The 114,852-nt window shown below is 35.0% G+C and overlaps 7 protein-coding genes across 9 annotated transcripts; 4 read left to right on the top strand and 3 right to left on the bottom strand.

The window, feature by feature from the left end:
- The first annotated feature begins 4,835 nt into the window (after positions 1–4,835).
- On the top strand, positions 4,836–8,347 carry LOC129940101 (SWI/SNF-related matrix-associated actin-dependent regulator of chromatin subfamily B member 1). The gene is made up of 3 exons (XM_056048341.1): positions 4,836–5,244; positions 5,304–5,611; positions 7,735–8,347. Exons 1-3 carry the CDS (start codon positions 4,973–4,975, stop codon positions 8,265–8,267), a joined length of 1,113 nt encoding a protein of 370 aa, XP_055904316.1. The 5' UTR covers positions 4,836–4,972; the 3' UTR covers positions 8,268–8,347.
- Positions 8,326–17,703, bottom strand: LOC129940100 (uncharacterized). The gene is made up of 3 exons (XM_056048340.1): positions 16,950–17,703; positions 16,306–16,873; positions 8,326–9,963 (listed from the first exon to the last, which is right to left on the bottom strand). Exons 1-3 carry the CDS (start codon positions 17,568–17,570, stop codon positions 8,345–8,347), a joined length of 2,808 nt encoding a protein of 935 aa, XP_055904315.1. The 5' UTR covers positions 17,571–17,703; the 3' UTR covers positions 8,326–8,344.
- Positions 17,704–21,364: 3,661 nt separating this feature from the next.
- On the top strand, positions 21,365–26,428 carry LOC129938830 (transmembrane protein 192). Its single transcript, XM_056046619.1, has 6 exons — positions 21,365–21,571; positions 21,644–21,808; positions 25,377–25,509; positions 25,574–25,850; positions 25,912–26,036; positions 26,104–26,428. The coding sequence occupies exons 2-6, from the start codon at positions 21,678–21,680 to the stop codon at positions 26,197–26,199; spliced, it is 762 nt and encodes a 253-aa protein (XP_055902594.1). The 5' UTR covers positions 21,365–21,571; positions 21,644–21,677; the 3' UTR covers positions 26,200–26,428.
- A 16,588-nt stretch (positions 26,429–43,016) lies between these two features.
- LOC129948798 (ribosome-binding protein 1) lies at positions 43,017–79,211 on the bottom strand. Of its 3 annotated transcripts, XR_008781962.1 has the most exons (7): positions 79,055–79,211; positions 53,800–55,855; positions 48,563–48,646; positions 47,881–48,420; positions 47,689–47,808; positions 45,041–45,106; positions 43,017–44,619 (listed from the first exon to the last, which is right to left on the bottom strand). XR_008781962.1 is itself a non-coding variant. In XM_056059843.1 (6 exons), the coding sequence occupies exons 2-6, from the start codon at positions 55,771–55,773 to the stop codon at positions 45,098–45,100; spliced, it is 2,727 nt and encodes a 908-aa protein (XP_055915818.1). In that variant the 5' UTR covers positions 55,774–55,855; positions 79,055–79,211; the 3' UTR covers positions 43,017–45,097. The 3 variants fall into 3 exon arrangements, 2 of the variants coding, with proteins under 2 accessions (XP_055915818.1, XP_055915830.1); XM_056059843.1 differs by having other exon boundaries at positions 43,017–45,106; XM_056059855.1 differs by lacking the exon at positions 48,563–48,646 and having other exon boundaries at positions 43,017–45,106.
- A 2,389-nt stretch (positions 79,212–81,600) lies between these two features.
- Positions 81,601–83,242, top strand: LOC129938874 (RAB6A-GEF complex partner protein 2). The gene is made up of 4 exons (XM_056046689.1): positions 81,601–81,807; positions 81,861–82,072; positions 82,130–82,395; positions 82,462–83,242. The coding sequence occupies exons 1-4, from the start codon at positions 81,686–81,688 to the stop codon at positions 83,086–83,088; spliced, it is 1,227 nt and encodes a 408-aa protein (XP_055902664.1). The 5' UTR covers positions 81,601–81,685; the 3' UTR covers positions 83,089–83,242.
- Positions 83,243–88,175: 4,933 nt separating this feature from the next.
- Positions 88,176–89,316, bottom strand: LOC129939375 (RNA transcription, translation and transport factor protein). The gene is made up of 3 exons (XM_056047366.1): positions 89,100–89,316; positions 88,697–89,023; positions 88,176–88,633 (listed from the first exon to the last, which is right to left on the bottom strand). The coding sequence occupies exons 1-3, from the start codon at positions 89,158–89,160 to the stop codon at positions 88,281–88,283; spliced, it is 741 nt and encodes a 246-aa protein (XP_055903341.1). The 5' UTR covers positions 89,161–89,316; the 3' UTR covers positions 88,176–88,280.
- Positions 89,317–109,827: 20,511 nt separating this feature from the next.
- Positions 109,828–110,866, top strand: LOC129939211 (RRP15-like protein). Its single transcript, XM_056047139.1, has 3 exons — positions 109,828–109,967; positions 110,029–110,662; positions 110,719–110,866. Exons 1-3 carry the CDS (start codon positions 109,931–109,933, stop codon positions 110,810–110,812), a joined length of 765 nt encoding a protein of 254 aa, XP_055903114.1. The 5' UTR covers positions 109,828–109,930; the 3' UTR covers positions 110,813–110,866.
- Positions 110,867–114,852: the final 3,986 nt, after the last annotated feature.

The following is a 114,852-nucleotide window of genomic DNA, read 5'->3' as shown; positions in this document are numbered from 1 at the left end:
TATAGAAAGAAAATCAAAAATGGTGCATCTTCAAAATGCAGATTATAAGATTTAAGAAAAGACCACTGTCAGGCTTTGTAATATATATATGCCTCCATCACCTTTTCTGCATTTTATAGTTGCAGATATATGCAAATGCACTTTTAATCAAGGGTTATTGTAGTTGGTGATCACAAAATGAGTTTGTTCATTGAAGTTTCAAAAAAGGAATCCATTGTTTGAAAAGTTAATTGAAATGTTCATTACTTAGCCAATTTTGATTGATTAGTTTCATTTCGTCGAGGATTTACTAGAATTCGCAAATTGAAAGAACCTTACAAGATATTATAAAATCATATGCTTTCTCATGTGCAGTGTCAAAAAAAAAACCAATTGTTTTCAGGCACTCCTTAAAATTATATCACTTCTCAAGCGAAAAAAAGCTTATGGCCCGCAATTAAACCATTAAAAGCTTCCTTGAAAACGCAAACGTGATCAAACAATTCCTTATATTTCCAAGAGGTTGCAGACCAATATATTTAACTCGTGATTTCTATTCAGGAATCTTAGACCCACCGATTTTAATAGTAAAATGAAGTTCTGCAGTCTAAAGTTCGTCAACTTATCAACTTTAACCTCAGTTAAGTATGATCGAAATTATGTGTTGAAGTCAGTTGCTCTTTTTCGAAAAGTAAATAATAGAGAGCTATGTTTGCAAGACATTGACATAAACTCCACAAGTGCTCTGTTTATGCGAGAGGCTTTAACGAAAAACAATCTGTCAATATACCAGCATGCAATGGCTCTGAGAAAGCAAAAAAAACTATGCACTGTGTTTGTTTCGAGAGGAGTTGTTTACATCAAGCGACTTATGAATGAAGAAGCTCAACTGATCGACTGCTTGGAGGATTTGAATATGGTTGCCAACTCTGAAATATAATGTTTAATATTTAAATACCTACTTATAATATATTTATATTTTTTTTTTTAATTTCTGCTTTTATTCTATAATTTTTTTTTTAATTTTTCATCATATTTTTTATTACTGTCTTTAACTTCCTACTAAGCTTTACAACTTCAATTATATTTACAATACATTATCTTTCAAGGATTTTTAGCATACAGTAAATCTTCTTTGTTTTTTTTTTTTGTGCACTTTAAATTTTATTGTTTTCATTTGCGATGGGTGATCTTAATTTGCGCACCATGATTAATATTTTGAGTGGACATCAAACTGGCCTTAGAGTATCTCACATCAATGCACAAAGTTTGCTATGTAAAATTGACGAGTTTCGCTTTACATTTGAAGGTTCTAAGGTTGACGTGGTTTGTGTATCTGAAACTTGGCTTTCTGAATCTCAAAACAACAACATATGCTCTCTCACAGGTTATAAGGTATATCGTTCAAACAGAGTACGCTGCAGAGGTGGGGGAGTTGCCATGTATGTCAAAGAAACATTAAAATCAAGACAGATAGCTGTCTCTTGTAACGAAAGTGAAATGGAATTCGCTTTCGTAGAAATTTTGAATGGTCAAGAAAAAATTTTAGTGGGAACAGTATATCGACCCAACAGAAACATTTGTATTTCTCCTCTTATCTCTATTTTAGAAGAGGTTTCAATTTCGTACTCTAACATAATCCTAAGTGGTGATTTCAACTGCAATATTTTAGAGGAAAATAACGTGTATGACCAATTTCTGACGCTTAATCTATTTTCTGTAAACACATCTGAGCCTACACATTTCCCTAATAATGGTAATCCTTCATTGTTGGATCTTTTTTTAGTATGTGATCGAAATAAAGTTATTCACTACGATCAACTATCTGCTCCAGGTTTTTCAAAACACGACCTTATTTTCTTAGTTTATGATTTCCACGTTGAAAGACATAGGCAAAACCATACCATCGAATACAGGGATTTCCGTAATTTGAACTACGCCGCCTTGGAACAAAATCTTAATACTATTAGTTGGAACTCTTTGTTAGATATATCTTCGCCCTCTATGCAGGTAGAATTTTTTACTGAAAAAATTAATGAACTTTATTATAGTCATGTGCCCCTAAGCACTAAAACTTTCAGTCCAAATAGCAAACCGTGGATAACGAGAAGTATTCTCTCTCTCATTAAAAAAAGAGATTTATTCTTCAAACGCTGGAAATTATTTCGCATTGACAGTTTTTATGTAAATTATTCCAAACTGCGAAACAAAATTGTTCGGGAGATACGCAAGGCCAAAGCTCAGACATATTCAACACGTTTCAATGCCGTATTGGGAAGCAAAGAGATTTGGAAGAATCTGAAAAACATAGGAATTGGTAAATTCGATAACAAATCTACAGATTTGCTTGACATAAATGCCCTAAACTTATCTTTCGTCTCAAGCACGACAGGCACCTCGCATTTTCCAGACCGGGTTAATTCATCGGAGAATAATATATCAAATGCTAGGCCTAATACACCCCTTTTCGACTTCTCTCCCATTACCCCGGAGGATGTAGTTGAGGCCCTTCTATCGATAAAATCTAACGCTGTAGGACTCGATATGATGCACCCTAAGTTTTTAAAAATTGTTCTCCCTACCTTGCTACCATTCATCACACTCATTTTTAACTCCATTTTAAGAACACGTGAGTTTCCTTCTCTATGGAAAAAAGCAAAGGTTATTCCTATACCAAAAAATTCCAAAGGAGATGAGTTTAGACCTATATCTATATTGCCTTTTTTGTCGAAAGTTTTCGAGAGAATACTTCAAAAGCAAATAAACGAGTTTCTATCACGGTTTGACTTATTGACCTCAAGACAATCTGGCTTTCGAAAGAAAAATAGCTGCTTGACTGCCTTGTTAAGTGTTTCTGAGGATATAAGAAAAGCAGTTGATATGGACAACGTTACTTTCCTAATTCTTCTCGATTTCTCTAAGGCCTTCGACATGGTAAATCACAACATTCTTTGCCTTAAGCTCTCAAACTATTTCAATTTTTCCTCCTCTGCAGTCGATCTATTGTATTCTTATTTAACAGAACGTGAACAGACGGTTGAACATAATCAACAAAAATCGATCTTCTTACCTGTTGCGAATGGTGTTCCACAAGGGTCAATACTAGGCCCCTTGTTCTTTTCAATGTATGTGAACGAGTTGCCTAGTATTGTAAAAAATTGTTCCATTCGCATGTATGCCGACGACACTCAGCTCTACCTAAGTTGTCCCTTAGGGATGATTGAACACTACGTTGCATGTATTAATGAAGATTTAAAAAGAATCGATCAATGGTCAATTGAAAATTGCTTGCTACTTAACCCGATAAAATCGAAATGCATCGTCATCGCTAGGAATAAGATGGATGTGTCATATTTTCCTCAAGTTGCTCTCAAAGAAAATGCCATCATGTATGTCGACAAAGCTGTAAACCTCGGTGTTTTGTTCAATATGACCCTGACTTGGGAGGACCATATCAATAGAACTGTGGGTAAGTGTTATAGTGTCCTTCGTATGCTTTGGCCATCTCAATATTTAATTCCAATAAAAATCAGAGTTCTTTTAATAAAAACGTTGTTTCTGCCTTTAATCACTTACGGTTGCGAAATTTTCTGCAAACTTGACTTCGAAAGCAAAAGAAAACTTAGTGTCGTCTTTAACTGTGCTGTTCGTTATGTTTATGGACTTAGACGTTTTGATCGAATATCCAATTACGTGATTCAATTTCTCGGAATGACATTTACAAATTTTCTCAAATATCGAACTTTAACTTTTTTCTCTGATATTCTTCAAACCCGACAACCTGAATACCTTTATAATGAGATAAGATTCCTAAACTCAAATCGTTCCGCTCAAGTTTTGGTCCCGCGTTTTTGTTGTGCGACATCTGAACGCCAGTTTTTTGTAAACTCCTCACGAATGTGGAATTCGTTACCACGTGAAATAAGAAGTTTAAATTGCGCAAAGAAATTAAAAAATGAATTAAAACTGTACCTTAGCAATTAATTACAATTAAAACAATTAATAATACATTTTTTAAATTCATCTTTTTATAAAATTGTATAAGTACCTATTCTTACTCGTACTAATATTTTTGTTATTATTATTCTTTTTCTTTCTTTTTGTAATTTGATGTTTTAACATTTTAACATATATTTATTGTGATACAAAATGCCGTAGCTGGTGCACACTTTAAAGCTATATTATAAATAAGAATTTATGTTCTTACAATGTTAGCTAATCATGATTAATAAAATTCTAAATTCTAAATTCTTAAGTTTTATTGAAATTAGCGAATTATTATTAAGCGATGTATCATTTTCCGTATCCAGCTCGGTATATAAATATATTTACCTGCAGTGAACAATTAAATTAAATTAGGTGGCGCAACAGTCCCTAGAGAACCGGGGCCTAGTGACTTACAACTCTCAACCATTTCTGTGTGCAAGTAATTGGAGAGGACCTACAGTTTATATGCTTTTTCTTGACGAGAATTACTCTTGGAGAATCTGTCAATTCCTCGTAAGACGTAGTACCCGTGAATAAAACTTTTAGGTGGCACAGGCAGGGATCGAACCCAAGATCTCTCGCATGACAGTCCAACGCACTAACCATCATGCCACGAGTACTCCAGTGAACAATTAATTATTTTAATTTTTACAATTTTTTATAAATACATTGATTAAAAAAGTGAAGAGTTTCAAAATTCGCCAGAGAAACTTGGATTTCATGAATTTTTTTCCCTCCACTATATTTCACACAAATGAAAAGTGGTTTTGAAAGCCTGTCATCAACCTTAAAAATGTGAAACCTGAAACGCACTCAGCTGAAAATGAAATTTTCGAATTGTAAATCGAACAGTTCATTTCAATTTGACTTATCGCCTTCGGTTCGCCATATTTATTAGTTGTTGGTGTGTATTTCATTTAATTGACGCTTGTTTATTTGTTAAAATCTGTTAAAAAAGTTAAAAGTTGAAAAGAATTAAACAAATATTTCAGTTTTAAATAATAATATGGCAGTTCCAACATATGGCGATAAGCCAATAAGTTTCCAACTAGAAGAAGGCGGTGAATATTATTATGTTGGTTCGGAAGTCGGCAATTATCTGCGCCTATTCCGTGGTATACTTTATAAGAAATATCCCGGAATGACCAGAATTGTTTTGTCTAATGACGAAAGAAAACGTCTAGCCGATGCCGGACTAAGTAATCACATTCTTGCTAGTTCGGTTTCGTTGTTAAAAGCCTCAGAAGTTGATGAAATTATTGCTGGGAATGATGAAAAGTATACATTTTTAATTTTTATTTGAGCAGGTATACCTAATGTTGTGCCGTTTTTTTCAGATACCGAGCAATATCGGTGAACACATCAGAAACGCCACTGCCAAGAGAGAGTAAATCCAAGAAAGCACCACAATGGGTACCAACAATGCCAAATTCAAGTCACTTGGATGCTGTGCCCCAAGCAACTCCAATCAATCGGAATCGTGTACACACGAAGAAAGTACGGACCTTTCCAATGTGTTTTGATGACACAGATCCAACAGCAAGTATAGAAAATGCTTCTCAACGAGAATGTTTGGTGCCAATACGTTTGGACATGGAACTGGAGGGTCAAAAGCTAAGGGACACATTCACTTGGAATAAAAATGGTAATTTAGTTTTAAAACAAATGTATTCGAAGGCGCAACAACTCGTATAGAACCAATGCCCATTCACTTACAAATCTTAACCATCTCGGATTTTATCTAGCTGCCAACTTGCCATGACCTGTATGACAAATTTGTAGTGTTGTGTTTTTAATGCTTCCATTTGTGTCCATTCTTCCTAAATTATGCAGTAAACTCATTCCTCACACTGTTAACTACTTAAAGAAATATAGGAACTGCAATAGGTCTTCGAACAACCTCATTAATTGGACGAATTGAAGTGATATTTTTTGGTCTTGGAACTTTAAAAATCCAAACATAAATTCTCGGATAAAGCAAAATACATGATCATACTTCGGATAGCACACCTAACATTCAAAAGAAAGTAGTTGCACTCCCTTAAAAGAACAACATAGACTGAACCTAACATAAAACAAGCAACATGCAACTTAACCTATAGCTCCTGCCAGTGACTTGAAAGCGTGAAAAAAAGTAAGCAGTTCTTTGCCTTTTATGTTCTTGTCCTGACATTTCAGAAAGCCTTTAGACTTTAATCTCCTGTCTAATTCAATTTAATATTTTGATTTTAACAAGTTCAGACATGAGCTTTAATGGTCTCTAGAGGAGTGAAGACATTCGAGGTGATTTCGAACCAAATATTGATTTAAATCTGTTGCACTTTAAGCCATCAGCCACTTCTACTTAATTTGACCCAACTTAAACCAGAGTTTCAACTTGCTGTCGGGGATGGTGTAGGACACACTTGGGTCAGTTGTTGGACCTGTGTGATACCACATGAATCTTGAGGCCTTCTGATCTTCATGAAACCAATTGGAGTTCCTTACGAAACTTTAAAAAAAAGTGCAGCAAGTATATCTGAGATCTTTATAGAAGAATTCTTCTGCAAAAGTCATTTAGTGCTTTAGCTAGTGTCTGGTAATGGCAAGACTTCATTTATCGTCCAAAAGATCTTTTTCCAACAAGCTGTATATGGGAAATCGAAATGAGATGCTTAATTTTAGTCGTTTAGAATAAACTCCTCCACTAATCCCCTCATTAGCTTAGTAGAAGTAGATTGACTCGTTTTCCAGGAATACTCAGAAATACCTATAAGGTATAGAAATCTGGAAGCTTCATCCAACTCTAGTTGGGGGATGACGTAGACGTACTAGTATTCATTCTAAATAATTAAGAATAGACGAAAAACACTTTAAATGTCAGGAAAGGTATGATGGAGAGAGTAATTGATGCTTTGTACTACAGTGTGTAACTGTAAGGCTAAGTCGGTGGAAACTTACAGTAGACATGTTGTGAATTATAAAGAGGTCTTGTAACAATGTTTGCTCTGAGATGAATATCAATCAATCTTTTCAAGGTCTTGAGAAGGAGGGACATAGGGATATAGATCTTAGATTTTTAGGGTTAGCTTGCGAGCATTTTCGCGCCTTAAGTGTAAACCCAGCATTTTAATTTCTCTCTTCCATTTATTGAAAACAAGCCCATGAATAGATGTAACTATACCCAAGGCTTTCTGAAGCTCGACTGGTATTATGCCACTTGGTCGTGTCGATTTGTATGGTTTGAAGCTGTTGAGAGCCCACCGTAGCTTGTTTTTTGAATTCAGGAGCCAGCTGCATTTTTCAGACAGATGGGCATCACTGCACTGGTTGAAAGAATTTTTCAAAGCTTAAAGGCTTCGTATGTTTTTTCTATTGTACCATAGATGGACTGATAAAAATATCGTTTGGATTTTCTTAGTTCCTTTTTGTACCCTCATACAGATTCCTTATAAGAATCCCTGTCTAAAGCTCGTTTTAAGGGTTAACTACAAGTGAACTTACGAGTTACCAGCGTTGGAGGGAGGACTAAATTTTCCAATAACATAGAACCTGAGGTACATTAACTTAGGATTATTGTTTTCGGCATTTTCTTGGAGCATTTGTGTTAATTTGCTCTAAAACAACCAAACATACAAGACGCTGCCTCTTAACATTTTTAGTGTCTAAGGCTTGTGCATTGTACTATGTTTTTCTTTTACTGTCCACTAAACGCTTACACGAAAGACTTTTTCTAAGAAAAGTACAACGATTAACGACTAAAAAACGTTTTTTTTTTTTCATTTTCAGAAAGTATGATCACACCAGAACAATTCGCAGAGGTACTTTGCGATGATTTGGACCTCAATCCAGTACCATTTGTACCAGCCATAGCGCAAGCTATTCGTCAACAAATCGAAGCATTCCCCAATGAACAACCAATATTGGAAGAAAGTTGCGATCAACGTGTCATCGTTAAACTCAACATACACGTTGGCAATACTTCATTAGTCGACCAAGTCGAATGGGATATGTCGGAAAAGAACAACAATCCCGAAGAATTCGCCATGAAACTCTGTGCCGAACTTGGTTTAGGTGGAGAATTTGTCACAGCTATAGCTTATTCAATTCGTGGTCAATTATCATGGCATTTACGTACTTATGCTTTCTCAGAAGCTCCACTCTCCACAATCGATGTACCCTTCCGTAATCCCAGTGACGCTGATGCATGGGCTCCATTCCTGGAGACACTTACCGATGCCGAAATGGAAAAGAAGATACGTGACCAAGATAGAAACACAAGAAGAATGCGTCGCTTGGCTAACACTACAACTGGATGGTAAAACAAAAATCGTATCGAACAATTGTGGGATGAAAAAATAAATACAACAAACTAATAAATAAAGTAAATTTCAATAATTTATTCGTTCTCCCTTTTAATTCGTTTTCCCCCAGAACGAACAGATTCTTCAAAACTTATTAAGCTCTCCTCAAACTTCCGCTTTCCAATTGCTTTTTGTGTGGCAAAAGTTTTATACTTTGAGCTGAGTGGCTTAGTCTCCTCACTTAGATCCGTAGATTGTAGATCAGGCAGACCTTTAGTAGTAGCTACGATCGTTTGCAAGGGTTCATCTAATTCTAATATTGTATCGTTGGGTTGTTCTAATGACTTCGTCGACTTGGAAGCGTTTTCTAATTCTAAAGTAATCTGTTTTGGCTGTTCAGTTGATTGCGGTGGACAAACGCGTTCATCTTTACTTGTGGTAAGATTGACAATATTCAAGAGTTCAGCCATTGTAATTGTCTTTTTTTGCTTTGGTTTATTCACCTTTTGTTTTTGAATAATTTTACTTCTGAAGTCGTCTATATTCTTGTTATTGTTATCTTCTGCAACAACCTTCGTTGGTGATATTTGGTAGCCTTGATTCTGTTTCTTTTTCATTTTTTCTTTATACTTTCGATTTTTGTCGGCTTTTTCTTGGGCAATTCGAAGGTTTTCAGCAATTTTATTCATCTGAGCAACCTTGAGTTCGGCCAAATTTATGCTTGCAACTCGACCCAATTGAGTGCTTGCATCGAAAATCACGTTGAACGTATTATGCTCCACCGACGTCTTGGGTTCTAGACGGCTAAGAAGAGTTGTTTTATATAGTAGGCTTATGAGACGCTGACGAAACTTATTTCTTGCTTCTATCACATTGGCAGGCAATTCAATGGTACTTGTTTCAACTTTATCTTTGTCATCATTGAAAGATGCCTGAATGCAAAGCCCTCGAAAGGCTAGTAGAGTGCAATAACTTGGAGGCAATTTGAAACCCACATCAGGTCTCTCAAACACCAATGACTTATCATCTTGCTCATGCAGCCGTATGAGTTTGGTTAAACTCACAGCAACAAATCCCTTGGCATAGCCCCCACGTAAAACAATTGGCATAGTCAATTTGCATTCGAACACATACCGCACAAATTCTAAACTCGCTAAGCAATTAGGAACCTTGCTATAACCTTCGCCGAATTTATAGTCATATGAGTATTTCAAAAAATTGTACCACTGTAGTTCGTTGCTGCGCAATTTCGAACGGTATAGCTCTTTGCTCTCAACTTCAGTGGGATCTTTGACTTCTGGTTCCTCCGGACAACCGGTGATTGTTTGCACCCAATTGTGTTTGGTAACATTGGATCGAGATTTTCTTTTTTTTCGCGGGATATCTTTAACTGTTGCATCGGGATTGTCTTTGAAAAATTTTGCAATTGTCAAATACCGAGTGCGACAACTTGTTCGAGTGTGACTTTTTATTGATTCGGATATATTCTTCCAATCGTGTTCGCCATACTTTGCTATGAGATCTAGAAGCAATTGATCGTCTTCGGGTGACCAATGGCGGGTTTCGCCACGAGGTTTTATTGAATTATTGTATCTGTTTCGGATTTGGACGACCGTTCGATTTGGAAACAGATCTTTGGGGAAACAATTGAAGTTTTCGCCAAACTCTTCTACGGCAGCTAAAATAATACAATCTTCTTGCGGAGTAAATTGTGCTGGAAAAAAAAAATAAAATAAAAAGTTAATAATTTATGTTAATTCATGAAAAATTAACGCTTAGGGCATCTATAAAGTTCATGGTTTTTAGAAATTCCATCAATAAATAAGCTAAAAAAAAACAAAGCCTTCAGGGACACTCAAGCTAGTTGATTCGCAGTCTCTTTCAGAAAAGGAGGATTTTCTCTCAGAACTTCACCTGATTGGTCCTGACCACCGTAGTCTTAGACTAGGGAAGCCCACCATTAATCAAATATCTTTCAAAGAACAGAGTGTGATGTTAATAGTTGAATTAGGCGCATTAGGGCAGAAGAAGATGGTAGTTTTTAGTAGTCAATGAGGGCAAGACCAAACGGGATAAAGGACTTGTGTTTTTTAAATAGGAATTGCTATCAGGCAATGAAACCAGGCGCTGAAATCAAATAGAAAAAAAGAGGCTGGGATGCGACCCACACTGATAACTTCCCATCCCGTATGTCAATTTGTCTTGCTTAAAAGTTTGTAGGTTTTCGTGTTGGGTTAAAAAAGTTGTTAGTTAAATTATTCTTAAAAATTTTAAAGTTACCAACAATATTTTACATATCAAGAAATAGTTTAGTTTGAAAATCTAGTTTTGTTAAATAGATTTTTAGTGGAAAACAAATTTTTACAAATTTATGTATCATTTTTTTGAAACGAATATCGGATTGCACACAAGATGGTCTATCGTTGTGTGAGACCTGAGAAAAGATGGACTCGCTGATAATGCTGAAAACGCTGCAAGAAGAGGAGATATCCGAGAATTGTACCAAATAGCCAAAGAAGTTGTCGAGAAAAAGCAACAACAATCATCCTGTAATGGATGTGGATGGGACACTATTGGTATCAATTGAAGATCAACTTCGCAGGTGGAAGGATCACTTTTGTGCCCTGTTGAATGAGGACCCCGTTGAACAGAGTGCTGAAGTGCCCCAACTTAACGAGATGCGCAGATTCTGCAGGGGTATTGACATCGAACCTCATCTCCTCAAAAAGAACAAAGCAGCCGGGCTTGACGGAGTACCAGTGGAATTCCTGAAAGCTGATTCCGCCACAGCAGCTAGTATCTTGCATCCGGTTATACAAACTGTTTGGGAAAACGAAACCCAAGAAATGAGAGGATGGAGTGATTGTTAAGGTGCCAAAAAAAGATGATCTGAAGAACTGCAACAATTGGCGTCTTATTACCGTTTTGTCCGTTTTTCCAAAGCTAATGACAACTTTAATCCTCGAACGGATAAAGGCTAGAATTTAGACTACACTCAAGAGAATTCAGGCTGGCTTCCGCAGCGGTCGGTCGTGCGTTGACCATATCAACACCTTACGCATTGTTCTTAAGCAGTCTGCAGAATTTCAAACACCGCTAAACATCATGTTTGTAGATTTTTAGAAGGCCTGTGACCGAGTTAACCAAGAATGCATATGGAGATCACTTCTTGGAACAGGAATTCCGCAAAAAATGTTTCCATTATAAAGGAGTCCTACAACAATGCAAGGTGTTTCGTGATGCATATTGGACAGCTATCCGAATCTTTCGAAGTGCGTCAGGGTGTGAGACAAGATGAATTCCAGCGTCAGCCAGCGTCGGTACAACTGAGAGGCAAGGTATTCAATGGACGTTTGAGATGTGTCAAACTTGACGGTTGAAAGGATAATCGTGCGGTCTTAAAATAAATAGAAAAAAGACACAAATAATGCTATCAGGCCCCAAAACACAACATCGTATTATTCTGCATGACACGCCTATTGAAGAGGTCGAACAATTTAATTACCTCGCAAGTATCGTATCAGCAAATGGTGGTACGGATCTGGACGTAAAAAGCAGAATAAATAAAGCTCGCGTTGCCTTTGGTGCTCTGTCCCAAATTTGAAATCCAGTCAAGTCTCCTTACGCACTAAACTGAAATTCTTCGAATCCAATGTGAAATCCGTTCTATTGAAAGTCTCGGCCACCATCTCGAAAAAATCGCAGGTTTTTGGAACCGCTGTCTGCGTCATATCCTTAAAATTCGCTGGCCACAAACAATATCTAACCAGGAATTGTGGCGTAGGACATGTCAGAGGCGCTTGGACATCGACATTGAGTTTTCGAAGCATTAAATTCTGCACGGTTTTTGATTCCCCATTGGACAATGCTGTCAAGTTCAGAATTTAACGAGCTCATCATACGCTGCCGTTGGTAGTCCACATCCCAAGAACAAGGATGAGAATCTAGAAACGAATATGAAAAGCTGAGGGTACTGTCATCAGCGAAACAATCAAGTGGGTTAGAAGTTTCAGACAAAAGATCATTTATAAAAATAAGGAAAAGTGTCGGAGAAAAAACGGAGCCCTGGGGCACACCAGCGTTTATTTTGTGGATATCAGATTTGAACCCGTCCAAGACTACTTGAATTGAACGGTCCGAAAGGTAATTTCTAACCCAACGAAGAAGGGAATCATCAATACCAAATGCACGCATTTTCGATAAGACAGCTTCGTGCTAAACTCTATCAAATGCCTTTGAAATATCAAGTGCAATAATCTTACTTTTTCCAAAACGATGTAAAGATTTGCTCCACTGTTCGGTGAGATGAACCAGAGATCACCAGTGGACCTATTGCTACGAAAGCCGTATTGCCGGTCATTAAGAAGCTTTCGATCTTCAAGATATTTCTTGAGCTGATAATTAATCAGCGTTTCCATGACCTTGGAAAGAAGGGACGTAAGTGCAATTGGACGATAGTTAGATGGTGAGTAGGATTCGCTGGACAAATGCAGTTTTCCATCCACTTGGAGAGACCTGTAGCGTAGGACAGATGGAAAAGCTTACGCAGTGGTTTTGCCAGCGTTGAAGAACACCTCTTCAGAACAATAGCGGGGATACTACCCGGGCCAGCGGATTTGTGAATGTCAAGATTTGTAAGTACTCTAGTAACTGAACGAGTGCGAAAGAAGATCCGTCCCATAGAATCGTTTACGCTTTCAAGTACAGGCGGAGTCATGTCACTCATTGGCAGCATCGAATTAACAGCAAACTGTGCTGCAAGCAAATTGGCTTTATCAATCGCGCTTACGTAGGGAGCGTCATTGTAAACGAGCGTAGGAACTGACGATGACGTAGTGTTGCGCACATTTTTTACAAATGACCAGAAATTTGTACTACCATTGGGACATTGTAGTATTTTTTGCCGTAATTTCTGATCATGCAAAAATTTACAGGTCTTTCTAGCTTGTTTGAACTTATTCCGGTTTTCCTCAGTTGGGTTGGCTTTGCGATTCCGGAAACTTACATTTTTGGTCCTGATAACCGCTTTATAGCTGGAATCAAACCATGAGTTTTTATTGGGTTTGATAGATTTTACCCTATTGGGGATAATCAAGTTTGTAATCATATCTGCACTGGGATCCACGTCACTATCGAGGAAGCATAGTGACCAGTTAAAGTTCCTGAAGAATTCATTGAGACGGCCCAAGTAAGCTTTCTCATATTGCCAAACGGTTCTCGTAGGTGTTTTAACTTTAACTGGCATGAGAAATTTGCAGATATGACACAATGGTCTGATGAGCCTGGAGGCGATAATACACTGACAATATATTTACTAGGATCAGAAGTAAGAAACAAGTCTAGAGTGTTGGCGGATTGACCTGCAACGTCAGGAATCCGAGTTGGCTCGTCAACTAACTGAGTCAGGTGGTTTAACTCAGCAAAAATCTCGACATACCTTCCTTCGGATGTTGTCTGACCAGAATAGCGAGCGCAGCCACGAATTAGTTAGTTAAAATAAAAAGGATTAATACTATTATTTGTTACAAAGTAGTTCAAATTACAAGCTAATATAAAACTTATAAGCCTGCTGTTCTTCCAATCAGGCAATCAGTGAAATATCAAAATCCTGATAAGCTCTTCCAATTCACTCCCCATTGTGAGCGAGTATCCCAATCGCTTAATGGCTGAGTGGGGTGTTATTTGCCCGCAACCTCGGATGTTTGGTATTGACGGAGAGAAGCGGCCAGTTTTTAGTCTTGAAAAAGTTAAGCGACACTTATTGGTCTTGTAGAGCTGAAGCTACGAAACCCTTAGTCAACGGCTATTCGGAAATCGAAGAAGCTCTAACCAGCTACCTTCCAATAAAGAGCAAAAAGCCTTCGTGAGGAATGAAGCAACGCACCTTCTACGGAGGATGAGTGGTCTCAAAACCGCTTAGTTTGCAACGTTTTGGAACGATATCTTGCAGCGATTAAAAGCTACAAACAAGATGTTGCCAGACCCGATAATGATTCTTGAATCGGCAGTGCATGTACAAGAATCATTGAAATCATTCGTCGAATCCAAACGAAATGATTTTGGTAAATACAGGGAAGTAGCCAAAAAATATCCCATACTGATGAATATGTACAATCACGTACCTGCACCAGAACGAGAAATGTGAGGTTGAATTCGCTCGATTACGGGAAAGCACAAGACGCAAATCTGTCACCGAAGGAAAAATACAAAGTATCCGCCTTCATCCCAGTAATTGACCAGATATCCGTTTTTCTTACTGAAAGATTGCATGAACATGAAGCTGTACGTTCGAGATTTGGATTCCTGAATCACATTCGTGGAGATGGATGCTGAAAATTTGCACGCTGCAACAGAGGCATTGGTGAAAGTGTATCCGAATGATTTAGAGCCTAGTCTTGGTAATGAGTTGGTTCAATTTGTGTCTTTGAATGACTCATACAAAAAGGAAAAGGACTATGGAACAGATCAATCGCCTAAATTATTTTACTACCAAATTCTCGAAAATTAAAATGTCAGAGTAATATTCCCAAACCTCGAAATTGCATTGAGAATGTTTTTGGTTTTGATGGTAACAAATTGCACTGGAAATGAAAATTATAAAAATAGGCTTCGAACCACGATGGTACACAACCGTCTATCGAAGCTTTCTCTCCTGAGCATTGAAAGCGATTTACGCCGAGAACTGGATTTCAACTATTTTTCGGCGAAAAAAGCTCGAAAGGTTCCGTTCTCTGCTTTATTACCTCGAGACTCAGCAGAGTCCAACGCACTGCATGTCTCTGCATAAGCGGGGCATTGAGAACCACACCCTCAGCAGCGTTAGACACTCTCCTCCATCTAACACGCTCGACATCTTCAGTAAACAAGTGGCAGCGAGTGCAGCGATAAAACTCGACGCCTCGTCTCAATGGACCAACAACAATGCGGGACACTCTATCATTTTGAACCTCTTTGGTTCTATACCTAAGTACATAGACTACACCATTCCTAAACCCCTATTTGGAAAAAACTTCCAGGTATCCATTCCATCCAGAGATGAATGGGAAGATAAAAAGCACCTGGATAACAAATGTATTAATTTTTATACAGATGGAACCAAGACAAATGAATGAAATTAAATCTCTTGACGGTGTCTCAACCAAATCTCAAACGGCACTCGATTGTCGATCTTCTTTTATGAAGATGGCGCAGCAATTTAACATTCACCTATGTTAGGTGCCGGGCACAGAGACATCACGGCTTTTTGCGTGACCAAATTTTAGGTGGCACAATTTACCAACATGCGACCTGGACCTAAAGCACTCTAAGGACTTGTTATCTCAAAGCAGACTTCATATTAGCTCCCTAATAGGTGTCCTTACGGGACACTGTCTTATAGGCAGACACGCAATACGACTTGGTGTAGCCTCAAATGACTTCTGCAGGAGCTGTATGGACGAAGAAGAAGAGGAAACAATCTCTCACCTTTTCTGCACCTGCCCTGCTCTTTCACTAAGTCGCAAACTTCATCTCTGAGACTACTCTTTTGATAATCCCAGTGACCTAGCTAAAAAGGATATCACATTTCTCTTCGCTTTATAAAAAGCTCAAAATGGTTGGACTAGTAAGAAGTAATTCTCAAGATTCATGTGGTATAACAATGGGATTTTTTGCCTAAGTGTGTGGATCCTAAATCTGCAGCCACGTTAACCTAACCTAACCCTTCCGAGGCTTTAAATTCTAGAACAGGTGAGGGCAGGACATTTACAAAGTGAATCACAGTTTCCCTTTTATGTTGGGTCTTTGCAGCTACGGAGGTGAGTATTGTGAGGAATATCCAACTATGATGCATGTTCTCCTATCGGCCAATCTCGGGTACGTATTGCAGTGACCCTAGCTATACTATGCCTAGGTCTGCATAAAAGTTCGATAGAAGCGTTTTTGTTATATGTATGTAGGCCATATTTGTACTATATTTTAACTAAAATCTATACATTTTTCAACTCAACACATGCCCCAAAAAAAACATACATTCTAAAAGTATCTTTAAAAATTTAGTTGAACTATGAAAGCTTACCTCTTGATATATTGGGATTAATACTGTACTTCCACCGGGCAAAGCATTGTTTTTTCGTTCGATTTGGCAACTGAGAACATATCGGATTCCATCTTATCACATTACCCATTCGATATTTTTCCACAAGCGACAATAACAAATCATCTTCTTCCTTAGTCCAACGCTCGCCCTTATCTTCTCTCATTTTTACCGAAACCACTGTCTGATATTGAACAAAACATTGATAATCAGATCTACCAGGCATTTCCGAAGCTATTCCAATCCAATCTTGAAATTTATATTTCTTTGCAAGTTCATTTAGTTTCATATTTTCTTTCTCTGTCCATGCATCCCGTTTGATTTCTGGCTTTAGATAAGCATTCCAACTTGCCAAACAACTATTTGCTGTATGACGAGAGCCCAAATTATATACTGATATTTGATTCCAATCGATTTCGAATTCCTCATCGACTTTTTCCAGAAGTTTTTTTAATTTGAATGAGTGTAGTTTGACTTTTTTACTTAAGGCAGTTGATTTGGCATTAGTTTGCTTTCCATATGAATCCTTTCGTTCAATGTACTCAATAGCCTAAGTAAGAGATCATTTATATTTTTATTTCTAAAAGATTTATTTGTTTGAGAAATTTAAAGTATATTTTACACACCTGTTCTTTGATTCCCTGCAGTATTCCCACCTTATCTCTGGCTGTCCAAATAAAATGAGGATACAGTTCCAAATCGCTGGGAAAGAATTCTTTCTCGACTTCACTGCGGTAAACATAATCGGCATTCGGTGGACAATGTCTTCCAATTTTATCCTTGAAAAACGGTCTGCCTAGGTTTCCGATTCCTTTCAAAGCCGAGGTTATAGTCGATGGATTGGCAAGCTTGCGTTGGTTTTCTTCGTATATATCTCGACACTTCTTGATCATTGAAATAATCTTATTTCGCATTTCCTGTAATGTTTCTTGTAGCTTTCGATTGATGACAATCGAATTTTCCAAATTAACGTCAGCATGATTTTCTAATAGTTTAACACAATCAGCAACATAATCGAAATCGAATTGGTCCAGATTGAGTTCCTCATCATCACTGTCGGAAGTAATAACATCGTCCTCATTACCATCATCATCATCATCGTCGTCAATGTCGTCTTCGGAAAGTTCTTCATCGTCTTCACTATTATCTTCTTCAGGTTCAGTAAAATTGATGTCACTGTCCGATGCTTCATTTTGGACAGTGCTTTTCTTAGACGATAATTTAGTTTTTCTGTTTTTTGATTCCATGTTTTCTACTTTTGAATTAATGCTTAAGAGAAAAGACTGAAGTCAAAGAATTATTGTAAACGATTATAATTTTTACTTTGCTTTTTGTGGCAACTGCAATATCAATTCAATTATTGACAAATGCATAATTAAATTCAAATGTTTTGTTTTTAGCGGTGGAAGTGTGGAAATTGAAAACTTCTGAATATTTTGACAGTTGGAATGTGGACTGTATTGTTGACCTGTTTGTTAGCTATTCTTAGATAAAATGCAGTACCAAAAGATTGAGTTGGATTTGGGTTTGAATTTCAATGCAAACTATACTCTACAGTGAGGAAAACTTTCATTGAATATATTAATATATATATATATCGGGAAATCCTAGGGAAATATTTTTCCCAAGAAATTTTGGTGTTCCCGGAAATGAAATTCCTCTATCGGGAATTCCCCACATACTGCTTTTTCCTGGGAACAACTTTTACCAACATGAAAATGAAAAAAAAAATCCAATATTGTTTTCGAAGATTTTGACACTTGATTTTGCAGTAAAAAAAAAAGTTTATTCATTTTGTGCAAAGCTTAAATTATAAACAAAGTGATAGAATATCATTTTTATTATTAATTGAGAAGATAGAACAGAGAGGACCAAATGAGCAGAGAATTATAAGGCGGAATTTAAGGGATCATTCAAATCCTTAGAAATACCAGAACTACTGTAAGTTGAAACATTTGATTGACTCATACATTTTTGATACAATTTCTATCTACAGATTGCATCGTTACTATTGTTTAAACAATTGATGGATACGGTGTCTGATTTCTTGCCTCAGTCAAAGAAATGTATTGCTATTCATCCTTTCATTGAGATAAGTGCGAAGGTGGGTATCAGACAGGAGCGGGAAAAGACTGTAAGGTTTGGTTGGCTCAATCTTCATTTTCAGAAGTCCATTCAAATGTATAAGATTTCTTTGAGAACAAAATTTGCCCGTTATGGATCAAGATGCAAATGACTCAAGAAGAAAAAAGGAAAACAAGCTTGAAATTTCTGGAGTAATAGGATGCATAGACGGCACTCCTGTGAAAATAATTGCTCCACCAACAAACAAACATTTGTATTTTAACAGGAAAGGATATTACAGCATGAATGTCCTACTTGTAAGTAGTTTCTTCTTTGCCATTTTTTCCTCACATATTTTTTTTATCAAGCCAAACCTTAAATTATTTTATTTTTAAATAAAAACGAATTTAAATTAATTAACCACTTACTTTTTTCCACTCGGCAACGGATTTTACTGGAGGCCCAGTGCAGTTGAGATCACTTTCAATGTTTTTCAAAAATTCTGGAATATCTGCCTTCAGTCTGTTTGTAGTGAATCCATAGGCGATATCTCGGTTTTTCCATAAAATTAATTAAAACTTATATTTGCTCATTTAGAAGAATTTAATCTTAAAAAAAGTTTTTTTTAGTTTTATTAATTCTTTTATTTATAGAATAACTTACATCGTAAAATGTCAGGGAAAAAGCAAAAAAATTCCCATACAAAAATTGTTCACGATAGGTATTTCTTTCTCTCGTAATTTTTCCCTAATTTCGAAAGATGTTCACGATACCCATTTTTCGAACATGGGAAAAATTTAATGGGAAACACAATTCCCGATAGTACCAATTAAATAAAAAAAGCCAGAGAAACATTGTATAGTCTATGAATTAAGAAAACAAAATCTTTTTAGATTCTCGAAGATTTTCTTCACTCAATTTTTTTCTTTTCCTTCTCGCTCGTAATTTTAAAATTGGTGAAAAAATAGTTTTCTCATAGGAAAAAGGCAGTAATAAGCGTATTTATTCAACTGTACCCGAGGCGTGATAGTTAGCGCTCAGGACTGTCATGCCATAGTATTGGTATTGAGGTATTGAGTTCAGTCCGTGCCTTTGCCATCTAAAGTTTTTTTCCTGCCTCTTGTAAGGAATTTGTTCAAAATAATGTTGATTTATAAAATTTTAACCAAAAATGTACATTAAGCGCATTTTATATTCTTTATGTACTTGTAAATTTACATACCCACTGTGTTATCGAAATATAAAAGTCAAATCATCTAACGTCGAACCTAAAAACCACATGTTTCAAAAAAGGCTAAATTTCCGTCTTGCTCGAGATTATTAAAATACTTGTGCTCCAAAGAGGTTATAAATAAATTCTTTATAAATCATTTAAAAAAACCTAAAGACCACATGGTTCAAAAAAGGCTAAATTTCCGTCTTGCTCGCCATTATTAAAATACTTGTCCTCCAAAGAGGTTTGTTTTTATTATCGAAAACGCTTGATTACAACAATTTTCAGAATTAAAAAATCTTCCAAGAGTAATTCTTATCATGAAAAATGCTTTTTTCAAATAAGCCCCTTAAATCCCTGACAATATGGTTGAGAGTTCACTAGTTCTCAACTGACTGTTGTGACTAATTTATTTATTTAAGAAATCTGGATAGAAGCAGATAACAACTTATGTTTGTGCATGTTTTCTATTGACTATACAAATTAAAGGAACCACCAGTTTTCAAAAGTTTTGAGTAAAAATAACACTGCATTGAAAACTTAACGAAAAAGTACAAAGTGAAAAATAATGTAAAAAAATAGATGGTTCAGTCACTAGGCTATGGTTTATTGATTTACAGAACCATATAATATTTAAAGAGTTGTTTTTAAACAAATTTTGTTTACATGATAGTTTTGCAAATATATAAATGGTTGCTGCACTCATGTACGCCAACACTATACTTCCTATAATATATTATACATTTTTGACTTAACGAAGAAAAGTTGTAAACAAAATTGAAGAATATTTCCGGACAACCAAAAAACATTGCTTTAAAACGTACTGTGAGTTCTTAATATAGTAATTAAATTACTATTAGGACAAGTATAATGTAAGAAAAATATATGAATTAGTTGTATGAATCTCACAATCTAAAGGAAATTTATATGAAAATTTGAAAAAAAAATTGTACAAAAAAGTTACATAGTAACAAAATTTAAAAATAAAGAAGAAATGTAAAACTTTTTTTATACTTGCAACACTGATGCAGAAGAAGATGGTATAATAAAGATGAACAAGTTCGTCTTTACTATAATCTCCATCCGATTTCTTATAATCTGAATTCTGAACCCATTGGCATTTTTGATCTTCTCTCTCTATCAAACTAGCAAAGTTTAAATATTTTGCGTCCTATTTGTTTGCAGAATTTAAAGTTCAGGCACATGTATAGCCACCATAAATTTGTCAACAAAATCAGCAAATAAATTATTTATTTCTATATTACAGCAGGAGACCTTATTTATATAGGTAATTATTACATCCAGAATGAGGAAGAAACTGCCGTTCCAATACAAAATGTAACTCGTAGACTCGGTGTACACATGAAATTATGTACTAAACTTAAATAATTGAAAAATAGTTCTAACAATATTTTTTATTTTTATTTAATATGTGAATGATCAAATTTGTTTATGTAAACTATCCAAATGGTAGTACCTCTAAATCAACAACAAATGCAAAGTCGATTTTGGGTATTTTATGTAGTTTTAGGATACAACAATTATAATAAACATAAATTAACCCTAAGCTGAATTAAAAACAAAATAGAATTTCTTGACCTGACTTTGACTTGCCTCATTGATTAATAAAAATCCTAAATGTAAACGCTGCATAAGGATTATGTCACGATTTTCTGTCATTTCTGACGTGCGGGTTCATTCCTACCTGTCAGTTGAAGTTCATTCCTCATTTATAACTAGTCACTGAAAAAGTAACGAACACAAATAAAAACAAAAGAATTTTAACTTCTTGATTATTGTTTTGTTCACCTCATCCATCATCTATTTCATATTAATTTCAATGCAATTGCAAATCTTCTAGCTAAAAGTGTTTTCTTTTTTACTTATCTAATGACTAATTATTATTAATATAAATATAGAAAATTTAACAAATTATAAAATTTAAAATCGAGAAAAGCTGCAAATTAATAGGTGACTAAATTCAAAGATGTTTTTAAATGAATTATAATATATTTATTTTTACGTCGTCGTCATTATTTATAGGTCTGGTCTGGTGCAAACAACTTATTAAATACAAATGGATGAAGCCAATAGAAACTCTGGTGATGCTGGTCCCCAGACCAGTGATCGTAGTCAGTTAATAGATCCGATATTGACCTCCACTGCCAATGACCAATTTAAGGCTTTGAAAACTGTACCGGCTTTTAGGTAAGTTAAAATTTAACACTCAGTAAGTTGTTGTTGATGTGATGATTAATGTGTCATAGAATTATCAAGGAGTAGTCAATTTCAGAGGGTGGTGTAAGCTTTTAAGTAATAAAAATTATATATGTATGCAAAATTCAGTACCAAGTCGTAATATGGTCAAGCAATGGAAAGCAAAGTCATTTTGTTAGTCATAAAGTGGCGGGTTTTTAACCATCAAATATGTATTTACCTATTTGGTCATTTGGAAAAAAATTTGTAAAAAAGAATCAACGGGAATTCTTCCTCATCAACGGTTCCTACGCTCGTTGTCAATGCTACTCTATTTGTTAGATTTGTTATTTTATCGCTGTAGCCACAGATTCTTTTAAGATCTTAATACACAAAAATCCGCTGGTTTGGATTGCACCCCCACTATTGATGTGAAAATTATATTTGACCAATGGACTTACGTTACCTAGTCCCTTATTTTCAAAGTCATGGAAACGGTAATATGTCATCAACTAAGAAGTATCTCAAAATCCGAAGGCTTTTTATTGACCGGCAGTACAGTTTATCAAGCAATAGGTGCACCAGTGATCTTATAGTACTTCATACAATTTTCAAAAAATCTTCATAAGTTGAAAGATTGTGCATGTCTCAAATCATCTTACAGAAACGTGAAACATCGTTTTGGAGAAAGTAAGCTTATTGGGCTTGATATTTCAAAACCATTCGATAGGGTCTATTTCAAGTCAAGGTCTAGCATCAAGTCCTATTACCAACAATGCGTGCTTTTGGCTTAGATGAATCCCTCCTTCGTTGCATAAGAAATAACATTTCGGGCCGTTCAATATAAAATTAGTAAGTCTGAAAGCCATAAAATAAATGCTGATGAGCCTCAGGGCTCTGTTTTGTCTACGAAACTCTTTATTATTTTTATTTATTTATTTATTTATTTATCTACAAGCTTAAAGCTAACAGATTTGATCTTAAAAATTAAAATATTACAAAATTATATTAAAAAGTAAACAATAAAAGTAAATTGGCCTTAAACAAATCCCTAGAATTACTTAATTCAATAAATTGGCAAACTTCATTGAATTGCCTTATCGATCTACAAATCGGCTCATTAATACCGTAGCTTGTTCTGTGAAAAGATTCAAACAGAAATTTTCTACCACGCAAAGCTCTTGACGGAACATAAATTGGTACAATTAAAAGCAAAGATGGACAACGTACGTCATAACATAAAATATCTCCACAAGCATTATACCATGAATTTTTCTTCTTGATTCAAGAGACTTGATACCTAGAAAAAGGCATCTTGCTTTATAATCTGGGATAGAAGTCCACTTCATCTTATAAAATATGAATCTAGTAAACCGCCTCTAAACCTTTTCTAAACGATCAGAGCAGGTCTTAAAACCCGGATTCCAAATGACATCTGCATATTAAAATATAGATTTCACAAGAGATATATATAAGCATAGTAATGCGTAAGGATCACTAAAATCAACACAATTATGTTTTATACAGTTGAGTTAGCTCTTCCAATTACATAATCCATGTGACTTTTAAAGGAATAATATCCAATATAACACCTAAATCTTTTATGTTTTCTACACAAGATAATACATTAGAATCGATCGATTATATCATTTATAAAAATATTAGAGAGGAGCGGACCCAAATGACTTCCTTGCGGAACACCTGAGCTGCATTGAATAGATCTCGAAAAAGTGTTATTTATTATGACTTTTTGAGAGCTTCCCATTAGATAAGACGACAGCCAATCAAGAAGGGTAGAATGTAAACCATAAAGTTTTAATTTGTGTATTAAAGTGGAATGATCCACCGAATCAAAAGCTTTACTGAAATCGGTATATATCGCATCTACTTGATTCTTACTTTCAAACGAATTTAACACATAATTTGAGAAAAGAGCTAAATTAGTTATTGTAGAACGACCGGAAACAAAGCCATGTTGTCGGTCAGAAATATGCTCTCGGGTTATGAATTCCAATTTATTTTTTACCAGGTTCTCAGACAATTTAGGGATGGTAGACAACTTGGAAATACCACGATAGTTTTCAATTTTATTTTTAGGTCCAGATTTATGAATTGGCACAAGATAAGATATTTTCCATTCACTTAGAAAATAATATACCCTAAGATAGAGATTGATCAAATATGCAATACAAAGGATAGCATAGGGCTTTGCACAATTTTTTAAGAAAAAAGCGGGTATACCATCAGCTCCAGGTATAGTCTTGGGCTTTATAGACTGGAGTCCTGAATATATTTCTTCTAAACTGAGTTGTAATCCTCCGATATCAACGCTACAGGTTGAATTATCTAAGAGTGTACTATAACTGTAATTTCTAGCAGGTGAATAAACGGATTGAAAAAAGTCAGCAAATAGACAAAGTATTGATGATGTGTCTGGTGCTTCAGTGTCCCCAAATGTCATTTGCTTTGGGTAGCCTGACGTATTTCTTTTCACATTTATGTATGTCCAAAACGAAGAAGTATTTGTCTTAATGTTAGTCTCAATATTCATTATATAACACTTGTGAAGGAATTTATTAAGAACAAAAAAATCTTTGCGCAGTTTGCTAAAATTAGCGTAGTCTAAATTATCATTAGTTCGCTTAAATTTGTTAAAAGCTTTACGTTTTAAATTTTACAGATTAATTATTTGCTTGTTGTACCACGGGAGCTTTTGTTGAATATATTTGGATCTTCTCGAAGACGGAACGAATCTACTAAAACTGTCGAAAATAATAGACACGACATTTTATAAATGATGTCGTGTTAATACCAATCTAATTAATTGTTTCGCTGACGGTAGTACTCTTAGCTTTTTAGCCCCACATCTATCTTCTTGTGATGTGAATTGCAACCACAAAATATGATAAGATCTAACTAAGTCTTGTAGAACTATCACATACGCGATGTCGCCAAAAATGCCGTTAGTTGTTTGGCTTTTTTTTAAACGATGAAAGATATTTTCAACTTATGTATATACTATTTACGACGAAAACTTGAGTATAATTCACATATCTTGGCTCGTGCTCCAGAAACATACTTAAGCGTCTTAGAAAATATTCAACAAAGAGCTTTTTAAAATGATTAACTCAATTATTTTACTCGAAAATCGTCGGAATGTTTCATGGCTCATCCGTTTTTACAGTTATTTTAACGGCCTATGCTTTACTGAAATAGCCAGTTGCATTCCTCCCCTTAAACAGTTCAACCGCAATACTCGCGATATTCGTTCTTTAGCCACACTACGCGAATGTGAAATACCTTACCACACTTTGTCCTTTCAATGCAATTTTTAAGAATGTAAAACCAATATGAACCGAAAGCTACCATCTAATCCCTCTTTTCCTAATGCTCATACATTGTCTTCAAACCCTTTGAGTGTGTGCTAATTTCAAAAAATAAAGAAATAAATGTATAGTAAAATCAAATACGACTCGAAAGTCTCAATTTCAGTCTTGTAGACAGAAATTGGCAACTACTATTTTTATAACTAATCCTGTTTCAAGATACAAATTAAACTGCTATTTTATATTCTTTTTAGCATTCACTTACTTATATCAACAGCAATATCCTTTACTGGTGTTCTATTGGCGATGGCTTCGCCACCCGAAAAAAGATGCAATGCCTATTTTACTATGCTCTATTTGCGTGCTGCGTTCTGGGTTATAACCTATGTAAGTTATTGATCCTTAAAAAAAAGTTGAATAGTTCAAAACTATGCACCTGATTTCTTTCCAGCTATTCGACCACTACGTCAAGCATCAACATGAACAACTACGTCTAAATGGTTACCACGATTTTCATCGTTCTACTGCAATGCACAAAGGAGTGCCTCTCCATGTTGTTTCTCTTTGGAATACTGCAATTCTAGCGGTGCAGGCTATGATGCAACACTACTATGGTGAACATTTTGGCGAACATTGTCTTGAAGGATTCCTCTCACCTATTACCTACATAACTGCATTTAATGTTGTGGAAACAATTGTTCTCGGTTGCATAAATGGAAATTATATTGGTAAAATAGTTTTTGTTTCATCAGGAAATATATCAAAATTATACTAAACTAACTTCTCTAGTTCGAGTGAGAAAATTCAACAAGAGTGGTCAGCCACCTGATGCTCTTACTGGCACCAGCTGTAATGAAGGATCTTTGGGACTTCTTCAATCAAGGAGTAATACTGCTGAGTTATTAGAAAAACAAGTACGCCCTAATTGAACTATAACGGAATTATACGATTTTAATAATTTTTGTTTTTAATTTTCAACAGGCTGATCTTATAAACTTTCTTAAGGATCACAATTTAAAGCTTAATCAGAAGCTTATGCAATTGAATGCTCAAGTTCGAACTGTTCATATAAATTAAAGCAGAACAAGTGATAATTGACAATAATAATAATAATTGTTCTGCTACTTATTAACTCCCACTTTTGTCATAAAGTTTTATAGTGTCATACAAACATTGCTCTGTGGGTTGGATTATTGTTTAAAAAAAAAAGAAAAACAAATGTGTACTACTCGTATTTAAGTTTTATTTAACGTACATATACAATTTACAATCTGCTGAATAAATCATTAATATTTTTACTAAAGAACATATTTTTCTTTTACTATTATAGATTAATAATTGTTGTATTTAAGAAAGTATTGCGTACTCAGAGACAGGATTGGCTCAAAATGAAGACAATTCAGTTAGCTTGAAGTCATAGAGATTTATTTATGGTGAAGAAATTAGTCAGGCTTAAAATCAGAAATACCTGAAAAAAACTAACGATTTACGCGGTTGTGTATATTTTTTACCATGTTGCCATAAATACCCAGACCAAAAATTGGATCTACTGGATTTACGGAAACGGTTCTTTTTATCTAAAGATATGACTACTAGACCAAAAATTAGTGGACATTTTTAGACGTTCCTTTTTGGTGTTTAACCGATAATGGACAAGGACATTGATTATTCAATAAAATATAAAAATAAAATAAAAAATAAATTGATTTTATTTAAATAATTTTTCTCATGATTTTAACTTCTTAACTTAACTTACTTCTGATACTATGGACAAAGTAAACATTCAAGTTACTGCAATAATGTATTTCTGGCTTTGAAAAAACTTATGTCACAATTTGCCGTTTATTTCCAATCTTTGGTTTTGTACTTCAACTTCCGCCTTAAAGGGTTTATAGATCTCCCATTTATTTTTTTCTTCTTTTTACTCCAGAGTTATAGTGGCAAATTGTCTATTTTTGTTATTTCAGCATTAATTCGTCAATTTTTTGTAAAAAATGTTCTTAGCTAATTTAAGGCTCGAATTTTAGTTTATTTTCCCTGCCTTAAAATCGACATGATTCTGTTATAAAAAATCTCCTTCAAGGTAAAAATACCAATAAGTGAATTTATTTATTTATTCAGCTTAATACAAGCTATCATAACTTAACACTAGCTTAACATTTTTTTTTTGCAGTTCTTGTTATCAGTTTTCAACATTAATTCATGTGGGCCCTAAGGCCCACATAAAAGCTCTTTAATGTACAAGAACTAACAATTTTGATTTTGTTTGACTTAAAATTACAAGGGACGAGGAATTCGGACGACAAAGAATTCTGGACATTGCATTGGTTCAAAGTGCCCGTAATTAGTGCGGTGATGAGGGATATAGAAAAGGGAAACAGATTGTATATTTCGAGGGTTGGTGTTAAGATGAATATCACTCAGGAGTGCCGGGGAATCTATTGCCCATTAACAATTGGTGAGCAAATAATATATCAGCGTTTTTGCGTCTAATAAATAAGGGATGCAAACATATCAGTTTTAGACGATCGGCATAAGAAGGCAAGTTGGATGTATCATCCCAGGGGAGGCCACGTAAGGCAAATCGAACGAAACGTCTTTGAACATTTTCAATTCTGAGTGAATGGTTTTCATAAAAGGGAGACCATACTTGGCATGCATATTCAAGATGAGGACGGACTAGGGAAATGTAAAGCGCTTGGAAAATTCTTTTGACCATCTCTTAATAAAACCGAGAGATCTATTAGCTGAAAAAGAAACTAAATTTTCGAAGTTTTTCTAATTTTGGATATCTTGAGTTCGGTGCTCGAGGTCGGAAACTTGGATCATTAAATATGCCAATATCATAAAAAAAAGTAGCCAAACAAATTTAAAAATACCGGATTCAACGCAAGGGGTACTTCTATTCAAATGACAAAGGTACTGGACTAAAAAAATAGAAGTGAAATATTTATTCTATAAAAGAATTTGAAAATTTAATTTACAAACGATTCTTTCCCCCTCCTATCGAGGTCATCGATCGGAGAGGACTTTCCAACTATTTGTCCGAAATTTACGAATTTTGTATCATCTTAACCGTTTAAAAAATGTCAAACTATTGAAATATAATAAAAAATATAAAAATTATGTTGAATTTTGAAAACTTGAGCATTTATGTACATAATATGTTGTTAAAATAAAAGTTCGGCTGGTGATGCATACATATACCGGAGAATGTTGAAAGTGTTCAATTTAATTGATGCAAGCGCCATCCACGGATAATGGCAAGTAACTCCCTTTAATGATTCAATACATCATCGGGTTGTCAAAGCATTAAATACCATTCAGTTTTAATTTCCTATTGTATAATGCTGTGTAGGTCGAAATTTAATATTTTTGTCGTAGCAATTCCATATCCCAAGTGAGTCAACGAATATAATAATCTGAAGAGTATTATCGTCAGTGAAAGATTTAATTGAATAAGAAGTTGCAGACAGGAGATCATTAATAAAAATAAGAAAAAGTGTCGGAGACAATACAGAGCCTTGAGGCACACTAGCTAATATTTTGTGATTTTCGGACTTACTAATACTAGGGTTTTTCAATAAGAGCGCTACAAAAGTTTTTTTTTAAATAAAACAAAAACTATTTCTTTTGCATGTCCATCACGGGCACGCTAGCAGAAGTCCAAAAAATGAAACCAATTTTCAATCAATCAATCGTCGCTGGCTTGTTCGCATAGACCATACTTGACGTAGCCCCACAGGAAATTGTCTAATGGCGTCAAATCACAGGACCGAGGCGGCCAAGCGAATGGACCATTTGGTGAGATAGCACGCAAAATTCACCAAAACGACATCACAGAGATGCCCAACGCTTGAGAACGACGTGTGAGAGACACATTTGGGCTCTCTGCAACTGAAGCCTCAGCGACAGCAATATTCTCGACACTACGAGTACTTCTTTGTCCCACTGGCACGGGAACATTTTGTAGTGTGCGTGTTTTCAAATTTAAAATTTTTCCACGCTAAATGGTTGATCTACTAGGACGATTACGACGACCATAAATTGGACGTAGAGCTCCTAACATTGAGTCCACTGACTCCGAATTTCGGTAGTAAATTTTAATAATTTCCACTCGTTGTTGGCTCGTTTATCTTTCCATCATGAAATGGTAAACTCACTAAAGAGAAATATCAAAAGAGAGGCAAGAGAGGCGTCGTTTGATGTCCCTGTCGCTCTTCTTTTGTAGCGTCCCTGTTGAACACAATGAGATGCAGCTGTAGCTAAAATAATCGCTGTAGTATAAGCTGTCAATAAAAACGCTCACTAATGTAGCAAATGAGTAATACCCGTGGCATGATGGTTAGGCGTTGGACTGTCATGCCAGAGGTCTTGGGTTCGATCCCTGCCTATGCCTTCTAAAGTCTTTTCACGGGTACTGCCTCTTGCGAAGAATTTACAAATTCCCAAGTGTAACTCTTGTCATGAAAAAGTGCTTTCTCAAATTAGCCGTTCGGATTCGGCATATAAACTGTAGGTCTCCTCCATTCCTGACAACATTTCTCGCACACAGGAATGGTTGAGAGTTGTAAGTCACTAGGCCCTAGTTCTCAACGGACTGTTGCATCACCCAATTTATTAATTTAATGTAGCAAATGATGTAGCGCATCTTTCAAAAAATAATTTCGATTCAAATTTGTATTTTGATTTTTGTGATTTGAAATTTGTATTTTGTTTTTTTTTTTTTAGTGGCTGTTATTTACTTTTATTTCTTAAAAAAATACGATGGAGCAACAGAAGCAGGGGGAAATTGCTTTTATTTCACTTGTTATGCAGATGTGCTATTTTGCTTTGCAGATCATAAAAAAAATAAGCGAATGTTGTGGGTACGTCCTTTGTACGAACAAAGGAAAACAAAAGGACTCTTCGAAACCACCTTTAATTCATTAAATACAATGACGAGGAACTATTTTTTAAGGCCACTCGACTTACTAGGTTGCAGTACGATTTGTTATTGTCCCTTAAGGAAGAAAAATTAAAAAAAAATCCATAAGAACGCCAATAAGTCCTGAATGCAGGATGGTTGTTACATTAATTTATTATCTTTAATAAATGCCGGTTTGCACAAATTCATTCGGGCATGTTCAACGCATATAAAATTTATATTTTAACTGAATTTGTATGAAAGCATACTACAAAAAAGTTACAAAACCAGACAAAATTCTCAAATGCATTGAACGTTCCCAAAAAAAAGTTTAAAACCAAAAAATGAAATGAGTTTCCACTATCTGTCATCTCAAATGCAACTTGTAGCGCCGCCAAGAGTTAAAGTTTAGTCAACTTTCGCTGCAGATAATTTTCTTATTACAGCTACAACTTCTCATTGTGTCGATGTATAGTATTTTCGTATCTTATCTTTTAACTTTGACAGTGCTACAGGCAACATCTACAGCTACAACATTGTGTTCAACGAGTAAACCGAAGGCACGCATTTTCGACAAGAACGGCTGGACTTATTAAGTATTTTTGAAATATCAAGTGCAATTCAGCCCTATCGAAGTAACTGTCGGAGCAGAACTTTCTCCGTAACGCATCCTTTTTCGGAGATCGAATTCCGGTTTAAAGTAGTATTCACATGAGCGCGACCAACGAACGACGAATGAATTACAAAATGTGAGTTTATATACGTTTGAAGACATATTTCCACACAAATTCTTAACAAAACGGTAGCAATATAGTTTCTATTTGATTTATGATACATACTTTTACTTTTCAATATAATATATTGAGAAATTTAAGAAAACAAATTTATTCGTCGCGAAAAAAATTATAGTTGATACGAACTGTCAAACTTTATTCGCGTTCCACATAATCCACACTCGCAACGAATAAAATAATCGCTCGTACTTAACCTAAAAAATCGTTCTTATTTTGGTTTCGGTGGTGAATGGTGTTTGGCTGTGGCTTCATTCGCGACGAATTAAAAACTCTCATGTGAAAGAAACGTCAAAATCGACGAATATTCGTTCATTCGTTGGTCGTGCTTATGTGAATAGTACTTAAACGTTTTAAACCATGAAAAATTGGTAGCAGAACGTAATTTATTGCTTATAAAAAGCATTTTTAAGACATGTGTTACCTACAAGCTCATTTTCAAAATAACCGAAACCGGGTATCCCTAAAGTATGCAACAAAAAGAAGGCAAAACTTAATAGCTGGTAGCAATCGTTGCAGATACGGAGGCGGTAAAGTGGAAATGTTGGTTAGGAAGCTTAGGTTGAGTAGATTTTCTAAGAAGCAACATTTCCACTTTTCAAAAAGAGACCAATCCGCGCTGATTCAGAAGCGTGAGATAAAAACTGGGATTCGTGTGTTGGTGAAGTGGAGAACCATCAACGGGATAGGAGCTTTTTCTCTAATATATGAAAATGGGTAGTCCGCAGGTTGGCTAGGAAGCCTAGACCTTTTCCAAATATAATAGCCGGAGAGGAAACTTCTTTTATAAAAAGCCCTCAGTCATCTTAAAGTGAATCCGAACAATAATTTAAATATTCCAATTATCTTTGCCAAAAAAAAAGGCAATTGTTTTGTACGTTTATTTTTTTTTAAAATTACATTTAGTGTGCGAGCAACTGAAAAGAAAATAGTTATCCAACCACCAAGGTAAAATGTCGATTTTATTTGCAATTAGATATATATGTATGTATGTAATATAGGTATGCACGTAGATGCATATATAGAACTATATACATATAAGATTCTGTTCTTTGTGTTTAGATTTAAAAGTATTCCTTTTTTTATCAAGCTCCCAAAAGGTATTCTGAAGGATAAGATACCTATATAAATGTTGAATGACAAAGAATCAACAGGATTGCGTGGCCAGATTTAAAATCAGCATTCAGCACACCCCAAGCTATAGAAGCCCGGTAGCCTAGAGTGTCTAGGCGCCGACAAAAACCCCACCGTTAAACTTAACGCTGTTCGAAGCCGATGAATATAATACATATAGTTTTTTTTAAAGTTAAATTTTTTTTTGTTTTAAAATTAAAAAATTTTCTTAACTAGTAAATTAAATTTGTGGTAACATCATTATCATTAATCAATTACGAAATTTTTTTGATTTGATACGTTCCGCGAAACGTAATATAAAATTAGTTTACATAGTTTGTTTGAAGTTAGTTAAAGTGAATAATATTTATACGTACATATATGCACCTTAATTACCATTCGTCGACCCAGCCTTCCAGCAGCAGTGGCCACTACAGCAGAAGAACGGGGTAAGTCGATTATGTTTCCTTTTTTACATACTATATACGAATTAAAATAAAAAAAAAAAGAAGATATACGTTCGTATATATATAACTTCAAACAAAGGGGGGGTTCCGCATAAAGGGGAGTTGAAATAAAGTTTAAAAGAACAAGAAGAAAAGAGATCTTGAAGATCCAATTTTTGGTAATAAAATCGAAGACGATTCTTATCGAATCAATGATAGATTTTGGTTGATTTGCGTATGATTGCCACTTTATTTTGTTATTAAAAATTAAATACAAGATTTAAAGTATTAAATTAATTTTTGTGTAAATTAAAAATTTAAATTTTGCTACATGCATATAAACATATATATATACAGTTTATAGCCTTTTAAAATTTAATTATCTAAATAAAATAATTTGTTATTTAAAAAGAAAAGCGATGGAATTTTTATGAAGCCTTAAATCATGAAGATGATGGCTTAAAGTTTTTTCTAAAGGGATGAGAGAGTAAGGGGAAAATGGGGAAGAAGTGATAAGGAAAAGAAGCCGAGGAATGGGGTTGTTCTTAGCGAGGAAGACAACCAGGTAGGGAGGGTTTATGATAAATATCTCGCGCATCACTACCACCGGGATGCTAGACTGGCATTATTTTTTGTGATGAGTCCTGGGTCGAAGAACCTTCGAAACCGCTGAGCTACGGGTTCAATTAAGCCAGTCACGACCCCAAACAGGCAAAGCGGCTCGTTACAAATGGCGCCCGCAACGTGGAGCCCTCTATCTGAATTCTGAAGATAGAGTGGCTAAAGAGTTATTTTGAGCCAATTCATTTAGTTTTTTTTATAATTTTAAAATAATTTATTAACATTCTTTATATTTTTTTTTGCTTTTCATTTAAATTCGAATTTGATTATGTTGATTTTGTGAGTCCCGGTTACTGGATATAAGGTATTTGGTTCCGCGTTGCCATAAGTGAAACATAATCAAAATTTTCTTTTTATTAAAAAGTGATGTGAATCAAGTGTCTAAGTCTTTGAGTATTCTTGATAAGGAACTCAAATAGCAAGACAAGTGGCACACACTTTAAACAAATCTTAATGCTCGGAAGAGACCCGTCTATGGAAAGGCGTATTCGGAGGTCCTTCCAGCAGTCATTTATTTTCGGAGAGTTTCAGAGTCCTTCAAGGATGAAGTAAGTGATTCGTCCTTGGAGTTCTAAAACTCAAAGATTACATTTTTTTTCAAGTCCTTTTTTTTCAACAATAGTTAAAGTAGTTTATTTTAATTTTGTTTTATTATCTGGCTCGCAGAACACGGCTTCTTTTCCGTTTTTATCATTTCTTTTCCTATTTATTTCTCTTATCAGATTCTCATCCCTTTATTTTTTTTATGAAGATACATTTTGAAAATAAACACAATATTTAATAATAATCAATCATTTTGAAGTTTTTAAATTTTCTTAATATAATAACATAATACATTTTTTTATATATTTTGAAAACATTTTTGAATTATTTTTCTTTAAAATATTATATTTGATGGTAAGTTCGAACAAGAATTTCAGGTTTGGAGCTGGATGTTCGTGTTGAATTTGGTCACGTATCCTTATGAAATTTTCCTTATCGTCTCAAAAACTTATAGTTGATATTCAATTTGATTTTTTTTGTTGAGATATCATTTTTAAAATTTAGTTTAATATTAAACATCCTGTTGGAAAAAGGGTTGATTTTGTGAACTATAGTCAAAAATATAAACAGTATAGAATTACAATTACTTTGAATTGAATTACAGAGGTACATATGTACATACATACATACATTTTTTATCTTTGAAAATAATTTTGAATTTGAACGTTTTTTTTTGATACTCAAGTTCTTGAATTATATTTTTTTGTTTAATACTTTTACTATTAGGTACATTTTTTTATTTACATTTTTGAGCACACAAAGCAAATTGCATTTTCTTTGGTTTAGACTTTCAAATAGACAGTTTTTATTTTTTTTTTGAATTTTCCTAGTTCAACCTGCATTAGGACCATTATAGAGTTCGAGTGTCCTGTTCTGGTGAGGGTTTTCGAATTGATTAATTCATTGATCTTGAGTTTTTTTTTCTCGGATTCAAAGAGTCAGTAGCGGAAGTTTTTTTTTCGTAGTGAAGGGGTATACTCGGTAGATTCTGGTTGAGGTATGAGCAAACAGAGAAGAAAGTCTTTCCAAGAGAAACTTCAAGAAGTCAGTTTGTATACCGAAGCTAAATTTGAGGAGTTCCATCAAAGATTTAGAAATACGATCGATCGTTTTGATCTTAATAATACGTTTAGTTTTTCTGAAGATATTAACTCAATTGTTTCTGATTTAACATCTACCATGAACAGTGAAAACGAAAATGTTGAAGGTGAAGCTCCTGAAAGCGGTGGCACTAACCATAATGCAATTAGAGTAGATGAAACAAATGAATTGTTGGATCGCATAGAGTCATCGATAACTGGTAATCAGGTTAGGCTCATGCAGACGTTAAATGTTTTTATGAATAACGTCATAGCAAAGTTGGAGTCGATTGGTATCAATCAACAAGAAAAAAATAATTCAAGGAATATTAATCCGTTTTCGATTAACGCTGATAGAGGGCCGGAAGTTCTTAGCTCGGAGCCAAGGGAATCAATTGCACCATCGTCTTCGCTTAGCACGCCAGATAGATGTAGGCTTGATCGGTGGCATATCAACTATGATGGGTCTGAAAATGTTTCCGAATTTTTGTTCAAAGTCAAACGTATGCAAAAATCCTCTGGTTATACAGATGAACAGATGATGGCAAATTTTCAAATTTTGCTCTCATCCGGAAGTAGGCCAAACAAATGGTTTTGGGCATATCTTAAAAGAAACCCTAATGCAAAATTTAGTGACGTCAAAACGGCAATGAACAAGGAGTTCGGTAGACTCGAAAGTGATGTCGAAATATATATGCGTTTGCTTACACGAAGGCAAGGTCCTAAGGAGTCATTTGACGATTTTTACCATGCTGTAGCGGGTCTCAACGACCGATTAATGGAACCGTTTGACGAAAAGAAAATGATAAACGTTATTCGAAACAACACTAAGGATAAACTCGGTGAAATCTTGTTGGCTGCGAATGTAAAGAGCCTTGAAGACCTCAGAAATAAAGCGCGAGAGGCTGAGCGATTTTTAGCTAAAAGATCCTTAGTACCAAAAGTAGTACATGAAGTTGCCATTGCGGAAAACCAAGACGTTGAACCTTTCGAGGCTGAGGAAGTTGCAGCTTTTTCAGGTGCTCGAAAAGCAACTTCAACGGCAAACTATGTTTGCTGGAATTGTGACCAGAAAGGCCATGCGTATCATTTCTGTCCATCGAGAACCAGAAATTTGTTTTGCTTTCTGTGTGGAGCAAAAGATGTGAGTACTGTGGAATGCGGTAAACACTCGGGAAATCTGTACGGGAACGAGAGGAGGAGTGGGGATCTTCGTTCCATCAGAAATGCTCCGAACCACTCCCAACAATAAAATCATTTCCATCCAACAACAATTTAAGTAAAGCTCCTGATAAAGACGTTCCAATCAAGATCTTGGAACGAAGTCACGTCGAAGATTCTGAAGTTGCATCCTATCCCATTAAAGCGTTTAATCTTCAGACATTACATGATCGCAAGATGAATTATGCCAAAGTTCGTGCTCGAATTTTTGGGCATGGCTATAATGTATCAAGCTTTCATATTCAAAAGTGTCGTCGAAGGTTTCGACAACGAAAAAAATTTCGTAAGCAAATTGTCGAAACTATAATTTCATCTAATTCAGATGGTCGGATGTATGCCGACGTAAAGCTTTACGATGAATCTGTCTTCGGGTTGTTAGATAGCGGAGCTTCAATCTCCGTTATTGGAAAAGATGGTTGGGCATTAGTAAAGAAAATTGGTGCAGAAGTAACTCCATATAAAAACGCAGTGCGGACTGCAGATGGGAAATCGCATGATATCGTGGGATATTGCGAAGTTCCAACAACGTACAACGGAGTTACCAAACCAATTACTTATTATTTAATCCCCAACCTCACTCAAAAGCTTTACCTTGGGATGAACTTTTGGCGAAATTTTCATTTAATGCCTGAAATCAGTGAAATTGAAGGAAATATTGAGAATGGTGACGAGGAGGTAAATTTTAAAGATGACGCCCAACTGATAGATCTTCTTCCAGAACAAAAACTTCAGTTAGATAAAGTGAAAAACCTGTTTCCCAACTTTATGGTGTTAGGCTTAGGGAAAACTAGTCTAGGATGTCATACAATCGATACGGGTAACGCTGTACCAATTAAATCTCGACATTACCCACTGTCTCCAGTTCGTCAAGAAGAGGCGTACAAGGAATTGGACCGCATGTTAGAGCTTGGAGTTATTGAAGTCAGTAATTCGCCATGGAGTTGTCCGGTCGTTTTGGTGCGGAAGCCTGGTAAAGTTCGGTTATGTCTCGACTTTCGAAAAGTTAACGCAGTCACGGTAAAGGATGCGTATCCGTTGCCTCATGTTGAAGGCTTATTGAGTCGCATAAGAGACACTCACTTTATCACGGGGATCGACTTAAAGGACGCGTACTGGCAAATACCCCTTGACGAGAAGTCTCGAGAGAAAACCGCGTTTGCAGTGCCTGGTAGGCCACTCTACCAGTTCAGAGTAATGCCTTTTGGTCTTAGTAACGCGGGTCAGACAATGTGTCGAGTTATCGACCAAGTGGTGCCCAGTCATCTCCGTGATAATGTGTTTGTTTACTTAGACGATTTGCTTATTTGTACTGCAGACTTCAAGTCTCATATGCGCATTCTTACCGAAGTGGCTGCTTGCCTCCGTCGAGCGAACCTTACCATCAACTTAGACAAAAGCAAGTTCTGCATGCGGGAGATAAAATTCCTTGGGTATATTGTCGGCCAAGGAACTTTGAAGACTAATCCTGACAAGGTGGAGGCAATGGTCAACTTTCCGCTTCCAACAACAATTCGACAAGTGCGAAGGTTTCTCGGTCTTACCGGATGGTATCGCCGATTCATTCGAAATTACGCTGATGTCACCGCTCCACTTACGGATTGTCTTAAGAAGAAGACAAAATTTGAATTAACACCCGAAGCGGTGTTGGCTTTCAACAAGCTTAAGGATGCACTTTCCTCATCACCAGTGTTAAAACAACCTGATTTTTCGAAAGAATTTGTCATTCAGTGCGACGCGTCTTCCGATGGAGTGGGTGGTGTTCTTTTCCAGTTGGATGAGGACGATAATGAATCACCTATTGCCTATATGTCAAAAAAGTTGAACAAAGCGCAAAAAAATTACACAGTTACTGAGCAGGAATGTCTTGCAGCTGTATTAAGCGTCAGGAAGTTTAGGCCCTATGTTGATGGATTACCTTTCAAAATAATAACAGACCATTCTAGCCTAAAATGGCTGATGTCGATGAAGGAGTTATCCGGACGACTGGCTAGATGGAGCCTGGAATTGCAAGGCTATGATTTTAAAATTGAACATCGAAAGGGGTCTCTCAACGTAGTGCCGGATGTCCTGTCGCGAATGGAGATGGATGAGATTTCTGCAGAGTTAACCGTTTCAAAAGCTGACTATGAAGAGCTAGATTCTTTAACAATAGGTAAAGAGATCGACCTTGATTCTGTTGAATTCGATTCGGAACAATATTCTCAGTTGAGAAAGAGCATCCTTTCCAATCAATCTGCTCTTCCTGACCTTGTTGTATCGGGAAAATATATATACAAAAGAGTAAGGTTCAGGACTGGCGATGTGGTGGAGGAGGATTCATTGTGGCGTCTTTGGTTGCCAGATGCTCTCACTTACGAATGTATTAAATCAGTCCATGAATCTAAACTCAGTTGTCATGGTGGTTTTACGAAAACTTATTGTCATTTAAAAAATAAGTACTACTGGCCAAAAATGGCTAAAGACATAAAAGCGTTCGTGAGTGACTGCGATACTTGTAAAATGGTAAAGGCCCCAAATAAGGTTCTTCGGCCACCAATCACCAAGCAGATCGTGACGGAAAGACCAATTCAGAGGTTGTACATAGATTTTTTGGGACCTTATCCGCGTACGAAGCGAGGAAATGTATATGTTTTCGTAGTAGTTGACGCTTTCACTAAATTCGTGTTCCTCAAACCAATGACGAAGGCTACCTCGTCGAAAGTTATAGCTTTCCTCGAAAGCGATATTTTTCATACTTTCGGGACCCCTGAATATATTCATTCCGATAATGGGCGACAATTCATCTCCAGCGAGTTTAAACGGTTTTTGTCTAATTATGGTGTGCAGCACATCCGCACGGCACTATATTCTCCGCAGGCTAACATTGCCGAGCGCGTTAACAGGAGCGTTTTGAGTAAGTTGAGGGTGATGATATCTAAGGAGCAAAATGATTGGGACGTTCATTTGTCAAGCATAGCTTGCGCTCTACGATCCGATGTACATGAATCGTTGAATTGCCAACCATACTTTGCTCTATTTGGGCAAAACATGATATCTCACGGATCCTCATACCGACTTTTACGAAAACTGGATGCCCTGAACGACTCGGAAATGTTAGTCTTGCCAAATGCTGTAAAAACTGCCCTCGCGAGACAAAATATATCGAAGAATATATTCAGGGCATACGTTAAGTCAAAAAACACGTACAATACTCGTGCGAAAGCCGTCAATTATCGTGAAGGACAAGAAGTTTTTCATCGAAACTTCGCGCAGAGTAACTTTACTCAGGGCATTAGCGCCAAACTTTTGCCTAAATTTGTCAAATGTCGCGTTAAAAAAGTTATAGGCAGTGCCATGTATGAACTAGAGAATTTAAATGGCAAATCCTTAGGAATATTCCATGCCAAGGATATGAGACAATGAATATGATTTTCTTAATTTTTTTATTTTTGCCCGACTAGATAAAAGTTAAGTGGGTTCGCGTCCCACGTTTTCCTTGAATCAAATGATTCCTGGTAAAATAAAAATTTCATAATTCGTTTCACTAAGAAACATTTTTAAACCATTAAAAATGCGTTCTTCCGACGGCAAAACATTTTTTTTAACCTTCTATTTCCCGTCGGCAAAGCATCTTTTTCAAACTTCATTTGCCGACGGCAAAACAAAAAGAAAAAAAAAACAAAAACAAAAACAAAACTAACAAAATGTAACCATATGGTCATTGCATAACCAAACTCCAATTCTCATACAGAGGTATGTGTATATGTGCGTATGTATATTTTTGTGTTTACATTTTATTTGACAAGACTTAATCCGATTGCTTTATTGCCAATCAATACCTATAGTCTCTTTGATGTTTACTTCCTATTTTTTTTATGTAACGTAAATTCGTTTCAAGTCACGATTTTGTTTGGAATATTTTTTTTCGATCTCTGTTTTTATTAGATAGGTCGTGGGTTCCTTTGCATGTTCCTTGTGGGCGAGACACTTGCAAAATGCAAAGCCCTGTTACCTACAAGCTCATTTTCAAAATAACCGAAACCGGGTATCCCTAAAGTATGCAACAAAAAGAAGGCAAAACTTAATAGCTGGTAGCAATCGTTGCAGATACGGAGGCGGTAAAGTGGAAATGTTGGTTAGGAAGCTTAGGTTGAGTAGATTTTCTAAGAAGCAACATTTCCACTTTTCAAAAAGAGACCAATCCGCGCTGATTCAGAAGCGTGAGATAAAAACTGGGATTCGTGTGTTGGTGAAGTGGAGAACCATCAACGGGATAGGAGCTTTTTCTCTAATATATGAAAATGGGTAGTCCGCAGGTTGGCTAGGAAGCCTAGACCTTTTCCAAATATAATAGCCGGAGAGGAAACTTCTTTTATAAAAAGCCCTCAGTCATCTTAAAGTGAATCCGAACAATAATTTAAATATTCCAATTATCTTTGCCAAAAAAAAAGGCAATTGTTTTGTACGTTTATTTTTTTTTAAAATTACATTTAGTGTGCGAGCAACTGAAAAGAAAATAGTTATCCAACCACCAAGGTAAAATGTCGATTTTATTTGCAATTAGATATATATGTATGTATGTAATATAGGTATGCACGTAGATGCATATATAGAACTATATACATATAAGATTCTGTTCTTTGTGTTTAGATTTAAAAGTATTCCTTTTTTTATCAAGCTCCCAAAAGGTATTCTGAAGGATAAGATACCTATATAAATGTTGAATGACAAAGAATCAACAGGATTGCGTGGCCAGATTTAAAATCAGCATTCAGCACACCCCAAGCTATAGAAGCCCGGTAGCCTAGAGTGTCTAGGCGCCGACAAAAACCCCACCGTTAAACTTAACGCTGTTCGAAGCCGATGAATATAATACATATAGTTTTTTTTAAAGTTAAATTTTTTTTTGTTTTAAAATTAAAAAATTATCTTAACTAGTAAATTAAATTTGTGGTAACATCATTATCATTAATCAATTACGAAATTTTTTTGATTTGATACGTTCCGCGAAACGTAATATAAAATTAGTTTACATAGTTTGTTTGAAGTTAGTTAAAGTGAATAATATTTATACGTACATATATGCACCTTAATTACCATTCGTCGACCCAGCCTTCCAGCAGCAGTGGCCACTACAGCAGAAGAACGGGGTAAGTCGATTATGTTTCCTTTTTTACATACTATATACGAATTAAAATAAAAAAAAAAAGAAGATATACGTTCGTATATATATAACTTCAAACAAAGGGGGGGTTCCGCATAAAGGGGAGTTGAAATAAAGTTTAAAAGAACAAGAAGAAAAGAGATCTTGAAGATCCAATTTTTGGTAATAAAATCGAAGACGATTCTTATCGAATCAATGATAGATTTTGGTTGATTTGCGTATGATTGCCACTTTATTTTGTTATTAAAAATTAAATACAAGATTTAAAGTATTAAATTAATTTTTGTGTAAATTAAAAATTTAAATTTTGCTACATGCATATAAACATATATATATACAGTTTATAGCCTTTTAAAATTTAATTATCTAAATAAAATAATTTGTTATTTAAAAAGAAAAGCGATGGAATTTTTATGAAGCCTTAAATCATGAAGATGATGGCTTAAAGTTTTTTCTAAAGGGATGAGAGAGTAAGGGGAAAATGGGGAAGAAGTGATAAGGAAAAGAAGCCGAGGAATGGGGTTGTTCTTAGCGAGGAAGACAACCAGGTAGGGAGGGTTTATGATAAATATCTCGCGCATCACTACCACCGGGATGCTAGACTGGCATTATTTTTTGTGATGAGTCCTGGGTCGAAGAACCTTCGAAACCGCTGAGCTACGGGTTCAATTAAGCCAGTCACGACCCCAAACAGGCAAAGCGGCTCGTTACACATGTAATTAGAAAACTATCGAATAAAGTCCCTCCCTATTTCAAACATATTTTTGTTTCCATTTGAAGTGTCAAAGAAACATAAGTTTTATTAATTTATTGGACTTTATACAAGCAATAATAATAAGAAATGGATAGTCTTGGTTTATTTTTTGACGCTGAATCCAATGAGCTAAGGGCGCAAAATAAAGAAAATAGGAGAACATTGCAAGATGAAAGTAATATACGTGAACTATCTGACGCGGCGTAAGTAAAGTTATCGTCTAACCTAATTCTTATCTTCTAATAATTCTCCGATTCTCTTCCAGATTCAAGAAAAACTTTCGTATGAATAAAAATGCGTTTGCTTTTGTTTTGGAGCAGATTCAACGCAAATACAAAACAAATCATCGGTCTGATTGTGTCACTCCGAAACATAAATTAGCAGCTTGCCGAGGGAAACTACCAACATGGTGTTGGAAAAGACTTTTTACTTACATAACTATTTTTTTAAAAAAAGAAAACACTTTCCGTAACAAGAACTTGTCGGAGGACTTCGGAATTGTGTCTTGAAAATTGTGTTTGTATCTGTCAAGAATAAAACCAAACAATCGCATGCAAATTGCATGCGTTTATTTTTGTCGGAGAGAATGTCGGATTAGCTGATCGGACAACTACCTTGAAGCAAAATGTCTCCGATTCGGAGGAAATCAGAGAGTATTCCGCTCCGACGGCTACCTCGATAGGACCGATTATCTTAATTTGTCCAAAACGATGTTAAGAATTGTTCTACGTTTCTGAGAGACGAACAATACACCACCAGTGGAACTATTGCAGCAATACCTTCGACCTTTCAAAAATGTCTTAAGCTGGTGAGAATTCACGTTTTTTTGGGTATGGGCGGGACAAATTCATCCGCTCAGAACGACACACTTGAAAAGTAATATTTTGATTCGTTCAGTGTATTATGATTCCAACGGCACCAGAGCTCATTCCAAATTTTCTCGATCCATCAGATGGTATTTTGATTTAAAGTTTTTCATCTGACCATTCTTTTTTTCCAAAATGTTGCGAATGGAATAATTTAGAAGAAAACGACCCTTGAACTTTTTGAACCAAATTATAACATAAATAAATAAAACTAGTTTTTTTTATTGTATATCTATTATCTACGGTTTTCTTTTATTTATCATTTTTGTTTTATTTTCATAAAGCATTAATTTTGTTTGAATGTTTCATTTTCATTTCGAACTTTTTCTGTTCGTGTTTGTATAACATGCATACATGAATATATGATAACACATACATACATACATAAAATCTGAATCTGGATTTTTTTAATTTGTTTTTTTTTTTTTTGTTAAAATTTCTGTTCATTTCCTAATATCGTTGTTACATCAAATCAAATTATTTAAATTGTTTTTTTGCTGTTATTTTTTGTTTAAATAATAAACTAAAAAATAATCAATCTCGAGAAAATTTGGATTAAGAAAATAAAAATTAAAATCAATTTAAAAAAAAAAAAATAATAAACATAACCAAATATTTGCAATAACAAAACAAATAAACATTTAAATTTTTTTTACAAATATGTATAAATTTTGGGAAATATTTTACCACAAGAAAAAAATATTAAAACAAATAAAAATTGTTGCACAAATAAAATATTACAAAAGTATAAATGTTATAGTAAGTATAATAAAAAGATAATTATTATTGAAAAAAAAAATTAAATTATAAATAAAAAATACGTAATCAATAAAAAATATAAATTTAATTATAATAAATGGAATTATTTCTTTTTTTTGTCGTTTTTTTTTTGTTTTGTTTTTATTTTATATTTTGACTGAGAGGCTTTTATAGCAATAAAGAAAATAACATGGAATATAATTGATAATATTGTTCTGTTTCGCAAAATGATTTAATATATTTTTATTTTGTTTTTTAAAGATAGTAATTTTATTAAATTAAATGTATTTGTTTTTATTTAAGTCTAAGCATATATACCTTTTCAGATTTCAGCTGTTTTTTTTGTTTTTTATTTAACAGTTCATTCTATTTTTTTTAATTATTATTTATTTATTTATGTGTGAATGGGTGTTTTATTTATTTAATCCTATCGTTTTTTTGTTTTTTCTTTTAATTTGACACTATCATTCAGTTCCTTGTTTTTGTTTTTTTGTTATTTTTGTTTAGTTTTTTGTTTCCCATTTATCTCAAACTTACTTACAGAAAATTAAACTTAAAAAATTGATTATTTTCTATTACTTTCTCATTTTAAATGTTTCATTCTAAAATTGCACAGCGAACAAGTGTTTCTTAATGTCTTCCTGTATTGTTTTTATTCCACTTTTATTTTATTTTGTTGTTGTTTTTCTATAAATCAGTTTGTATTTTTGTTTTGTTAACTTTAAGAAGAAAAACAATTCGTTTTCATTTACAAACAAAAATTAAAACATAAACCAGCATAATTATAATTTTTTTTTAAAGTTAATTCGAATATATCGCGCTTGTTTCATCGTTTGTTTTATTTTTCTTTCTATTTTTCGTAATTTTGTTTTAAACCCTTCCTTACTAACCTCGTGTTAAATTTGTTTTGCAATTTTGTTTTTGTTTTAGATTTAATTCCGATTGTTGTTGGTTGGTAGGTTATTTTGGTAACCGTTTTCTTAAAATATTAAATGTATATTATATAAAAATAGATTCATTATGAATTAAATTTATGTATAAGTGATTTTGCTTCTTGTTTCTCTTTATGTATTGAATAAATTTTAACAATTTTTGCTTGCTAGACTTTGGCTAGGAATAATGTAATTTGTTTTTGTTTTAAATTTCAAAACTTAGATAGAAATTCTTGAGCTAGCTCTTATCTTATTTTTGAGTGGGTTTTTTGTTATCCAGTCGAATGAATTTGAAAATTCTATCGCTGTTTTTGTTTAAAATTCTAAAATTAAAAAAAAGAAAACAAAATGATAGCTATTGTTTGTATAATAGTAAATTATATATTTTTTGTAGTCTTAGAAACAAACAAAAAGTTGTCCGTTAGTTTGAATATTTCAGCGCAATTGATGTTGGAGTTTTATTTTTTTTTTATTTTAAATGCTCATTAGATTTTTTTCAAACAGTACAATGGCAATGATTATGATGGTAATGATCAGTTAAATTTTTCAGATTTATTTTCAAATTAAAAAAGAAATTCGTGTTTAATTAACTGACTTTCTGTTCATTTTGTATTTGTTTATTTATTATAGGTGTAAAAAGTCATATTCTAATAGTTCATCGATTAGAAAATGATTTATGTTTATTTTGTTGTTTGTTTTTTTTTTGTTTTATAATTTTTAGTTTTTGTTTTATTATTTCATTACGTTAAGTTCTGGAAGGCAATCTTAATCTCCATTTGTATCTGATGAATTTACTCAACATTAAATGTCCTGTAAATGTAAAATTAGAAACATGTTTAGATTTAGATATTTGAAATAGCATTAAAATAGCAACTATCGCGGTCATTTTGTGCAATCATCGAAATCATCTCAACTTTTTCTATTTTCTTTACTTCTTTATTAAATGCAGCGAAACTTAGAATATCAGCTTTTATCAAAGAGTAAAAGTAGGTAAATTGAATTGTCATCTCCTTAACTTTTGGCTGACATTTTTGTCAGATATGAAGAAAGAGATATTGAACAAATTGTGTGGCAGTGAAAGTAAAATCCTAAAATCATCCATAATGACTTTGGTTTTCAAATAAATGCATTGATATATAATATTTTACGTATTTAGAATTGGTTTGAAAAAAACAGAAGAAAAAACAACTGGATCAGGTTAAAGTACGTATGTTACTGGTTGTTTATTTGACTTTGTCTTTATTGGTTGTTAAAAAACCTGTTGTTTTGCAAACACAGTGAAATCAAAAATTTAATTTTGACAGTAACAAACTTCAAAAATTTGCTCAATTTATTTACTAGTTTTGAAATTCAGGGATTCCAGCATATAACTTGCTACAATCAAGGAAAACAAAAAGAAATATCCTTATATACAGTGTATCAAAATAAAACTCGTAAAAAACATTTAAAACGTGAGTAATATAAAACCATTTTATTTTAAAACAGATTTAGCAATTTTATACCCCTATACTACTTGACTTCGATTGACTCGATGCGAGATAATTAATGTGTGGGTGTGAGAAAAAAGTGTTACGTCTGGCTAATTGAGAACCTTTGATTCGATTCAAATGTCATATATTTTTAGAAGTTTGATCTCAATTTATGTAGTTATCGAATTTTCGTTGATTTGAACGTCATTTGTATTATTATTTGTCGAACGTTCATATTGTGTGAAAAAAGTTAAAACCTTGTGTAAAATAAATGTCGGAAAATAAAAATAAAGGTATATGAGAGAACTAAATCAGTTCAAAATGTAAGTCGAACTAATGGAATCGAACCTGAATCTAGTAAGAGGTGGAGAAGTTTCTTTGATTCTTTTGGAACAACGTACATGCATAAAACGGTGCGAAATCTGGTTATAACTTGGAATAAGCAAGTTTTCAATTTCATCAAGATAATGATCCTAAGCATAAAGTTTACAAAATTCGTTCTTGGCCGCAGTTGTGTACAACTGTCCAAAAATGATTGAGAAACCACCGCAATCACATGACATTAACGTCATTGAAAATGTATGAAGTCATTTGGAACATGTTTCCAGTAAAAATTACCTTAAAAAAGTGCTGCTGAAAGAGTGGATGGACAGAAATAGATATTTTCCAAACAGGTTAAATGCTGTTAAAGACAATAAATGCCTTTCAACTAAGTGTTAACTTATTGTCTTGGTTGGTTCAGTTTCTTTTGTTGTTCAAGCATAGCTCTGGTGTGAATTTTCAATTATTTTTAATAAAAGTTAAAATTATGTTGTGTTTTGGTAATTTTAAATAAGTTATTAGTGAAAAACAAATCTCAGGGGTACTGTACTGATTTTTTTTTATACACCATAGTTCAATCGAATCAAGACGAATCGACTTTAAAAACTTGGTTTTTCTATTGCATAAAGTTACTTACTGGACAAGGAAATATTGTCAATGATAGAATATAAGTGTTAACTTATTGTTTTGGTTGGTTCATTTTCTTTTGTTCTACGAGCATAACTCTGGCGTGGAATCGGCTAAGGTGATTGTTGACTATCAATTTTTTGATAATCAAATTGACTATCATTTTCATTCCGTCTGTGTTATGATGATTCAACTCAATTCAATTTGATTGAACAATTTCAGATTCAAATTGTCAGAATTCGTTGTTGCCTTGGTGAAATTTTAAATTGATTATTATAATATATCTAAATAAAAGCTTCAAATTGGCTGATTTTGAATAAAATTCTTACTTTTCTTGCTTTGTTTTTGAATGTCGTAAGCTTTGTCGGTCACAGGAATGCGTTTTTTAAAAGAAACAAAGTGAACTAAGAAAATTTTCCAGTCGTTTGTGTAAGCGTCTGGTAGCTCTATTCGGAATAAACAAATTTGTTTGAAAACGACTATCACATTTTTTTGTGATAGCTTTTTAGGTATCAATTTGACTATCACCTTATGTAGATCAAATTCGATCATTTTGATTGTCATTTATGAACAATCACCTTAGCCGATTCCACCCCTGGTGTGAATTTTCAATTATTTTTAATAAAAGTTAAAATTATGTTGTGTTTTTGGTAATTTAGAATAAGTTGTAAGTAAAAACAAAACTTAGGGGTACTGTACGACTTTAACTTTGATACACTGTAGTTCAATCGAATCAAGACGAATCGACTTTAAAAACTTTGTTTTTCTATTGCATAAAGTTACTTAAAGAAGATATTAGGCTATTTTTTAATATTCAATTCCAAAACATTCGACGACAAAAAAAGGACCCACAAAAGAAAGAAAGCAAAAATAAAATTTATATCTAGAAAACCCATTTTGTATAGATCATTTTTTTTTCGGATTCAAATCATAGAACAAAAGTATAAATGATTCTTGTTTTTCATTTTAATTTACTTGTTTTTCCCCGTTAGAATGTTTTAATAAATTAATTTCTTCCTCCTTTGAACGAACGATACTTCTCCAGTTTTCTTCCTGTTCACGGGCACGAGCTTCAAGCTCTAATAATGTATTCCCCTGAAATAAATGAAAAAAAAATCATAATCACATAGAATTTAAAAAAAAAAAAAATTAAATAAATAAACTTACGGTCTTTGTAACGAGTTTTGTCAACTCTTCTGAGTTCGCTCGCAATTGAGCGTTTTGTGATTGCAGTTTGAGTATTTCAGCTTTGTCAGCAGCCGACGACGCTGATTCTACATCGCTACTACCGCTGCTGCTGCTGCTGGTGGTGCTGGTGCTAACACTACTACTATTTATAATACTATCACTAATATTTTTTTTATCTTCACTATTATTTAAGTTATTATGATTATGTGAAGAATGATTACTACTACTGTTGCTATTTGTTGCTGGTATATTGGTGGTGTTAGTGCTGGTGGTGTTAGTGGCTGTAGTTGCACTATTTTTACTTATAGATTGTTTAACATGTGTCGCTAGGACCTTTTCGACCCATTGATCGAACGATAACGAAAGTGCTGATCCGGCATTTGCTGCTACTGCATCCGGATACAAACGTTCTAGTATATCGCGGATTTGTTTTTGTTGATTACCAGCCGGATCTGGTTTAATTGTAACTACTTTTTGTTGTTCTTGTGAAAGTAGTAGCGCATGATTTTGTTGTTGTTGCTGTTTAAATAAAAACAAACAAATTTTATAAATATTAGACAAAAATATTAATTAAATTGAAATAAGAAATAAATAAATTTGTTGTGTTGTTTTGAAAGGATTTTTGTTTGTTTTGATAGAAAATAACAAATAAAACACTTACACCTAAGCTGTTGCTAATTTGTTTCTTTGCCGTTTCAGCGTTTTGTAAAGCCTCAACCAACTTCCAGTTTTTAGTACGCAAGTCCTACGAAACGAAACATAACAAAATATTGCGTTGCAGTTGTTTTTTTTTATAAAAAATTTGTTTTAAATTCTTTTTTGTTTGTATGTAGTTAAAATTTGAAGATAAACAAATATTAATATTCAAATGATGCGTAAAATCAAAGTGTTAAAATATTACAAGAAAAATGAAAACAATTTATTGCAAAACTACATTTTAATGTAAGTTATGTGTCGGTCTAAAACTGGAAGTATGGTATATAACAATGTTTTGATTTATGCAGCAAAGTCAGTTAGTTAAAAAAAAAAACTTGGTCTTAGATTAGGACCCTTAACCACAAGATTATTGTGCTCATATTAAAAGTGTAAGCGTCCATGAGTGTTGCGTATTAAATTGAATTTTAACTTTTAAAGTTTAATGTTTGTATTCTCTTATAATTGTAGTTTTTTTTTATTTTCGTCAAAGTCTAAGTAGATTAATAAATATGATCCTTAAATGTTTACTTCGAAAAAAATTGAAGTGATTGTGAAAAGAAGACAAATTGTGTGATGCGACAAACATTATTTTTGGTTTTGAAATCAATAAAATTAAAAAGATACTCATAAACTTTAATGAAACCAAACTTCAGAATTGTTAAAATCAAACAAATTGTATCGTTTGTGATCGGTAAGATTCTGGATAGTGTTCTTCTAATAAGAACACTAAACGTTTAAGATAGAATAAAAGAGGTGCACATTGGTTTTGCATTCTTCAACATTCCAAGACTTTGTGATAAGGACTTCCACATTTGCGCAATATGGCTAAAAAATAAATCTCTGTACTTTTTACTAAGGCTTAAGTTGGGCTTGGATGTAAACTTATGGGCATTTTAAGATAAAGGGAGAAATAGAACTGGCTATTTCACTGTTCATTAAAAACGATGTTCAAGTGACGTAATTGAGCATCTGTTGAATACTGTCCAATAGGCTGTAGAAAGTTTCTGGAGCACGAGTTAAGAGATGGAAGTTCTACCCGTGGACGTATTTGTAGATTGTTGCCAGATACAAAACAGAGAGACATTTTTTGCATCGTCCTAGAAAATCCAAACATCTTGCGACGTTTTTAGCGACATCGCGTTCCACAAATGGTGATTGATAAAGCACACATAGAGAATAACGTGGTGTTCAGTTTCACTGATGCAAGAGCTACAAATGGATAGTGGCAAGTGGTTGGATCTCGATCTAACGATACAAGACAGCATTGAGTCTTCGAACCACTAAATTCTACTCAGTTCCTTATTCCCCATTCGCACAATGCTGTTTGGAATTAAATAAACAAACTAAGCATATGTTTTCGGTACAGTTTCCAAGATGAGTTATGATGATGTGCGTTTAAAAATGAATATGAAAAGCTAAGAACACTATCGTCAGCAAAACAATTAGTTCGGTTAGAAGTTGCAATCACAACATCATTAATAAAAATAAAATAGTGTCGGAGATAACGCATAACCCTGAGGCACTCCAGCATTAATTTTGTGGTTTTAAGATTTGGACCATCCAATATTACTTGTGTTGAAGGTTTTGAAAGGTAATTTTTTATACAACTAAGAAGGGATGAATTTAAACTAAAGGTACGCATTTTTAGTACGCACCATCGAATATTCCCTCTATCATAAAGAGTTCACTATGGTTGCTTTCCTTGACATCGAAGGTGCATTTAACAACGTGGACACATCTGCAATCACATCTGCACTGACATCTCTAAATGTAGAGAGTTCGCTTCGGGAGTTAATTCATTTAATGCTTACTAGCAGAATAATTAACTCCAAACTAGGCAACTCTTCTAGTAGGCGATTCGTTAGTAGAGGGACACCGCAAGGTGGTGTTCTATCCCCTCTCCTCTGGAACTTAGTGGTGAATGAAATCCTAACTAGTCTGGATTAGGAGGGTTTCCGAGTGATAGCCTATGCGGACGACGTTGCTATAGCAGTTTCAGGAAAGCATCTTAATATCCTAAAAGAACTCTTACAAAATGCCTTGAACAGACTAATACTTTGGGTTGATCGGTGTGGACTGGGTGTTAACCCACACAAAACTGATCTGGTCTTATTTTCGAGGAGATACAAAATTCCATTTGTCAAGCCTCCCTATATTAAAGGAATCCAATTAAAATTCTCAAACAAGGCAAAATACCTGGGTCTTGTCTTAGACAAAAAACTAAATTGGAAACGCAACGTACAGGAAAGAGTCAAAAAAGCTACTGTAGCTCTCTTTTCTTGCAAAAAAGCTATTGGTAATAAATGGGGTTTACAACCCAGAATCACGCATTGGCTATACACATCGGTAATCAGACCGATTATAATGTACGGTGTGGCAGTATGGTTGACTGCTTTAAAGAAAGGTATAAACAGGGATAAGCTAAATAAAGTCCAACGTTCAGCTTGCCTATGTATAAGCGGATCGCTTCGCACGACCCCATCTGTGGCACTGGACACCTTACTCTACCTAACATCTCTTGACATATTTAGCAAACAAATAGCTGCAAGCTCTGCTATTCGCCTCAAAGCTTCGTCGCAGTGGACTAACAACAACATTGGCCACTCCGTAATTCTAAGGTATTTAGAATCAATTCCAAAGCACACAGACTACACCATCCTCCAACTGCAATTCGACAGAAACTTCCAGATTTCTATACCTCCCAGATCTTTTTGGGAGAATAGGACATTCTTGGAAGACGAGTCAATCCATTTTTACACAGATGGCTCAAAAACAAAAGAAGGGGTTGGTGGAGGTGTGTACTCTGAACGACTTAAATTAAGTCTCTCATTCCGCCTTTCCAATCATTGTAGCGTGTTCCAGGCGGAACTTTTGGCGATAGAGGAAGTCTTGTCCTGGCTTAAAGAAAACGTGATATCAACATCTGATATCCGTATTTTCTCAGACAGCCAGGCCGCTATCAAATCTCTGGACTCTGTATCTACAAACTCTATAACAGTCCATAACTGTCGATCATCTCTAATGGAGATGGCGCAACAGTTTAATATTTACCTTTGCTAGGTGCCGGGCCATAGAGACATTCCAGGTAACTGTAAGGCAGATGAACTCGCCAGGAATGGTACAGTACAGCCCATCTTACCACGTTTGGCAAGTACTGGCATACCAATCGCTACTTGTAAACTGCTGCTAATGCAAGACGCTGCGAAAAGGGCAGGCACCAGGTGGAACAACATCTCCACGTGTCAAGCCACAAAAAACATCTGGCCAACACTGGATATAAAACGTTCAAGGTGCTTGCTCTCTCTAAGCAGATCGCATATAAGCTCGATAATAGGTGTCATAACCGGACACTGTCTAATAGGAAAGCACGCCACGAGACTAGGCGTATTCTCAAATGACTTTTGCAGAAGCTGTTTGGACGAGGAAGAGGAAGAAACGGTTCATCATCTTCTCTGCACATGTCCTGCTCTAGCTCGAAAACGCAAGAATTACCTAGGAGAATTCTTCTTTAACGATCTAAACGATCTAAATCATATCGGTATAATCAGCCTCTCACGTTTCGTAAGGGACTCAAGCTAGTTCCATTGAGCTTTTTTTTTTTTTTTAATAATCAAATTTTTCCAAAACGATGTAAAGACTTGTTTCTGTGCGATGAACCATAAGATCGCCAGTGGACCTTGAAAAGAAGGCAGACGATTTGAAACTATGCTGTGACAAAGTAATTAAGCTACACATCTTTTTCAAAATAAATAGCGAATTCGTTTTGCAATGCAAACAATAATTCGCAACATTTATTGGAGTTATAAAACAAAAATAAATCTTTATTCGTCCTGAAGGAAAGGAGTTTCACTTCACTACAAAAAAAAACAGTAAAACGATCATGGTGTGGATTGCTTTTCCTGGTTTGGTTTTGAACCGTTCAATTAAGAAGATAACGATCTTAAGCACTCTTTAAAATTGTCGAGTCCTTGGCGATCATCAAATCTCTGTTGTACCCTGGCCATCTCAGTGTCCCGAAGTCAACGCGATTGAGAACTCCTTAGCCACCAACGTTTTCAACACCAACTATGACTTGTTATACAAAAGCAGTAAAACAAAATTCCGTTTTAAGTTAATGCAAAAAACTTATAACGTGTCATATGGAGCGGCTTTTCTGGATATTGAAAAACCAATGAAACAGAAAAAAACGGATAATAAACTTGGTTTCACTAAAAAAAAAACAAATTGCGAAGGTTTTAAACAAAGAAATTCCGCTATTCGGTCGTATAATTAATTAAACTGTTTATAGATTAGTTGATTTGTAGATTTCCCTGTTATTTTAAACAACTGTGTATACTTCCATCAATCAATCAATAGATAATGTGTACATTTGCCATTGATCAATCTCTTTTCTTTCGAAACATTCAAAATGCGAATTAAACATTGCTGTGCTTGTGGGCTGCATTTTATCCCCAACTCAATATCTTGTATAAAAAGTCTAAACCACTGAATTGTTTCTCTGACGATAGTACATTTAGCTTTACATATTCGTTTTTAGAATCGCACCAATGGTTTGATAATTCTTAACCCCCATTGATCCAACAGCTTCTACGCTAAACCACTTGTGGGGGTAAAGTAAGGAAGCGTGCTCAAGAAAGAAACTCTTGTGCGTTAACTTTTCCTCAGCCAAGTAAATATGCGGACTGACATCTTAAAAAATGAGGGATATAGTTCGCAGAAACCACACCTACGCCTCTGGCGGGCTCTGTCATAGGTCTTCGTCTAGGAATAGATCTACTTTGATTCAAGTGTGACGATTACAAGACCAAATTTCAGTCCACTAACCTAACTTATCCATTATAACTTATTGGAGCCTAATGTATCAAATATTTGTATCTCTTGTATATCGTGGGAATATTCTGTAAATCTGTGATATAGCCTATTGCAATGCCGCAAAACCAAACTAAACGAATTGAAAATTATTTCCACATGATATTAAAAACAAAACTGTAATTTTAATTCAATTAAAATTAAAGTCACGGCAGTTGTAGAAAAATTATACTATTCTATAAAAAAATATTTCTAAGAAATGAAAAACTAAAGTTATTAAAAAAATGAAAATTAAACCACCAACAAACGAAAATTATGCACTTACATTATTAACACTTCTACAACAAATTAAATAGAAAACAAAACAACAATTACAACAAACAAACTACTTACATTATTCTTTTCTTTTTGCTCTTGAATTTGTTTCATGAGTTCATCTTCTCTGCTGGTTAACTGCTTCATCGAGGTCTCATACTCTGAAATCTTCTTATCCTTTTCATCCAAAGCTGTCTGCAGGATATCCAAAGTATGTTGCAAATCGTTTTGTTGTTTGTTTTTCTCTTCAGCCGAATTATTAATGCCACCAATCTCTTCACTTAGTTCCTTATTTGCCAAGCTTAAAGTATCGATTTCCTGTTGCTTGTCACCCAACTCATTCAATGCCATATCTAACTCAGACTGTTTTGAATCTAATGCATTTTGTAAATTACGAAGTTCAACCTTGCTCGATTCATGTTCACCTACGGTGGTCTTTGCTTTTTCTAGCTCATAACGTTGTTTATTTATGACAACTTCAGCTTCATCTAGTTTTTGTTCGAGCACATGGATTTTATTCACTTGAGTGTTGATGATTTCATTAGATTTTTGTTTAGCATCTTCAACTCCTTGATGTGAAGCATTGACTAATAATTTCAAATCATTCACACATTGATCTTTGTGGACAAGTTCGGCTTTCAATTCGCTAATTGCTTGTTCTTTATGAGCCAGCTCAGTTTGTAGCATGGTAGCACGTTCATTTTCGCGTTGCAATTGAACAAGAACCTCTTGTGAACTAGCTTGCTTCTCAATACGCAATTTATTTTGGAATTGTTGACGTTCCAATGTGAATTTATCATTGAGATTTTGTATTTCCTGGGTCATTGCAGCTAGTTCGCTCTTTTTAGCTTGAATTTCTTCAATGTAACCCTTTACATTGGCATTCATTTGAGCACGTTCAGCATTGATCTCAGTACGCATTTCACGTAGCTTAGCTTGAATACCAATTGAAGATTCTTGTTCCTCTTGTAAAGCCTTTTCTTTTTCTTCCAATTGCTTTTTCAATTTCTGAACAATATCATCGCTCCATTCAGAATGAGAAGCTGGCATATCTTGTTGTTTATTTAACAAGTAATCAATGAGAATTTGAATTTCGCTGCGATTCAATTCGGCCCGACCAAACAGATTCATCAAGAGACTCACACCAATAGTATCGTTTTCGTTAATCTTGTCCAAGGCAATGTTATCCTTATCGTTCTTCTTCTTATTTTGCTGCTTTAGTTTGTTACTTTGATTTTTGGGTGAACCAGTGCGTACTGGTTTCTCTTCCAATTGTTTCAAATCCTTGGAAACGCTGAGAATTTCAAGGGTGGTGCCTGTGGATTCTGGTGGTGTTTCTTTCTTGGGTTTATTGGTCTTCCTTTGATCCTTGGGTTTTTTGTTTTCGATATTTTCTTGCTTCTTCAATTCAACAGCATCCTTGGGTGGCTTTGTTTCAAAATGATTCAAAGCTGGCTTCTCCTCGGCAGCGGGGAATGCCAAATTTTCTTTCACCAAAACTTGCTCGTTCTTATTAGCCAAGATGCCAACAGTACCCTTAGAATTAGTAGCATTTTTGCGTTGCTTATTGGACTTGTTAGTTGTTTTTTGATTGTTGCTATCGGCACTCGAACGTCGCTGGCCGACATTGCTTCCATTGTCCGAGGAATCAACAATTTCAGCTTCTGGTGCAGCAAATTCAACATGAACCACAGGCTGGACAGATTTCTTGTTGGAAACTGCTTGTTGTTGTTGTGGCTCTTCAGGAACATCTTCAATTGATGGATTCTCGGATTGGGCATCGCTATCATCAACTTCGGTCGTATTGTCTTCGCTTTTCTTTTGTTGTCGCTGGCGTTTTTCTTTTTTAAGTTCTTTTTTGCTTGGTAACTTGGCACCACGGGCTTGCTTTTTAGCTGCCTTTGCGGGCCCATAGATTTTTTCAGTCATTGCTTTCTTTTCGGCAACGATTTCCTCAAATGTTTTCCGACGGAAAAACTTGTTTATGAATAGCAAAGAAAACAAAGAGACCAGGAATACACATGCGATTATAATTAAAATTTGAAAATCCATTTTTGCATATCTTCTACGGGAACAATTTTGATGTTGTTTTTAACTAATTTTTTTGTTTCAAATTCCTAAACAATTATTTATTCTGTAATGAGAAGAATTAAAGAAAAGAGGAATACATTAATAAGTTTTCATTAATTAAACAATTAATAATTAATACAAAGGAATTAATTTTTTTTACTTCCTACAACTTGCTGTTTTTATAAGAAAGTACAACTGACTATTGGACAGAAAAACAACAATGATTTGGTTTTCTTCATCATTCGATGTAGAATTGGAAGTGATAAGTGTATATGGAAGATTTGCAACAAAAATTGATTTTATAAATTCAAGGTTTGTCAATGAACTTGTACCTATTCGATATCGATATTAAAATGAACTTACATGAGTGTGTTTAATGACTGATTAGATTAATTCAAAACAAAAATACATTCATACATATATTGAGTCTTCTGAACTGAATGGAACAATATGTTCAATAAAGAAAATGTTTTAGAAAGGGTATTTTTTTTTTGATATGTGGTTTTCAGTCTGGAAATTTTTTTTAACAACGTATAATAAAGGCTTGATTAGTGCGAAGCATTAATTTGTTAAAAATAGCTTCTGGTGAGCGGATTTTCGGGTCCAGAGAACAAGGAACAGTCAAAACAACGGAGTTCACTCGGCGAAGGAGGCGAAGACGACCATACCGGAAAGGTTATACATCGACTACCTGGAGAAGGGCAAAGCAATCAGAGGGTTGTACCTCTGAAAAAATTGCCGCATTTAGCAAAGAAAAAAGGTACTTTCAAACCTTCGCACTCGCCACGGCCAAATTAGTCGAATTGCTGCCCATCCACCATATTTTCGACTGCGACTTCTTTTTATTTCAAGACTTAAAAAAGACACTCGCCGAATAGGAATTTGAACCAAATGAGGAGGTCATTGTCGCTCCGGAGGCTTATTTACCAGACTTTGAGAAAACCCATTTTTTTAGACTGGTTAAAGAAATTGGAGCATCATTGGGTCAAGTTATAGAGTTAAAAGGCGATTATATTAAAAAATAAATTAAACTATTTCAAACTGTTTGTTTTTCTTTTGTAGGCTAAGTATTTATCGGACCGCTACCGTAAAGCTAAATGTTTGGCCATAACATTAAATTGCATGCGTTATATTTCTTCCTGAAAACCAAACGTCTAAAAACACACCCTTTAAAGAAAGCTTACATTGTGAACATGGGAAATGTTAAATCTAAAAATCTATTGGAGACAAAGAAACATTTATTTTAATAATTAATGGTAAATCAATAAAAATCCTCATTTAGCCTTTTTACGATAGTTCAAGTTTTTCTCTTGAAAGTAAACTTATTAAACTTTTGATAATTAGTTTATAAAAAAGAAGAAGGAAACCAGTAAATACATATATGAAAAATAATCAAAAATACTCATTTTAAATCCACATTTTAATAATTCTCTTTTTGGTTTGGATTTTTTGTGTCTTTTCCAAATAAAACCGTTGCTTGACTTTATACTTTTGGCATAACAACTTTTCTATACTTAATTGCCTCCTATCTGGGTAAAAATAAACACCCACATTAATAAATTATTTAAATACAAGTTATTCTAGTAATTACTATGGTATTTCCATATTGTAAAATCAGATATGCTTGTGTCAATTTCCAATTAATTTTGAATATTGAATGAATAACGTTCACACTATGTGAGTCATAAGGGTTTAAAAAAAAAACTTGCGTTTAAAATTGCCATCCATTGAGAGCCAATGAGTTCTACATTGATGACGCTAATATAGGCGACAAATCCAGACAAAAGGTGATACACTACACAAAAATGTGATGCGATTGTCTCTAAATATAATCCAATGACTTGATCGAATAAATTGGCAGTGAATCACTTATTTAGTTTTATATTAAATTAAAACTTGATCGTTTTAAGCCTTTTAGCAGAATCATTGTTGGTATTGATTCATATCGTATATTGAGGATGTTCAGATTGAAGATTTTGAGTGTTTCATTAAAAGATATGAGAAATAATAATGAAAAAAAATGTCATGATAATACTTATTTAAGACGATGGTGTTGATTCATTCCAATTTGTGTTTCTAGATTGAATTAAATTTAAGACCTATTCTAAAGCCACAATTACGTGGTCAATGTAATGGTTAAATTAGTTGACTCTTTGACATCACCAACAAATAGATTTTTTTTCTGTCAACGTTCATAGTGCTGATGCAAAATACCTTGGCTATCACGAATGACACCCTCCGGTCAACGTTGTCCTTAAATGCGTTGACACGAATGTGGGTCAACTTTAGGTTTAATTATCTCTGTCAACTCAATTCTATCACTGCACTATAAGTTGCTCTTTGAAGACTCATAGTTCCGATAAAAATTATCAAAACATGGACAAAGAAAGCAAAAACATATAAAACAAACGCATACATTAAATTATGTGGCGCAACAGTTCGTAGAGAACCAGGGCCTGCTGACTTACAACTGTCAATTTATCAAACGGTTAGGTTTTGCCATAAGAACTGTAGGTCCATTCCATTCCTGGCATTAATACTCGCACATATGAATGCAGGGGACCTACAATTTGTATGACAAATCCTAACGGTTAATTTGAGAAAGCACTTTTCATGACAAGAATTACTCTAGTAGGATTTGGCAAATCCCTGCAAAAGGCAGTGTACCGGAAAAAATAACTTTAGATTCTAGTATACCGGTGAAAATAACTTTTGATGGCACAGGCAGGGATTACAACCAAGACCTCTGGTATGGCAGTTCAACGCGCATCAAATCTTTTAACTTTATATCCATCTATTAAATTCTACCCTGTCAATGTTGGGACACGGTCATTGCAATGACCGACAGTCCCAAAAACGAGTCACCGCTTCCCAATATCGGTGACTCACGACATTACACGGTCATAGAAAATTGACTCCAAAATGTGTGTCAAATTGAGCATAGACGGTATCGTCAATGCGCTGAGAGTGACACCCTTGGAACAGATTTCGACGCCATATTTACGTCAGAGTCACGTTGAGCTTTTAATAGTAGATTACTAACGAAACAACGAATAGTCTTTCTTTGACAATCGGGAAAAACAGAATAAACGACACCACTTTCGATAACGGATTTTGATATGGGCGAAACATAGTGGCAGAAAGTACGCGTTTTCAACACCTCAACACTCCATAAGGAACTTGGGAGTTCTCCAGATCAACCTACCGTCAACCAGTTTACCATATTGGAATCGACGTTAGACATGCTTCCAGCATTATAAATGTCCGAATTTTCTGAGGAGCTTACATCGACTCAGAAAAGAATCGTGTCAAGCCAAGGTAGCACTTTGGGTTTGCAGACGTTCGGCAAAACAGAGAGGTGCTTGGAGAAGTTACAACGTGGAGGGGCTCCAATCTCAAGACATCGCCAGATCCTTTTTTTATCGAGTCACAAGTAACCCCTCTCGATGTTTTCTGCATCTAATACAATTGCAACATACCTCAAGATGCAATCAGATAAGCCGCCTCGGATGTGGTGGCAAACAACAGAAACACAAAGCGATGCTGCATAGAAGGACGAGAGCTCTACGAGTACAAGAGTGGAAAGAAATATCGACTTCAGAGATCAAAAGAACATAGCGTTCGAAAATGCATAAAGGTTCAGAAGTTCGAAAGTTCTACGAGCATGTTAAATGAAATTCACAAATGCATACATTTCGAACCGAAGGCTGCAAAGACTAAAGTGAAAAGATCATAGTAGAACCGCAGTTAATGCTGAGGATATTAAAGGACCATTTCTGCTGTCAGTCAGGATAATCGTGACGATAGCCAACAATCCTAAATTCTCCTAACAAAGTCTCTGGTTAGAAAAATGCACCAACTTATCTTTAAAATATCTCAGTATTTGCCCGTTACTAAGAACAGGAGACCCTCTTAACACAATTGATTATAGAGACATCAGTCTACTTAACATCGCTTACAAAATCTTCCATATCGTAAAATGTGAACTAAAGCCCATCGTCACCAACCTGATAGGCCCTTATCAGAGCGGTTTAAGACCAGGAAAGTCCACAGTTGATCAAACATTAATTTTACGGCATATCCTTTAGAAAACCCAAGAAAATCAAATGGAAACCTAATATCTCTACATCGATTTCAAAGCCGCATATTACAGCATCTATAGGTACGAGTTGTATAGAGCCATGTCTAGTTTCGGCATCCCTGCCAACTCGTCCGTTTGTGCAGGATGAATAGGTGAATTCGCTGGGTTCCATAAAGGAAACAACTTAACAGACAACTTCGATGTCAAGAAAGGTTTTAAATAAGTTGACGCGTTATCATGCGAATTCTGTAGCATCGTCCTTGAAAGAATAGTGCAGGGTTCCCACACAACGCTAGAGGCACTATCTTTCAAAAGTCTGTCCAATTTGTTGTGCTTTTGTGAATATTAAGACAAAAGCTGCAAATTACAAGATGATAAACATCAAGAAAAGGCCTACAAAACTGACGTCTGAACGTTTCAACGACATAGTTCGCTATAAATAATAAGGAATTTAAACACCAGATCAAATCAAGAATAACTCTTGCTAACCGCTGTTTCTTTGGGTTAAGAGAGCAATTGATAAGTAAAGCCCTCTCACGAACAGCAAAAGTGTCACAATGTAAGACCCTCATCATCGCACCCATCCTGCTACATGGCGGATGAAATCACCTAGGCTCGTTTCGAGGGATAAGATCTTCCCAAGCGTATTCTAGGGTTTAAACTTCCTTAATATTGAAAACTCCATTTTTATCTTCACTTCCATTAAACAAAATATCAGTAGGCATTACTAATTTAGGTGTTGGCTTAATATATCGCGCCATAAAAGTAAAAAGCATGTAAAACCAAATATTACATTTTTAACAAACAAAACCGCTGCACTATATTAAACAAAAAATGTATTAATTATTATTCATACACTAATGAGAAATAACAACAAAAACCAATCGCATAGTGTTTGTGGCCATAGGTCCATAATTTTAACAGTCGTGTCGTCAAAACAAAATAAATATCAACACATAAAGAATTATTTTTGAATCATGTACCGCTATAAAATAAAATGCACATGCAAAATTATAATAAAGAGATGAAAGGTGACATTTTTTTTACTTGAAAATAAATTATAACCTTGGTGATAATAAAAGTTCTTTTTTTTTGGACTGATATTTATTTTGCTTCATAAATGGAATTTGCAAACGTCGGCATTTTACTGAAAAATTAACAGTTGTCTACTCAAATTTTAATCGAAAATAGAAAGAACCTTGACGTAATCAAAAATAAAAAAGAAACCCCACAGCACACAAAACACAACAACAAAATTGAATGCGTGTGTGGAAAATTAGTCTGAGAATTTTTCAAGTGACGAGTGGATTTTCTTTTCTCTGAAACTATCGTAGTCGTAGTCTACTACGTCATTTAACTGATCGTTATTATTATTATGATTTATATAAAATATAAATGACGAATAAAAATGTTCATTTAAATTTTTATCCGCCCGAGGAAAAGGCAACTAATCTAATCATAATCACTCATCTCAGACGATTCAGCCTAATTCTCATGAAGTAAAAGTCAATGGAAATAAATTAAACCAAAAATATTGTAAATTTAAATTATTATGAACCGGTGAAAATAATTATTGCTTTATTCTCTGTCTCTAAAAATAAATAATTCATAAGCAAGGCAGGCAGCACTCGAGTTATACATATACTAGTAGTATTCGGTATTCTGTGTACACTTTTTGAAATGAATTATCGTTTTTGAGTAAGTTTATTTTGTAGGTCGTATTTACAATTTGCCTGGAAGATGTTTTCGATTGTTCATCAAAAAATAGTAGATATGTATAAGTTTAGGTTTTGTATATTTGTACATAAATAGGTTTTTTATAAATACAATGCAAAAAATTTGCATTAACATGTTTGGGTTTGGTTTTAAGTAGTTTTATTTCGAAAATAGATTTACATTAATTATAAAAAGTGAAGGGAATAATAATTTAATTTATTGTTGGTATTTGTTATTTAAACAAAAGGTATATCGTGAAAACGTTTTTTGAGTTTTGAAACACGAGTGCGCTTTTTTGTAACGGCGGCTATCCAAATATGATCGTTTTAACTTTTCTCACTTATTCTTTTATATTTTCGTTAGGTCTTGGAAACCCTTAAAAAGCGGAACTGTTCAGAATTCTTCACTTATTTTTAGATTTAATTGGGTGGCGCAACAGTCCGTTTGAGAACTAGGGCCTAGTGACTGACAACTCTCAACCATTCCTGTGTGCGAGTATTGTTGTCAGGAATAGAAGGGACCTACAATTTTAGGCCGAATGCGAACGGCAAATTTAAGAAAGCACTTTTCATGACAAGAATTACTCTTGGAGAATTTGTCAATCCCTCTCGAAAGACAGTACCCGTGAAAAAAAACTTTAGGTGGCATAGTCTAACGCACTTTTTTTTCATTTTTATTAATTCAATCTTAAACCTATCTTAAAGCTAGACAAAAATTCATCATGCCGCGGGTACTACCTTATTTTTTGATTATATCTCAAGAAAAACAAGAAAAGCAAAACTGTTTAGTTTTTGCTTAAGAGTTTGTTATCAGTGTTCTAATTCAATTTCGCATTACGTAAGTGTAATAACTGGAAAAGGTCTTCCTTTGCTCACGGAAGCACTCACTCAAACAGACTTAGGATCTTTCTTCCCACAATTGGAAATAAGATCATATCTTTGGGAAGCCAACACGGTTACCCTCCGTTGGATGCCAAGGCACTGTGGTTAGGTTAGGTTAGGTTATAGTGGTTGTCCAAGATGGAAACGGACACACTTGTGATACGACATGAATCTTAAGGCTTCCTTCTAAGCTCAATGGAACCAGCTTGAGTCCATTACGAAACGTGAGAGGCTGATTATACCGATATGATTTAGATCGTTTAGATCGTTAAAGAAGAATTCTCCTAGGTAATTCTTGCGTTTTCGAGCTAGAGCAGGGCATGTGCAGAGAAGATGAAGAACCGTTTCTTCCTCTTCTTCGTCCATACAGCTTCTACAAAAGCCATTTGAGAATACGCCTAGTCTCATGGCGTGCTTTCCTATTAGATAGTGTCCGGTTACGACACCTATTATGGAGCTTATATGCGATCTGCTTAGAGAGAGCAAGCAACTTGAACGTTTTAAATCCAGTCATGCCAGATGTTTTTTGTGGCATGATACGTGGTGATGTTGTTCCAACTGGGGCCTGCCCTCCTCCCAGCGTCTTGCATTAGCAACAGTTTACAAGTAGCGATTGGTATGCCAGTACTTGCTAAACGTGGTAGGATGGGCTGTACTGTACCGTTCCTGGCGAGTTCATCTGCCTTACAGTTACCTGGAATGTCTCTATGACCCGGCACCCAGCAAAGGTGAATATTAAACTGTTGCGCCATCTCCATTAGAGATGATCGACAGTTATGGACTGTTATAGAGTTTGTAGAGACAGAGTCCAGAGATTTGATAGCGGCCTGGCTGTCAGAGAAAATACGGATATCAGATGTTGATATCACGTTTTCTTTGGGCCAAGACAAGACTTCCTTAATCGCCAAAAGTTCCGCCTGGAACACGCTACAATGATTGGGAAGGCGGAATGAGAGACTTAATTTCAGTCGTTCAGAGTACACACCTCCACCAACCCCTTTTTTGGTTTTTGAGCCATCTGTGTAAAAATGGATTTACTCATCCTCCAAGAATGTCCTATCCTCCCAAAAATATCTGGTAGGTATAGAAATCTGGAAGTCTCTGTCGAATTGTAGTTGGGGGATGGTGTAGTCTGTGTGCTTTGAAATTGATTCTAAATACCTTAGAATTACGGAGTGGCCAATGTTGTTGTTAGTCCACTGCGACGAAGCATTGAGGCGAATAGCAGAGCTTGCAGCTATTTGTTTGCTAAATATGTCAAGAGGTGTAAGGTAGAGCAAGGTGTCCAGTGCTGCAGTCGTGCGAAGCGATCCGCTTATACATAGGCAGGCTGAACGTTGGACTTTATTTAACTTATCCCTGTTTATACCTTTCTCTAAAGCAGTCCACCATACTGCCACACCGTACGTTAAAATCGGTCTAATTACCGATGTGTATAGCCAATGCGTTATTCTAGATTGTAAACCCCATTTATTACCAACAGCTTTTTGCGAGAAAAGAGAGCTACAGTAGCTTTTTTGACTCTTTTCTGTACGTTGCGTTTCGAATTTAGTTTTTTGTCTAAGACAAGACCTAGGTATTTAGCCTCGTCTGAGAATTTTAATTGGATTCCTTTAATATAACAAGGGTTGACAAATGGAATTTTGTATCTCCTCGAAAATAAGACCAGATCGGTTTTGTGTGGGTTAACACCCAGTCCACACCGATCAGCCCAAAGTATTAGTCTGTCTAAGGCATTTTGTAAGAGTTCTTTTAGAATATTAAGATGCTTTCCTGAAACTGCTATAGCAACGTCGTCCGCATAGGCTATCACTCTGAAACCCTCCGCATCCAGACTAGTTAGGATTTCATTCACCACTAGGTTCCAGAGGAGAGGGGAAAGAACACCACCTTGCGGTGTCCCTCTACTAACGAATCGTCTGCTAGAAGAGTTACCCAGTTTTGAGTTAATTATTCTGCTAGTAAGCATTAAATGAATTAACTCCCGAAGCGAACTCTCTACATTTAGAGATGTCAGTGCAGAAGTGATTGCAGATGTGTCCACGTTGTTAAAGGCACCTTCGATGTCAAGGAAAGCAACCATAGTGAACTCTTTATGATGGAGGGAATATTCGATGGTGCGTACTAAGGTGTGTAACGCTGTTTCCACCGATTTACCTTTACAAGGCACTGTGACATTAACGAAAATGAAAAGGGAGACAAATTGGCTAAAACGGATCAGTGCTTAGTCCGAGCCATTTGGTATCAATGATTTATATTCAATTAGAGCAAATAAATTAACTAATCAACCAAAGTTTCAGTAAAATTGGAAACAGTAGGTGGTCAGCTTATGAAACTCGCAGGCTTTCGAGGAATCTGTGGCCAAAGATTTCCAAAGGTAAAACAAAATCCCTTTTGCAACTAGGCAGACCTCAGTTGTCTGATAAGACGGAGGAAGATACCTTTCACTTTCTATACGAATGACCAAACCCACCGAAAAGAAGAATATAATTATTAGGAAATAATTTCGACTACCTATGTCTTCATCTCTCCCCTGTCCCCTAAAAACGTTTTGAAAGTTTTCCAGTAATCAGAAGTGTTTTAGAGAGGAATCCATAACCAAAATCATCGCCAAACTTACTATACCTTGCCTAATGCTTCCCCATTTCCTGGAGCACAATGATATTCAAGATATCCAATTGAGATGCTTCTCGGCCTTTGCAGATGCAGCACTGCATACCTAACCTAACCCTTTCTATTATTAGAAAAGATTCCAAAATTATCACTTGGTACAAAATTACATGCATAAGCCACATGGGCAGATCATTCCCCATCATTCTGCTCATCTGGGTAATTTTTTGATCAACTGATTCATTTTTTTTAAATCTTTGATCAATCATTTTGTTGTTTTTTTAATTTTATTTGATTTGTGAACACACCCTTCAACTTACATCTGTCATTGTCAATATATTTAGTAAACCCAACTTTTACACAAACGATCAACGTTTGCAAATTATACAAAATTTCTTAAGATATGGCGGAATACCTGAACTTTAAGAGCGTTAAGTCGAATTTTCGGTCGAACTTTTTGCACCAGTAGATAATCAATAATAAGTTTAGTTCAAAAATTTAAACCTACATTTTGTGATGTTGCCGTGTCAGTGACAGCGAGACAATGATTTGGTCGAAGTGTCGAAAATATCGCTACCGTTCAGGCATCCTAAGCAAACGATCGTATCTATCAATATCACGACACGGTGTTTTCAAGAATTGGGCATTGGTTTGGTTTACACCCGTGCAAGATCAAGTTGACCTAAGAATTAAAGCCAATGGACCATTGACAGATGACGTACGTTCTCCGATTTGGCTTTGGAAAAGATAATCCAATGTGATAAATTTTATTCCAAAATCATCATCACTGACGAAGCTCATTATTGGCGTAATGCATTCGTCAATCAGCAAAATATTCGTTATTGTCGAATACCACTTTTGCTTCATGAACCAACCTTTCGTCCACAAAAAATAACTATTTGGTGCATTCCAGTGGTGTTATTGGTTCATATTTGTTCGTGGATGATAGCAATCTTCACGTTACACGTAACAATGGACAGGGTTATCTCGCGATGATGATGATGATGAATTGGAAGATACGGACTAAGACAAGTGGCTTTTAACAGTTTGGTGCCACAAGCCACACAGCTCAGTTTGATGAGCGTATTATTTGCCAGTTATTAGCGGCCGCGATCTTGCGATTTAACGTCTTTAAACTATATTTTCTTTGGGGCAACGTTAAGTCATTGGTTTATGCCAACAAACCTTCGACGCGACGTTGGAAAAGCTCAAAGCTAACATTGAATGCGAAATAGCGGCCGTTTCTATCGAAATTGGTGGCCAATCGATTGGGTCCAACAAATCAACTGCGTGCTTAAATATCAAAATGCATGAGTTGTATTCGGAATCTTCCACTAAAGTTATGTGTTTATAAAAACTAACAAAGAAACTAAAGCCGGCTATTTATAACACAAAATAACTGCGCAAATTGGTTGTGTTGTAAAAGGTGTTATTTGTGCCTGTGTTACAGTGTAAAAATACAAATAATTTTGATATTTTCTCAGGTTCGTCAACTTGTGCAGATATTTTGTGACGTGAATATGAAAATCTGTACAACCCGCTCATTTAAAGAACGAATAATAATGAGTAAAGAACAAAAATATTGGGTCGAATTTCTGAAGCTATACAGGAAATATCTACCTGTTTGGAAAGCAGAGTACAGCAACAAGATTATGAAAAATCTAGGATATGAATGTTTATTTCAAAAATAAAAATAACAACCGTGACACAGCTGTCAAAATAATAAATAATTCCCGGACAAATTAGTGCAATAAGGTCAAGAAAGTCCAAAGCAATCAGAAGTGAGCGGATGATATTTTTGGAACCTTCATTATGGTATTTTTCAACACATTTGTTCCTGGAAGATCAACAACCTAGTACCCCAGAAAGATCAAGATCTCTCATTAATGATGATTTTCATATCAAATTTATATTTTTGGTTTTGGTAATCCTTGGTAAACATTGTTTTTTTTTTCTCTAGAGAGCGATTTTTTGACATGTTTACTCACACAAGATTTTTTAAAACTAAGAACTATGCAGTTTACTTAAACACTGTTTTGTAAAAACTAACTTGCGTACAAAATCAATTTGCGCATTTATTTTGTGCCTTGAAAGGCAGGCCTATTTGCCTTATTTTGTTGGTTAAACTTAAATCAACATCTCTAACAATGTGTTGCTCCACGCTTATTTGAAAAAAAAGGTTTGACTCCTTTGAACTATAATTGAAAGAAGTGTAAAGTGAGTATCTTTAAAATATCTTTAACAACTAATCTATAATAAAATCAACAAAACATCACGGAGTAAAAACAAAAACATTCATCAATGAAACCGCCTCAAGGATGCCAACATTTCCGTTCGATTCCTCAAATTAATAATGTATAATAACATATTTAATTTAAAATTAATAATTCCAAGCATTTCTTGTGAGAAGCACACGTATGCATGTTTATTTGTCATACACAAATATTTATTATTTATTTTATATTATTTTTTTTTTAAGTATAAATAAGACATACAAACAAAAATTGTCACTAGTTTAGTCAGATTGCAGCAAACCATTTCCAACTGCCTTTAAACTGTTGATTGTCGTCAATTTGCACAATTGGTCTATTTTGCTCTAGAGCAAAAATCAATAAAAAGAAATATTAAATTTGAAAAGAAACAAAGCAACATCGAACAGTTATCTGTTTTAAGTTTGTATAAGTCAACAATTGTACACATATTGAGATATGTGAATAAGGGAAAGTATAATATTTTTATTGAAATGTATAAGTAGTAAATGCTTTTGCGTGAAGTTTATTTATATAGCGTTTTTTTATTTTTGTCATTATAAGTTTACTTTACCGAAGCCAGGCAGGCGATTGATAAAATACACAACATTACCACAGACCGAGAGAATGAGAGACGAGATGGATGAGAAGCAGTGTTATAGTTGGAATGTACTCAATGTTCATTAGATTTCCCTAGCGTCCAACTTTGCTGTAGAATCATAGAACCTACTAAATGATGGCATGAATGTGATGGCACAGTCTCGAAAAAATAACACACACAATAATTAATCAATTTAGCCCAATGTTCTTCTTCTCTGCTCGTTGTGGTTTTTTGTTTCGCAAAACTATGATTTTAAATGGGTTACAGTGCTATTAACCTGAATGTATGTTTATTTAATCTATATATTGCATTTTTGCAAGGTAATGCACACACAAGACTTTTATGTACACAAGAATGCATACAATGGATTTCTTCTTATTATGTTTTGTTCTTTGCGTTTGAAGTTTTTACAAAATTAATATCATTCTCATGTGAAAGTTGGAGTAGAAGGTAAATCGAAACTTCTTGAAGGCCAGGAGCGAGTACCCTGAACTGTTAAACCAAATTTATGTTAAACTAAGTTAACTAATGTAAGGGACGAGAAGGTAGAAAAATGAGACGCCCCAATCAACCTCAGTCAAAGTCACATTCAAGTTGGGAGTACATTCTTGAGTCTTCTATGATTTTCATTATCCATTTATGAAATCATCTGAAAAAATGTTTGATTTGGCTGTAAAGCTATTGTACCACCACTTCTCGCAAGTTTTCTAATATTTTTTCCTGAACATCATAGATGAGATGATGTATCGATCTATGAAATTAATAATCAACAGAATGAGGGAATATTAAACACATCATTTGGGACACCAAATGTCATTGAGATAATAAAGAATTTAATGAAGGTGTTTTAGTATGGTTTGGGAACATGTCTTTTGCAAAATATGTTTTAAGTTCTAAAATTGGGGAGAGCATGCTGTATGTACTAAATGATTATTTCAATTTGATACTGCTAACAACATTCAAAGAAAAAAGTTAGTTTTGGTTTTTAAATAAACATTTTACACTAGTTTTTAATACTAGAAGTTTTTGTAAAAATATCAAACTACCAGGTAGTGCATAGAAAGTTAAATAGCTGAAGCATTATTCTTTTAATTTTACATGTTAATTGTTAACCCTAAACAATAAGGCGACTACGATTTAGATATATGTGAGATAGGACATGAGTTAAAATGACACGTAAAAGGTTTTTCCAATTGAGACTTGACAACATTAACTAACTATTCATTCTTGAATCAATAACTCAACTAAACTATACAATGTCAAAACATTCAAACAATATTTATAAAAGATAAAAAAAGAGAAGGAAAGAAAAATTCAAGAGTTGAGAAGTTGCAGCTCAGATATTTCAAAGAATCCAGCACCGCCACCAATACACGCCAGCCGGTTCTATAAAACTCCCAAGAAAATGGCATCTGGTTATAGAAGCACTACCTAGTCACCGAGGTACAGGAAATTTTAGACATGTAAAAGCAGCAATGTTAGCAGCTGCTGAGAGCAAAGAACTTACTTACTTAAGGTGGCGCTACAGTCCGGACGGACCTGGGCCTCAACCAACAAGCGTCTCCAGCCAGCTCGGTCCCTAGCTAGCTGTCTCCAGTTTCGCACGCCAAGTTGGTTGAGGTCCTCTCCCACCTGCGTGCGCCACCTGAGTCGCGGTCTTCCTCTACTGGGATGATGAGTGTCTTATAGATGGTGATTTTACATGCTCGAGAGAGGACTTTACTTCTAAATTGCCTTCTAAGTCCAAAGAAGCAGCGATTTGCAAGAGTTATTCTTTGTTTGATTTCAGCGCTGGTGTCGTTGTCTGCATTAATAGCGGTGCCCAGGTAGACAAAGTCCTTAACTACCTCAAAGTTATAGCTGTCCATGGTGACGTTTTGTCCAATACGTCGTCGTTCAGTGTCCTTTTTTGATGACAGCATATACTTGGTCTTGCCCTCATTGACCACTAAACCCATCTTCTTCGCTTCCGTCGCAATGCTCAAAAACGCTCCACTGCCTTCACGCTTTGATCTTCCAATTATGTCAATATCATCTGCGTATCCGAGTAATTGGATGGATCTTTGGAAGATTGTGCCTCTAGTGTTGACGGTTGAGTTTTGCACAATTCTTTCCAGAACGATGTTGAAGAAGTCGCATGACAGTGCATCGCCTTGTCTAAAACATTTTTTGACATCAAATGCATCGGTAAGATCTTTTCCGACCTTTATAGAGCAGCGTGCATTCTCCATCGTCATTCTGCACAAACGGATGAGTTTGACAGGGATGCCAAAACTAGACATTGCTCGGTAGAGCTCTTCCCTATAGATGCTGTCATACGCGGCTTTAAAATCGATAAAGAGATGGTGGGTATCGATTTGAAGCTCCTGGGTTTTTTCCAAGATCTGCCGTAGTGTGAATATTTGGTCGATAGTGGACTTTCCTGGTCTGAAGCCACACTGATAAGGACCAATCAGATTGTTGACGAATGGCTTCAGACGTTCACATAATACGGCAGAGAGGATCTTATACGCAATGTTAAGGAGACTGATGCCTCTATAGTTGGCGCAGTTTAAAGGGTCTCCTTTCTTATGTATCTGGCACACTATGCTGAGATTCCACTCATCGGGCATGCTTTCTTCCGACCAGATTTTGCAGATGAGTTGGTGCATGCTCCCTACCAAGTCATCGCCTGCTGCTTTGAATAGTTCGGCGGTGATGCCGTCAGCTCCAGCAGCTTTGTTTGACTTAAGTTTAGATATAGCTATCTTCACTTCGTCAAGGTCGGGTAGGCGGAATTGTTGATCTGCGTCGCCGAGGTTGAGTGGTTATCTCCCTTACAGCGGAATTCGGTTCGTCATCGCCGTTATATAATTTGGAGAAGTGATCTTTCCATATTCTCAGCATGGAATGCGGTTCTACTACGATGTTCCCCTGACCGTCTTTACAGGCTTCGGTTCGTGGCTGGTACCCTTGGGAGGTTGTTTTTACCTTTTGGTAAAATTTACGAACCTCATTTCTGTTGTGACATCCCTCTATCTCCTCGATCGCGCGCTTCTCATGCTCTCTTTTTTCCATCTAAGAAGCCGGTGTTCCTCTCTCCTCTTCTGCTCGTAGAGCTCGCGAGCAGCTCTAGTCCTTTTGTGCAGCGTCGTTTTGTATGCCTCTTGTTTCGCTGCGTGCGCTTGCCGGCATTCGTCGTCAAACCAGGGGTTTCGGTGTGGTGGCCGTGTGAAACCTAGCACTTCAGAGGCGGCATCTGTGATGGCTGCAGAGCAAAGAAGCATGAATTTTAAGTCGAGACACAACATTTTTTTATCGACTTAAAAACCCCATATGATAGCATAAGTCACCAAGAGCTTCTATTGCTGATGTTTGAACTAGGGATCCCGAAAAACTGATCCAGATAAATCGCATAGGAGTACCCGTGGCCGGTTGGTTAGTGCGTAGGACTGTTGTGCAAGAGTTATTGTGTTCAAACCCTGCCTATGCTATCTAAAGTTGTTTTACGAGTTCTTGCTCTTGCGAGGAATTGAAAGACCTCCAAGATCAATTCTTGTCATGAAAAGTATATTGCCAATTTAAAACTTTGATTCTCCTCCATCCTTGACAACAATACTCTCTCACAGTTAAGAGAATAATGTCTATGACGTTGAGAGTTGTAAGTCACTAGGCCTAAGATCTAAACGGACTGTTTCCCCACCTAATTTATTTATTTTTAGCTTGCAACGTGCAAATGGTTAACAGCTTATGCTATTCTAGAGATGTGCAGGGTTTTGGCTACGACATGCGCTATCACGTGATTTCTTCAACATAAACCTGGAGCATATAGAACGCAAGAGTGGGGTTTACCTGCAAGGCACTATCTTCTATACGTCTTTACAACTGCTTGGATATCAAGCAACATCATCAGCCACCCCAAGTGAGCTGTTCTAGAAGTTTTCACATCAATGGATATACAGGCGAAACGCAGTGGTCTTAAAGTGAATGAGGACAAAAAAGTATATCCTATTAACAAAGCCCCATCTGTCCATCGCCTAGGAAAAAACGTCACTGTTGGTAACAGTGCTTAAGTCAAAGAGTACCTCCTAAAAAATATTACTTCCACGACACCTTAGAGTAATAATAGTGAAGTGCTGCTACTTCGGTTTGGTTAAACAAATGGGTTCAAAACAACTTTCCCGCAAGACAAAAGCCACGGTTTATATAACTCTTACTTTACTAATTCTTCTCTACGGTGCCGAGTGCTGGTTGGGTCCTATATGCAAAGAGGGTTAATGTAAGAGTAGATTTAATCTTGAATTGTACGAGCTGCATCAAGATGTGGATGTAGTCCAAAGGCTGCATTTGTTCGGCCACATCGATAGAATTGACAACATTCCAGAAAAGATATTCTTCAAACCTCTGCTACAGGGTCCAGCAGTTATTGACTCTATAAAGCTTGGTCTCGACGACTGGAGGGAGCTTGCAAGGGACCGCAAACGGTGCGAGAACGCAATATTTCCAGTCAAGAAAATTTACAAATCCACAGCCTCTAGGTTCGAGACGACACGTGGAATACCAAACTTCAGCTTCAGAGACCAGGTTGTTACAGGAGGGAGTTTGGAAGGCACCGCACCCCTCCATAGATCGGGAGCCGGATAAGTAAGTAATAGATTAACTATTTCACTCGTTCAATATAATCTCAAGACCAAAAAGATAAAACAAATCTTATACTGAATGAAAATAAAATAAACATAAATATGTACCTAAATAACGAATAAAACGGGGGGTTAGTAATATAAATTTTTATCATTGTACATATTTAATCAGGACTTAAATAGCATGTCATAAAAATGTTATCAAAATAAAAACACAATAAAAACTACGTTTATTTAATCTTGAGAAAAAAATGTCAACTTCTTAGTGTCACACAATATCATCATCACTAATTTCATTCAAATTTTGCAAAGAATTTTTACAGAATGAGTGCCATTTAAATTATTATTATTACTTTTAACTTTAAAAGAAAAATTAACATAAATATTTGAAAACCGATTAAAACTGGTCCAGCGACTTGAGAGATGAGATGCGTCTTCCTAAAAAACGTGATCAACATGATGAAGACTTCACAGAATATTAATTAAAGTGGGTTGATTTCACTAAAATGTAATTTCTATTTTATTTATTTGTTACCTACACAAATATGCAAAAATAAATATTGTTAAAAAAAACAGTAGGTAACTAAGAAAGAAATTTCATTATCAGTTTTTGTTTTTGTAATATCTTTTGACGTCAATAAACTTTGTCGTGTAATTAAAATATAAATCTACCTACAATTGATATTTATGTATGTATGTATGCATGTACTGTACACATACATATAAAGAAAAAAATAGCCACGTTAACATCAGTAAACAAATAGGTATTCAATAACAACGACAACGAGGAGGATCACTAGAAATTTTCTGCAAAGCAAATAAAATGTATACATAAAGGTACAGATACTTTAACTTTAACAATAAGTCAGTGCGAAAAATGAGGAACAAAAAGAAAAAAACCACGACCAGCTTAAGGAATGCTATCCGGTTTTTTTTATAGCTTTCTTTGCATGTAACTATCTCTTCTTAATATTCTTGTTTTTTGAATTGGGAATCACCAAATCTACCAACTTGGTAAGTAACATCAGCCGATTGAGTGTGAGTCGAGTCGACCCACAGTGTAAAAATAACTAAATAAAAATCTGCAATAACCTTCCATGTAGGAGGCAGATATTGTGTGTATTGGTTTGTACAGAAGTAGGTAAGCACATAGCTATATCCATCAGCAGTTCAGTTTGTACAAAACCATTATAAATCACATTGAAGAATGCATACGTCATTGGCATTGTCGTTTTGCAAAATGATTTTATTTTATTATATTTAATTTTTTTGTCAAATATTTATTCAGAAGTCTTAATTTTTAAACCAAGATAGGAGCTTGTGTCTGATATTAGAATCTCTATCGCCATTGCACAGTTAGCGAGAATTATTTTATGAATGTAAAATAATAAGTGAGAGATGCCTCAAAAAGGAAGATTATTTTTTTAGATTTAAATTCGGATTTTCGGAATCAGTGTGACCATGTGGGATTTATTTTGAAAATGAAGAAATTCTCCTCAATTGCTGAGAGTAATAACACTATAGGACTTAAAATAAGTCTTAAATTGTTCAAAGTTTAAACAACTTGTGAGTATTGTGCACATTTTAGAGAATGCGCAATACTACGACTCTTCGTAGCCGTGTTGACATTAGTATATTAATGGTATGGAATAAGATGAGTATAAATTGCAGACTTTTTTGATATGATTAAATAAAATGAAGCAAACACAATGAACTGAATTCGAATTTTTAACTTAGAAAAAAAAACAAGATACTTAAAAAATAGTAATCTAGATGTCCATACAAAAAATATATAAACTCATTGATTGCAACAAAAAGTTATAATGTCTTGATTTATGATTGATTGCATTTTTAAGTTTTGATTAGGAATGTACTGTGGCTCCTACAAAGAGAACTTACATTTTCGCAATTCGATTTCTCTAAGAAGTAGAAATTAGTCATCATTTTATAACATATTTAAACTCAAATTAAGTTTAAATAAAATAAAACTGCATTTTAAGTAATTAATTAGCAAATAAATTAAGAAAACAACTCCTTAAATTAGCCTATCACACATAATCGGACACTCACTGGTTTTGCACTGTAGTAAATCTCTAACAGTACTTTTCCCGTCAAATGGCAATGTTATTATTAACCTTGTATTGTGGAAGACTGTGATCAAAATTTAAGTTAACAATTTTAAAGAAAAGTAAAAGGAAAGAAGCTAAAGACGTACGATGAGAAACTACTTTTTAAGCTCATAAACTAAAATCAATTCTTATCTTCGAAATTTCCAATGATTTTTTGAAAGTGACCACGAATTAAGAAGTCAGCAACGTCTTCTTGGAATAATTTGAAACTACATATTTTTGCATTGTTAGTTAACCATTAGACTTATGACAATATTATATATTAGGTTTTCTTCACGGGTGAAGCTAAAATTGACATTTAAGGTTCAGATTGAAGAATATTTATATGGCGGATATCAAATAAAGAATTTTCTCATAAGCACACTCGAGCTACTCCGAAACATGGCGGTGGGTCAATCATGCTATAAGGTTGTGTTAGCAGGGTCTGGTGTTCGCAGCTAACAATTTGTGGAAGGTAAAATGTATCAAATTTCTAACATCAATACCCAAAACACACGTCTTGTAGAGCAAAGTGGTATTAATTGTATAACTGGCCTAAGGTGCTTGAGAAAAAGTCACCTAAATGCAATCCATGGGTGGAATCGGCTAAGGTAATTTTTGATTATCATCTTTGTGATCATAAAAAGTGATCAAACTTATTTTTGCGTCTGTGTAAGGTGATCACCAAATTTTGTTTAGAATTTGGTATCCCTTTAAAAGAAATTCACTGACGTTTGTTACAATTTCAGTGGTTGTATTCAAAAACCGTACTGAAGCTTTCCGGATAAGTTTGTGTTGTTGTAATACTATGTAAAAACACAGCTGAATCTGAAATTTTTTTTAGATGCGGATAGCATATGTGAATCAATCGCGAACGTGGGCATTTATTACCGTTTGTGTCTGCCGGCAAATAGATTTGTGTTGTCTAGTTGATAAGGTTTAAAAAAAAATACAAAAATGTAAGTAAAAATAATATTTTACACTAAACTCATAAATTAGTTATTTAAAAATATGAAATTTGTATCAATAGGATTCCAGCAAACAAAACACAAATACAGCTGATGACCACATTTATGGAAGAAAATCCCGATTTGGCCAAATCCTATTCAACCAAAAACCTGAATTCACTGGATGCCCACAGAATGCTTTGGGAGAAACTAACTCGATTGTTAAATGGTAATGGTCCACGATCAAAAACATTAACTGAGTGGAAAAAGGTAGGTATTTATTTATAATTGTAAGACTTGTCTCCTTTCATTGTTTTTTTTATTTATTTCTAGTTTTGGACATTTAGAAAGTACAAAACAAAACAAAAATTGATCGCACACAAAAAATCCATCAAACAAACCTTTTGCTGAAAAAGTTTAAAATAGTGTCGACGAAGCCATCATAGATGCATGTGGTATGGAAGCAGCAGTCGAAGGTACGAGTATAGTGACGAGCTTTGGATGTGATGAGCATGGTAAAAAATGCTTACGTCTATATTAATGATTTTTTTTCTATTTTAATTGGTAGACCTAGGAGATGAAATAATGGAACTCCTTTCAGAGAGAGTGGCAGTGAGGCCAACACAGGCGCCTGGAACAGCACAAGCACCTGGACCAACACAGGTGCCTGAAAAAAGGAAGGACATAATAAACGCAGCGAACAACTTAGAAACAAACCGATGAAAAAATCCTTTTATTGGCACAGCAACAAGCCGAACTGCAAGAGAAGTTTGTTGATCTGCAAACAAAAAAACTTGAAGATATCGATAGGACCTTGCAGGCAGTTAACAATTCAATTATTGAATTAAAAGACTGCGTCAAACTCTTGAAATTTCAAATTTGAAATTTCAGCAACTAAAAATAAAAATCAATTTCCAATGAAAGTAACAACTAAAGAGCTGTCACCAGAAAGACTCACCAAATAGTTGTTGTCACCGGTGACTATCACCTTACACAGACCGAATTTGTTGATTGTGACTGTCTCCTATCACAAATCACCTTACCCGATTCCACCCCAGCATATATGGGATGGATGCACTGGGACTTTGAGTTACTCAAATTAACTTTCCAAAGATTAAAGATATTAAGACGGACCTTTAAGAAGAAAGGAAAAAGGACTTATACGAGGAAGATTTGCTTCTATTAGTCGGGTATTTTTTTAGCTGTAATTGATGCATTTCATTTATTTTTCAGTTTTCTTGAAGAAAGAAATAGTTTCTTCTTGCATATTTTTACAATAGTGTATCAAAACTCGAGGAATTTTATTTTTATGAATATTATAGATGAACATAAAACATCTGACAAACTAATAAACAAACTCAAAATGGTTATTTTATGAATAATTATCTGAACGTTACGTTAGAAAAACAATTAAAGATGTTTGTTTCTATTTTTTTTCTCAGTCGAAATCATCGTCGACCTTACACTTTTAAGATTTAGTGAAAATAACAGTTTTACCATATGAGAGCATTATTAGATACGAATAAAATATGGAAAACTAACGACAAAAGACTTAATTGTTAAAAAAATATTATGTATTGAAAATGATGAAGGCACTTGTTACTATTTTTTTTTTGCTAATTTGCATTCTTTTCATAATTACAAAAAAATCCATCTTTTATAGATATTTAACGATACAAAACTCACTTAGTTTATATTCAGAAAAACTTTAACCTGGTCACACTACAATTTAAACTTCGATGTATTGTACGTTATTATTTTGTTGTTGTCTCGATTGATAAGAGGAAACACTAATTGCAAAAACAAAAATCGGATGTAGCTACATATTTTTTGTTTATACAAACAAATTCTTCACCCGACAACAAAATGACGAGATAAAATATAGATTACAAAAAAAAAAAAAAACATTTATAAAATATAAAGAAAAGTTTAAAAAAATAAAGAAGAAACAACAAAAATAAAAACTACCACGTATGCAATTGGAATTTTTGTTTTAAATGGTGACGACAATGACACAGTGGACACAAAGATAACGCAAACAACCGGCTTTTACTTCTGATTAAAACCATCACCCGTATGACAGAAGAATGATGGTGTAAAAAAATCCGAGAATCAGAGAAGTTGTATAGTCACATGAACAAAATAAAACAATAACCCCAGTTTATAAGCAGCAGCAGCACCCAGCAGCAGTATCATCATTCAATTAAACAATTTTACATTTACAATGAACAGAAAGAAAAAAGCATACAAAAAAAAAAACACGACACCATTGATGTGGTGGAAGCCGGCTAAGGTCATCAACCGGAAGATGAACAAGTAGCCGAGACTGCTGTGAGAGAGAAAAGAAAGTCTCCACGTTCATCGTCGTCGTGGTGCTGGTGATCGTTTCGTCAATCGTTCGTCATTGCTTATTAGAAGACAACTCTTCCCAGGCAGCCTAAGCATGAATGTATCTATGTGCAATTCATAATTATTACTTATTACATAGCACGAAATGTGTGTATATACAAATTGAAAACAAAAAAAAGGAAGAGAAACTGTATATAGGCCATGACAGACTGCGGTCGTCGTCGTCGTTGTCGGTGTAAGCGGGACGGTCGCGTTTGCGATAAATATGCAAAGTAGCAAATATGACGCGACGTCCCGTCCGTCCTCATTGTAGACTTGATCGCAAATCGCAAACGGACGAAACAAAAGAATGGAAATTGTTCGGTCATCACCGAGCAAGACCAAGTCGTTCCGTCCAATGTCCATCCATCGTCCCAATTGCAATTAATAAATTTCTGATTGGGATTTTTGCACTAGCTAAAACTAAAGCCAGCGCCTGATGCTGTCGCCGCCGTGTCCCTCAAGAGGAGCAACTTGGGGCTTCCCTGAGTGACAGGCACACAAGAGAACAAGAACTATGCCGCTGGCGGTGCTCTTCAGCTCAAGCTCACATACAAAATTGATGATGTCACTAAAAATAACTTTTAGCTCGGTGAAAATTTATTCCTCCGGCGTTCTACTTTTTTTAGTCTAAATAAAAATGTATTTACACCATTAAACCCATTTTATGATTTCAAAATTCTTTTCTTCAAGACAAAGGAAACTTTTTAACTAATTAATAAAATCCAAAATCATTTAGATATAACGATGGAGACAAAAGAAAATCAAAAAAAGAAAAGACAAGGATTTTTTCGTGGCAAGTTTTTGACGTTTCTTCATACAGGGCTCGGTGGCTGGTTGGTTGGCTGGCTAGCTGGCAAACCAACTAACCGCCATTGCGATCTGTGCCGCTGAATTAAAAAAAAAATATTCACTTTAGCCGATTGGGATTGGGAGACTTTTTTCTTCTTCCAAGTTTCTTTTCTTTTATGATGAAATTATGTGGCATTCGATATATTTATATTTTATGAGTAATGGGAATGAATTGATAAAGATTCTTTTTATTAATTTATTGATAACTTACAAATGCGTTTAGAATAAATTGAAGAATATAATTTCACTGGAATTTTTCCTTTTTATTATAATCACAGTGACATGCAAGCAAAACCAGATTACACTTCTTCAATCAAAATTGTCCAACTAAAAAACCGTACCCGACCAACACACACACAGCAATAAAAAAACAGCTCGGCGATTTTTCAGTTCAGTGGCTTCTACGAACAGGAACTAATGGGTGTGTTCAATTGAGAAATTCTGTAAATTCAGATCTGAATGTATGACTGTTCGTTTACTTTATCGTGTGCATCTTGCTGCTATTTCTTTTAAGGTCGTGTGTGAATTGAATTAAGGCTTGGCTGTCACTGTGCGACAACTAACGATTAAAAGTTGCTCAAAATGGGAAAGCTTGTGTTTTTGTATTTATATATATTTTATAGTTTGACTTGGTCCTTAGCGAAACACAAAATTTCACAAACAGTTCTCTTTATTTTAGTATCGCAATTTTGTTTGTAATACATTTTAATAATCTTACTTTTTATATTACACATGGTTTATTTTGAGATTTCTTCCCTACATTTTCTTTGTTTCAAGATTTTTCTTTGAATTATATTTAAAATTTTGTCTCGCTTAAGGGTCTGTTTCACGACGTGAATGTTAAGTTCAGGATAGTTACCCACCACTTAAATTAATTTCGAGTTAAATCCTTCCACTAGCAAACATTGCTTTTCATATCTCTCTCATTTTTGTATGTGTTCGGTTACTACTTTTTAGTTATTCAAATTTTCCAGTGTTGTATGGGTTCTGAAATTATAAGAACTGAAGAAAAACTGAAACATTGCTCATTGTGTTCATCTTTCACAGTTTTTGTTGCAGTCTTTCAAATATTTGTTGACTTGTAAGGCATCAACTGTCAGTTATCTTTGGTAATGGGTACTTCCTAAAACAAATAAGTTACTTGACAAATTAACTTCTAGTTAGACCTATTGTGAAGTACTAATCTGAATTTTATCTGCTAATTAGTTTTCTAGTAGTATAACCATTTTATACATATGCTAAATCAAATAAAAGTAATGCAAAATAAAAACCTAATATTTTCCTTTTTTTTCTTTAGTGTTTTGTAAGGCTAGGTGCGCACATGCAACTTTTTCGAAACTAAATAGTTCGATCGTTAGTTGCCCAAACATCACGCACATAAGCAACTCCGAAAGTAATCAACGAAATAAAACAATACACAGGAAATATTTATTCGCCTAGACTAAATTTTTATCTCTCTTGCACTTACAGAAAATTATTCAACGATTTAGTTGAATGTCCGCGCAGTTACCTATAATTTCTTGTGACACAAACTAATTAATTGGTTCGAGGTGATCGTCTAGTTTGTGTCAAAACACAAACTAAAAAGTTGCTGGAATAGGCGACAGAATGGTTTCTGCATGTGCGCGGACTCTCATATAAGTCTATAGTGCTCAGTATAGAAACCAAACAGTTTCCAAACTAAGAGTTGCATGTGCACGCCTAGCATGAATAAAACACAAAAACAAATATTTTTTAAAAAATTATTGTTTATAGAATTTTTGGTGTCGTAAAAAAAAAACCTAGAACTATTATAGGTATGGGGGATTTTCGAAATATTATAGCTCTAGGAGTTTAAATCTTTAATAATTAACGGCAACCAAAATACATTTAGTAAAACATTATTTTGACATCTGTATTGATCTTGTCGAACTGAACCGTGTCATTTTCTTGAAGACAAAGTTAAAATGGCTCAACATTTGTTTGGTGGATAAGGATATGAAATTCAAAGTTACTAAGTATTTCTGGCAATAAAGTTCTACCAGTAACTTAAAATTGAATTTAACTTTAGTTATCAAGTTTTTAATCAATATTTAGGAAAACATCTACCAATAAAAAATAAAACGAAACTATAAATTTGTATACGTTGTTTTTTATTTAGGTGGAATTTAGTTGCCACTTTTGTTTATAAATCCTATAGTTAAGTTTTAATGGTGCGACATCTAGTGGTGGTGAACGTAAAAACAAGACAAAATGACTATAACCAAGTTGTCCGTCTGTGTAAGATGATTGAACTCAATTCGATTGAAAAATTTCAGATAAGGATTGTCACACTTTATTAATAAGGTTAAATTCTAAAATTAAAAATTAAAATATTATATAAATAAAACTATCAAATTGGCTGTTTTTTAATAACATTCGTACTTTTCTTATGTTTTTCAAATTTCGTAAGCTTTGTCGGTAACAATTATGTTTTTTTGTACTAAAAAGGTAACTAAACAAATTGTCTATTCGTTTGTGTAAGTGTCTGGTAGCTTTTTAGCTATCAATTTGACCATTACTTACATAGATCAAATTCGATTATTTTGATTGTCATTTGTCAACCATTGGTCGATTCTGATTCTAGAATTTTGTGTTGCAGACCTTTGCCAAACGGACCTTTAAACTTCGTTTAACGACGATGCTCTCCACACTGTGTAGAACAGAATTTTTCTTCACTGAACGATTCTCTCAAATGGAACAAATCCAATATATGATTATGCCACCCTGTTTGAAAATTGTCTAACGTCAGTGGGCTAGAATTAAAAAAAAACACTAGCCTATATGAAGAAATTGTTATTGAAATTATAAAAATCTAAATAAAATGATTGAAATAACAGCAAAACTAATTCGAGCAGATTCTGCCATTTACGCAGCTGGTGAAAAAGTTGAATGTCTTATTGAATTCACCAATCGTAATGAAGAAAATGCCAACCAAACATTCAAGTAAAACTTGAGAAGTTTTTCATCACAAATTAATTTATTATTGTTCCTTCCAGTGATCATTCCGAAAACCTTGCATGGGCTTCAGTACAGATCCACTGCTATCGCAAAACTACATTCTGTGCAAATTCAGTTTCTGATTTAACTGAAATGATTGGAAAGACTGCTCTAGATGCAGTCACACAAACTCCTGGTGAGATAATTGTCGCCACAAAACCGAAGATTTTATTTTGTGATCTTAAACTTCGACCAGCTGAGACTAAGATTTGTGAGTAAAACCCCATTCTTATCAACCAAGGAAAGTTTTATTCAAAAAATATGTTAGATTTTTTTAATGATTTCGTCCCGCGAGAAGGACCACCAACTTACCGTGGCCACGACATCAAATATTTTTACAAAATTACAATTGCCACACAGAGGGTCAAGTCAAAGGTGCAAACATTGACCGTTCCTATACGAGTGTTGCCAATACCAGTTATTCCAAGACCAGAGGAGCTCGGCACAGAAACCAACGAAGAACTTACTCCAACAAATCCATTTCTAGAAAAAAGAGAAATCACCGAATTGGAAGTTTCTTGGCACCATTTGAAGGTCTACCTCTTATTTGTTGTTCTATTGACTGTACAACCTTATTTGAGTATCTTATTTCCCTAATAGAATGTCACAGCTCGCAGATCACCAAAGTTCTTCCGAATCACCAACAAACGTGGCTATGTGGGACGCTTCTGCCTTTTCAAAACTGCCTACAAGCTTGGAGAAGACATAGTAGGCAGCCTGGACTTTGCTAACTTTGAAGTGCGTTGTGTACAGTTTTCTGTGAAGTTGCAATCTGAAGAGATTCTTTTAAGAAAAACCATTCCAACCAAAGACGAAAGCGATACAGCTTCTGTAAACTCTTTGTCCGACCATAGCAATAGTATAGCTTCTGTTGAAGGATTAAAGTCGACGATTAATGACGAAGTATCTGGAAAATTCACAACCTATGCAACCAGTCATCAAGTTTGCTACTCGATGTTGCAAACACAAATTATCATTCCAATTCCATTGCATGCGGCTCCGTCTTTTAGAACTGATTTAGTTGATGTTAGATGGCGATTGCATTTTGAATTTGTAAGTAGTACGATGATGGACATTGGTAAGCCAAACGTGGAGAATGGAGAATTGACAGCACCACAGGAAATTCCGGTGGAAACTATGATATGGAATTTGCCAGTGACTATATATTCAGCAAATCCTCTGCAGATTTATTCGCCAAGTCCAGCGTACAATTTATTAATAAGATAAGATCCAACTATAAATTATTTTTAAGTGTTATAATTTTGAATTGTTTACTAAATTATTGTAATGTTGGACGGAAATGTTATTAATTTTTAATAACAAAAAACTTGACTGTCCTAACGAAATTTGTAAGATTAAAGAAATGGGAAAGTATAACTTAGTTTTTCTTTGGCTTACGTTTTTTAACTGTACGAAAGCTAGGAACTGAATTTTAAAAGAATGTCTAATCAATGAGTCCAATGATGATTCATTGACTCTGCACAAGGGCTCATCTCAAAGACAATATCTTAATGACCATGTTGTCCATGTCATCTGGATGGTTAGACTAGCTTTTGGCCAACAAGCATTTAAAACTAACTGTTTATTATGCAAAAGAGAGTTTTCACTGTCATCTTAAGGGAGTGGGGTATCGTGTATGAATGTGAAAAAGATACTGATTTAATTTGTGGTATACTTCCCGGTTTTTGTCGGATGGGATATTGGAAGTATCTAAAGTTCAGTGGTTCTATTTGAAAATAATACCAATCACATACACGAACGATACCGACTCAGCATTACGCAACGCACTATTTTATATTACGGTATTATCTATTTTAATAATCTTCCTAAAGATGCCAAGAGTGAAACCGGAATTAATTATATTCAATAAAAAAACTTGTTTCTTTAACCAAATCTTTCATGGGGATTATAGACCTCAATCTTGGCCTTAAGTTGGGTAATCTTGGCTTAAGCCAGGATAGTATGCAAAAACTTTGTATTAATTCATTCTTTATTTCTATTTTTAGGCAAATATGGTTTCACGAGTAACTAAAGACAATTTGTACCGCTACTCCAGAGTTAACTTTTGAATTTATTTCAGGGAATCGCAGAAACATGATGTTCAAATGGTAGACATGTGCATTCAAGAGGACACAAGCGTCCACAGGTTTTTCTCAAAACCCACCTCTGTCTATCAACTCCTACTCTCACCTCCCTACAGGCGCTACAGTCCGGGGCGGATCTGGGCCTCAACCAACATGCGTCTCGAGCCAGCTCGGTCCCTAGCTAGCTGTCTCCAGTTTCGCACGCCAAGTTGGTTGAGGTCCTCTCCCACCTGGGTGCGCCACCTGAGTCGCTGTCTTCCTATACTGCGCCGTCCCTCGGGATTGGATTCAAAGACCTTCCGGGCTGGAGCGTTGATGTCCATCCGCTCTACATGACCTAGCCATCTAAGCCGTTGGACTTTAATTCTGCTACCTAGGTTAGTGTCGCTGTACAGCCCGTACAGTTCGTCGTTATATCTTCTCCTCCATTCTCCATCTATGCGTCCGGGACCAATAAATCACCCGAAGATTTTTTCTCTCGAAGCATCCTAAGACGCTTTCATCTTTCTTTGACAGGGTCCAGGGCTCAGCGCCATAAATGAGAACAGGGATGATGAGTGTCTTATAGATGGTGATTTTAGATGCTCGGTAGAGGACTTTACTTCTGAATTGCCTTCTAAGTCCAAAGAAGCAGCGATTTGCTAGAGTTATTCTTCGTTTGATTTCAGCGATGGTGTCGTTGTCTGTGTTAATAGCGGTGCCTAGATAGACAAAGTCCTTAACTACCTCAAATTTATAGCTGCCCATAGTGACATTTTGTCCAAGACGTCGTTGTTCAGTGCCCTTTTTTGATGACAGCATATACTTGGTCTTGGCCTTTCTTAAACCTTTTTTGACATCAAATGCATCGGTGAGATCTTTTCCGACCTTTATAGAGCAGCGTGCATTCTCCATCGTCATTCTGCACAAACGGATAAGTTTGACAGGGATGCCAAAACTAGACATTGCTCGGTAGAGCTCTTCCCTATAGATGCTGTCATACGCGGCTTTAAAATCGATAAAGAGATGGTGGGTATCGATTTGAAGTTCTTGATTTTTTTTCCAAGATCTGCCGTAGTGTGAATATTTGGTCGATAGTGGACTTTCCTGGTCTGAAGCCACACTGATAAGGACCAATCAGGTTGTTGACGAATGGCTTCAGACGTTCACATAATACGGCAGAGAGGATCTTATACGCAATGTTTAAGAGACTGATGCCTCTGTAGTTGGCGCAACTTAGAGGATCTCCTTTCTTATGTATCAGGCATACTATGCTGAGATTCCACTGATTGTATGTGTTTAAGATTTGTTAGCAGAAAATTGTATTCATTTGATTTTAGATTTTCTATTTTTGTGAAATCTGAAAATTTAAAAGCAACGTTTTCAAATTTAAGTTTTGATACAATGCTTCGTTGCCATATTTTGAATTTTTTCATAGCAAATACATTCGATGCAGGTATTTTTTTAAGTTTGTATTTTTTATTGTAATGTGGGTATGTGTGGGTAGGTTTGTAGAAAAGTAAGTATTAAGGAGGGTAGGTTAGTGTGTATTAAGGACTTAAATGGTTTCGTGATTGGAGTTAAGCCCTGACTTGAGCTAGAATTAAAAATTCAACTTAAAGGGTCAATGCGTTGAATCTCTGAAGTCATAAAAACATCTCAATGTTCTGTGTCAACGCACCGTCAAATTTCACAGCATCAATGCTTAGGACGTTGACTATCACACGATTAGACAAAATAATATTTAGTCAACGGGTCATTTGTAGATCTACAAATGACGTCTTTTTTACGTCAAAGAGTCAACGCGTTGACCGTTTACGTTCACATTCTAATAGTTGCCTCAGACTTTTTTTCTTTAATATTTTGCAGTGCGAAACAACTGTGTTAAAATTTAAAAAAATGAGAATATATAGGTATTGGACCTATTTGAGACATATTTTTCTATATTTATCCTTTTGGAAGCAGATAGGTAGGTCCAGAGTTTAAAAAGTTACATGAATAAGTACGATAGTATCTCTTTAGGTTGACAGGTTGTTGCGTAGATAAAAATGTTATGAAGTTACTAGAGAATAATTTTATTAAATTAATGTCTTAAACTAAAAAGGTAAACAATTTAGTTAAAGAACCTACTATTCTCCACTATATAAACATTTTCTAAAAATAAAAATTTAACGATTTCGTATGTGCAAAACATAAGCAACTTTTCAATACTTTGTATAGTTTCCCTTATCTCTTAGGACTTCAGCACATCTTCTCGGCATGGAAGCTATTAAATTAGAGATGACATCTCGTGGTATGTTTTTCTATTGTTCTTGTAAAGATTTAAAGAGCACCGCCTTGGATTGGAAGCGTTGCCCAGCGACTCGATTTTTGAGAAACCCAAAAAGATTTTCAATGGGATTCAAGTTTGGTGATTGTGCCGTCCAATCAAGAACTTGAATCCCATTGTCTTCAATCCACTTTTTAACCAGCTTCGATGTGTGTTTCGGGTCGTTGTCGTGTTGAAACACCCATCGAAGCGACATATTCCAATCGGAATATGGTAACATCTGCGTTTCCAGGTTACGTTTATATTCGAATTTGTCCATTATTTCTTTAATTTGATGGAAAGGACCTTGTCCATATCCTGAGAATCAGGTCCAAATCATCACACTGCCACCACCATGTTTTACTGTGACATTGCAGTATCTTGGATTGAGCCGTTGACCCTTACCTCTTCGCACGTGACATATTCCATCTGACTGTATCAAATTAAACTTTGATTCATCGCTGAAAAGTACCGTTTTCCATTTCTCAACGGACCATTGGTGAAACTTTTTTGCAGAATCTTATTTAATTATTTTAAATAAGGTAAAAGTTAATACTTAAATTGAGTTAATGTCATAAAACTGAAACACAACCTTTTTTCAATTTTTTTTTTTTTTAAGCAAATGTTTTTTGCATGGCCTGTGACTTCGAAGGTCATTTTCTAGACCACGTTTTCGCACGGTGCTTGCATCAATATTAAGATTTAATGAGTGTACTACTTCCTTTGAGTTGATAAACGTTTTTTTTTTTATTATGTTACAAATTTCTCTATCGGTTCTTCTTGTTGTTGTACGCGGTCGACCTCCAAAATTTTGATTTTCGACGCTTCCCGCAGTTTCAAATTTTGTAATTAACCGTGAAATAATTGACTTATTAATGTTATATTTCTTGGAAAGTAAAATTTTTGATGCCTAACGATTATACTCATTAATTATTTTGATTTTAAAGTTGGAATCGTACTTATTTCGGGACATATCGAAAAACAAACCGAAGCTGGGCCTTAATCGATCCAAACTAATAAATGACATTTGTTACACTCTTATTGATTGCATTCTATGCCATATTTTACTGTAAAAGCCCCGTTATCAAAAATTTGAGTGTCGAAAACAATATTTTTTGTGAGATAAATTTTAAAGCCAATGTTTCAAAATTTTGAAAAGATATTTGAGTTGAAAGTAAATTTTTACCAATTTATAGTGTTTTTTTAGGTTTTTTATTTGTCAATTCGATTTTTCTCACAATTTAAGCAGATGTTCAAATATTTTTGTTCGTAAAATATTCGAGAGGACAAATATTTTTTTTTTGATTTACAAAAAAAAAAACGTTTTTTTTCCAAAAATATACTAGTTTGGTATCACGTTACAATATATATTATACAATTTAACTCAAGTCGCTAGCGTCATTGGTTCCATTTTTTTGTAATTGCTTTGGTAAAAAAAACCACTAACTCAATTTGTTCGAGAGTCCTTTTTGCATAATTATCTGTATTCCAACATTTATTTGAAGTCAATATCTCCATTGGTTTTTGAGCTATGGACGACGAGAACTTATAGAAGTACGGACGCACGGACATCTCCCTAAAAATCTTTTATTTCGAATCTAGGGACCTTTGTCAACATTTTCATTCGACAAATCGGACCGAACTTCTTATGGGAAGTTAATAACATTTCAATGTTCTCGAGGCATTTCTGAAGTTAATGTACCTTATATAAGTCATTCTTTTTAATTATTTGTCCATAAAAGAAAACTAAACAAAAATTCGTTCCACATGCAAAACATGACAATAGTCTGTGACGATCCTCCGCTTCCCAAAAATATTGTTTAAAGAAACAAAATTGACAGTTTAATAAGAAATACGTCAAAGAATAAGCTGTCGTTTAATGGTTTCGCAAGTTACATGAACCATGGAAGCATAGGACAATGGTTTAAAATAAAAGAAATATATATTGTGAGGTTTTTTCAGTTTATTGACATAATTCATGCACAAACTATTCTTATATTTCAGTACTTAAAACAGAAGTTTATTGTATAATTACAAATAGCTTATTCTTAAAATCCAACTTTGCCCAATTTTGTATCGGTCTTGGGATTAGCAGTCAAATCTTGAACGCACACAATAGTCTCATTAATTAATGTTTGTAGCTGACGTAAGCTTTGTATTTGAAGCAATCGAAGAACACGAACAGGATAATCTAATGCAGGATCGTCCGCGACTTTGTCATTACCTTGAGAGAATGGAAATGGTTTTCCTGTAATTGGCTGTTTTTTTCTTGCTTCCGGAGCAAGTCGATCATGTACAACTCGGACAATAGCTTCTAGCTGAACCAAATGATCGGGATGATGGGCTATTTGAAGTTTTTTAGCCATTGCACGAACTCCAATCACAAAATCTTTATGTTGAACTATAAATAAGAATGAAAAACAATTAATATATTTCCTTTGATGAGATGTCATGAATTGCTTACAATCGATGTTATCCAATGAATTTTCGGCTTTTATACTCGGCGCAACTGATTTGCTATCACGTTCTTGTATATTCTTTGAGTTGATGTCCTGGTAATTTTCTGGGGCATCCAAGAATTCAAGTCGAACGGCATAACTAAGAAGCCACGATAGCTCTTCCATTGGCGAGTCAAATTTGGGAATGCCAACATCAGTCTTGTATCGCTGATATGCTTTTTCCCATTCCGGTATGTTGTCCACTTTACGCAAACCAACGCGATCTTCTATTTTATATTGTCGGATTTTTTGGTCCTCCAACCATAGAACTGTGCTCGCAAATACTTTTCGATCTGTAATGTTAAGTTTTTTTTTTGTTTTTATTGATATATTTCGGCAATATTAAAACAAAATTGTGTTTGATTTTACTTTTAACATCAACAGAATCTGGATTTGGATGTTCCAAAGCTTCTAATTTCATTTTCAGCATTTTGTATTTTTATGGCTTAACTAATTTTAATGGAAAAGTGTAATATTTATTTTATAATTTAAGTTCGCCGGAAAAATGGAATAATTCAATTCGCAAAGTAAATCAAATAAAATTAGAGAAAAGAAGTTTCAAGATGCTGCCGCAGCCACTGTCAAAAAAGACGAAGGGTTGTTTTTAAATGTAGTAGATGCTTAGAGAGCCCTACCTAGCCGACATGAAAATATTAGAGCGTTCCCAGGTCAGCATAATTAGGTCTGTTTGAGTTCTGAGTATTTAATTTATTTTGAGTAGAGCCAAAAACAATTATCAAATCGGGACGACTTTATTACCGCAGTGGGAAAAATCATTTGGCAATTCTTTAGACATGATTTATATCTTCGCCTTTTTCAATTTTTTCCTTCACAATCATCCTACCTCTCAAATGAAGTTATTGAAAAGCTTATTCCCACCTTCAACAATGCAATCCCAACCACTTTAGAAAAAACTCCATTAGCTCAACGTTCTGTCGTACAATAACCTTGCAGTAGAAATTGAAAACTTATGTAGATTCAGACACCAATAGCAGAGGCGGCTTAAGAATATCTTTCACAATTCTTGCAATAGAACATTCTTGAATAAAACCCTAAGTACAAAACAACAAAAAGAAATGAGGAGGACACATATCTAATAAGACTTATAGAATGCATGCCACTGGCTCGAAGACGGCCTTGTTCAGGCACCGAAAACCCAGCAACACGACAATATTCCTTTGGTTACAACATAATGGTGTCAAATATTGTACAAGCGTTCTCCATTTTGTTTTGCGTATCTAGAAGTGCAATTTATCGGCTCTCATCACTTGCGGCGGCGGACAGAACACCCGTAGATCAGCGTAGGAAACGTGATGTACGTTCAAACAGTTTACCTAACAGTGTGCTTGTTCCTATAAATGATCACATACGACCCTTCCCCTTAAAATTAACTTTTCTGCACCAAGTATCCTGAACACACCGATACCTGAATCGAACTTAATGCAAAATATTAGTTAATTTTAAAATTAAATCATCAAAATGAATTTATTTAATTCATTAAATTGTACATTTAAGTAAATAAATAAATAAATAAATTTCTTTTTGGACTTGTCCTGTTTTTACACCGATTTTAGTATGAATTAAAAGGGAACCTCGTTGTCATCTTCGTAGTCTGTAGTTAGTTTTCAGCTTCTTGAACTGACTGCTGCGACATCAAGTTATTGTAAAAAGTCATATCCGTGGAGGAACATACTTTTGCGCCAAGTTTATGACATCCTCATATTTCTTGGGGTTTAGGAAAAGATTATTTGTATATAATAGTTTTGGCTTAAAGGGGTCACCATGCAAGTTTGTTTTTATTTCTATGTCGTATGTCGTAAATGGCCCATGGTGACTAATGGAAGCTGAAACGCTTGCCATATTTTCCAAAATTTTCGATATTTCGATATAGTCCACTTAATACGATCTTTATTGGTCACAGTTTTCTTGTAAAACGGAGCCAGGCTCGTTTTAAAATCAAATATGTCCTTTTTGCTCACTGATATCACATCAAACTTTTTGGAACACTTTTCCACTAAATTCTGCCAGTCCTTTGGTAGATAAAGACGTTCTACTCGTCGTTTTTGTTTTTCTATAACGCCAAAAGAGCGATCACAGAACAAAAAACAGTGTCCCGGTTCTGGTAAGTGATGTTCAACAAGGCTTATATTTTTGTGTTTTACAAGAGCATATAAATATTGGACGAGAGTGTTGTTTTTATTTTGAGCAGTTTCACATAAAATGTGTTCAATGAAATGATGCAAAAAGCTTATGACTTGATTTGGACCCTTTTTCCCGATGGTCTCATCATACATGTACATGTAGCTTTTCTTGGTACTGCATAGAAAAATACAAAAATTAAAGACACATAACTGCCTTTTATTAAAGAAATCACCGGATGGTATTAGTGGAAGTGGCAAATTTTGTTGATAATCAAAAGAAATGCACCCAAGTCTTGTAGGCACTCGGAGCTTCTTTCCCGTAGATTATCATAAAACGCTTTAGCCTTCTTTTGTGAAGATCTTTTGTAACCCTGAGTGCACGTTTTTCTTCCTCGGAATCAGTTGCAGCTATTTTCTTTTCATGACTATCAGACGTCTGACAAGTGTCTGATCTAGATGATCCAAAAGAAAGCTTGAAAGTTTTTACAAAGTATTCCCTACAAAAATCGTAAGTAACTTTTGGCTTTGAATTACCATTTTGTTCAGTCATCAATGCAAAAACGCTTGGCTCAAACTTTTCTAAATAGAGATTATACATTTTCCTTACATTTAAGTCAGAAGGTAAGTACTTCGATTCCTTATTTTGACTGTAGTGAGAAGATCGTTTTGGGAAACTTTTAATGTGGCTGTCAATATTTTGGACAACATCTTTTGGAATCTTGTTCAATCTGTTGGTGTGACGATTTTTTAACCAAAAAGGTTGAGAGTCTTTCGATTCGACTTTTATGGACACTATGAACTGAACAAAATGCTTTTTTACATACATCTATTTCATGTTTAATGCCTCGTATAAAATATTTATTTTGGAATTTCACCTCATTTCCACTCGTAGATCGACGCCTCTTAACTGCATTTTGAATTATCAATCTACACAAATATGCGTCTTGTTTTTCTTTATTTCCCAGCTTATTAAATTCATGAAAATCTTTTGGATACAAATTCTGGCGTCCAGCGTCAAAGCATTTTTTCATTCAACTGCATGGCTGGCCGCCTGGCCCATTGTTTTCGCTGCTACGGTATTTCCCAAACGATTTGTGTACTTCTTGCCTTCTGCTCTCTTCCCTTTAGCTCCGTTTCTTTTCCACGCGTTCTGATTGTGCACACGCTTTTTTCCTAAAGCCATACAAACCAATAATATTACACTGAACACTCAAACATTCGAATGAATGTATTACCTTTTTGGACAGGTAAAGCATTAGCACTACTCGATCATGAGATCCATTTTCGGTTCGGAGCCCGATATGGAAAAATCTGATTCACTTTCACTCATTTTTTTAATAACGTACCCTCGCACCAAGAATTAACTAAACCAAATGATACATTTCAAAACAATACAGTAGGTTCAAGCAAAAACTTTGTTATACACTCATACCTGTAAACCTCGTTTACTGTTATGAAAGTGGTGCAAAAGCTTACTTTGTTAAAGCGGTGCGCAAGCATTTACTGTGTTGAAAAGCGGTTCTATGTATTTTGCGTCCATGATATGAAGACGAACAGTGCGGACTTTTATACGTACCATGAAGGCATAGCAAAGCGAGGACTTGATGACGTTTGCAGTCTGCTGTGAAAAAGTATTTAAAATCTTGATCCTTGAACTTGATCAAAGAACTACATGTATTTAGTGACGCGTGTGGAGAGAAAACAGGAACAACACACTAGTAAACTTCTTCCTACTGTTAGTTTCATTGGGCCGTTTTAAGGTTATTCATCAGTACTTTCCTGTACGGGAAAAGTACTTCCGATCACATTTCATACATACTGGATTTCAAAAACACCTGGCTAAATTTTTGCAAGAAAACCATTAAATCATTAAACAAGAATTCCATGTTTATGATTTTTAAATACAAACATCTGACCTACAGCTCAACATCTATAGGGCGCTTGGAAGCTTCGGAATAGATCGACGGTCTTAAAAACACCAGTTTTTGCTCCAAAAACGCTTCGCCACTCCTGCCTTACCAACGACAATGGCTTGTAAAAATAAAATTCCCATAAACAATACAAAGATGGAGGATGTCCGAAAAATCATATCGTATATAGAAGACGACAAGAAGGAGTTCTACCTTATTATATTAATATGGCCAACACAGCTTCTGGAGGTGATGAAGCAGAAGAAGGATAAAACCTTTTTTTACTAAACTTTTTTTTTACTATATTTTTGTATGTGAATGTGCTTATGTATACCACTTTTTTTAATTACATAACCTCTACTATTACTTAAATATTTTGCTATCATTTAAAGCTTTTTTTTTAAATAAATTATGTATTTATTTCATTAAAATTTGAGTAAAGTACCGTCCGTAAGTTTTAAGAACAGAATAAGTCCCACGTTTTCAAACCATTATACCTGGCTACCAGAACCGGCTTCGAACAAAATGTTTATCTCATTCCACTCAATTCCACGTGATCTTCATTTTATCTATAGGTCTTGCATCTAAAAAAAGTAAAATATAGACGCTATGCAGTTTTTTGCGTTTTCCCAACACTTTTGCTAAGTGGACTTATTCAGTTCTCACAACTGACGATTTAATTTTTCTCTAAATGACCAAACATTTTGTAACGAATAGAACGTGTTATCATCAGCTTTTAAAGAACACTTCAAAAGTGTTTACGAAGAGAAAGTCCCTTTCTACAACCCCTCCATCACTCATGAGGCGATAAATGCTGCTAGCTCCATCTCAAAAACTATTCCTCAACATATCTTTCTCTTTGATTTAGATAATTCCTCACTTAACCCAACCACATCTTAACCAACTTTTAAAATGTCAAAAAACATCAAGAAACACTTAAAGCCCAAGAAGTCCACTGGCCTGACAATATTTCCGAATCAGGCATCAAATTTTTAAACATCATAATTAATAATTGCATTAATAATGCTTACTTTCCAAAGCCATGGAAAGTGGCCAGATTTTTGCCTTTCCAAAAAAAGTCAAACGTAAGCAAGACAAACACTTTTAAGACCAATTTAATTGCAATACGGGCACAATTCTAGAAAGATTAACTGGATAATTTAACTTACCAACCCAAAAGCCAACTGAGCCAATTCCAGACTTTTAATTTGGTTTCCGACCGAAGGGACACTCAACGCTCTATTCGCTGTAGAAATTTCTAAACGATATCGTCCTCAACCCCAGGGAAAGAAAATGTGCTACAGCCTGCTCTCCTGGAATCGAAGAAGCATTTGACAGCGTTTGGAGAATGGGTTTCCTATATAACTTTCCTCTCTTAACTCACTACCACAAGTACTGAATATACTCAACAGCTTCTTTTAAGAAAGATTATTTTATATTCAATAACAAGGTTCTAAAGGTAATATCTGCGAATGCAATAGCTAAGTTCCACAATGTTCCATCTTAGAGCCTCACCTCTATAACATATTTCTTCATGACTTCCCCCACCAAATCTCAGGAAACAACCTAATTTACACTGGTCTCCAATACTCAAGCCACGAAAGTCCTCTTTCTGTTTTGAGGATTCTTGAAAAACATTTAAATGTAATCAACATTTTTAACAAAACTTGGGAAATCAAAATCAACATTCCAAAATCAAGCCGGAGTGGTAAGTAAATTTCTTTTTCTTAACCTTGATAACTGTACTATAGCACCTAAAAACAAATTGAAATATCGAGTCGCCAAAATCATTAAAATATTGAAAAATCTAGGAAAGTCTCCAACATGTTTATGCCCTTCTTCAAACATAGAAACCTTAGTACCAAAACTAAACTTCTATTTTTACAAAACACTTATAAGACCTGTCATGTCATATGCATTTCCAATCGGTCATGACACATTCACTCTCAGACAGTCAGTCATAGCCAATGGACGTGTTTACGGATTAAACCTACCACCACCTAGAGATTAGCGGATGAGCAACGGACTACCTTCTATCTGAGGAAAAAAGGGATTCTCTTTAAACGGATCTTTATTGCCTTATTGTTTGGAACTCCTACAATTATGGACTCAAATCCCGACGCACCATCCCAGGAGATACCTACCGACAAACTCAAACCTGAGGGAGCATTTTCTGCTTTAGAAAATTTACTCAACAAAATCATTACAGACCTGGGACCGGAATTTGGGTCGTAAATATGCGATACTTTTGCAAAAGTATTGAAGGAAAACAATTCCACCGAACCAAATCTGGATATATATGTAAGCTATGAAACGGAATCACCTTAGCCTGGACAAAAGCGGCTTAGAAAGACAAAGAAGACAAGAGAAGCAAAAAAAAGTCGCTGCAGAAATTGAGGATGTCCAACCGAAAGCCAACCAGCCACCAAGCCCTACATCAACACCAATTCTACCTCAACCAACAACTAAAACCAGCTAGCATTCACAGCTCCTTCGAAGCCATTGAAGTTGAGGACGAACTGAGGATCGAAGGTCTCCCGGTTATCAAAGTTTCACAATACAAATCAAGGAAACTGCAATGTAAAACCTACAATAACTTTGTAGTTGAGCTGAGTAAGGACTGCAACATCACCGAGGTCTACTCAAAAACTTTAGTGATGAACCAGACAGTACACTGGGAACGACTTCAATCCAATGACATAGTTCAATGCCGGAAATGCAAGCGGTTTGGACACATTACCCTTAATTGCGGGCTGTTCAGCTCTTATAGCAAAACGAACGGCTAAACAAACTTGAGGCGGAAAAGAAGGTGCACCGGCTATTTGCATGCATAATGACTCGTCCAAACGTTAGCTACGCTAATGTGGCGAAGGGTCAAGCAGCGACTCCATTCAAACAAGCCACTATTACCCCATTGAAGACCATTGCAAACAAAACGAAACCAACTTAATCGATGAAACTTAACAACGAAGTTCAAATAATTTTCGTCGGCATTCTGCTCAACATCATAGAGAAAGCCAAAATCAAGTGTGAGTGAAGCAGAAAAGTCCGTTTTTTTGGCCACTTTCATCTTCCAGATTTGCAATTGAAGAAGCTCCGCATTCTGACGTATAATCCTCAACAATGTTCTAAGGCGTACTACTTACGGACTCATTGGTGTATAGTAGACTGGTTGGACGATCATGTTAATGAACATTATTTGGTGGTAGTGTTGAAGCCAAAGCCAATATTCTCTAGAACACCATCAACTCTTGATTTCTTTCTTTAAAGTTCAAATTTAGTTTTTGCCATTTCAGACACCTACAATACCGACAAAGGCTGCGAAATCGTATTCAAAGGATCCATCAGAGGGAACTCAACAAAGTGAACCCCGAATACCGGACTATCAAGCAGAGAGAAAAAACTAATCGAGAGAGCCAAATTTCCTCGTCTCCCTCTCCGTTCCTTCGAAACCGCTTACTCTCATTTTTTATAGCGTTTTGAATTCGTATCGGTGTATACAGTTTTCACCTCGGAGAGCAGAAAGAGAATGAGACATTTGATATTTCTATCTCTCTCTGGTTTTCACAAATTAATTCTAGCAACAAATTTTCGTTTGTCAATAAATTACGGTAAACCTTATAACGGTAGATCGTGGTGAATTTGTTTTTCCCTTCTCTTTCTCTGAGTTACAGATAGATGGCATTAACAACCAAAACAAGAAAAGATGTGTTCAGAAAGAGTGTAACAAGGTTAAGGTTTTTTAGACTAGACTTTATTTGTATATATGAACGAGTATACATAATTTTTATAAATCGCACCCATAGAATGAAAGTGACCTAACTCAAAAATTGCAACTTGAGGGAAATGAACAAAAAGCCTTCAAAAAAGTGTAATTTTGAGTAATTTTGATTGTATTTTCTCACATACATATTTTAATGAAAGTTAATTATTTGCCCAATTACGTAAGAAATACAATTAAAATTACTCACAACTACACTTTGTTGAAGACTGTTTGGTCATTTCCCACAAGTTGCATTTTTTGAGTTAGGTCACTTTCATTCAAAGGGTGCGAAATTTATGCTATGTTTATTTCAATAGTTATACTTTAACTAATAACTTAACTACTTTATTATCTAAAATATACTGCATTGAATTATTTTATATTGAATTATAAATAGCGGAAATAATAAAGTTCTATAGTTTACCGGAAATATTTATACAAAATATCATATCTTCTGCAATTGTGGTATCAATCGTTATTTTATGGAAATTAGTGTTAGCGTAACTATATAACTCAAAGATAAGATATAAAAATTTAGTTAGAACTGGAAAAATTATAAAAATGCTGCATAGGACTTAAATTTTGGTTGAAGAACAAATTTGTATATTCATTTCACAAAATCATTGACCTAGCAAGAATAAAAATATTTTTACTTTTGTACAAAAGTCCTTTTCGGTTTATGTAGTTAAGCCTTTAAAAGCAACATAATAGCTCAGTGGAAAGCAGTAAGAATACCTATTCACAAATCTAATGCGATGAAAATTGGCAACAGAAGTAACAAGTTGACGGTTTTTTTATTTAGTCTCTACTTAAATCACTTATTTTCAGCATTTTTGAAATAACGGTAAATTAAAGAAAATAAACAACGAGTACACACAAATAAAATAGAAATGTAAAATAGATGAGTATATAAAAATGTTTTCAATGTTCCTGCGTTGTTTTATTTTAATGATCCATGTTTACATTCTTTAACTCTTGTTTTCAATGTTCCAGCAACTCTCGCAGCCAAAATTAAGTCGATGAACTCTGAAAATTAAAACAAATATGAGTTTTTTTGAGTTTTTCAACGGTATGAGAGAAAATTAAACGCATAAACGCAGCTAATAATAAAAAAAATAATAGTTGTAGTGCTTTCAGAGTTGTATGTTTCTAGGTCCTAATCCTTATTGGACTGGACCACCTAATTTATTTTACTTACTTAATGATTAAAACTGGCTTCAAATAACTAACTAACATTTGTCTTTGTGCGTAATTTAGAATTGGTTCTAAACCTTCATTGTTCTGGCACCTAACAAGAGTAATTAATTTCACTTCATATTCGAATTATATTATTCCCAAACGAACACAATGAGAGTACCAACAAATTGTTCATCCACAATATTTTGAATTTTCTTTGAACACCTTTGAACAGCTGACTACATTCGCCATTTTTCAAAGGTGGACGCCATTTTTTCAATGTGGGGAGTATGCACATCTTCTTGCATAAGTATTCGTTCCCCACATTTTTTTTATATGGAGTTAATACATATGCAAGTTTATGTGCAAATCGCAGCTTGTAGGCAAAAAGAAAGCAACCGTCGAAGTTGGTTCTCTCGTTTAGTTTTTTTTTTCTCTGATATGCGAAGTATCCTTAGAATAGCGTCAAATTCAAATTTATCAGAAGCTTTACTTGAAACTTTTTAACAATTATTTGATAATGCTGCAGTAAATTTGTATTTTCTTCTCTAATAAACCGAAAATGGGTTCTGCGGTTCAGTCGAGAGCTCGTAACAGGCTTAGCTTATTTGTGATTGGTCGCATTGGGTGAATTTCGTCCTAATAATTTGACACCAATCGTTATATTCTGGACAATTCATACACTTAAAAATAAAATAAATTAGGTGGCGCAACGGTCCGTTGAGAACTAGAGCCTAGTGACTTACAACTCTAAACCATTCCTTTGTGCGAGTAATGTTGTCAGGGATAGAAGGGACCTAGAGTTTTAAGTCGAACGTCTTATTTGAGAAAGCACTTTTCATGGCAGGAATTACTCTTAGAGGATTTGTCAATACCTAGCAAGCGGCAATACCCATCTGTGCTATCTCATTTATCAGGCCTATTCTGCTATTCATCGGGGGGAATTTTACTTGAATTTTCACCAATCATTATTCTGCTATTCATTCGAAGTGAATCTGTGTATGTCGGTAACGTCGGTAATACTGCGCGGTATTCTACTATTCACGTGAATGCATTCATTCTATACAATTCAGATCCGCATATAAAATGCAGCGGAATTTTCATTTCATGTCTGGTTTGAATTTTTGTAAGCAAAATGTAAGTGAAAACTAATTTATTGCTAAATTTAGAATATTTGTTTTATAAATAAAAGAATATTAACATTTTTAGGGGAAGGAAGACACTTTCTAATATTTCTCCGAAGCTCTATTTTTGAGGATTCATTATACCTCTGCTTACAATTTCAATAAAAAGTGCAATACTGCTCATTTCCAAAAATTACACAAATAATTCTGTTTAGGTGGATTGATTAAATTTAATTTTTGTATGAGTCAAAACAATTTATCCAACATTCCCAACATTTTTACATGAACAGCTGTTTATTTGAATGTCAAATTGGTTTGGGATAATGTAGTTCAACCGATGGATAGCTGAATGCAAAGGCAGTGTGAAAGGGAATCGAATGGGTGAATCGAATATACGATCCACGTGAATAGCAGAAAAGGGCTGTATATCACACTCCATGAGTGGCAGCATCTCGGGTTATGACTTGAATGCATTCATATTAAATATAACCCTATCCTAAATAATTAAACCATCCAAATTGAATTAAATTAATATTTTTAAAAAAGGAAATGAGATCCACTTATAAAAAAAGATCCTATAAAATCAAATGTATGCTACCAAAATAAGTTAATAAGAAATGTCAATCACGCGAAAAAACACCACAGTAAGTCCTTTATCATTTTTGTTGGATTTTATGGTGCCTGGGTTTAAAAAATCACCGGAAACGGCACGACCTCTATGAAAATGTTATAAAGAAACACCTGACAAACAGGAGTGACACATGAATACTAGTTGAGGAAATGATTTGATGCTTTTATGAAGGACTTTTTGGAAGAACTCAGGACTTTCATCATCTTTCAATTATTCTACAAAGCGAATGCTAGAGAGAAGAAACTAATCGATGCTCAATTTTTCTCGTCTCCGTCCCTACTCCCCACATTATTTATTATTTACATTTTTTATAACGTGTTGAATTTCTATCGGTTTTCACCGCTGAGAGCAGAAAGACAAAACTTCAGTTGAGAGATTGTGACATTTGTTTTTATTGCTAGCCAAGAAGGTTGTGGTTTTTAAAGTCCCTGTTTTTATTTCTAGAAAAATACTTAATAATTGGAATGAATAAGTTTTCAAAAGCTAAACGTTTCTCATGCGGTCAACTGAAAAAGAAGCTGTGGAGAAAGTTATTGAATCTATTAAAACAATTAAGAGTAAGTTGTATACATATATGCACATACGTTTATTATATGTATATTATTTTCCAGGCTTAATGATTGATTCGCCTTTAATGGATCAGCATGGGAAAAAAGGGATATTAAATATGTAATTGCATATTAAACGAACGATATTAAGAATGTTTCCCTGAGATAACCAAATAATCACAAGTATGTAATAATTTATGATAGTCAATTGTAAGCACTTCATTCATCATTAATTAATTACATTACCAAAAGGCATCTTATAAATACACTACATTGAGACACAAGCGTCAAGCCAAAATTCCAGAAGAACGAACAAAGTATCGAAGTCAGAGATACTCGTAATCTGGAATCAAAAATAAGCAGTTTTAACGGGTTCACATTATAAATTTAATTTAGTTTCATATATTATAAGAATATAAATCCTCTTTATAGACAAATGCATAATTAAAATAAAAAGTGGGTACTTTAAATATTTAAATTTTGAAATTTAAAAGAGATATCGACGTGTTATCAATAAAATAACATTATATTTTATTAATACATGTTTTATTTATTTTAAACAACATTTAATTACGTGAGGTTTTCATGCTTTTCCCACCACCTTCAAGAAAATTTTGTTTGCTTTTGAGGTAACAAGAAGGCGGGTTAGCCGATTTTTTTCTTAAATGTTCCCCAGTAGGCCTATTGCATGCCATATGCTTAAAATAAAAAAATATTAATATCACAAAAGACAAACAAGTCAATAATATCACAGAAGAAGCTTTGAGGGTAAGAATGTAACTCACAAATGGGATACTGTCAGCATTTTATTCCTGAAACTTTTATCTTCTAGCTCTCTATATTATAAAACTTTAGTAAAAAGTAAACACGTTACAAAAGTAAATTTGAGTTACAACTTCTTTTTTATGTAAATTAATTACCGTCAGCTGTTGGATTCAACGGCTTCTACCAGCTAGCATTAGACATAGTTTGGATTTGAACACTCGCTTACTTGTCAACCAGCAATGACAGACGTCAGATAGCAATTTTGTTTCGATTTTTTTCCGTGCGCAAGTGCCTCCGGGTGATTTTTATTACAATTAACAAAAAAAGGTATAAAACGAGCACGAGTGCGGATCAACACTAAAGAAGGAAGGAAAAGGAAGAAACCTAAATGCCCATAACTCCAACCTGGGAGTGGCAGGTAGCCTTTTTGCCTTCTTCTTTACCTTCTATAGTCTAAAGTTTTTTCTACAGGTTAGGATCTATCAACACTGGGACGAGCTAACGATGGACTTAGGAGCATAAGCCCACACAAAAACAGAGTATCATGTGAAGGACGAGGAATGGAATATATAAATCATTTAGTTTTTTTTAACCACATTTTTATCTTCCAGAGGAGCAGCCACAACAAAATCTAAGTTGTAATTATGGTTCTGGTTACAGCCATAGACGGACATTGTGGAAACTGTTCTGTTTTAAAAAGCTAGATATATTAATATTCAGTGCAGTGGTTCCAGCGAAAAAAAGAATAGCTGTTGACGGTTCCGGAAGCCATCAAACATTTTGAACCTAAGTATGATTTTCTAAAGCTGTAATTTTTTCCACTTCGATCATCTCACAGTTGCCAGCACTTATAATTTTAAGGTATTGTATTGCCCATAGCTTTTGGAATGCGCTTTAAAATTGTGAGGCTATGGGCCTGCTGCTATTGCCCAATGAACTTTTTATCTTTCCAAAAAAGAGTTTAAGGCAATCCTGATTGAGGTGTCTAGTTAAAACGTACTTAAAGTCAAACTGTTTTAAACGCTGCCATAAAGAAAAAAGTGAAGATATATTTAAAAGCCAACTGTAAATAAAATTGAACTTATTTGCTATGTCTATACCTTCGTAGTTTTTAAATCGAATTGATTTCAAAAGAACTCCGCCCGACCAAAAAAAACTCTTCTTGCTCCTGACTTTGTTGAACCTCTTTCTTCATATTTTGAGGCTGTCTAACTTTTGAAGTGTTGAATAAGTCAAACAGTTCAACAAGTCATCAAAGATTAACACGAACTCGGCTGTTGGCAAAAGTCCGCAGAGCTGCATATACTGTGTGGCTGAAAGCTTAGGTAGCACCACAGTCTTTTATTTTGTAAAAATTGTTAGGCTCAATGTGTATGTTAGTTTATTTGGGGACTAATCGAATGCAGTTTTTGGTATCAGCTTCATTTCCAAGAAGCTGTTTTGGACTTTTCAAAACCTACGTTATGTGAAAAAGACAGTTTTTTGTAATTGTGGGGAATCAAACATTTTTTGTTCATTAACTTTAAAATAGGGTTTGGAAGGATTTATGCCTAGTTTTTTTTTTTTAAAGATATATAAGATTGGAGCCTTGATCACAAACAAAGTAAACTGGAAACAGACCACTTTTTTGCAGTGCATATGTAGCTTGCTACACCAACTTTTTAAGCATATCACTTTTTGCAAGAAGATTTTACAAAGTAGTATGCGATCTCATGAGTCCAATGAACTGCAATTGCTTGAGCTTTGATTACAACTGAGAACGATGCTCCCCTTCACCGTAATCTTCAAAGACCAATGATTGTATCGGTTCGTCTATTGTAGTCTAAATGAGCTTTGAATGACATTTCGACAATGGCAACTGAGCAAAATTTATACATTATAGGATATTGAAAGTAATTAGAAAGTGCAAACACTTTAACATACCTTTTCCCTGTACGTACTTTTTTAAATTCTTCAAACTATTTGCAACAATTGTTTGGACTTCATTTGGCATTATGTTGTAAGATTTCGCTCTAACTTCTTCGATGTTTTAAAGTCGTTCTTTTTGAGCTTTTAACTCTGAAATTTTGAAATCTTTACCTCAAATTGTTTCTTCGTGCTTCAGAAGCTTTTAACTGTTCTATAAGTTTAATTTTTGTTAGGGTTTTATTCCTTAAATACTCACATGTTTGAGTTTGAGTGCTGTTGAACGAAATTTCATCTTCATCTATTAGACCTGAATCTTCAAAGTTTCTTTCTCCACCAAAAGCTCCAGTTGGCTCAACTGAAGCTTCCGGTGAATACATTACCAAAGAATCATCGAACTCATGAGCAGCTCAGGAATCGAGTTCTTCAACACTCAGGTTGGGCACAGACCATTGGTTGAGTCTTTTTCAGCTACTTCCAGCGAACATGACGCCTGAAAAGTGCCTTTCAAAAATTCTTTCCTTTTTAGGTAGTTCTTGGAGGTTTAAATTTAGCCTCCAAATTTCTCTTCTAATGACTAAAAAATAATATTAGTTTCTTACAGCATTAAAAAAAATGTTTAAGGGAATAACTTGATTTTTTAAAATCCTATTTTATACACTTTTTTTAAACGTGAAAAGGTTTATTAATTAAAAGTACTAGGCGCCGGAAAAAATTTCAATTTTCTTAGATATTCAAAAATTTAAAAAACACATGTGTGCCATCATAGTAGGCGCCGCACAGAATTTCTATTTTTGAATTTTGCTTGACACCTTTTGCTCATCGTTTATGTTTTATTTTGTTAAATCGTGGTTTCGGTTTGATTTGTGTTGTTCATTTTGTTTTTTTTTTATAATTATTAATTAGTTATTAATTATTTTTATTTTATTTGTCTTATATTTATCAAACAATACATTTTAATAAAAATAATCAGCCTTATCACAGGCCCCGTCGTAATACATTCGTACTACGAATCCCGAACAAATGTATCATAAGTCCCGTCGTACTTAAAATATTTCTTACGAAATTCGGAGTTCGGGAAAAGTGGCATCACTAGCCCCGAATGAATAGGAAGTTTAACTGTTTTTTCTACGAACTGTTATTTTCATAGTAGTCTGTGCATCTGTGGAAACAAAAAGAAAACATAGCTTGCAGACAAGTAACAAAACGCGCAAAAATAATAAACTAAAACAGAATTGTAAGTTTTATTACGAAATTAAATGTGAAAATGTATATTACACTTTTATTTTTTAAAGGGCAAATAAAATTATTACAAATCGAACTCAGTTTCAAAGGCTTTTTGAAATGCTTTAAGAAAAGCCTGAAATCGCCCAAGGATATTCCAAAATTCAAATCCAAAAAGAAGTGAATGCCTTCTTGGAGCAAGTTTAAACAGAACTAAATACCTGGAGAAAAGTAATTAAATAGTTTTGTTTAAATATGTTCCACTGACTTTAAATAAATTCTTAGGTGTGGTTGGATTGGAAGGCGTACATCAAGAGGAAAATGACCGAAAGCAAAAAAGAATCGAAGGCTACAGGTGGCGGTCCAAATAAAATGCATACTTTTAAAAGCCTGGAAGAAGGTGGCTTAAGATTGACTGGCCTTGAGACGTCGACCGGGGGGATAAATGGCACAATATCTTTTGGAGGTATAAATGCGTCTGAACCTATAAATTCCAATGCGAATCTGGAGAGGAGCAAGTCGCTGATGTATCGATGACACCCGATGTCGATGTTTTAGGAAGTGTTCCATAGCGTCGCCCAACCACTTCTCGTCAATCAAATATTGCCGCCAACCTTGAACAAGTAAAGATACAGAAAGAATTTTATAGCAAAGATGAAGAATTCTGGAAGAACCAAGAAAAAAATGGTGAGGGGATTGCAAGCAACTTGCGCCGAATAAACACAGCAGCAGAAAAACTCTGTGAGATTGAGGAAAAGCGGCTCGAAGAAACGAAGAGACATAACAAAATTAAGGAAGAACTTTTGCAGCAGAAACTGCAAATTAAAATGCAAATGGTTTAAATTGAACAGGCGAGGTCAGCGTACAGTCCAAAGTAACATCTGGGATATGAATGAATTCTTAATTTATTTGTTTTTATTAATGTATAGTATGTATGTACATATGTATAGTTAATATATGTAGCATGAAGTTTCTTTCTTTTATTAAGCTCCTCAAAATACTATCCCTTATTCAAGATGCCACACTATGGTTATTTGTACCGGGGATTACGTTATTTTCAGCTTTAATTCCGGCAAAATTATCTTCGACCTTGAAATCAATGCAAATGTTATGCAAGGCACACGCTAAATTAAGAATTAGTGCGGCTTTTTGTGGGGAATAATGTATTTGACGTGCTGCCAGTAAACACCGTGATCGATTTTTTATGACTCCAATGACTCTCTCCATCATGTTCCGTGTTTTGCTATGTTTAAAGTTGAAGGTGCTTTGAGAACTCCCAGGCTCAGGAGAGCGGAATGGAGTTTTGAGCCAGGGTTCAAGAGGGTATCCAGCATCCTCTCAAATAATGCAAGGCAGTTTAACATATGTACAACATTAATCTTTAAATATTTACAAACCTATAATCCAAGTGCTTCTTTCGCCTTCACGAAATTTTCTTTCAAAATGTGTTTTTGAACTTAAATTCCCCACATGAGAATCATGGTTTGATCCCGGATATTTTTCGTCTATGAACTTAACTAAATTTTGTTGTCACAAATCGGAAAACAAAAAATAAAAGAAATTGTACACTTCACACAAAAAGTCATATTTTTCATTCATACCACCATTGGCATTAATAGTGAAGTACCCTTTTCTATTGAAGTACAAAAACTTCTCCATCCACATACATTATAGTCCCTGGAAATCCTGCTTTGTTGTAGGTTCATCTTCGTCTGGAACCTTAAAAGTTGTTTGAAAGTCTGTGCAATTAAATGCACATCCTCTTTTCCTTCTTTTCGACTGTTTATGGCTTTTTTTATCATAACAAATCACTTTCTTTACTTTATACTTTTACTTAAAAACGTTTTCACAAATTAATTCTAGCAAAAATTAAAATATAGGAAATGCAAAAAATCTGAAGACCAAATTAAATTGCGATACACGTGCCCAATTTTCAATGGACCAGGATGAAAAACTAGAGGCGTTTTAAATTATATTGAAAGCCTACAAAAAATAGGCCACAACATAGGTTCTGTTCTGTTTATTTTAAGATTCCAGGATATCGAGTTTAGTTTAGCAACACAAAACCAGAACTTATCAAAGAACTTTGTATTAATATGGCCCAATATGTTAAAGCTTCGTTTTGAAGAATTGAAAAATTTCTTTTAATTTTAAAATTGTAGGTACTTCTTATTTTTATTCTTTATCTAGCTCATCCAAAATTTCATGAATCTTGCTTTTTTTGTCTATCGGGGCCACGCGGCGTAGGTTCCCCAAGCCCAGCCCTATTAGATACACATCGCACTTAAAGAACAAAAACACAAACCGACATACACACGGCAACAAAACACGACTTCTAAACTAGCACTACACATGGAGCATACCAATCACAGGACAACCTACAAAACGCCACCAGACACAGGACTACCGACACGCCACAGTGGAATCTCAGCATATTTTACACGATGCATAAAAAAAGGAGACCTTCTAAATTGCGCCAACTACAGAGGGATCAGTCTCCTTAACATTGCATATAAGATCCTTTCTGCCGTATTATGTGAACGTCTGAAGCCTTTCGTCAACAACCTGATAGATCCTTATCAGTGTGGCTTCAAAACAGGAAAGTCCACTATCGACCAAATATTCACAAAGATCTTGGAAAAAAAACCCAGGAGCTTCAAATCGATATCCACCATCTCTTTATTGATTTTGATATTGATCCATAGAGAAGAGCTCTACAGTGCAATATCTAGTTTTGGCATCCCTGTAAAACTTATCCGTTTGTGCAGAATGACTATGGAGGATTCACGCTGCTCTATCAAGGTCGGAAAAGATCTTACCGATGCATTTGATGTCAAAAAAGGTTTTAGACAAGGCCATGCACTGTCATGCGACTTCTTCAACATCGTTCTGGAAAGATTTGTGCAATACTAGAGGCACAATCTTTCAAAGGTTCATCCAATTACTCGGATAATCAGATGATATTGACATAATTGGAAGATCAAAGCGTGATGTCAGTGAAGCGTTTTTGAGCATTGCGACGGAAGCGAAGATGATGAGTTTAGTGGTCAATAAGGGCAAGACCAAGTATATAACATTGAAGAACGACGTCTTGGACAAAACTTCACTTCGAAATAGTTAAGGACTTTGTCTACCTAAGCTACGCTATAAACACAGACAACGACACCAGTGCTGAAATCAAACGAAGAATAACTCTTGCAAATCGCTGCTTCTTTGGACTTAGAAGGCAATTGAGAAGTAAAGTCCTCTCTCGAGCATCTAAAATCACCATCTATAAGACACTCATCATCCCGGTTCTCATTTATGGCGCTGAGGCCTGGAAAATGTCAAATAAAGATGAGAGCGTCTTAGGATGCTTCGAGAGAAAAATTCTTCGTTTGATTTTTGGTCCCGTACGCATAGATAGAGAATGAAGCAGAAGATAAAACGACGAACTATACCCACTGACCTAGTTAACAGAATTAAAGTCCAACGGCTTAAATGGCTGGGTCATGTAGAGCGAAATGGACATCAACGCTCCAACCCGGAAAGTTTACAAATCTAATTCCGAGGGACGGCACATTAGAGGAAGACCGCCACTCAGGTGGGTGAAGACCTCAACCAACTTGGCGTTCGAAACAGGAGGCAGCTAGCTAGGGACCGAGTTGGCTGGAGACGCATGTTGGTTAAGGCCCAGGTCCGCCCCGGACTGCAGCGACTGTAGGGGCATAGGGTTCTCGAGATTTCTTTAAACCAACAATTGATGAATCCAAGGGATGATTTGGCCTTGTTAATAATTTAATCAAAATGGGCTCAAAAATTAAACTGAGGGTCGGAAATAACTCCTATTTCTACAATGAAAAAAGAAATTCCTAGACAATACTTTTGAAAAGCTTGGGAAAAATAAATGTATCTTTCTAAGCTTTGGCAAACCATCCGAATCAGGAGAAATATTACGATCTGGTAATAAAGAGACAAAATAAGGTAGAAAGGGTCGGTAAAATTTTTGTAGAGTGTTACGGGTGGTTTGGAGGTTGGAAATTCGGCCGCAGATACCTCACCCTTCCTGGTCCCTTGCTAACTGGTCAAAAAGCAATGACAGACGTCAGACCGGAATTGTTTCTTTATTCATTTCTATTTTTTTCGTGCGCAAGTGCCTCCAGGTAATTAAAAAAAAAAACAAAGGATAAAAACGAGCACGAGTGCGTTAAGTATAGTAAAGGTTAAGAAAAGTAAAGGCATGCAATTTTAAGGTGAGGTCCATGTAGGAAGATAAAATCCCCCATCACCCAGCGAGCTTGGCCGAGCACCGCCCCTTGCTACCTACCTACCCTCGATCAAAGTCTCCTTTCCGTCCTCTTCCTTATTGCCTCTCATTTCACACAGCTGATAGTAAGAATATATTATCTCGGTCGACACTGACTACTGCACTCCTACTTTGAGCCTTAGTAAAGGTTTTAAGGTTATTTTCCCATCCAGAGAAGATTTTAAGGATAATATCGTGTCGATAGGTTTCGACACAACCATCTTTACTGACGGCTCAAAGATGGAGTGCGGAGTTGGTTCTGGGATCTTTTCTGAGTCCCTAAATGTAGCCAAATCCTTTAGGCTTTCTGACTTTGATAGCGTTTTTCAGGCTGAATTGCTGGCAATAAGGGAGGCATGTAAGATACTTAAACAAAGCCCAAACCAAAACCGAAATGCGGCTATCTTTACAGACAGTCAGGCAGCTGTCAAAGCCATTAACTCGACCACATCCTCATCTTAATTGATCCAGCCCTTCATAGCTCACTTGCGGAAATGGTTAACATTCCTCTTGGCGCTATGAAGGGTAAAATCTTTTCTATCTATAAAACTTAATCAAACCGAAGGTGGAGCAAATTACATCTCAAGCTAGGTTGCCTTGAGATCGCCATTTCTACCTACTTAAGAATATAAAATCGCTTACATTTAGATAAATCATCTTTTAAGCTTAGTAAATTGTAAAAATGGATTTAACACTTTACATTGTTGAAACATTAATCGTTTAAAACTTTGCGCCATTTGGGGTTGAAATTGGTGTAGGTTTAAAATTTAAAAATTATAGTTTTTTGCAATAAAGAGGGGTACAGGGTTATGTGTTAATTATTTTATAGGAGGGACGAAATACGAAAACGTCTTAGTACTATTATTATTTCGAATATTTTTTCCCTCTAGACTAGTGAATCAGTTAAATTAAACTATAAAATACATTTTAAATGGTGTTTTTTTACCTAGATACCCTAGAAATGGACCCTCCTGAGATTTTCCATGTATACGTTTAATTGAGTTTGATTGTATTTTCACTTCTAAAATGGTGCTGTCACTATAAAACTTGTATTTTATGTATTTTGTGCCGTACATAATTAAAATGGGTATCGAGACATTTTTCTGGAAAGCTGTCTTTCGGAGTTGAAAAAAAAGAACGTAAAATACGAATAAAAACACATTTGAGTTCTGGCAGAAAAAAGGATGCTCGTGATGCAACATCCCTCTGTTATAAATTTGAAATAGTTTTCACAAGGCCAACAGCATTTTCTTCCTAACGTTTTTCTGCCAAAATTTAGCTTTGTACTTCCCTTTAAAATAAAATGGCGTCTTTACGCTATGACTGCTCAACCAGCCTTCCCATTTTATGCTATTGTATATTAATTGAGTCAAAGACAACTATCTGATTTTGGCTTTCTCAAGAATTCTATAACTAACTATTCAAAAACATTGAACAAGAAATGCAAAGCGAATTCGATTGCTGGGTGAGAATGATTAATAAATTGTATTTTTATTATATTTGCCTATGTCAATCCTACTGAGACAATTCTCAGAAATCTTTGAAAGATCATTTCCAAACGGGCCTTTTATATTAGCACTTCATTATCGACACCCAGATAATATTATTCTACTACAAATGTTTGAGTAGTAAACAAACACACGTGCATTACTTCTAAACGTCACTATTATTTTTGTTTTCTAAAATCAGAACGTATAATTTCATTAAAAGTTCAAATAAATCAAAATAATGGCAACAAAAACACTAAAACGAAAAGCGCCTACTGGTATATTTAATAAATGTTATCATCAAATCAAAAACTTTAATTTTCTTGTAATATTTCATAGCGAATCCTAAAGCGAAGGCCATTGAACAAAAAGAAGACATTTCCGAGGAGGAAAACGATTCAGAAACAGAAGAACCCAGTGGAAATGCTGGCTGGGCCGATTCTATAGCTAAGGTACTAAATACAAATAAACCCAAGACAAAAAAGTCTATCGTCCTGTCGAAAGCGAAAAAGATTGTGCCCAAAACAAAAGATGCCACTGACGCGATTAGTTTTGAAATCGACGGTGAAATCAAGGAGGAAAAACCAGACAAAGAAGCTATTGACCAGCAAGCGAAGAAGCTAAAGAACCAACTGCTGGCGCTGAGAGTTAAACCATCCTCAGATGAATTTGAACGAGAACGTGCTCTGCGAAAAATAGCTACAAGGGGTGTGGTGCAGCTCTTCAATGCTGTTCGCCTGCAACAGAAAGATATTGACCAGCAATTGAAGGAAGCCGGCAAATTGGACTCAAAGAGAGAAGCAGTGCTAAATAACATCGATAAAAGGAAGTTCTTGGATGTGTTGATGGGTGGAAAACGAGCCAAGTCTGAGGCAATTGATAATCCTGTGAAGATTGAAGGTGGAGATGACGACGACGATGATGATGATGAAGTTGATGAAAGTGCAAATAAAAAAGGCTGGAGCGTTTTACGGTATATGTTAAATATATATTTATCAAGAATTGTTTTTTGATGTAATTGTATTTCAGGGATGACTTTATGACAAATAAGAAGATAAAACATTGGGACGAGGAGGAGAGCAAGGAGGAGGCAGCGGATGGTTCTTCGGGTGATGAAGATTAAGTTTTTTTTTTTATATATATACAAAATAAATGTTACGAATAGGCCTGCTTAAGATTTATCGTTTTTCATTTTCCCCTTAAACAAGGGAACATTCAGGAGCCTCGCAATACCCAACGAAACAGCACCTAAAAGAAGAAATAAAACTACGTTTTTGGAATTTATGTTGTAAAATCGCATCATTCTACCTCCAGAGACGAGTTTCATAACGTTGGCTTCAAATTTCTTTCTCTTTTTTGCCTGAGCGAAGATATAACAACCAATGGCTATAACGCCAAAACCACTGACTAGTCTACATTCTAGACAATCCTGTCCTTCTGACATTCTAAGAAATCGAAAATTTAAAAAATATCGAGGCGGAAGCCCAGGTAGGTTTTCTTTTTATACAAATTTCATAAGGCATTAGCTGCTCGTGTCACTTGAACGTCAGATTGTAGCAGGGTGTTTTCTGTTATTTGAAATCAAATGGGTCAGTTTATATTACTGAGAGATTGGGCAGGTTCAGATGATATAAAGTACTTGAAAGTAAGGCAAGTTTCTAGTATCTCATTGGCCAGCTGCCAAAAAATGCCTCCCAATTAAGGCAACTTTATTGGAAAGTTGTCCGGAAAGTAAATCAAAAATTTCCCTAACTATCAAGTCAAATCAACTTATTTCAAAATGACACCTGATCATGTTCTTTTATTCAAGGGATAGCTGAGCTTTACTACTGTATAATTATATACATTTAATGTTTTCTGTAAAATGGTTAATTCTCAATTTAATACAATACAAAAGACAAATCGGTTTGGTAGTTCTTGTACTATGACCTTAAAGTAAAAATTTGTAAAGTAAAGTTCTGAATTTGAAATTCATGACACTTGGAAAACTAACTAGTTGCTTTGGTCCAAATTTACGTTCAAAGAATGAAGTTGACTGCAAATGAATTCCCTCATGTTGCCTGAACCTGCCCATTTCTAATCATCCCTTATGACTTAAAACCTTACAATAAGTATAAGTTGAGTACACCGTTTCGAGTTAAGTTGGTGGCAGAGCTGCATTAGTGGCACAATTTAAGTGTTTAATGATCGATGACGCCTAAAGCCCAAAATCTATTCTTAACCGTAACTTTATTTGGATTGGTTTAGTCCCAAATCTGGAAATTTTGCGATGTTTTCGGTATATGTTAACGTAAACATAAAGAATACTGAACTTGCAGATCCAGAGTTCCGTACTCGATCAAAGATCGATGTATTGTTAGGAGCTGATGTATATGGTGAAATCCTGCTGGAGGGATTGAAGAAAGGTATGCCAACTGCACAAAAGACCAAACTGGGCTGGATTTTATATGGTCCCATAGCTAGAAGCGCATCAATTACATCAACTTCCATGATAAGTACATCAGAACTCGATCAACAGCTATCAAAATTCTGGGAAAATGGAACAGAAACCCTTTTTGTCTCAAGAACAAGAGATGGCCTAAAGGCAATACATTACAAATGTACAAAGGATGAAAGATGGTCGGTATCAAGTCAAAATGCCGTGGAATGATGATCCTAGGACAAAACTTGGCCTCTCGGAAAAGTCAGCTATTGACAGGTATGTCTCGAACGAAAAGAGGCTATTAAATGAAGAGTATCTAACACTTGGACATATGGAAGAGATTCCCAGCAATGAAGTAAACAAACCTTGTTATTACTTGCCTCCCCACACAGTGATTAAAGAAAAAAGTACAACAACCAAGGTCTGGGTTGTATTTAATGCCTCTGCAAAATCGTCTTCCCTCAATGTCACTAAACGACTGCCTCATGGTAGGTCAAACAATTCAACATACACTCACAACTCTGATTCTGCGAGGCAGAACATATCCAGTCGTCATAACAGCGGATATTGAAAAAATGTATCGGCAGATATCAGTTGAAACCACTGACTCAGATTTCTAAATTTGGAACTGATAACGACCCATTCCAGGCCATTCGTATGCTACGACAACCGGAAGAAGATGAAACCAAGACTTAACCTTCCGCAGCGAATCACTTGGAAATCAGCTCCTATGTAGACGATCTTCTGACTGGCGTAGATACAATTGCAGAGGCAAAAGTCTTATACCTGGAGCTGTCACAACTCCTAGACTTTACTACCGTAACTTTATTTGGATTGGTTTACTCCCAAATCTAAAAATTTTGCTTATTCACGTACTCATTCATTTAAAAATGGGCCTAAGCGATGTTTTCGGCATATCTAGCATTTCGTTGACGTACTGGGGATGACTGTTTATTCACTAAGCCGGTAGTTCCAAATTTGGCCACCAAAAGTTGAATAGTCGATTTGGAAGGAGGGCAATATACACCATAAAAAGGGCGTAAGCGCGCATCGTTGCTACTAGAAACATCCAACTTCATAATTATGTTTTATCATTTGGACGTGATACTCGATGCTGCAACTTGCCCCGATTACTTGTCTTTAGTAACTGATTAAAAGAAGATAGTTTGACAGAAAGCAATATGGCGTCCACGAGCTATATTTATGAGAATACGGAAATCTCTAAGATCCTTAAAAAAATATGAATTTGAAAAGTTTGAACTTACATACAAAATAAGTCAAAATGTTAACCGAAAATTCTTTAGAACTTGAAAATTGAGTAAAGTTAAAATGCGAACAGATAGCTATTTCACCTTCTTCTCAAACAAAAAGAAAATTGTTTATAATTATTGAAAGAGCTGTTTTACAATAAGGGACCTCAAGGTAAGACAAGTTTCTAGTATTTGATTGGCTAGCTGTCAAAAATTGCCTTTAGCTAAGTATAGGTACACAATTGGAGGATCTTCTTTTATTGGCCGCACTGCAAAAAGTCTTGCAATAACATCCAGTTAGGTGACAATTCCCAATTTAAATAAAGGTTCCTAAGGATAGTCTATTTCATCCAAATAACAATATTTATTAAAAAAGTGAAAACAACAACAAAAACATTTAATAAATATAAAATAAGTTTAACAAAAATGAATCCGACTGTCTTGTAAAGTTTGTTTATGCGTCCAAATCGTTTTAACTTTTTTGGATGACTTCTTTTTAGTTCTTTTGCCAAGCTTCCGATTTTTGTACTTTTTAAATTCTTGCAAAATGCTGTAAGCTTTTTTTGTTGTTTACTACTTGGAAAGACATCATCCAATATCCAATTAGCGGACAATTGTCCAATCATTTGAAAATACAGACAGTTGAGTCTTTAGACGAGTACAAAAGATTGGAAGAAATCGGCCAATTTTGTTGATAGAAAATGGGCGATGATTGCCTTTTGTCGCTTTTAACAGATACATACGAGTAACATTGTTTGTTTACATGGTTGATAGAAAATAGCTAAAAGCTGCCCAAATATGTATATACCGTTTTATACATAACACCGAATGGAATTGTCAAAAAATAAAGTTTCAGAGTAATGAATTTGTTGAGAATGTCATTTTGACATAAATGGACTTGACTAGATAGTTAGGGAGATTTTTCTTGACTAATTTTCCGATAAAGTTGCTTAAAATTTGTTGGCATCTGAACAATTAGATACTAGTAGCTTCACTTACTTTGAAGAACCTCATGTCATTTGAAAGTGCCCAATGTTGTTTTCACAAATAAAATATAGTCAAAATAGAAGCAGGTTTGAAATTATTTACATACATATGAAAAAGACTGCAAACTTCCTCAGTCTTATTTAAACTCAAGGAATGCAGTTGACTGCAAATGAAGACCCTTATAGGCTTTTCACAATAAACCCAAAACCGGGTTTTCGGCAAAAAGTTTTCGGAAACCCTAAAATCGTTCACACCGAACATTTACACGTTTTCATTTGACATTTAAATTTGTTTAATACCGGCTGTCAAATTTTGTACTGATGAAACAAAATTTGAGAATGAGCCGCAGAACTTTCGATATACTCCGCAAGGAACTAAGGATCTGGAAATGCAAGATACAAACTTTAGCCTTATGTAGGTACCTATCAAGTTGAAAAAGAAAGATAAAGATCTAGAAGAGTTCCAAAAGAACGAATGGGATCCGGTCATTGAGTGGTTTAACAA

Source organism: Eupeodes corollae, chromosome 1, assembly GCF_945859685.1.
Source record: "Eupeodes corollae chromosome 1, idEupCoro1.1, whole genome shotgun sequence".
In the NCBI taxonomy this organism is placed as follows: domain Eukaryota; kingdom Metazoa; phylum Arthropoda; class Insecta; order Diptera; family Syrphidae; genus Eupeodes; species Eupeodes corollae.
Note: the sequence above shows the minus strand (reverse complement) of the source record. Positions and strands in the feature narration are given on the sequence as shown.

Bases quoted from the DNA above. Each gene is read 5' to 3' on its own strand.
- LOC129940101 (XM_056048341.1), top strand. From the start codon at position 4,973: ATGGCAGTTCCAACATATGGCGATAAGCCAATAAGTTTCCAACTAGAA. The intron at 5,245-5,303 runs GTATACATTTTT...CGTTTTTTTCAG, and splicing joins ATTGCTGGGAATGATGAAAA to ATACCGAGCAATATCGGTGA. The intron at 5,612-7,734 runs GTAATTTAGTTT...TTTCATTTTCAG, and splicing joins ATTCACTTGGAATAAAAATG to AAAGTATGATCACACCAGAA.
- LOC129940100 (XM_056048340.1), bottom strand. From the start codon at position 17,570: ATGGAATCAAAAAACAGAAAAACTAAATTATCGTCTAAGAAAAGCACT. The intron at 16,874-16,949 runs GTGTGTAAAATA...TCTCTTACTTAG, and splicing joins TGCAGGGAATCAAAGAACAG to GCTATTGAGTACATTGAACG. The intron at 9,964-16,305 runs GTAAGCTTTCAT...TTTTTTTTCCAG, and splicing joins TAATCCCAATATATCAAGAG to CACAATTTACTCCGCAAGAA.
- LOC129938830 (XM_056046619.1), top strand. From the start codon at position 21,678: ATGGATGAAGCCAATAGAAACTCTGGTGATGCTGGTCCCCAGACCAGT. The intron at 21,809-25,376 runs GTAAGTTAAAAT...TATTCTTTTTAG, and splicing joins AAAACTGTACCGGCTTTTAG to CATTCACTTACTTATATCAA. The intron at 25,510-25,573 runs GTAAGTTATTGA...ATTTCTTTCCAG, and splicing joins CGTTCTGGGTTATAACCTAT to CTATTCGACCACTACGTCAA.
- LOC129948798 (XM_056059843.1), bottom strand. From the start codon at position 55,773: ATGGATTTTCAAATTTTAATTATAATCGCATGTGTATTCCTGGTCTCT. The intron at 48,421-48,562 runs GTAAGTGTTTTA...TTATTTAAACAG, and splicing joins AAATTAGCAACAGCTTAGGT to CAACAACAACAAAATCATGC. The intron at 47,809-47,880 runs GTAAGTTTATTT...CATTTATTTCAG, and splicing joins CAAAACTCGTTACAAAGACC to GGGAATACATTATTAGAGCT.
- LOC129938874 (XM_056046689.1), top strand. From the start codon at position 81,686: ATGATTGAAATAACAGCAAAACTAATTCGAGCAGATTCTGCCATTTAC. The intron at 81,808-81,860 runs GTAAAACTTGAG...TGTTCCTTCCAG, and splicing joins AATGCCAACCAAACATTCAA to TGATCATTCCGAAAACCTTG. The intron at 82,396-82,461 runs GTCTACCTCTTA...TTTCCCTAATAG, and splicing joins TTTCTTGGCACCATTTGAAG to AATGTCACAGCTCGCAGATC.
- LOC129939375 (XM_056047366.1), bottom strand. From the start codon at position 89,160: ATGCTGAAAATGAAATTAGAAGCTTTGGAACATCCAAATCCAGATTCT. The intron at 89,024-89,099 runs GTAAAATCAAAC...TTAACATTACAG, and splicing joins AGATTCTGTTGATGTTAAAA to ATCGAAAAGTATTTGCGAGC. The intron at 88,634-88,696 runs GTAAGCAATTCA...TCTTATTTATAG, and splicing joins TTCATTGGATAACATCGATT to TTCAACATAAAGATTTTGTG.
- LOC129939211 (XM_056047139.1), top strand. From the start codon at position 109,931: ATGGCAACAAAAACACTAAAACGAAAAGCGCCTACTG. The intron at 109,968-110,028 runs GTATATTTAATA...AATATTTCATAG, and splicing joins AAAACGAAAAGCGCCTACTG to CGAATCCTAAAGCGAAGGCC. The intron at 110,663-110,718 runs GTATATGTTAAA...ATTGTATTTCAG, and splicing joins AAAGGCTGGAGCGTTTTACG to GGATGACTTTATGACAAATA.